Source organism: Cucurbita pepo, chromosome LG02 (genome assembly GCF_002806865.2).
Source record: "Cucurbita pepo subsp. pepo cultivar mu-cu-16 chromosome LG02, ASM280686v2, whole genome shotgun sequence".
Taxonomy (NCBI): domain Eukaryota; kingdom Viridiplantae; phylum Streptophyta; class Magnoliopsida; order Cucurbitales; family Cucurbitaceae; genus Cucurbita; species Cucurbita pepo.
Window position 1 is genome coordinate 4,398,904 of NC_036639.1, and position 136,683 is coordinate 4,535,586.

Sequence of the window (136,683 nt, forward strand, 5' to 3'; positions counted from 1 at the left end):
GCGGAAACAGAAGATTTCGGAGATTTCTTCTGATGCGAAGAGAATCTGGAGGATCTGTCGACATTATTACTTTCGCTCGAACTCGTCCTCGCGCTAGTACTGCTACCGCAACTGCTACTGCTCCTACTATTAGTGCTATTACTCCGCGACGACATGATCGAGTCCTTACTCCCGACGCTACTCGTCCGATCGACAGCGTAAACACCAATCGGTTGCGGCGGAAAAGAGTGAGGCAAAAGACGACCGTTCACGAACAGATGATCCGCCGGCGAGTTGTTGAAAGTGGAAGGAGAATCTGGAGTAATGGATCCGAATTCGAAATCGGAATCCTGATCCTGATCCTGAACCGGAGTGCTCGGGAACGAGAAGATCTCGCCGGAGGAGCTCTGTTCCCTGCGAGACTCCATCGGTAAGGGTAAAATTGTGAATTAATTTTGATTTTTCCTTTCTATGAGTTCATTTCGTTTGCATGAAATTGGTTTGCACACAACATTTGTGTGATATATATATATATATTGGGAAGGGTAGAGATCCGATGCGGTGAGGAGGATGGAGAGGGTACACGTGGAAGGATCTAGAGCGTTGAATGAGAAGATAGTGATGTGAATGATGGAGATGTGGTGGCCAAAGTGAGCGTTTAAAGAGGAAGCAATGAGGATGAGTGGTGGGGAAGGGGAGACAAGAAGTCTAATATATGTCTATAAGAAGTTTTGATGATGAGTCATCACTAGGTCAAACTCTTCCCAATCAATCATCTTTCTCCCATCTTTGACGACGGTTTACAACATCGAGTTTATCGAGCATTAAGAAAATAGATTTTGAGAGGTAAGTTCAGGACAATCGTGTGACAGACTTGAATACTCGAGTTTCTATTTCAGGGTTTAGGGTTGGCCTGTTACGTATCGTCATTAGCCTCATAGTTTCAAGGAGTAGTTTTCACACCCTTATAAAAAATGCTTCTGTCATGTCCCACATTGGTTGGGAGGAGAAAAAAAACACTCTTTATAAGGGTGTGGAAACCTTCCCCTAGCAAACGCGTTTTAAAGCCCGAAAGGGAAAGCCTAAAGAGGATAATATTTGCTAGTGGTGGATCTGGGTCGTTACAGCTTCAACCCCATTTCCAATCAATGTGAGATCGTCGTTACAGCCCAAACCCACGAACAATATATGTTTGCAATGGACCTAAACGGTTACGAGTAGAGTGTACCAAAAAGAAGAGGAGGAATAGGTAGTGGAGAATTAGATTAGATATGATGTTATGAATGAAAGCATATTAGAAAAAGAATCCAATATAGCTTTAATGTTTGACCCACATGTTTGTTTCACTAAGTACACAACTCCCAATAAAATTCCCTGTTTTAATAAACACCAAAGTAAAGCAAGCTTAAAGGGCGAGAGGGCTTTAGTTTAAGGGGTTAGAGGAGAGGAGAAGTGGACCAAGGGCACTCAAGTAATGGCATATTGGAGTGTTGGGTCTTTTACAAACCCAATGAATGAGGCTTGGAAACCCTCACTTCAAAGACTTCATACAATAATTGGGTTCAATTTCATTACTTGCATAAACAATGGGACAAAGCAAGAGTTTCAAATATAAGTTTGTCTCCCATATGCCTTCCCCAAGCTTCAACCCTAATCAATATCATCACCACACCCTATGCCTTAGGGACCATTCATTTCTTTTTCCCCAAAAAGGATCTAAAACGTTCCACCCTCCATATGCACACTTCCAATAATTTACACGAGATAATCACACTTCCTAACATTTTTTAGACTCCGAGATGTTCATTTAACCCATGGAAACCTATCTCATCCTGCAACGACCCAGATTCACCGTTAGCAGATATTGTCCTTTTTAAGCTTTTCCTTTCGGACTTCACTTCAAGGGTTTAAAATGCGTCCTCTCTTAAAAATTATGTTCATAAAACATTATGTTATATTTTTGTTTATGAAATATTATTCTTTACACTTTTTAGTAGAAATTCGATCCTCACAAATTTTTCGCAAATTCATGAAAATAAATAGAAAATTTCACAAGAATGTAGATTGAAATAGGAGATTAGAACCTTGCCCTATGAACATGTGGACATCTCTAGTAACATCAGGATCCTATTAAATCCGAGTTTCAATTTCATAGGATTTTTTTACCGAGGATTAAATTTGTAATTTACCCATTATAATTCACACACACAGTAGTTTAATTGATTTGGCTTGGTTAATACTCTTTATTTAAAATCAAGTGGTTAGGGGTGAATAAATACTCATTTTAATTTAGTATAAAGTTTTATGAAAGTACCTCTAGTGTTTTATTCATCATAACATTATTCTTGCTTATGTGGTTGGCAGAGAAAAAGGCAGCACTCAATTTAGTAATTATAAAACTTGAGTGCATTAAATGCAATTTTTTTTTCTTTACAAAATTGCTAATTGGTCCTTTTTGGGGGCTCAAAATGTCAATGTGGNAAAAAAAAAAAAAAAAAAAAAAAAAAAGTGTAGTTAGAGTGATCATAAAGCCTGTCCCAAGATGATTTTTTTACAAGCAAATGCTTTATTTTTTTTTAACTTTTTCGTAGGAATCGACTCTTATCTTAGATTATCCGCTTCATCTCTAGAGCTGCTCGTTGGAACGAGGATAGTAGATCTAGGCAACGACCAAGAACTCGAAGTAAGATCGTAGGTATTTAGACTTGGATTATCTTCAAGATCCTAGAATGATATTAAGTTCTAATATTTGAAAATGATAATCTACAAGAATGAAACTCGACTGAGAATTCAGAAGTTTCAATGCGTTTATTACCGGCTACCTTGGGTATGAGGTCTATCACTCCAATGAAGAAAGTAATTTCATTTGTTTATGAGTTAAGAATGGTAAAAATGATACGAAACAATAGAGTGGTGTGATTACACTTTGAACAGAATTACACAAATAGACATTTACGTTGTTCAAAGAGAGGAAGTTCCCCTAAATCCACGGGTAGCAACTAATCACTAATAATCAGAGTGTTACAAGTGAATACCTCACTATTAATACGTCACGACACACAAAACTCTCTCAAATTTTGATATCAAATTCCGCCTAGACAAGACAATTGTTTGAATCATCAAATTCTTTGATGAGAGCTCAAAATATAATAGGTATACTAAACCAAGCTCCTTGTGAGCTTTTCTTTCATGCATGGGGGGAACCCAAATAGATTCAGCTATGAATTTCACTCCCTTTCTGGGTTTTGAAATCCTTCAAAAACAAAGCTATGCATGCTAAATTTGATAACCAAAGGATTCAATATTTAAGTACAAACACCAATCTACATTCAAACACATAACAAGAAATCTAAGAACATAATGAACATGAAGAATCAAAACGAGCATGTTTTGAGACTCCCCATTTCCTCCATGCTTCTATACTCACTAGTGTCCATCACATTCTCATTTGCCTCTGCAATCACCGTCTCCTTCACCTTCTCCGCCTTCCCTGTCGCCGCATCATACGCCCTCTCTTCTCTACTTTCTGCCCCTCCTCCCGTCGTCTCCCTCGCTTTCGCCGCCGATTCTACATTACTACCCACCCTTCTCATGTGGGAAAGGTAAGATGTGGCGGCGGCGGAGGAAGAAGGAAGGCGGCGTTGAAACAGAGGGTTTGAGATGGACAAAGCAATGGACCTGATGAAGGACCCCATTTTTGGACCCATGTAGGATTGGTATGAATCGGTGGGCTTTTCTTCGCTTTAGGGATTGGGCTTTTATGAACACAATTTTTAACCAACGTGGACGTTTTATTCTGCCACACGTTCGGCCTCACCAAAATGTACACTCATTTCACCTACACGTGTGTCTAATACGTGGCTTTTACTTTCTTAAATTAAATTAAATATCCAAAATTCAAAATTATCCATCCAAAAATACTTTCACATTAATTTAATCTAAAAAATATATATATAAAAAAGGGAAAGTACAAAAAAGCCAATATCTGTTAGCGGTGACTTGGGTGGTTACAAATATTATCAGAGTCAGACATCGAGTTGTGTGCCGACTAGGATGCTGTACCTCAAAAAGGTGGATTGTGAAATCCAATATTACTTATTGTTGGATGATAGAAGTCTCACATCTGTTAATTTAGGGAATGATCATGGTTTTATAAACAAAGAATACTCTTTCCATTCGTATGAGGCATTTTGGGGAAGCCCAAAGTAAAGCTATGAGAGCTTATGCTCAAAGTGGACAATATCATACCATTATGGAGAGTTGTGTTCGTCTAATATGGTATTAGAGTCATGCCCTAAACGTAGTCGTGCCAATAGATTGGTAAATCCTCAAATGTCGAACAAAGGACTCCAAAAGAAAAGACTCCTCGAATGTAGTAAAAAATGACTAAGCCTCCAAAAGAGTCTAATCTCGATTAAAGGGAAGCGTACTTTGTTCGAGAAGATAAAAACTCTTGTTTAATAGACGTGTCGTTTTATAGAGAAAAAAAGTAAGGTAATGGGAAATGGGGACAAGAAATCACATGGGCAGCTTTAAGTTTGTCAAAAAAGTGGTACAAATAAAGATGCCAATTTGTCAAACAATATTATAAATGCCAACATTGTGTTTGATTGGACAATTAGGGTTCCTTCATTTGGTTTTTTTTTTTTTTTTCTTTTATTTTCCCAAAATTTTAAACATTCATTTTTCTATCTATTTTGGAATTTACTCATCTCTCGTCTTTTTAAATGATTCTTTGAATCAATTCATGACAACGTCTCATAGCACTTATGTTCGATTGTGAAATTGCTAGTTGAACGTTCGTTGGCGCATTATTCCCTTAAACTTTGTTTGAAAACTGATTACTCCACTTGTTCCAAGAGTCTCAACTAGTTAAACTGTAACAATCTGAGGCAACGATTAATAGATATTGTCTACTTTAGCTTATTACATATCACTGTTAGCCTCACGGTTTTAAAACGCGTCTCCAACCAATTGTGAGACCCCATATCGGTTAGAGAGGAAACAAAGCATTCCTTATCAAGGTATGAAAACCTCTCCCTAATAAACACGTATTAAAATTATGAGGCTAACGACGATACGTAACGGACTAAAGCGAACAATATTTGGTAGTATTGGTCTCGAGCTTAAACCGTTAGTAACAAAACAAAGAAACCCATCAAGAATTGACGTATACTATTGACCAAAAGGTTAGAAGTTCGAATCTTTCATTCCGTTAACGATAATATCGCACAACGCTATGATGCTAAACCCTAACTTTGTATCCCATTACTCCATTTTTGGCCCACACTCTCATGTCTCACTTGTCCCACACCTTGGTTGCCATTATCTCAAATCCTCCATTGAAAAGGATTGAATTGGAATCCAATAATGCCTATGTATATTTGCATTCTAGTGTCTATACTTTCAATTATTTTAGTTTTCACCCCCAACTTGAAACTAGAGTTATAATCCAACCAACCCTACTTTTAAGATTAATATAAAGATTAAGAATATTTGACATTTGTGACGGATGTTAACGATGTATTGTGACTTGTGAATGTTTGATATTTGAGGTTTATAAGATTTTAGTTATTTTCGACAAGTCAATTCAACCTAACCCGAAAATAGAAGGTTGGGTTGTGAATTGTATTCGAGTTTCTCAAATGAATTTTGTTAGACGAACACGACTCGTCACAATGGTATGATATTGTCTACTTTGAGCATAAGCTCTCGTGGGTTTGCTTTGGGTTTCTCGAAAAGGCCTCATCGATGAGTGGAGGGTAAAGTGAAATAAAAGATGGTAGATGAGGGCGAAAACGTAAATAAAAAGAAAGGGAAAAGAAAAGAAGAGAGAGAAAAGGATAGGAGTCTGTCTCATCTTTTAGTTGACATAAGAGAGGTTGAAGGGAGTGAAGTGGTTGAATAGAGAAGAAGAGAAGAAGAGAGAATTGATCAGATCTAGGAATGAAGTTCTTGTTCCAGTGCCCATGCTGCTCTTGCTTCTGCTTCATGAAGCCCAAGCCAGGCAAGCCAAAGCCTCAAGAACAACCCAACAAGGAACAACCCAACAAGGAACAACCCAACAAGGAACAACCCAACAAGGAACCACCCAAGGAAGACAAGAAGAAAGAGTAAACTCTCCATTCATTTTCTTCTTCTGCAACTTTCCATTTCACTTTCCCGAGAAACAAACACTATCTACCAACTTTATTCATGCACATCTCTCTAGATCATATGCTCGTTCTTATTTTTCTGTTACAACAATTGTAATAAATTATGTGCCTATTTTTAATCTCAATGTAATACTTTTCATTTTCGAATAAGTTTTTAAAATTTTAATTTAGTATTCAATGACTCTTTTTTTTTTTTTTTTAATTAGTTTTAAAACTTCTAGGTTTATAATTTAATTTTTCCACTTATTTTTTTTTTAAATTAAATGGTAAATTTCGTCATATAATTTATTCGTTAAAGTTTTAAATGTTAGAATTTCATCTAAATTATAAATTTTTTACAATTTAATCTTTATTTATTTAAAAATATATTTTTTTAATTTGACGCATCGAATAGTCCAAAAATGGGGCATCCTTTTTTCATGGTTCCAATTTTTCTAAGTATTAATTGATTTTTATTGGTTAGATTTTGGATTATTTTTTATTCCAATTCAATTAAACTTTAAATTAAATATTAATTAAAGGACCAAAAAGTAACTTTGCTCATTTCTATATAAATAAAGGTAAATTAATGAATATTGTATAGTAATACCAAACTTTTTTATGGAACTATTTGGGGTGTGGATTGGGCTTAAGGTGGGCTCTCTAAGCCCAAATCATATTTGGGCCTGGGTTACAAAAGCTGGGTTTGGGCTTTAGGGTTTTAAAAGGAGGCAACAACATAAATGTTTATTTTTTAATATAATCTATTTTATTATTTTATTATTAATATTATATTTGAATAAAAACTACCTCATTATGAAACATGTTAGTGTCATTAAAAAAATATATATTAATAACACGTTAGAAAATATCGTTGAACTGTTGAAATTTTTCAGTGTAAAGGATACAATGTAAGAGTGTACATGGTTTGGGTTCGGTTGAGTTGGATTGGGTTGAAAGATTTTTTTAGACCAACCCAACTCTTTATTTTCGGCTTGGGTTCGGATTGTAAAATAACGGAGTTCCGAGCAAAGAAGTCCGACTAGAAATACAGAGCGGAAAAATCTGACGGAAGTGGAAATGAGTGCTGAGTAGAGAAACAGTTAGTGACGACGTCCAACGAGAAACATAGAAACAAGGTTGTGCGGAGAAATAGGAATTGAGAAGAGAGTCCAATGGAGAAATAAAAAAGTGAACGACCCCAACGTCCGACGACACACAAAGACGAGACGAGAGTGAGATGAGAATTGAGAACTCGAATGATGACACATACAGAGAGTTGAACAACGAATGACGAAGAATAAGCTGTAATGTGAGTGTGAGAGATGAGATTTCATTTCACTTGCCCAGTTACCCTCGAGGTCGAAGATGAAAGTTGCGTGAGACTGCGAGACAAAGTCTCGGACTCACGATTAAAGAGCAGAGAGAGATAGTCTACAAAGTGCAGACGCTCCTAGGGCAAGGGTAGATGCAAACGATGACTCATGGATTTTTTTAAGGTTCTTCGGTTGACCCAATAATTTAAATTTCAAACCCAAATCGAACCTGAATCGAATCAGGTTCCGAAAAACAAACCTAACCCAAACTCGAAATCCTTTTAAACCCAACCAAACCTAATCCTTATAATAATAATGAAAGAAGAAATTGGTTTGTTTCATCAAGAGCTGCTTAAGCTCATTGCAAAGTTTAGGGCCTAGTTATTGCTCCGATCTTTGTAAAGTTGAGTTCCCTCCACCACGACACCAACACCAACATCAACACCGACACCGACACCGACGAAGTCAGCCTCATTTCGATGTTGCATGTTGATGTTGGTGCTATTATATCAAACTAGATTGGTATCTTTTTCATTCCCATTATGATTGGCTTTGATGTTCTAGCCATTATGTAACCTATTTAAAAAGCCTAGACTAATATCACAATCACGCTCTTTCGAAACTCACAATGTTATTGTGTGATACTTATTTTTATCATTCCGAATAAGTCAGCCAACTAAAACTTACGTCTTGATTGACACAAACGACGTAGCTCAAGTATCCAGCATCAGTTTTGAAAAGCAGTTTAAAAAACGGAGGAAAAAAAAATTCAGAAAGAAATTTTGAGAAAGTAGAGTTATACGCTATAATAAACAACTAGCTAATGTGAAAACAAGGGTAAAATGACTATAGTTAATTAATATCTAAGTTAATATTTGAGGTACGTTAATCAATAACGACATCACAAAAAATAAGTTATCATATACTTAATGAGATTTAAGTTCGAGTAGGAGTTAGTATTGAGAATGCTTGTAGATAGAGATCGAGTGGTTGGTCTGAGGTGTAGGTTTTGAGTTTTCTCGAAATTTTGAGAGCCGATAACTTTCTCGATTCTTTACGATCGCACGACTCTTATCTCATCATGCTCGTATAAAGAGATCTACAAGTTTGTAGAATAGTGTAGGAGCTATCGAGACTTGTAGTTGTAAGAACCGAATTGAATAAAGGCAACACATGTGGAATCATATGTCGCAAGGTTGATGACAATCGTTCCAACTCGGTTTTGAACCAAAATGTCCAATTCAACCTAACATTTTCCAATTCTCGTGTGGTTTGACTATTTTAACGTCCCAAATTTCACAAATATTAAACTTACTAAAGATACAAAGTATAATGGACTGAAATCAAATGATAGTCGGTTTTCCATTCTTGGGTATGGATGAGGACAATCCCCAATCTCGTTTTCTATTTAAACGGAGATATCTACCCTTAAAACATTTTTGATAGGTACGAATTTCAAAATTTTAAATTTCCCATTTGTACTTGCAAAAGAAAAGGATGGCTTTGAAGTTTAAATAGAGAGTACTGAAGTTTTCTGGATATTTGGGAATGGATTGACTGATGAGGAGAAATGAAAAAAGTTGAGAGCATAAATTCTATGATTCGATTGAAAAATCCGACCCAGTTAACTTTTTCGGACTATTGAGCCATCCAAACAACAACTTTTCGAACCCACGGACCTGATTTCAATACACCAAGATAGCCAAATTCGAACAGATCACAACGAAATCGAGGAGGAAAGGAAGGTAATCCGAAACTTACCCGATATCGAATAAGCCCAATTCAAGAGTTTAGGTTTTAAAGACCATGGCTGCTTCAACTTCAAGCGCAGTGCTCTGATTGTCTTCTGATTCTCATATATAAGGGCCTCTTGGACCCTTTTTCCATTTCAGCCTGAATCACCCAATTCTTAGAGCTTCTCCGTTTTAACATACGAATAGCTGCCAATGGCGACGGCATCGGAAGTGGGTGTCAATGGAGAGAAGAGGGCTACGATATCGCCTGATTACTTGGAGAGCAAGGCGGTCCTTGAAACTAAGGCTCTACTTTCAGAGCTGTGCCGCCATTTTTATGGGCTTGGATGGGTCTCTGGGACTGGTGGCAGTATCACCATCAAGGTCCATGATGATGCTATTCCCAAGCAGAATCAGCTCGTTCTTATGTCTCCTTCTGGTTTGTTCTTCGTGCCCTCTCCCCTTTGTCTGATTTATAGTGTTCTTTGGTCTATGGAGAAGTTTTGTTTGCTTTTCTGGGTTGTATCCATATGGTTTTGCTTTCAATTTCAATCTTAAATGCTGCTTGTGTATTCATTTACTAGCTCTATTCCTTTCTGAAACATGATTTTTATTGCTATCTAGCATGGTTCTCATGCCAATTTATCATGCATTAACAGGCGTCCAGAAGGAAAGAATGGTACCAGAGGACATGTACGTGCTATCACCTGATGGTTCTATCTTATCTTCTCCTATTGCTAAGCCATTCCCACACAAGCCTCCAAAATGTTCGGACTGTGGTCCTCTTTTCATGAAGGTTTTGATTTCATATCCTTCTTCTACCATGCTCATGTGTGATTTCTTGTTCATTTCCTCCAAACACAAGAAAATGATATGATATGATTTGCCACGTTTTGATAAAAATCCTCTGTAAATTTGTGAATCATATGTTTTTAATGAAGATCTAAGGGACATAGGATTATAAATGCTGATATTTGATGTAGTAGATGTAGAATAGTAGTCGATCCTTCTGTTATTCGTTTCATCATCATATTATCCCAGTGAAGATCACTTCCTACTTTTGGATTTTGTTATTGTGGAGCGCTCGGAGTTGATATCTGACAATTTTTTGTTTATTTTGTTTCCGTTCCAGGCATATCAGATGCGAGATGCTGGAGCTGTTATTCACAGTCACGGGATAGAATCATGCCTTGCAACGATGATCAATCCATCAGCAAAGGAATTTAGAGTGAGTTTTCACTTCATGGCATTTATTCACAAGGGTGAATCCTGCTATTTTTAACGCTAATTTTTTGTATACAATCTACGTATGTATGAAATTATGTCGTGTAGGTTAATTATCGCGTTTCTTTTAAAGGCAACGCAGGAATATCTTTTTGATTATGAATCCTGTTCCCTGCTATGATTACTGCAGATTACTCATATGGAAATGATCAAAGGAATCAAAGGGCATGGTTATTACGATGAACTCGTGATCCCAATAATAGAAAATACTGCTTATGAATACGAGCTCACAGAATCACTAGCTAAAGCGGTAAGGAGCGATACTTGAATTTTATCTGCTGGTTTTTCTTGTTGATCTTCAGTACTTTCGAGACGAGTTACAAACAAGACCAAGGATATATGCAATTTCCACTTAACAAATGTTAGACTAAAATTCCTCTATGTATATGTTGGGTGATTTCACTGTATTGATTGTAACGGCCCAAGCCCACCACTAGGGAGAGAATGTTTCGTTCTCCTCTCTAACCGATGTGGGATCTCACAATCCACCCCCCCTTCGGGCCCCAGCTTCCTCGTTGGCACTCATTCCCTTCTCCAATCGATGTGAGACCTCCAATCCACCCCCTTTGGGGTCCAGTGTACTTGCTGGCACACCACCTCGTGTCCACCCCCTTCAGGGCTCGGCCTCTTCGCTGGCACATTGCCTGGAACCTGACTCCGATACCATTTGTAATAGCCAAAGCCCACCGCTAGCAGATATTGTCCTCTTTAGGCTTTCCCTTTCAGGCTTCCCTTTAAGGTTTTTGAAATTTGTTGGCTAGGAAGAGGTTTCCACACCCTTATAAAAAATGCTTCGTTCTCCTCCCCAACCGATGTGGGATCTCACACTGATCATCGTGCATTTCAAGTAATTATGAACACTATTTCCGTATGCTAATTACCGTACCATTCAATGAAAATGATGGAAACTCATTGTTACTGATTAATGGAACAACCTTTGATTGTTGATCAGTAAAAGACCATGCATACTCTGACAAGTGTTTATTCTGTTCTAAAATTTTCATTTCCTTCGCTTTCTACAGATCGAAGCCTACCCAAAAACAACTGCTGTACTTGTTCGAAACCATGGCATTTATGTATGGGGCGATTCATGGATCCATGCAAAAACTCAGGTTCGTTATACACAGTAATATAGGGCCGAATCAATGGATCGCTGTATCGTACAAGATTCACTTTTATCTATGGATATAATTTCTTGTAGAAGTAGTGTCTACTTATTTATTCTATTTTTTGGCTTGGTGTTGAGACACTTGTGTTTATATTGCTTTAGCTTTACTTTGAACAGTGATGGATAAAGTACGGCAGATGTTTTATTCAATATTCACACTGTTGAAATGCTCTTTCTGAATTGTCCACTCATTGTTTCAGGCTGAATGTTACCACTATCTCTTTGATGCGGCCATCAAGCTTTATCAATTGGGCCTAGACTGGTCTACTCCAGATCATGGTCCCATTCGGAACGTCAAGGAAGTCGTAGTAGCTGGTAGCAACAATGGAGCATCTTCAAAGGTTGAAGCTCTGATATAATTTATACACTTGGACAATTTGATTTTAGTACAATCTCTCTGTTTGTCTGTGTTAAATTAAATTGTTCTTTAATTACCTACATGTATGTACGTACCTCATTTTTCGATATATATTCTGCAGCGTTGCATTGTTCTTGACATAGAAGGAACTACTACTCCAATATCATTTGTGACCGATGTTCTCTTTCCATATGCTCGCAACAATGTCCGCAAGCATTTATCTCTAACATTCGACACTGCAGAGACTAAGGAAGATATTGCGTTGTTACGATCTCAGGTAAGATAGTTCTGTTCGGGAGTTCAAGTTGATCACAGAACATTTGTTGGTGCTAGTAACTTGAAAATACAATTGCAGGTGCAAGATGATCTGGAAAAAGGTGTTGCTGGTGCCGTGCCTATTCCACTCGATGATTCTGCAAAAGAGGACGTTATTGCAGCTCTAGTTGCAAACGTTGAAGCCATGATAAAAGCTGACAGGAAGATTCCTGCTCTAAAGCAGTTGCAAGTAAGTAGAAATGTTTAATGAAGAAAACAACTAACTGTTGTGTTACAAGAACTAACCCCCATTTTTGTCAGGGTCATATATGGTTAACTGGATTCGAGAACAATGAATTGAAAGGAGACATTTTTGACGATGTACCACGAGCTCTGGAAAGGTGGCACGCGTCGGGCATAAAGGTTGTATATAACATACTTTTCCCTCTTCCACATATAACCACTCTGGTCCATCATGTCTTCTTTTAATGGTTTTTTTCTGTCCAAATAGCTGCAGCAACGCGTTTTAAAAACACGTTAAAGTTCTTTGATTTTAGAACTTTTTGAAGTACTTTTTACACATGTGACCAAACACCATGATAAATTTTAAAAACCTTGAGGGGATACCCAAGGAGGAAAGTCCAAAGAGGACAATATCTGCTAGTGGTGGGCTTGGTCGTTACGAATGTTATCAGACCCAGACACCGGATGGTGTGCCAGCGAGGACGCTGGGCCCCTAAAGGGGGTGGATTGTGAGATCCCACATCGGTTAGAGAGGGGAACAAAACATTCTATAACGGTGTGGAAACCTCTCCCTAGCAAACGCGTTTTAAAAACCTTGAGAGGAAGCCGGAAGGGGAAAAGCCCAAAGAGGATAATATCTGCTAGCGGTGGGCTTGGGCCGTTACAAATGGTATCAGAGCCAGACACCAGGCAGTGTGTTAGTAAGGACGCTGGGCCCCGGAGGGGGGTGGATTGTGAGATCCCACGTCGGTTGGAGAGAGGAACAAAACATTCTTTATAAGGGTGTGGAAAGCTCTCCCTAGCAAACGCGTTTTAAAAACCTTGAGAGGAAGCTTGAAGGGGGAAGCCCAAAGAGGACAACATCTGCTAGCGGTGGGCTTGAGCCGTTGTATGAACATTTTGTAACATGCAGAAATAACAAAAGCAGCAAAAATGCATTCAAAGTTGTCTCTCTTAACTCGAGCGGTGTTTAGAGTTCAAGTTCCGCCGTTTGTTTCCGACATGATTGTTAACCAGGGACGATTCGTTTTCTAATAGTGAAGTAATGATTAATTTTTGTAGGTATACATATACTCGAGCGGCAGTAGATTGGCACAGAGGCTTCTATTTGGAAATACAAAATATGGGGATCTGAGAAAATATTTGTGTGGATATTTTGATACCGCAGTGGGGTAAGATCTAATTTACTTTTGATAATTTTCCTTCACTAGAATAGACACTATTTATACAAGCTACTCATTCTATACTCTCAGAAACAAAAGAGAAACGCGCAGTTATGTCGAGATCAGAGAGTCTGTTGGCGTCGATAAGCCATCAGAAATCTTGTTTGTCACTGATGTTTTTCAGGAAGCTGTAGCTGCAAAAGCAGCAGGTATTTTGCATCTTCTCGACCCTTTTTCATTTATGGTGTACTCTTAGGGGGGTGGATTGTGAGATCTCACATCGGTTGGAGAGAGAAACGAAACATTCCTTATAAGAGTGTGGAAACCTCTCCCTAGTTTTAAAAAACCATGAGGCTGACGACGATACGTAACGGGCTAAAGTGGACAATATCTGTTAACAGTGGACTTGGGCGGTTACAAATGGTATCAGAGCTAGGTTTCGAGCAGTGTGCTAGTGAGGGTGTTGGGCTCTCAAGAGGGTGGATTGTGAAATCTCACCTCGGTTGGAGAGGAGAACGAAACATTTCTTATAAAGATGTGGAAACCTCTCCTTAAAAAATGCGTTTTATAAAACCATGAGGCTGACGACGATACATAACGGGGCTAAAGTGGACAATATCTATTAGTGGTAGGCTTGGGCTGTTACAAATGGTATCAGAACTAGGTTTCGAGCGATGTGCCGACAAGGACATTGTGCCGACAAGGACATTGTGCCGACAAGGGGGTAGATTGTGAGATCCCACATCGGTTGGAGAGAGGGACAAAACATTCCTTACAAGGATGTGGAAACCTCTCCCTAAAAAACGCGTTTTAAAAACCAATGAGGTTGACGGCGATACGTATGGGCCAAACCGGACATGTGAACATGAAAGGGGCATCAGTGAGTGTGTTAATCCAATCTTAGTCAATCTAGTAGTAACGAAAGGAACCGAGCAAAGACGAAGAATCCCCACCTCAAGGCTTCATCCATGGAGATTATTCGTGTCTTTGTTGCCTACTAACTACATCAAAAATCAAATTAGGATTTGTTATATGATTGAAATCCCATTTTTCAGGAATTGATGTGAACATATCCATTCGACCTGGGAATGCTCCTCTTCCAGACCATCATGAGTTCAAGACCATTCAATCCTTTTCACAAATCTGAAGATGTTGGTATGTGTGTCCCTTTTTCCCTATTAGAATGTCCAATAATTGTTGAGAATAGAAGCTTATTATTCACATATTAATAAAACTCATCATCTTTGAGTATCAAATGCAAATTCCTATTGACTGCTATGATATCTGCCAACTGATGGCATTGATATAATCTTGGATGACTATGTATAGTGACATGCATCACCCTTGTGTTCGGTATTAGTTTCGATACCAAATCGATAGGAAAGTTGAGTTCTACCTTCTATTTTCTTCATTATGTCTCGTTCATACAAATGAAGGTTGAATTATGTTACACGAAATCGAAGAAAACAAGCTATATATGCAATGAAATCTCTAGTTTGGTATATGAATTGTACAATTACCTTAAAAGAAAACAAGTTCGAGCTTAGAAGTCATGCCTGATGTGTTGAACTCTATACTATAGTTTTCTCAAATGAAAGAGTTCTATAAAAGGAAGCTTAACCAACCAAGCTAATCCTAATTATTGATAATTGATTAGTTCATCATTACTCATCGACCTTGTTATTCTTGTATAATTGATATACAGATTACGACACAACAGTAAAAGAAAAAAAAAATGTTCATTTTTATGTTCGTTCGACTAGATCGACAACTCTTAAGCTTGAATTGAGCTTTCCTCATGAGAATTATAGATTTGGTTCTTATGTTTGGCAATTAGAAAGTTGTCTTTTCAAGTACTTCAATCATGAAATACCTTAATACTTTCTTTTTGTCGTAACGTTCTTTCTTGAGATAGATTTATCCAATTAGTTTGGAGTCAAGAAAAGTCTTCGATTCTTTAAAATTGGGTTGAAAAAATTTTAGGTTGTTCGGACTTTTGGACAAGTAATGTTAAATCATTGCCGTCGTCATTTTTTAATCAATTAAACTATATTTAAATTAATATATATATATATATATATATATATGAGATAGAAAATAAGTGAAGGGGAAAGGTAGATCATGAATTTTAGCGCCAATCACACTCCAAACTAATTTTTGAGGACCACTTTTGAAACAAAAAAAAATTCAATTTCTATTTAATTTTTAAAATTTTCTATCTTTATTTGAATTAGATTTCGTTCAAATAAAAAAAAAATTACGGGTTCAATTGCTCGTGAATTAACGAGATTGGATTAAATTGAATCGAACCAATCTGAATTTATTGTTAATTTAAAAAAATAATACACATTTCTTTTACTTATAGTACATTTATATAAGCATATAGTATTCTCATCCAAACTCTTTAATATTAAAATTGAGTTACAAATCTTAATTAAATGTTATAAACCATATAATNTAAAAAAAAAAAAAAAAAAAAAGACAACTTTTATGTTTGAAGACAGAAAAAGACAAAAGAGAGTAAGAAAGCAACGGTATTTACAGCCCCAATTGTATCCATCAATACACTTAGTGGAACTTCCAACCTTCTTCCTTGTGGATCTCCACCCTTTGTTTAATGCGAAGTCTTCACTTAAATTATTATTATTATATCTTTTGCTTTCTTTCTCAACCAATTCACAAAAAACTAACATTTTCTCACTAACTTTCCCGGAAAATGGAAAGGAAAATGAAAGAAAATGGTTCACAAGAAAGAACACCACAATTCAAACCAAACCCAAAATCGAAGTTCAGTTCAGTTCAGTTCAGTTCAGCTCAAAGAGTTCATAGAGGCCTTTTATCATTCATTACCAATGGATTTCTCTTAATCTCTGCGTTAATCTCAGAGAATCATTTCATCAAACCCCAAATCCCCACTCGATTGATCAATGATTCTCTTCTTCTTTTCTAAGAATCAATCAAAAGTTACGAATCTCTACAAACAAAACAGAGTAAAACAGAGCAAAACAGAGCAAAAACAGATCAAACCCTTGTTTTCGTCACGAAGAAGACGACGATTCCGACACTCTAGGCGACGTTTCGGGGAATAGAGACAGAAGTTGCGGCCGTTCCGCCACTCTCGGTGTGTTCATCGGCGACGGATGCAAGTAAAACCCCTTCTCGGCAATCGCCTTCTCTTCCTCCGACGAGCTTCCAAGCGAAGGTGACGACGACGACTTATCAAACAACGGGTCATCATTCAACGGCGTAACAGGACTGAGCGCCAGAGAAGGAAAATCGAGAATACTCGGAGAGAGAATCTCAGTATTACGAGGCGAAAACCCAGCAGCACCGGGGAAATTAGGGATTAGAGTATTGATCATCAAACTATTCTTGAGGTGATTCCGCCGCTCATACAGCTTGAAACTCTGCTGTTTCTTGGGCGCAGTTTTAATCGGAGGAATAGCGAAGTTCTTGGAAGATTGAAAGGGGTCTTGAGAAGGAATGGAAGAGGGCTGCTTGGAAGAGGGCGGTGGGTGCGGCGGCCTGGGAGATTCCGACGAGCCGGTGAGCATTTGAACGACGTGCTTGAAATTGGAGGTATCGGCTTGAACGAAAGTGGTGGGGTAAGGGGTGGAATCAGATCTGGGGAGGAGGTTAGGGGAAGTATTGGGAGAAGGGTTTTTGTCTGTTTCATGGGATGATCTAGTGGTGGAGGTTGAAGATGAAGTGATCTCCATTGAAGGGGTTTCTGAAGCTTCTTCCTCCTGTTCTTCGTCTGGTTGTAGAGAGAGAAAGAGGGGGAAGGGTTTTGATGGAGGAGAGGGAAGAAAATGGTTTGAGTATGAAATGTTTTTGTTGTCTTCTGCCACTTTCTTCCTTTTCTTTTCCCACTTTTATAATTTTCTTCTCTTTTTCTAAGTCTTCACTTAATTATTCTTTCAAGTTTTCTTCCTTTTTTTTTTTCATATTTAAATCCAATAATGTATTTAATGCCAAAATACTAATAACATTATCTACGGATAATTATATTATTTTCTTTTAGCCCCGATTAATACAAAACTACTCGTTGACTTCTCAGTACGAGTGTTAAAAAACACCCAATGACCTAAAAAATCTCATCAACGCAATCCAATTTGTACATTTTATATCGGGTATGAACTTATTTATCGAGTTGGGTTTAAACGAACCAAACTTTTATTAATTGAGTTGGTTCGTGTGTATTGAAATTGAGTGGTAAATTTTAATTAAATATTTGAAAAATAAATAAATAAATAGATAATTTACCATCTAAAATTTTACTTTTTATTAAAAAAAAAAAAAAAATTGGAACAACCCAAATCAACTAAATCCAGAAGATTTATGGTTGGGTTCAGTTTGGTCTAAAAAATGACACAGTCGTACCAACCCACAAACAATCCTTAAAAGGTAATTTCGTGGGTATTAATGTAATTCAAGTAATTTTTAGTACAATAACCGTGGGACGAAACCTGTAAATGATTTAATCGTTGAACTAAAGACAACTTACAGAAATATCTTTTTGCGGGACTATTTATTTAGAATAAAAAATATTAAAGAGAATATAATATTTAAAAAAAAAAAAAGTAATAAAAAGAAAAAGGGAGGGTTTGTGGTGTGATTGGCTGGTGAGAAAATGCCCAACAACTCAGGGTACTACAACAAGAGGATGCCATTGCTTTGGGGTTTTTTTATTTATTTTTATTTTTATTTTTTAATTTGGAAATAAATAAAATAAATAGAAAAAAAAGAAAAAGTAGGGTTTGACTTGAGAGCCCCTGACCTGACCTGACCGTAAGGACTTGGTTGTCTTAGTGTCTGCCCAATGGCGTTGGGGCGCTTCAAACATTTCAACGCCGTGTCTTTCACGCGTCAATTTAATATTGCCACAAAAATAAAATATATTCTTAAATTCCAAGTTTTCGTCTCTCCTAAAACAATAATAACCAATTTTCTAATTCATTTTCAAGGCTGCAAAAATAATAAATAATTTTATTTTTTAAAAAATATTTTAATTAAAAACCGTCAAACTTCGGAGATTTTGAGGGAAAAATTGAGGAAGTGAAAGAGAAGTGTCCTTAGAAGCAAAGCTAACACGTTTCACAACATTTTTAACCTAACACTCTGCGACTTTATATATAATTATAATTATAAGAATGGTATTGTATAACCTAAGTTATGAATTAATCATTAACTAAATGAAATTCATATTTATTTTCGATATTAAATGGTTAAAGTTATTATTTATTTATTTATTTTAAAAAAAAATTGTCTCCACTATGTATTGAATATGAATATGTTCTTATTCCAAAAATAAATGTTTGCATTAATAAGTTGAAATACCCATTAGATTCTCAAAAATTTAGTATTGTCAAATCATATTCCTCCCATCTGTATATCAAAATCATTCTCTTAACGACACGAACATAGTTCACAACTTAACTCAACTAAGTTTTGGTTGGGTTGGGTTGGATCGTTAGTGTGAAACCCGAGTAAATGAAGGGTACATTAATGAACCAAGACATCAAAATGAAAGCGATCGTGATGATAAGAGAATTAAGAAAGACTTCAAGGAAATGAAAGTTACTACCTATACTAATAAGATGCATCTTTTTTTTTCAGTGGGAAATCTACAGTAAAGCATGTTTTGCTTAGAGCAGTTCTATATTGGGCGATCTTCTGAAAATTTTGATAGGATGCATGTGAGTGAGAAAAAAGCATGCTGGAAAGACTCGGGTTGGTCTGTGGAGATAGATAGTCTTCACACTTAAAAGCGATGAGTAAGTAACGTAACTATGTCGCAAGAGAATATCAAACCCATCAGGTGACAAATCAAGATTCCATATCCTTTGCATGTTGGTCGGGATATGATAAAAAAAGTTCGAACATGGGAACCAAATTGAATTTTCAATTTTCTAAAAATTCAACAAAAGAAAAAAAAAATCGAACTCATACTTTATAGTCGTGATTAGATATTCTAGGTTATTTAGGTTATCACGTCATATAAACACCCATAATCATTAGCCTTACTATAAGATTATGCACACATCACGAAACAATATTTCTTGTCTCATAGCCTATGACATGGTAGAGAGGTCTTATCATATCAACTGATAGCAAATCCGTCTTTAAACTCCACTAATATAACTATACGAGATCATATCACTTTCAAATTATTTATTTGCTTTCCTCATGTGATATCTAATTTGATTGTCGAAATTGCTTTAGTTAGCACTATTATAGTTTTAGTTGAACCCTCAATTTTTTCCAACGTTAGTGGTAGATCGATATCTAAGATTTGATGATAGCTCGTGATGTTTGTCCTCAACAACAAGTTCGATTCAAAAATAGGATGATTATGAATGTGAAAAGGTAGAACGGACCCTAAAATAATAACACAATCTACCTCGTTAAATGATAGATTTGTTAACTTTAAATATCTATATGATTTGATTCACATAATCTAAAACCACCATCGAAGGTCCACATACACTTAAATTAAACCCTACAATATTTGACATGATATTTAATTACTCAAAATCACATAAATAAATACATAAAAAGTGACTCCAATAAAAGTAAGGTTTAGGTTCTTTCGGGCTCAAAAAAATATTATTTTTTTCATACGAATATTACATTTTTCGTTGTTCTTCTCCAATCCTTACTGTCCAATCAGATAGATTGAACAAGGTTCTATGGTCAGTCCACGACCCCTGGATACCGAAAGCGTCCTTGGGGTAATCTCGTAGTTCCTACGAGATGGAAACGGTGGGGTCGGTCCATAAATTTTCTTTCCTTTTGCTGCATTTCGCTCAAAGGGTTGAAAGGAGATAGTATTGTGGATGGAATATTACAACAAAAACAAAAATTGATTTAAAAAAAAAAAAAAACTTATTTAGTAATAAAGTAGTTTAAAACATTATTCTAAATTGATGGTTAATTTGAAAATTTTGAAAAATTCAAAAAATATTTTTTAAAATTATAATAAACATGATTTGAAAAAACTTAATAATTTAAGGCGCTCATTTTATTATTTTTAAAAGAATTAAACTTATCAATCTGAACATAATTATCGCTCGAGTTGAAAATTGATGAGTAAGGAGGCAAAAATGAAGTAATCGAGTGCGGTTTTAAATGGGTGATGGACGAGAAAATAAGCAACCTAAAAAAAAATAAAAAAAAATAAAAAAATCTTTTCAATGCCCTTTTTGTAGGGCACAACTCGTAATCATCTTGAATTTTCCTTCTATCCACTTCACATCAAATTTTTTCGGTGTACACGATTTAGGTTGGGAGAAATTTTTTCGTGTAGGTGTACATGAGTTGGGTTAGGTTGGTGACCCGAATAACCCGAAAATGTTTCACAACCCAGCCTAACCTTTATGATTCGAATTAGGTAGGTCGAGTTTTTTTATTTTTTAAGTTTAGTATACACCCTGCTAAAAAGTATCTAATAATTTTTCGAACAATCAATATTTTATTTAATAAATTTTTGATATATTTAACATTATTTTGTATTCATTAAATACCTATTATTATAATAAGTTTAAGAATCAGTAGACGCTATTTTTAATATTATTTTTGAAAGTAAGAAAAAATTAAAATTAGAATAGTGAATAAAAAATTGAATTATGAAAAACAAATTTAATAAAAGGTTGGCCGGCTTGACTTTTTTTTAATAAAAATAAAAAATATATTAAAAATATTGTGTCAGAAAATGTTAAGACTTAATTTAATGCAGAAATTAGAAAAGACAAATTACAAGGCAAAGTCTCACTTTTCATAATATTCTTAAAAAAAAAATTTGTGGGGTCCGCCGGCCCCACTTTTGTTTTTAAATATATATATATATATATATATATCTTAATTAGTAATAATATAATATGAACTTAATTATTATAAATTCATATATAACATCCAAATTCATCATTAATTAATTAATTGTTTATATTAGTGCTGGTCAATAATTATCGTAATATATATCAAAATTATTAAATAAAAATTTATAAATTAACATTATAGATGCATACGAAGATTGATTTATAATTTTAAATTATGTTTATTTATTATTATTAATTTGTTTGAATATTGATTTATTTCAATTAATAATATGAATTTTTACTTTTATAGCCTTTTAATTTATTCAAACTTTGAATGAGTTTGTTTAAGTAAAAATTTGGTGGAAGTGGCTACCACTTGGATATATTGGAGACCAATTTTTTTTTTTTTTTTTTCTTTTTTTTTTTTAGCTTCTAGAAATGTTATTCTTTTTTATTATCATATTTGTAGAGCATAGCATTGGACACGGTTAAAAATATGGAGGAAGGTACCACAAGTTTGATACGAGTCATTTCAGTATGTTTTGTCTTCACTTACATGCATCCTAAGAAAATTTTCAAACGATCACCTTTCAAACAAAACATGACATGTTTCACCATGAAATTCTTGTGATTGAGTCACCAAAAAAAGTAGGTGCACCTTGTTGGTATAGGGAGTATAGGGAGGCTTTCAATGTGTTGAAGTCTTTTTTAGTCATCTTATTCTTAAAATCACAATCATTCGAATGTGGTCTTAAATCATTCATGAGTAATTCGTTTACTCGAATGCCACAAAATTAACTTCTCATATGTCAAATAAAAACAGATGATGCAATTTAATGTATTTTCTTAAATATTTTGAAGTTTTCAAACCATCCTTTAATTTAAAACCAATCAACTCACTTTATATATATATATATATATATTTGACTTTTGTTAAATATTTAATGAAAGACTAGTCGCCTTGTAGTTATTCATTTATTCATTCCAAGACATACATATAACATGTGATTTTGAAAATTATTTTCATCACACCAGAAATTAAGAAAATAATATTCCAAATTTCTAATTTAGAATTTTAAAATGTTAAATTATATTTTATGTTATAAATTCAATTTATTTTTTACTTAAAATACCTATAATATAATGTAATATTTTAAAATTATACATATATAAGTGGGGAAAATATAAATGGTTAATAATATGAATTAATAAATAAATTTAATAGAGGAGGAAATTCAACCTTGATAATTGAGAGATCAAACTTGCAACTTGTAGCATCTGCATTTACAAAGGCAACCAAACAACTAGACCAGAGCCCTCCTCACCACAAGCTTTACTAAGAATTTAATGACCAAAATTTTTCCATGGCCTTCGATGTCTCCAATGCAACAATTAAAGAACTCCATCCTTCAACCTTCAACCTTCAACCTTCAACCTTCAACCTTCAACGTTAAACTTTAAGCAATCACATGTATGACCAAGGTTTCTGCCGTTTGATTCTCTGGGTAGTGCTTTAATCACTTCAACTATCAACCAGTTCTTGTTGGGATTAAGAATAATCACCATGACTAAACGGGCAAAAAATTCAAATCTCGATTCCTACGTGTTGAACTGAAAAAACAATCCTACTAGTGCGTTCCTATGTGGTGTTGCAATGAAGAAATACCATGGTCCTACAGTTAGTGTAACAGCCCAAACTCACTACTAGCAGATATTGTCCTCTCTGTGCTTTCCTTTTTGTACTTTCCTCGAGGTTTTTAAAACGTGTTTGCTAAAGAAAGGTTTCCACACTCTTATAAAGAATGTTACGTTCTCCTCTCCAACCAATGTAGGATCTTACAGTTAGAGAAATGTTAGAAAACCAAGATGAGAAAAACAGATGCTAAGTAACTCAACTTTATGTTTGTTTTTAATCATTGGTAGGAACATCTATCCTATTTGCACTCATAGACTCCTAGTACAATCAACAACTTGAGTAGTTGCAACCATTCAATGATCTCAATAAGAAAGTAGTAGCTTCTAATTTACACATCACGTAAATAAAGAATTACAGGAGCCTAATCAGGTAGAAAATACACTTGCATTACATGGAATTCAATGACCAGAAACCTTTGATGCTTTCATAAGTGAAATCAGGGAGTTCATACCTTGATGCAGGTTAGGTGAGCCAACAGAGTGATTGAGCTGCACTTTAAAATTCATTAAAAAAAATGCTTGTAATATTTGAAGCCTTCTGTAGAGAGTGTTTTTCTGAAGTACCTCGAGAAGAGAATACGCTTGGATTGTTTGATATTCCTCCAAGTTCATTGAAGTATCAACAAAGTGATTGAGCTACAGTTTTGAACTCATTCAAACATGTTTGTAGTATCTTTTGGCGCTTTTGGAGAGACTGTCTCTCATTCTGAAGTACCTCAATAGCACCTGGAGCTACGAACATGTCTGTGAACTTCTCGTCATTCACGGCAAATAATTCCAAACAAAGTGCCACTACAAGTTTTTCTCGACTGCACAAATAGCCACATATAAAGAACAACGATAATTAAACAATTTATCTTTAGCCCACCAACCATAAAATTTTTCTATTTGCTGCTGGAAACATATAAACATCTAACAACTCTAAATAAATTTGGGTAAAATAAGTCAACTTACCAAGGTGTTAAGAATCCAGAATTCAGTGTAGACATCACACTTCGCTCAATGAGAACTTCACGAATCCTAGCAAAATGTTGCGCTGCCGATGAGCAAATTTCTGTGTAAGCTGAGCTACATCTGGAACTGCCATCATCATTACCAAACAAAGTTCCGCCGCCATCTTGACCACCGATCCGACTAGAATTTCTGGTCACTCTTGAAACCCTTTTTCGAACTCCAATATCCATCCCATTCACAAATTCCTTCTTTACTGCGTACCCAACATCACTAGGTTGCTCTGGTGAAGGAGTTTCAGGAACAGTCATTTGGCATTCTCGAAGGGCTTCTCTAGATTCTTTACCTTTTCCTGGTGTTATCTGCTGTACGTTTTTTTCTGGAGGTCTGTTTTCCTGATCCTTTATTGTTTCGTCATGAGAATCTGTCCCACATTCAGATAATTCAAAGGAAAACAAACCAGCAGAAGCCCGATTAATTTTCTGAAAAGATGATGCATTTGAGAGAGAGCCTCCTTCAAAATCATTCTCGTAGCAAACAAGTGAATATGGGCTTGTAACAGAGTCGAGGTGGTGACGAAGCAGTTGCTTGCATTGTTTAGCAAGATCCTTCAGAAAACGATTGTAAGCATGCCTTAAAGCAGCGTGAAAACCAACATACCCGTCCATGCTACAGTGCTTCTTCCCATCTGAAAACAAAAAAAAAANAAAAAAAAAAAAAAAAAAAAAAAAAAAAAAAAAAAAAAGTTTCAGACGCCACTAAACATAAATGAATTAGAATGCAACCTTTTGTCACCTAACAATTAGAAAAGAAAGGTCAGGTCCCTGAATAACTACTGAGTTTTTCACTCATCCACAATATAGGTTAGTAAAAGATGAAGCTCAGTATAGTAGAAAACAAAGAGAACAAAACCCAAGAAAAGTATAAGAAAACAGGGGAAAGCTTATTTACTTTGTGATTCATAGGCACGATTTCTTTCCAGTGCAAGATCAAAAAGATTTTCCAGTACAAAAGCAAGACGATCACAAGCAGTATCTAGAAGAGGAGCAAGCCATGATCGTGCAGCAGCACGGGCAATCTCTGCAGCTGCTTCTGTTAATCCCCTGCCTCCACGTTTGCCAGTATGAGCGAGTAATATGTTTGCTACCTGTTTCCAAAAAGCAAAGGAGCTTCAGCAATAGTTAAAATTAAAAAATTAATCAGATTCGAGGAATGAATGATTCTTGCCTTCTCCCTTGAAACTGAAGGACACTCAATTGAATAAGCAGCACATCGAAACTCAAACATTACTCGTTCAAAAGCAGCCCCACCATACAACCGAAGGCTGGAGTTGGCAGGCTTGACCTCTGATGTAACACCAGGCCAACTTCCAATGCCACTTCCCGACTGTTCCTCCATAGTAGTTTTCCCCCATTGCTCTGGTGCAGGATCTGCCGCACCTTCAATCAATGCGCTCTGTACCATAGAGGAATAGAAGACATTGTTATATTAAATTAGAAGATGAAGTAAGTTAATCAGAGAAAGACATGAAAGAAAGGGGGGGAAATATTTGATATAGAAACTTCAAATAAAATGTAATAACTTGGGCAATCAAAATTGCAAAGAACTCCATGGCACCCTAAAAGATCTAAGCACTTAAAGATCAAATTAGAATGCATCGGCTCAGATGCATGATGAAATGGGGAAGCAGTTATATATTACTCACAAATTTGAAGCTTCAAAATGTTGTTGTTCCAGGTCCAAAATCAAGAGAAAAGATTTCAAAAATTAAATATTAACTAGATCCTACATTAAAAAATGTTGACGTAAAGGAACTACTCACCACATGATTGCTGATAGAAGCTGTATACAGCATAGCATATTTCCTAAGATGTGCAATATCTGAAGTAGCTTGTATTTTAGACTCCATTCTACATAGTTCAGATGCAACTTCACCACAACGTTGCTCTAGCAAAGCCAAAGTTGCTGGAGCAGCTTCCTTGTATCTCTTCTGAAGCTCGGATTCTAGATATTCCCTCAGGCAGCCAAAACCAATGTGAGATCTAAATTTCTCTTCATCGAACCCTCCCTTGACACCATCACGTAGATGACGAAGAACTTCAGAATCCACTTGAGATATTTGTCGCCGAAATTCATCATTAGAAACAGTATTTCTGTCCTTTGGCAGGGCCACAAAAAATGGATGAGTGTTATCTCCAAGGTAACCACTGGCACTCAAATACTTATCCACTTCCCATCGGTCACCGAATTCCTGAACATCAAAGAAAAGATCAAAACTTTGACCCATATATTTAAGTCAATGAGTCAGTTTCTAAATTTCATGGTCATAGCAATTTTGATGCAATCACATAAGTTGACATAGCTTTCTGATACAAATATTCATCTAATATTGCTTACAGATAATGGGTTTCACAAAGTTCAGTTAATTCATACCTTAAGACGATTATCAAATTTGGAGACAACAACAATAGTCCGTCTGAATGCGGGATCAATTTCACGAATTGAATCCAACCACAATGAAGAACACCACTCTACACTACTTTGTTGAAGGAACAAGAGGATACGATGGGGAGGACTTGCAAGTGACTTCACCATTGAAAGAATTTCTTGTGGTGTGTTCTCTGGCTCTCCCTTCCTTGCCTGCCAAAAGGAACAATAACTCATAACTCATTGGGAGTAACAAAAATAAGGATATAAAATTGAAGGAATCAAAGATGGCGTTCTTGATGATCTCTAGAGCAAACCTTAAGAACAAAGCCAGGGGTGTCAATAATGGTAAGGTTGGGGCAATGTGCATACTCTGCTCTCATCACAATAGGGATGGAAGAAACTGCAGTTTTGGTCTTCTTCAACAGCGCCTCAGTTCGAGACTTGATAATGTCTGCAATTGCAGATGCTAAAACAACAGGATTTCCATATTCTTCAGAATCTTCGTCCTATTTCCCATAACCAAACAAGTAGCATCATCAAAATCATAGAAATCCGCTAGAATTATTTGCTAGGACGTGAAAAATAAAACTAAGGCCCCGGTAATAGATTTGAACACCTCAAAGACACAAAAAAGCCCCAAATGTATAAAAAGGAGCTACTGAATACTAACTAAACATGAGGATAAGAGACCTGAAATCGGCAACGGGGCTCGAGAGCAGTCGGATCATGGACCATTTGGAGGATCAAAGGCCTGCGTGTCCCCATTTCGACTTCGCGGACATTGAAGCGGAATCCAAGTAGGGCTTCTAAGAGAGAGCTCTTGCCGTCGGATTGGCCACCCAAGGCAACGATCTCAGGAATCGGAAGCTTTTCGCCAAACGCCACAGCCGCCGCCTGAAGACGATTGTAGGCTTCAAATCGGGATCTGGACTCGGACGCGTCCATCCGGGTGGAGTTTTGAGTCTTTCTGGAGGACTTTTCTGAAGGGGTTTTGGTCGGCGTGGTGAAGAAGGAATTGGAGGAAGCCATTGGAGCGGTGGCGAAGAAGAAGAGGGAAATGGAATTTGAATTTGAACTTGGATGAAGGCTGAGCTTGGTTTTAGTGCCACTCTAATGGGCCCAAACAAAATTTCCCAAATATTTGGGCTAACATACCAAAACAACCCTTGAAAGCACATTAGGGGAAAACAAATGTCACTCGAGAGGTTGACGACGATACATAATGGGCCAAAGCGGTCTCGCACCACTCTACCCCACTGAAGAGGAGAACAAAACGTTTCTTATAAATGTATGGAAACCTCTCTCTAACAAACAAGTTTTAAAACCGTGAGGCTTATGTGATACGTCATAGACCAAAGTGAAAATATATGCTAGCGGTGAGTCTAGGTTGTTACAAATGACATTAGAGACAGACATCGGAGGAGTGTGCTAGTAAAGACTCTAGTCCCTAAGGGGGTGGATTGTGAGATCCCATATCGGTTAGAGAAAGGAACAAAACAACGTCTCCAAAACGGCGTTTTCATTGATTAGAGAGAGGAACAAAGCAACATCTCTCTAACAAACGTGTTTTCATGGGTTAAAGAGGCGAACAAAGCAACCTTCCGAAGTTTTGATACAATGTATTTATTTTGGAGAAACCGGGGGGGTGTAGCTCATATGGTAGAGCGCTCGCTTTGCATGCGAGAGGCACGGGGTTCGATTCCCCGCACCTCCATTTCCAATTTTTTAGATATGAAATTATTAGATACGAAATTATGTAACCCTAATTTTTTGTTAGTTTGAGAGGGGAACAATGCAACCTCGTATGTATTTATTTTGGAGAAACAGTGGGGGTGTAGCTCATATGGTAGAGCGCTCGCTTTGCATGCGAGAGGCACGGGGTTCGATTCCCCGCACCTCCATTTCCAATTTTTTAGATATGAAATTATTAGATACGAAATTATGTAACCCTAATTTTTTGTTAGTTTGAGAGGGGAACAATGCAACCTCGTATGTATTTATTTTGGAGAAACAGTGGGGGTGTAGCTCATATGGTAGAGCGCTCGCTTCGCATGCGAGAGGCACGGGGTTCGATTCCCCGCACCTCCATTCCTAGTTTTTTAGATATCAAATTATTCGATACAAAATTATATAACCCTAATTTTTCATCGATTTGAGAGTAGACAAAGCAGCCTCCCAAAGTTCTGATACAATGTATTTATTTTGGAGAACCAGTGGGAGTGTAGCTCACATGGTAGAGCGCTCGCTTCGCATGTGAGAGGCACGGAGTTCGATTCCCTGCACCTCCACTTTTAATTTTTTTTATATCAAATTATTAGATACGAAATTATATGACCCTAATTTTTCATCGGGGGGAACAAAGCAACCAAAAAGCAACCTTCCAAATTTTTCATCGGGGGGAACAAAGCAACCAAAAAGCAACCTTCCAAATAACAGAGTGTAGCACATATGGTAGAGTACTCGCTTCGCATGCAAGAGGCTCGAGATTCAATTCCCCGCACCTCCATCCTAATTTTTTAAATGCAAAATCATAAAGGACCAAAACGACCTCGCCCCACTCTTAAAACCGTGAAGCTAACACGATAAGTAATGAATTAAAGCAGCCAGTATCTAATATCTACTACTTACTACTAACAGCAGTGTTCATCTTCATTCATAAATTTGTAGCCATAAATGATTCACGATGAACAACAAGAAACACAAGAACAGGATATCAGTGAAGCTCTTCATTTGCTCTCCTTGCATCTACACATTGCTTGAAACAAAACACAGTCAAAATGGAAACAAGCCTCATTCATCTATCTATTACAAAACGAAAGCTCGAGGCCTCAAAGATTTTATATCAGTCAGCAATGGAGATTGATCGAACTCAAAATTTGGAAAATACATTGAAAGAAGAAGAACCAAACGCATGTTTCAACCTCAGTAAACACTGTGAACCTGACACTAAAATGCCGACCCTTATGAGCTGAGTTCATCCCCAGTAAGGATGAAATAAACAGAAGTAAACATAATAATTCAAAATACAACTGATCCTCTACTAACCCACTCATCAACAGGAAAATTTGTCTCATCCATAGCCTCTTCTAACTCCTAGTTTCATAGTTTTTTTAGATAAGGTAGTAGTAGTAGTACCCAAGCAAGAGAAGGATCACGAGTAGCGCGGCGGCAGCAGCAGGAGCAGCCCACACCCAGTAGTTGTTTGCCTTCTTGCGCTTTCGAATCACTTTCGGAATCGAATCCACCCCTCTTTGCTTGTTGCCACGGCTCCTAATACGGGTCTCCTTTTGGATGTTCGTCTTGGCTGGAACTGGAGCTTCGGCATTTTCATCCACCTTTTCCAGCTCTTTGGATTCCTTGGATTCCTCCTCAACTGCATCAGCTTGAGCAGATTCTTCGTCAGGAAGTGAAGCAAACCCAGATGCTGTCATCTTCTTCATCGCTTTCTTTTCGCGGTCCTGAGGTAAATATAGAACGTGTTAATATCACGACGCAAATTTTAGAAGAACGTAGTCAGAAATGAGGACTATATGTGTATGTATAGACAATTTCCTTCAGTTTCTTTTCTGCCTCCTTCTGAGCTCGTAGAGAGGCTTTTGCAGCAGCTTTCTCTTGCAATTTCTTCTTCCTTTCCATAGCTAGTTTAGCTTTTGCAATTTCTTCAACCCTCTTCATTTCCTTCAATTTCACGAGATCGACTTCGGGTTCTTTAGGGATGTCTTTCGATAATTTTTCTAAGCCAGGGATCTCCTCCTCTGCTTTATCCTCTTTTTCCAAGGGGCGTGAAGGCTTTCCAGCTTTGGGTTTAACTTCTTTATCAACTTTCTGTGCAGGAAGAGTATCAGATGGTACTGGTTTCGGTTCTTCCTTAGCTCGTTTAACGAAAGGTTTTGGTGCTGCCTCAGTTCGAGGAGGCGCAAGTTCTACAGGTGCGAGTATTGGCTTTTCATCTGGGTTCCTTATCCGACCATCCCTACTCATCTGCCGAACATCCAATGAAGCAAGAATTCTTTTCTCATAGTCATCCCTGAAAGCCTTATCACCATTCCAGAGGGACATAAACTTCTCGACCTGATCGACAGGAGTTTCGAAGTTACAAAGTGGGCATGAGAAATCGGAAGAACTACGGGTAACAAATAATGTTCTTATCAAAACAAAAATGATTCAACAGACCTCATCACAAGCGAGCTCCTCAAGGGCCTTGATGTCCTTCTTTGCAGCAAGGTCTTTAGCTTTGTTCATGATCGATCGGCTTTGATAAAAGTGGGCGTTCTGAAAACATAATAACATCAACCAAAAACGATAGCATTTCAAACCTCGTTATAACGAAATGGATATGAAAAGAAGGTAACATGAGAAACAAACACCAATCACGAATTATACTTGAAACAAGGCTTTTTTAAGTAAACTGAATTGATNAAAAAAAAAAAAAAAAAAAAAAAAAAAAAAAAAAAAAACAAACGCACCCCCTCGTCGCGGTTCTTCCTAAGTTGCTGCATGCTTTCATACGTTCTGCCTCTCTTCTCGGTAACAGAAGTTAATTCATCTTGCAAAGTTTTAATATCATCGTCTATTGTCTTCAAAGCCTCCTCGATTTGCTTTATCTTGGCTCTAACTGCTTGATGTTCCTTCCTCACGCCATTCAAATCACCACCCATAATCTACATTAGCACGATTCGTAAGACACGTGCATTTATTGCATTACAGAAGTCATTTAGCAACACAGGATTGAATTCAACTTCAAAGTTTCTAACCTTGACTTGATCTTGGATGGCTTCTTTATGAACCATTGAATCCTGGAGCTTGGCTCTCATAGCAGCATTAGCAATAACTTTCTCCCTTGTCCCTTCAAGCTGTTTAATTTCTCTTAAAATTTGCTTTTCCTCAGAAAGTGGGATGCTCTCATGTTGTATATGGTATTGTAAAGCTTGAATCTGCAGCCACCAACCCATGATGAACATATACCACCATTGATAATAAGAAATCGGTTCTGATATTTTCTAAGAACTCATATCGAAACTTACAGAAGCGTTGAGCTCTTCCTCAGATGAACATAAACCACCGTTACGACCAGGATTGTTTGCATTGCGGAACTTGCCAAGAGCTTGATTAAGAGGTTCGATTTCCTTAATTTTCTCCTCAACAATTGATTTAAATTGTCGGTTGTCATCTTTCAGAGCCCTCACTTGAGTAATCAGCTCTGCTCTTTCAGCCTGTGGATGCAGCAGAAGTATATTCAACACGAGAAAATAAGTATGGAACATCAAATATCTGACTAGTGATCGAAATTCTTAATCTCCCATAAAGATGAACACATGAATTTCGGAGCTTTCACACGAGTTACCTAAACTTACTGTAGTTAAAACCAAACATTCAACGCACACGAGTTCTATTAACTCCGTTTGCATCCATATAATCATCAGTATCACTTGTTCATGCATAACTACAGCAAGTTTAGGTAATCTTCATCCCATTATCATATATGTATAGATACATACATACATACATACATATATATACGGCACGTGATAGAAGAAAACATTCCAATTTTGAATCATACATTGAGCATAAGATCGAAACTTCAAAGCAGAAACCGTAGACAACAAGGAAATAAGAGACTAACTTTTTAATCAAATTATGCTTAAGAATATAAGAAAAGTACACTGCCATATCTATTTCAAGCTCCAATTTGTTGTAATATTGGATCATATTCCTTACCCTTTTCCCCTTGAGCGTTTCGGTGATTTGAAACCGAGCTTGACTCCTTTTCTGTATCTCTTTATCAGCCAAATCAATCTTAGCCTTGATATTCGGATCTTCATATGGTCGATACCTTATGAAGTAGAACGTATGGATTTGTTTAGGTGCAGGCCATTCATCAGCAGCATCTTTCGGAACGTTCGAGGCTGAAGAAACATCAGGTTGTTCTTTAACAGGTTCATCTTCATGAGAACCAAACTTTATGGGCGCATTCTCTTCAGGCAATTGATCTAAATCTCCATTTTCCTTGCTTTTCGAAACCGAATTATCTGCTAAAGATACCGAATCCACCGGTCCCTCGACCATCTCGAATCCAACAACCTCAACACCCATAGCTCCCAGCAGAGGGAACTAAAAGATCCTGGGGTGCAACAAGGAAAATACAAGATTAACCTACAATTCAGTTATCAAAACTCAAAACACACATTTGATTAAAAACAAAAATCATCAAGATTCATCGTCATAAGAACAGATCTCTCAAATAAGAATGCTATAAGCAATATCAAAACAACGACAATCTGGTGAAATGAAAGACCCCCATGGACAATTCTCCTCAGATTCACCAAGAAAAAAACAGGCGGTCCGAACAGAATAACCCAAAAAAGGGATTGAAATAACAGAAAACAAGAACCGGATGAAGAAAGATCGAACCTAATCACATGAACCCACATACAAAATGGATTGAAAAAAGCCATAAAAGAAAGAATGATTACCTGTTACGGAAGCGGGAAAGTAAGAAGAAGAAGAACAGGAAGAGAACCCTTTTTGAACGACGGAGGATTCTGGAATTCCGAAATTAGACAAAAACCCAGAAAGGAAAAAAGAAGAAATGGGTCACCCCCAGATCTCGCCCCTCTATTTTTAATCGCAAACCACTTCTCTCTCTTCAAAATAGAGCGATGGGTATTGAGGAAGATAGAGAGAGAGAGAAGAAAAAAAATGGAAGAAATTACTTATCCTTCTTAACGCGGGGGTTCGCTCTGAACCAAATCTATCGTCTTTTATGGAAAATTTTTCAATCATTTTTAGAACAAAAATAAGAAAAAGAAAACGATAATTCTGTTCTTGCTTCTTAAAATCCAAAATCAAACAAAATAAAAACCTAATTTGCCGTTAGCATTTTGAGAAGCTCATACAAATGTATGAACACTTATGCTCAAAGTAGACAATATTATATCATTATGAAAAATCGTGACACATCTAAAATATGAAAGATTTAAATAAATTACGGTAAAAAATGGGTTGATATATATAATTTAAAATAGAACATTTAGGATTTCCTTCCTTATGTTTTTTTTTTTCTATGAATAATCATGATAGACTAACTTTTTTTTTAAATATAAATTAAGAATTTTTTATGGGTAATTAATAAAAATTATGACTTTCAGGGATGGAATTTCAACTCAGTTACAAGAAAATATTAATTCTATATTAATATTGACTTTTTCTATGTTTTTTACTTTAAAATTAATGGTTAATGGTAAAAAAAATTTGGGTCGTGTTTAATTAGCTACCTTTTAAAGATATATCAGTAATTTCAAGCTAAATATTTACGTTATTATATATAAAATAAAATAAAATAAAATAAAAGTAGATAAATTATTATTGAAAAATAAATGAAGGTAAAAAATAGAGTTACAAATATCATTTTCTTTAACGAAAAAAGACAAACATTCAAATAAAGGAAATTTTTATTCCATGGTAAAAATTTGAAGTTTTTATTATATTTAAAAATAAAGGTTTATTTCTTACTATATTTATGTAATTACCTTCAAAATAAAATATACTGAACTTTTTTGAAATAAATATAACAAAATAAAAATAAATAAATAAGAGGGAGAGAGAGAATGGAGAAAAATAATCCAAAAGGAAAAAGCTGAAATATCGCCAAAATATCGCGAAATATTGTTAAAATGTTTTATTTTTATTTTCATTGCTATAAAGTATAAGAGATATTGACGAGATAATGCACGATATTATTTTGGTATATACCGTGATATTCTTTAAAAGGAAATGCAAAAGTGTTGACTCCTGAGATTCTTTTAAAATATCGTTGATATTATAATTTATATTTTTAAGCGACATTGACATATTAATGATTACCATATAATAATATAACAAAAAAATAAAATTATTTTGAGTAAACACTTTAATTTAATTTTAGATTTCTTGCTATTATCATTTATATATTATTTTTTTAATTTATAACGGAATTTTTTACTTTTACGAGCCAAAAAAATCGCGAGGGTGTAGATAAAATTCAAATGAAATTATTATTATTATTTTTTCTCAATATTATGAAAATTAAAATATTGAGTTTTAAGATGATATTTTAAATTACGGATAAATTAGATGATATTATTTTTTGTTTTTTAATATAAGAAAATTAAAAAAAAAAAAAAAAAAAGATTTATTTATAGGTGTGAATGCATGGAAGAAAAATAAAAATAAAAAGGTGTGGGAAACGGAGAAAAAAAGGGTGGGAAAGTGGCGCGTGGGGGTGGGGCAACGCTAAACCCTGCTCTGGTGCTTAGCCAAGAACCTCAACCGGCGCGTGGCTTGTACTGCCAAAACCTATCTGTCTAGTTTTGTCTTTTTAGATCCGAGCCACTGCAATTCTTAAATGACCTTAATGCCCTTCCGTTTTCTACTTCTCCTATAATTCTGTCTCCCTTGATGAATCCATTTTATTTTCCACCTGTTGACACGTGGATGCCGCGGTGGCAGGGCATATTCACAAATTACTATCCCACTCATTTAGAGATATTTATTTAATCCGTGGTTAATTTGGCGGGAATGAAAATAGAGAAATACATTTGGAATAAGAACACGGTTCAACTATCATACAACGTGTATATTAATCAAGAAGAACGAGTAGCCATGAAAAAGAACTAATGAGTGTGAGAGTAACAACGTACTCGAAAGGTTAACAATGAGGTATCACATCGTATTCGAGTCAACATCAACCAGATAATACCTACTTAGTTCATCAACAATCTAAATAGATAAAAGAAAAATACTCTTGGAATAAAGAATCTCAAATCAAGAACTATAATACGAAATTCTCTAAAAACGAATCAATATCTAAAAGTAAAAATTGTTGGAAGTCGAACAATGGAACTAACCATACGACATAAATCAACATATGAGAATTTAAAGCTCCTATCAACGAAGCAAAAATATTTCAAACCTGCATATAAAGCATTAGCAACCACGTTGAATAATTTTTCTCTCGGGAGCAAGGTAGGAAAAAAAGCGCCAATAGATCAGTGGATAGCTTAGTGGATAGGGCGTCTATTTCCTAAGCAGAAAATACGAAAACTCCGCTCGACTGAATTACTTTGTACGATTTTGCATTCAATTTATACACGAATCTCCCTATCTCTCTTACTCTCTTGAATTTCTATCTACAAACATGAACAATACCAATATCTTCCAAAACAAAAGCCCACAGCCATTATGATATTGTAATGCCAAATTATTAAGATCTAACCTGTGTACTTCTTGGGTATACAACATGTCTCTGCTTCAACCTTTCTGTATTTAAGACATGGCCCCTCCTCTCTAAACCATTTCCAGAATTTTGATATGCCCAGTTGAGTTTGCAGCAACTAATGAAGACGACTGGCCTCGCCAACAAACCGACGAGATGAATTGAGCGGCGGCGTCCATTTCATGACTGGAAAGAGGATCGATTTCGAACTTGTATGACAATGCTGGCATTGGAAAGGCTTTGTGGTAGATGAAGACCTAATCCAGAGAATAAAGAAACAAATTTCAAGAGCTAATGAATAATGATGGATAGAACATAGCAATTGAAGATGAAGATACAGTGATGATATACATTTTGTTGCTGTCTTATAATAGTTATCTTTGGTCTCACAGAAGGATGAAGAAACCGATGTAATGCAGATTGAATAATTGGTGACGATAAGGGATGTGATTAAAACGCGTCTGCTAGGGAGAGGTTTCCACACTCTTATAAAGAATGTTTCGTTCCCTTCTCCAACCAATGTGGGATCTCACAATTCACCCCCTTTGAGGCCCAACGTCCTCGCTGACACACGTTCCTCAGGGCTCAGCATCCTTGCTGGCACACCACCTGGTGTTTGACTCTGATACCATTTGCAATAGCCCAAACCCACCGCTAATAGATATTGTCTTCTTTCGGCTTTCTCTCAAGGTTTTTAAAACGCATCTACTAGGGAAACGTTTCCTTATAAAGAATGTTTTGTTCCCTCTCCAACCGATGTGGGATCTCACAATCCACCCCCCCCGGCACAGCGTCCTCGCTGATACCCCTTCCCTTCTCCAATCAATATGGGATATCACAGTCCACCCCCTTCGAGGCTCAGCGTCCTTGCTGGCACACCGTTCAGTGTTTGACTCTGATACCATTTGTAACAACCCAAGCTCACCGCTAGCAGATAGTGTCCTCTTTGGACTTTCCCTTTCGAGGTTTCCCTCAAGGTTTTTAAAACGCGTCTGCTAGGAAGAGGTTTCTACACCCTTATAAAGAATGCTTCATTCCCTATTCCCTTCTCGAACCGATGTAGAATCTCACAATAATAAACAAAAAAAAAAAAGAAGGATGCAAAAGCTAACCTCATTTGTCTCTGAACCTGTAGCAATGTAACCATCAGACACTGATAGTCCCACAAAGTTCTGCAAAAGAAGTTTAAACAAGATATCAGCTATTCATCAACTTCAGTACCTTTTTGCAGGGTAAGAGGCTCTTATATCAATCAAGGGAGTGGTCGATAAAAACGTACGATACATAACAGTCGTGATATATAGAAGCATCGTTCACAACACATATATATATATAAGTAACCCCTAAAATTCTTTGTATTTGGAACGGCTCGAGAGGAAACAATGAACATTCAACATTCATGGGGGAAAAACTTCCGCCTTGTTTTAGACGCTACTTCTTTTGCGACGTGACCCTCTCCAATTGGATGCCTTTCCTCCCTCTTTTTCCTAATTAACGAGATTCCCATTATCTCTATCTACTATCCGGTTTCCAGTGAAACCATGAAAGCTTATACCCAAAATGAACGATATCATACTATTGTAAGATCTCAGGAGGTCACCCAACATAAAAGTACTCCAAACTAAGTACACTTAATTCTGGAGTTCCTATGATTGAACTATCGAAAAGAAAAGTGCACCTTATTGGTACAAGTAGTAACTTCAATTCTTTTCAGTTTTTCTCAATCATCCTATCCTCAAATTCACTCTCATTCGAATGTAGTCTCGATCCATTCATGTCACATGCCCACAACTTCTGTCTTTGTTCGTCCTAAACCATATCCTACTAGGAGAGGTATTGTCTTGATACCATCTAAAAGGATCTATGGTCTGTGAGACTAGTTTTCATTCTTAGAGCAATTCAGAAAAAAAAAAGTAGACAACATGATCATGACACAATGGATACAAAGGAAAATCGCTTTAAAACTGTTAGATATGGTACCTTCACATTCATGTGGCCCGTGAAGGACTGAACTGGAGAATCAATAACCCGGGACGAGCACATGGACAAATCCCAGAGCTTCAAGGTGTTATCAGTGGATGCAGAAACAAGAGTGCTCGAATCTATATACTTGACGTAACTCACAGTTTTGCTGTGTCCAGTGAAGGTGCACAAAGGAACTCTAATATTCCGCATGTCGTAGTAATAAATTTTGTGATCGGCTGAACCGAACGCAAGGGACCGACCAGAATCCACAGGAAATTGTACGCAGCAGACATTGGCTTTTGTTCTGATCGTGCCGATACTCATACCCTGCAGTAGCAACCCAAGTAAGGAACAAATTATCAAACATTCCAGATAAATATCGTTAGCATGCAATTACATTTCTGTAGTGCGTTTAGTTTCAAAGCTGATATCCACCAAGTGCAAAAGTAGAATTGCCTGATTGATACTCCAGAGCTTAACTGAACCATCATCACTCCCGCTAGCCAAAATTGTTGGATCGGCCGATGAGAAGTCAATCGACCATACGCGCCTCTCGTGTTCTTCCATTTCAGTGACTACTTGACTTCTTGTGACATCCCATACCTAAACACATCGAGCAACAATATGACCACCAAATAATAGAATCGAAAAGGTGGATAAAAATCATGACATCGGTTACCTGCACTACACCCTCGAAATTACTAGAAGCAATTTGACTTTTGATGTAACGATTCCAACAAACACTGCTTAGTTTCGACTTGCTAGCCATTTCAACAACAGGGTAATGAATATCACGGTCTTCGTTCACGATTGATTCGTATCCAAACACTTTGATTTTCCTATTAACACCAGCCGTGGCAAAGAATTCTCCATCACGGTCAAAACCGAGAGAACATACTAGATTGGAGGAATTCAATAGATCTCCTTGTTTCAAGTCTGCCTTGACCTTTAACTTGCTAAAGGATAGATACTTGCACAAACCCTCCAGGAACGGACTTATCCATCCACCTTGTCTATTATCATTGCAACTCTCTTTTGAAGCCAAATTATTAACTGAACTTCTTTCATTCAAAACAATGGACCCTCTACCTTCGCTACTTATCGATGAGTGTTTAACGAACTGCCTCCTTGACGGCTTGTTTACTCTACCTCTCATCAAAAAATAAGCTAACTCCAATTTCTTGAAGTTCTTCATTAATCGAGAATACTTAAAAAGTACACCTTGTTCGTTTTGATCGTCATCAAGATTATCACCACATACTTCTAAATCGGGTATCAAAATTCCTGGCCTAAATCGTTTCCTTGATCCCAAGCCAGCAGAATCAGTATTTTCAACGCGAGTCGTTGAAGAGAGATTTAAAGGCAAATGATTGTCCTTTTCGAGATCTGGGCATGACCTACTTTTTCTTTTAAAATTAGTTTGGTGCATCATAACTTGTTCGATATCACTGCGAAGAAAAGAAATAGTATCTTGCAACTTATGAGAAGCTTCCTGCTTTCTTTGTTGCATAAGCAAAAGGAATTCTAGCAGTAACTCCTGCTCTTCAATTCTTTTCCTAAGCTCGATTGCTGCTTCACGTTCTTCAAGGTCATCTCTTGGCTCATTGAGAAATTCACTCTGCAATATATCACTGAAAAAGAAGAGAAGCATGATAAATGCATCCCCTAGATAGATAATAGATCCACTACGAAAAGTCTACATCTTTGCTCAAAGTAATTACATACTAAACAAGACGCAGTAAATAAGAATACACGGCAAGAGAGGACTGCAATCCGGGAATCATGAACGCGTAAGATGCATAAGCTTCACTTCAGTATGTCACTAGCTAAGCAAAGGAAATACGAAAAAGGAAGCATATTTATAAATTGTGATGAATAAAGAAGTCTTAGTACAGAAATATGGCGCACTAGATCGTTCTCTTGCTTATGAGTCTCCAAAAAATCTTAATTTGAAAATCTCTCACCCTCGCTTTCTTGCTCGAGTTAATTTTAGATTATTTTCTTTAATGAATAACTAAGTCTAAGTTGAGAAAAATGAAAGAACGCAAGGGCGTATAAAAAAGAAGCCCGCGAAACATGGAAGCAACCGAAAGGAATAGCCACATTCATATTCCTGACCCCCCGCATCTTCCAACGTTGCTAAAAGATTTTTATATGGATATAGGTTCATTTAACTGCACCGACATCATACCGGGAAAGAAAAAAGAACAAGCACAAACGTCGAAAATCATTGAACAAATTAAGCTTCAAAGTAGTTACACAATCATTCCTTCCAACTCAATGATTTCAGCCCATTTAATGCAAACTTAGCTTTTAAGAAAAGAATCACAAAAGGCACTAACAGCTTATGCAAAGATTTATAAACAAGGAAGTCCACAATGAAAGGAGGATTCACCTTAGCTTAGGTCGATTACTTGGCTCGGGATGCAGTAACCATAAGCAAAATGAAGCTTCTTTTGGCCACTTCAACAGCAATTGAGGAGGAAGCACTCGATGCCTCAAGCTCGACATAGTTCTACTCTTTTCTTCTCTCGAGCTGAAGGAGCAGAATAACTGAGTCACAAAGTGTCATTATCAGACAAGCTTATACGTTAAACTAAAAAAAAAGGAAGTGTTATTGGTCAATTATAGAACTTACACTACTGACCTCAAAAAGAAGAGCACCTAACCGGTAGATATCTGAAGCACTGGAACTTGGACCACCAGACGCCTCTTCCGGGCTAGAGTACCAAGTAGTCTCCATGGCTAATATCTGTTTCATTGGAAACGATTGCATCTTATCTTCAGCTTCTTCGACATGTCGTCCATCCATTTTTCTACATTCTCCAGACCCTTCATTCAATGATATTTGAGCTGCATACACTGAACTCGACTGCATACAACTAGTTTCCGACAAAGCATTTATCGGGGTCATAATAGATCGAAAACCCTCACTTCCAAGGCTGCTTGGAAAGGGAGAAGATGCTTTTATAACCTCTACAGTTTGACCATTGAGGCCATCCTCAAGAGAATCAGAGCCAGAATCTGAACACGATGCCGACTCAATAAAGGTTACATGGTTGAAAGAGGACATAACAAAGCATGAAGGACGCACATTGTGAACAACAATGCCTTGAGCATGAGCAATGTTAACAATCTCCACTATTTGGCTAAATATATGAAGGCACTCTAAAGCATCCACAGATCTTTCTGGCTTATCCAACCATTGCCTCAAGCTAATATCACTCCATTTAAGAGAAGGCACATAAGGGTCAGCTAGTATATCTTCCTCACAAACCCCAGATAAATCATCCTGGTTCTTAAGGTGATCAAATGATGCCTCCATTGTTATCCACTTAAAGCTCCATATAAACAAATACACACACATCCAAGCGCTTGAAACATTCCTCCACTACTATCACACACCCTGTCATCTACCATCATCACTCTTTATATCTACCCCTCACACACGAACGAGCTCAGAATTCAAAACCTTGTACACATACAACAACCCACAAAAGGCAAAACAAGCTGTAGAACCCCTCGTTCACCTAAGCAAACATGTCACAAACAGTGGTAACCAGCAAACTCAACCCAAAAACAAGCAACCCTTTTGAAAGAATCGAAAATTCCCAACAAAAGAGGGGAAATAAAAGGAAAAGGAATCAAACCCACCTTGAGAAAGAAGCTAAAACAACATGATGACCACAAAAATCACCATGAAAGAGTAGAATTCAACTCCTGCAAGGCCATTCCCGAGCCGCAAGAGCACTCATTCATTCCACCAAAGAAACCCGATGCTTTTAGTTTGCACCCCACACTCCAAATCACCACCACCTCACAAAATATCTGTATTTTTTTCACTAAAGAAAGAATAAAAGCACACACAATCTTCCCACAAAAAACACGGACCGTTAATAATGGAGACTACAAAATAATCAAAAACAAAATTCCCAGTTATTTTCCATCTCCCATTTCGCTCCCTCCGAAACTGAGAAGCGCTTTTTCTCAAATTTCCCACCAATTTTTTAGGGCTTTTTGCAGGCCGCTGATCTTCATTATCCGTTGCTTTATTCCATACTGTACGTGGCACAACCATGGCCTCAAGCTAGTTCAATCAAAAATATAATTAAATACAATTCGGTGGGCCATTTTGATTATTTAAAAAGGAATAAATTTTCAAACTTCCTAAATAATTATTATTTTAATGTGTAAAGATTATGGAAACCATGAATTAAATTTAATTAATTTTTTACTTTGGTCAATGATTTGTCACATGCCCCCATATCGGAGGTTCTCAATTGCCATTTGGTTTCTCAAATTTTATTTTTGTTGTATGGAAATAAGTATTTTATAGGAATCAAATTATAGCAAATATTTTAGACGTTTTGTGTCACAACCGCACTCTTGTGATAGTGGGACAGTGGTTGTGCTGCATTTGTTCTATTCTAGCGAACAAGTTAACCGTACGAAAGTCAGACTTTACAAACAAATTTGATATATCATCGAACCACCTCGGAATCACATTTGAAATAAATGTTTCAGAAAATGTGAGTAATAAAATGCGTTCAAAACACGAGCAAGGAACTCGCATGATTTAAGTTGGATTATATTTATTTTATTTTTATTTGACTTCCTAATATTTTTTATTCAATATTTATTCATCTTAAATCTGTCCTCTTCGGTTTTCTCTTTAGGCTTCTCCTTAAAGCTTTAAAATGAGTCACGGAAAGGTTTCACACGATTATAAAGGGTGTTTTGTTCTCCTTCCCAACCAGGGACGTCACAATGACACTCTTATACTCCCCCGTTATATAATTTTCTTTAAATTTTAATTTAACCAAAGGGTTTAAGCCTATTTTAATTATATATATATATATATATATATATATAGCTTTTAAGATTGTTAGCTTTTTAGCCACCATTAAATTTTTAATTGCAAAAGTTAGGCCATCAAACTTTTATCATGCTAGCCAATATAGGTTTACTTGATGATTAAGATATTATATTAAAGTTAAACATTCGAATTCGAATCCTAATTACATTGTTTAACTTAAAAACAGTTTAAATTATAAATTCAGTCTATAAACTTTAAAAAATGTTCGGGAAAATTTGAAAACATGTCATTCAGTTTATAAAATTTAATTGATATATTAAATTTTAAATTGAATTTTATGTGTAATAAGATCTTTAAATATTTAACTTTTTGTTTATCGAGTCCACTGTGCAAAATAAAAAGATTAAACTCACCTTAATATTAATTGATCTGTAATTTTTCTTTCGATTATAACTTGAGTGTAGCATAATAACTATTAACTAATCATCTCAATATTGGTAATATTTTTATATAGAAATATCTCGTAAATTAGAAAGGCTGATTTAATCGCCGTTAAAAAAAATAGAAATTGCGTCAGATTAAGTTAGGAAGCTCAAAAGGGAAAGTCCAAAGACGAGCAGTCGAAAATTAATTATTTATGGAAATTAATTCCGATCACACGTCAGTTTAAACTTAAACTTGTAATTAGTAATAAAGAACTTTCATTAATTAAAAGTTAATCAAATATTCTACGGTAATAATTATTCTATACATGTTATATAATTTGTTATTTTTTTATCTTACAAAAAATATATTATTTTTAAAACAATTTACTCAATTTTAGTTTTTGAAATATAACCTATATAATTAATTATTTAATTTAATAATTAAAAGTTGGCATAATTATATTATTTGAAAATAATTATTAAGAAAAATTAAATAATTAATTATTTAAAATTAAATAGTGTTAAAAAAAAAAGAAAAAAAAAAAGAGGGTGGGTCATGACTCATGCCATTGTTTCCACAATTAGCTTGATAAAGATTCTATTTTTCTTGCTCTGTGCGAGTCGCTTTGTGGCCATCCAGTCACAAATCGTCGTCGAAGGGGACAATCAAACTGTTAACCCATTTATCGAGGCAAGCCGCCATTTTCATCTCACTGCTCCAGGAGAGCCAAGCTTCTTCGTCTGCCTTTTTCTTCCCTTTTAGCCGAAGCCGATCATCAAAATGGAGCCGCCATTGTCCAGCAATTCGTTTCAGAATTCCAAGTCGCCCTTTGTTCTTTCTTGATTTTATAGGATTCTATTTATCGTCTCTTCCTATTCATCTCTAATTAATCCGATTGTTGTTGTTCGCGCTATTACATCAGGGAACAAGAGCTATCTGTTTCCAGTTCTGGGTTTATGAAACCCCAGGTTTTAGGGGCCTCGTCGATCATCAAACAGCCTCCCAAAATGCTCAAAGACAAAGGGGTAGATTCTTCGTCTCTCTATTGTTGTGATATTGTTTTTTTCTTCGTTGATTAGTTTGGTATCAATCGATATTCATGGTTTGATTGTTGACTGCGACTTTTTTCATGTGGGTATGATTTTTTTTGAGACTGACCCACTGCGGATGATTGAAATTTACGAATTGGGTATTGTTTTGTTTTTGTTTTTGTTTTTTGTTTATGAACTCTTTTTTTGGAATTATGAGAATTACGATCGTGTTCTGTGCCTGAAGGCTGTTGTTTTTAGCGAATGAATACTTTTAAAAGCCTTTTTCATTGTTGTTTTGGTGAAATGAAAGCTATCAATGGAGTTATCTTGTTGCTGTTCTTGTTTAACTCTATTATTTTCACCATATGATTCTTCTTTACTGAATGTTTATACCATGTCCTGTTTACTTGCTGGCACAGATAGGAACATTTTTAGTGTTGTATTATCATAGATGCATCTGAATTAGAACTTTTCATTAAGTGAAAGATTGGCCATATGATGATTGAGTGACAGTGAGTGAAGCCTAAAGTGAGTGTCAGTTCAGTGAGTAGCGCTAAAATCAATATCTTCATGTGATTGAGCAATGGTATCGTCTTTCATCTGTAAGCGGTCTTTGTAACATCTCAAACCAATTGCTAGCAGATATTGCCCTCTTTAGGTTTTTCCTTTCGAGTTTTCCCTCAAGGTTTTTAAAACGGGAGAGGTTTCCACACCCTTATAAGGAATCTTTCGTTCCCCTCTCTAATCGACGTGGGATCTCACGTGTTCTTACAAACTAAGCTTTAGGTTTTTATGGTTCCATCCCACAGCGTTGGGATTCTTATCTATAATTAAGTATAACTTGTGTGTTCTTCTGATGCTTCCGACCCCTTTTGTTGTTTGTACGTTTATTGGTGCAGCTATGCTGGAAGAAGGCATGTCCTGCAATGGATTAAACATCTATAATCAAGTATAACTTATGTATTCTTACGATGCTTACGATGTCTTTCTTTTCCTGCCACCCCGTCCCACTCCAGATTATTTCACTTAACGTTGAGGTGATTGATCTTGACGACGATGAAGCTTCTGATGCTGATATGGCCATGTTTCTTCAGGACAATTTTGACGCAAATAACAAAGGAAAGGGTTTATATCACCATAGTGATCATCAATTGAAGGTTTGTTATCAAAGTATTTGTTCATTGCTTGATTGGTGTCTTCTTTCACATAGATCTTTTTCCTTTTGGAAACATAGGAAATATGATTTCCTTTGAGATGATTACAAAGAAATGATAGAATAAGGCATCCTTGCATACTATAGGATTAACTAGCAAAGGAGCCAATATCTAAACTATGAGATCCCACATCGGTTGGAGAGGGGAACGAAGCATTCCTTATTAGGGTGTGGAAACCTTTCCCTAGCAGACGCTTTTAAAACCGTGAGGCTGATGGTGAAACGTAACGGGCCAAAGCTGACATAAACATTCATTAAAGAGTTCATTGTTGTAAGTAAAGCAATCTTAGTATACTTTCCTATTCTCTTTCAATGATTCATAATTATAGCTAAAGCTCTTCTGTTCAGAAAACATCGTCTAGCCGTTCATTTATTCCAGATGTGGAAGTCATAGAGAGTACAAACAAAGATGAATCTAACTTACCCTCAGCATCACATAACTTCATTGATCTAGACAATTATTGCTCCGAGTCATCGGCTGAAGACGACGAGTGGATTCCTTTTGATGAGGTTATGGATGTGGATGCATATTCAGCTCTACAAGCTCATTTTGATCATATGGATATTCCTTCTGATATTGAAGTTCCCATACCTTGGCTTCCTCATGGTCAAAAGGGAAACCAGACAAACATTGAAACTAGTTCATTATTAGCAGAACCCCAAATCAAACCAGACGCTGTTAATCAGCTAGGAAGAGCATCTGCTCTGTTGAAGTTGAAGGCAGCTTTAGCAAATAGCCTAAGCTTGCCGGCTGATATTGATGTTCTGAGTCATCTTCATGAAAGTTTTGAGCCTTTTCCTTCATTTTCTTCACAAGATACTCAACCAAATAAGAAAACGACTGCATCCCAATACAGGGACAAATCAGTTTCACCTTATGAGGTCGGTCACGTAAATTCTTTACTCGGTACTCACGTAGCAAAAGCGTGGTGGTCAGATCATTTAAAGTGTAAAAAGAAGCAATATGGTTCAAATAATAGTTCTTTTAACCAACCGGATGCAATGAAGCTCCATAATGGAGGTGAGACATCTGCTACACCTGACAGTGTAAAGAAGCAAGCTGGTATACATAAGATGCCCCATCATTCAAATTTCCCTGGCCATATGGACATCTTTAAGAACATGCAACCAGGACAATTCATACCATATGGGCCAGAATATACCAAAATGAAAGCCAAGGACCCATTTTTTGCCACTCATACGGCTTCAGGTCTTCCATTTTATCCTCTTGGCGCTCCTCCTACACTTGGAGAAGCTGTAGATATGCCATGGACTCAGGGCTCCACCCAACATTATACAAACATTGCTCCAGACAACTCGACAAGTGTATCGATCTCACCCGAAAACTTGGATGCTATCTTGGCGAACTTCGAGAGCTTTAAACAATTTGATACTGTTGATGATCATTCTGACCATTACTATTCAAGCAATGGTTTTAGCATGAAACAGGTATAAATCTTGAAGAATCAATCTTTTGTGTATCATTACTTTTATTTAATTTAGAAGCTCTTACCTTCTCCTTTTGCCAGGAACCCAAGAAATGGACAAAGAAAGTTCAGGAGGAATGGAAGATCCTGGAGAAGGATTTACCTGGTAGATTTCCCTTCTTTGCCTCTCTTTTGAACATATTCTACATTCATGTTAGACATTATATAGCAATAAACTGAAGAAACAGCACTTTGTTCTGTCTGAATTTGTTCAACAGAAACTATATTTGTTAGGGTCTATGAGTCAAGAATGGATCTTATGAGGGCTGTCATTATTGGAGCACAGGGTACACCATACCATGATGGCTTGTTTTTCTTTGATATATTTTTCCCGACCAACTATCCGGATGCACCACCAGTATGTTTCTTTATTCTTTTGTAGTCATTAGTACACTGTGGTTATGTTTCTGATAGACATAATGGTCTCTTAAACACAGAAAGTACATTACCATTCTGGAGGTCTTCGACTTAACCCGAACTTGTATAACTGTGGGAAAGTATGTCTTAGTCTGCTTAACACCTGGGATGGCAGAGGAAATGAGAAGTGGCTTCCGGGTATGTCGACGATGCTTCAGGTTCTTGTGTCTATCCAAGGCTTGATCTTGAATACCAAGCCATACTTTAATGAGCCTGGATATGAGTATCAAAATGGATCCGCTATGGGTGAGGATAAGTCTCAACGGTATAACGAGGACACGTTCCTTCTGTCGATTAAAACCATGGTGTATAACATCAGGAGGCCACCAAAGGTATGGTTCTAGACTTCTTTTCATGTAGATAGAGAGCATCAAAATTTGGTGCTTATTGCTTAGTTCAATATGTTTATGTATATTGTGTTGTAGCATTTTGAGGACTTTGTTAGGGGACATTTCTTCAAAAGGGGTCATGATATCCTGGTGGCATGTAAGGCATATACAGATGGTGCTGAGGTGGGATCTCTAGTTAAAGGAGGGGTTCAAGATCTGGACGTGGGCGACAAGAGCTGCTCGAGCCATTTTCGACATTCCCTGAGCAAACTTTTGAGTATGCTTGTTGTTGAACTTAAAAAAATTGGGGTCAGTGACTGCGAGAAGTTCATGCCACGGCAAACGCCATCGACTTGGTAGGCATGGTAAAGCTCAATTAGAAAGTTTAGAAGGTGATGGTGCCAAAGAGTTGGTTTTGGGATCGATTTAGGACACGTAAACGTCTAACCAAAACGAACTTGACTGGATTCATAATTGTCTAGAATAGTTCATAGTTTAGATATCAATCGTAATAGAGCATGCATGCTGCCATGTCTATAGTTCCTTCATAATGAACACATATGAGCTCTTGTACATAGCTCCTACATGCACCGGAGGATAATATATTTCCCTTTCAATAGGTTATGATAATGGTATCACGTCTTTGATTTCCACAAACCCGATCATTTTCTTTTTAGCTTTTAGAGATATGAATTCATGATCGAATTATATTTAAATTGGCTCATTCATACCATTTAGTCGAGATTGAGGATGAACTAGCTCCTATATGCACTTGGGGATATTGTCTTTTCCCGATCATTTTCTTTTCAGTTCTGGAGATTTCAATTCTTGATCTGTACGGTTGTGTAATGCTTTAATCAGTTGAATTATACTTAAACTGGCTCGTTTGGACTATCTAGTCGAGATTGAGGATAAACTAGCTCTTATATGCACAGGAGAATGTTGTCTTTTCACGATCATTTTCTTTTTAGTTTCTGGAGATTTCAGCTCTTGATCTAACTCGTTTGGACTATTTAGTCGAGATTGAGGATAAATTAGCTCCTACGTGCATAGGAGGATGTTCTTTCCTAACATAAATAATAAAAAACAAAAATCAAATAATTGAACATATTACTAAATATTTTATAAATACGAAAAAATATTACTGGGCCTACACCAAGCCCAAATAATTTTATTTCAAAAAAGCCCACGGTATTTTCTTGTTGGGCTGAGCTCAGCCCACTTGAAGCCCAAGTCTAAGTCAAGNTAGTATGTCATCAATCATAATAACTAAAAAAATAAAAAAAAAAATAAAAAAAGGGGTCAAAGACAAAGAATTAGCGTAGGCCTATCCCCTTCTCCATCTAATCTCTTCGTCGGCCAAAATCCAGAGAACTGAAGGTGGTGCAAAAATGTCGAGCACAAATCTCCTCCAATTCCCTCTCCTTCAATTCCAATGCCGGCCACCGTCTACTTTCCTTTTTCCGGCCATCAAATCGCATGTCTCGGTCGTCTCAATCCCGTTTCCGAGTTCTCAATTCCTCCACAACCCTTCCCATGGTCCGGTGAGCTTCGTTCCAATGGCGAAATCTCCAAAAAGCGAGAGTTCAGAGCAGAAATTCAGTCATGAAGGCTCGGTTATCGAATCTCTTCCCAACGGAATGTTCAGAGTTCAATTGGACAATGAAGACCTAATTCTTGGCTACATCTCGGGTAAGATTCGGAAGAATTTCGTGCGTATTTTGCCTGGTGATAGGGTTAGGGTTGAAGTTAGCCGTTATGATTCTACTAAAGGCCGTATTGTCTATAGACATCGAAGTACTAAGGATCCATCTTCATGAATTCTAGTTTTGGATAGTTTTTTCCTTTTCTTTTCTGGAATGTGCTGATTTCGTGAAATAGTGTAAATTTATCCCTCTTTTTGATCTTCTTTAGAATGTAAAATGACAAACATGTATTTAATTTTGCCCTTTGAATCTCTATGATTTATGTCTTGTCTTGTGATTGTTTTGAACTGAAGAAACAGGAGAATTTGGAGATTCTTTTGTGCTAGGGAATGTGAAAAAACTTGCATAGTTTCAGAAATCAATATCACTTGTGTTTCTAAGATGAAATCAAAGTACTCTTAGTGTAGTTCTTTGGAGATGATAACTGATAATTGAGAAGAAAAGCCCATATTCTTTTCATTTTGCTTCAAATCGTCTGCAGCTCTGAACTAAGCAATACTCAGATTTCTTGTTTTGCTGTTGCCCCCCTCTTCGAAGGTTCTTAATTTCCTTTGATGAACGTGTTATCATCTTCAAAGGTTTCTTAAATACCTTCGATAAAAGGATAGCTTTTAGATGTCCTTTGATAAATGTTTATCCTTTTCAAGGCAACCACAGAGAAGCTGTTGTTTTCTTGTACATTCATTCTCCACAACCCAAAGCTCATAGTTTTGTATTAGCAATCCCTTGGCTACATCATCTGTTTAAACCCTTTTGCCTTATGTATGATTTGTAGCTAATCTCTCTGAACTCATATTTCACTTTTGAGGGTGTAAAACCATCCAGAACTAGGGTCATATTGTTCTCTTTGGGTTTTCTTTTTCGGGTTTTCGCTCAAGGTTTTTAAAACGCGTCTACTAGAGAGAGGTTTCCACATTTTTATAAGGAATGCTTCGTTCCCCTCTTTAACCGAGGTGGGATGTGATGTCCCACATTGGTTGGGAGAACAAACCACCATTTATAAGGGTGTGGAAACCTTCCCTCAGCAGAAGCGTTTTAAAACCTTGAGGGGAAGCCCGAAAGGAAAAGCCCAAAGAGGACAATATCTGCATGGATCTGGGCCGTTACATGAGATCTCAAAATCCACCCCCCATATTGGAGAGGGGAACGAATGCCAAATAGGACAATATCTACTAGCGGTAGGTTTGTGTTGTTACAATTTTGGTAACATAGTTAGGAATCTAGTTAGGGGGAAAGTCTTTTCTTCCAAAATACAAGTCACGAGCTTTGATAATATTGATTGAGGTTAATGAATGTATTGCTACATTGTATCAACTATAATATTTTTAGGGTGAGAGTCAATCTAAACACGCCTCAACTTGATTAAAATATCATATATTTAAACCTCTTTAGTACTGCATATTTTCATAAACTCTAGCGTCATGCTTATGTAGTTCTCTCGACTCGATGCACCTCTTTCTCTCTAGGATAGTAGGTTGAACACCTCGATTCGCTTTATTTCACTCCAACTTCTTTACAAATTATACTTGTTTTAACAATAACTTAAATTTTTATTTAAAAATTATATATACCCATCGAATTTAAATGATGACGTGTCATCTTATCCACACAGCAAAAGCTACCGTCACCCCTGAGTCCACCAACTTTCTGTGGGCTGAAAAACGATTTTTCTTTTTTAATTTATATATATTTTTAAGTTGGGATTCTATTTGAAGAATCCCAGTTTTAGAAGTTTCCAGAAAAATGAAATTTATTTACGTTAATTTCTCGATAATGGGAATTTTATATTTTAGTCTATCATTTAAAAAAAAAATCTAACAAATATTTAAATTAATGAACTAATTGATATAATTATTAATTTAAATTTAAAATTATACACTACAATTATTTCTTGAACACTTTAATTGATACAATCTAAGTCTATATATATATATATATTTTACTTTTTTTAATTATAACTAGTTCACTACAAAATCAATTAAAAAAAATTTCCATTTTAGTTTTAATACAATATTAATTATAATATTTATTCATGTAATTTAAAGTTTAAAATTAAAATTGATTTAGCAGGTATTTGATTTATTTCCAAAAATATATTTTTGTAAGTTTTATAGTATTTGACAGCCAATATTAACAATTTTGAAATTTAGACTCATTTTTGTTTGTTTCTACGCCAAAACCAGTGACAGTCAATTATTCCAGGGGCTATTTTATCACTATTAATATTTTTTGTTTACATAAATAAATGAATATATAGATGTATTATTCTATCTTTATTGAGATATAAAAAAATTATTGAATATTTAATTTAAAAAGTAGGATTATCAAATTCCAAATAAAATAAATAAATAAATAAAACAAAATCGCAATGGATTTCTCCTCCGCACATTCTCCAACCAATCAGCAACCTCCAGCGAGGCTATTTCCCAATTGAAGGGAGGGTTTTTATGGTAATTGCGCAAGTTCCAATTGAAGGAAGGGTTTTATGGTAATTGCGCATGTAAACTTGTATATTTGTTTGGGCTTCGCACGTGCCACCAAAGCCGCCTTATTCGCGCAGTTAGTTTTTTCCACCATGGACCGCCTGGAGTCTTTTAAAAATTAAATTTAATAGGCTGAATCAGGTTAAAACCAGACGCGCCGACATGGTCGTAAAACCACCGATTGACAACGCGCTTCTACCCTTCGTGAAGTACACGCGCAATTAATATCTTTCTATATAACTCCTTTCGTTTTCCCTTCCTATGTCTCTATCGCGCTAGAATTGTGAATTGTTGTTCTTGAATTCTCTGTGTCGACATCTTTTTTTTTTATTCCCGTTGGTGGTTGTTGATTGAAACCTTTCGGATTTTTATTGAACGGTGAGTGTTTTTAATGTTTGGATGTTTCTAATTTCTTAATCTTGCTTTCGCCTTCGTTCTTCGTTTGAATTGTGTTAAGGTTTTGTTTCAATGTATGGATTTTTGTTCCTATTTTGAGGAATCGAATGTTTAATCTTAATCTGTGCGTTGTTTGGCGTTTGGTGAATTCGTTTGGCTTCAGTTTCAACTGCCCTTTTATTCTTTCGATGTGATTCGACCTCGGGCGGTGGTGGATTTTTTTACAGTTTTGATCGGAAAATGGTCTTCTACGGGCCGCCTTTTGGTCTGAACTGCATGATTTTGTGGAGAATTTGTATGTTTGTGGCGTTTGGTTTTTTAGCCTAATTTTCCCCAGAGATTTTCAACTTCGAGGTTTCCATATGATTTGGGGTTTTGAGATGATTTCTAAAGGACTTGGTTCCCTATTAGCATCCACGTTTTTCTCCGTTCTTCAATATTTTGAGACATTAATTCGACGATTGATTGTTATTTGTTTGGAATTTTTTATTTTTTCCTCTGCAATTGGTTTGCTAGCTTATGTGGTTCTTATCTGTCGCCTAAAAGAATGTATCATTTTTGTCTCTTTCCTTAAATAGAGGGCGTTCTGATCCACGATTCTGTTTTGTGGGAGCCCATTTTTGGATGTTTTCTATCCACATTTATTGGTTGAGCTTTTCTATGACAACTTTCCAAATGTATCTACAAGTTAATGGTATCTTCCGTTCAACATTATACATTGATTCCAGTCATTGTGTCTATTGATCGGCCCCTGTACTTTTGATATCAATTTCCATCTTTTGTTGTTAACAATCCGTTGGTTGAACTTGGCTCGTGTTGGTTGCGGACAGTCTTGGAACTTGAATTTTGTATCCAATATGTTGTTGCTTAGTTATATCTTAAATATCCCATGGTTTAGTAATTGTTTCACATCGATTACCTTTTGTTGATTGTTGAATATTTGATTTCTTTTGGACTTTGGCTAATTCATCTCCTGATTAAATTACCTGTTGGGAATCTTGGCCTGTGTGTGCAGCTGATTTTACTCTCTAGTTTACTCATTTTTCTAGGATCTCATCGTCCCAATTTATCTTTTTATAAACAGAACTTTTGCTATTTCCATGGATCAAACCTATTCTTCACCTGAGGCATACTTAGAGTCTGAACAAGATGTCTCTCTTAAGCAAAACTGGAAATCTATGTCAGCCCAGTCAACTGTATCCGAAGATGCAAATGGTTGCTTCGATTGCAACATTTGCTTGGACTCTGCAGCTGACCCTGTTGTCACCCTCTGTGGTCACCTCTTCTGCTGGCCCTGCATTTACAAATGGTTTCATGTACAAATCTCCAGCAACGAAACCGAAAACACACACAACTGCCCTGTTTGTAAGGCTAGCATCACTCCCTCCTCTTTGGTTCCCCTCTATGGCCGTGGCAAGTCATATTCAGATTCTGAATCCAAGAAGTCTCATTTGGGTATAACCGTACCTCGAAGGCCACCACCGTCCATGAACACCCCGCCCCATTCTAATGCTGCCTCTGCATTGCATCCTAGTGAGGAACTTCATCCAAATTATATCCGCTCGCCATTGCACCGGATCTATCACCAACAATATTTCCCTCAGGCATATGGTAACTTTGCCCCATACGCACCATCTTATCTCGGCAATGCCATGGTAACAAGTCTGCTAAACCCGACGATTGGGTTGATAGGAGAAACGGTTTACACAAGAATTTTTGGTAGTGCAGATGGGAACTTGTTGCCTTACCCGCCTTACAACCACTCGGTCGCAGGGAATGTTGGCACCAGAATGAGAAGACAGGAAATGCAGCTTGATAAGTCTCTGAATAGAGTTTCCATCTTTCTATTTTGCTGCTTTATCATCTGTCTTCTGTTGTTTTGAACTGAGCAGTAGATATTTCGTATGGAGAAGCATCATATGATATAAAGATAAGCACAGCTAGAATTTTGCTAGATGATTTTTACGGTGAGAAATCATCGATATGTACAGAAGGCTCAGCTAATATCACATTATTTAGTAGTTTCTTTTGGTGCTTGTGTGGATTGCTTGTTTATAACACTAACCCTGTTTTTCTCACCCCAGAAGTCTAGTAATTTATATGATTCAGTTTTCATTCTTAATTTTGCTCTTCTTCTTGATATTGGTTGATCTGGGTATATAAGTCATGATATTATGCCGGTGCGATTTCATGGAAGATATAACTTTGTCATATGCCTTACTCATATCGAGTTTTATGGTAATGACTCTTCCTTACCCCTCTCGTCTTACTTTTTATGGCGAATATGGCGAGTGATAAGTCACAAAAGCAGATTGAGTTGGTGAATCATCTTATAAGGCACCATTTTTAGCCTATGGGCTATATGCCATTGATAGCCTCTACTTTGTCCTAGCTTGGTCGGAGCTAAATTGCTTCAGAGCTAAATTTGCCTAAATTTAGCTTCTCTATTTTAAGAGATTGATTAGCTTCTCTATTTTAAAAGATTGCTAAGCTTCTTGTGGATTAGTCACTAGATTGCCTATTCTAGAAATTCATTTTGGACAATTGAATCTTCTCAAACTATTCTTTCTAAAAACAAAAGATTTGTGCCAAAATAATATATACAAAAAAGAACAAAAGCCCTTAGACACGAGATGGATCTTGAAGGACTATTTCTCTCTTGCCAAATCCTTTCACATTAGGATCACTTGTTAATGGTTGATCTAGTTTGATAGATTGGCCCTATGAAACAAGAAGTTCTGGTCTTGGAGGGAATCCAAAATACCTATATCGACCAAGATTGACTGACAAAATATTTCTATAGAGTTATAGATAGAAGTGGGAGCTCAATTACATAGTTAAAATTTTCACTTTCTCCGAGAAGTCTTTAAGTTTCAAATTCTTGGGTTAACTGCCCATGCAATTAACATCTGTTAAAAATTAACATTGAACCCCACAAAAAGTTTCCACTGACACACCACAGTAAAAAATTTAAAGCGAAACTTCCAATTCTCTTTAACAGTAATCCATAAGGTACACAGCTTATTATCCACCGTTGGATGAACTCAATCAGTGTAGTCAACAAAATTTCCACAACATCGACGGTCACAACAATATCAACAGTGTAAAACCGACAAAGTCCGTAGGTCGGTGGAATAATCAGAGACTTAAACCTTAAACCCTAATTATATGTATGCAATTTAATATCAGATACTCCCATGCTGGCTGGCTCGCCTTTTACTAGTTCAACGGCTCGTTTCTCCACTCACTGCTTGTTTGAAAGGGTAAAAAAAATGAGTTCTTTATCCAAATTTAATGTTGCCCATCACTAATTAAACGTCTTTATCCCAAATTATTCCACGAATGTCTTCGATTCATTAAAAACTTAAAAGGTTTCTTTAATTGTTCTTTAGCTGAGCCCCCCGAGACACTACAGTATCAATGTCCAGAAGCCCAAAGGAAAAATTAGCGGAAAGATTCCAAATCTGAAACCTTTTCTTTGTTGCTTTTTTCTTTCACACTGTGACCCCATTGCCCTCCTTTCAACCCTTACTTTACTACTCCCATTGCTCTCATTATACTTTTCACTTGATTCTCTCTGTGTTTCTGCTTGGAAGGGGAAACCAGGGTGTGGGAAGATGAGGGGTCCTTTAGGGGCAGTGATTGGGAGGTACCCCTCAAGTGATGGGAGTGCCCAAATGGGTGGGATCATTAGCCACAATAGAAAATGCAGGGATCTTGTGTTTCTTCTCATCTTTATAGCTTTCTGGGTTGGAATGATTGTTAACTCCAGCTTTGGATTCAACCAAGGAAACCCATTAAGGTAAGAAATCTAATGCTATCCTCTTCTTTTAGTGAGCTACTTCAATGGTTTCTGTTGTTCTTGCCTGTTTTCTCTTTCATTCATGGAGGTCCCAGAAATCTCTAAAGGGTTTTACCATTTATGGGGGTATGGGGTAAGAAACTAAGCATAAAAATCTCTCATAGGTTCACTAATTACCTAACTGTTGGTGGGTCTCTTCGTGTCGTTCGGAAAGAGGAGGACTCAATGATTATTTGTTTGCATTAACCAGAAGTCAAAATTTTGGTAGATAGGGATATCGTAAAAACTTCTAGAGGAATGGGCCCAACCGGGTTATTTCTCGAGAACAATAGCTAAGGGTCCTGATCCTACCACTTGGATTTGGAACTTGGAGCTGGAACCCTGCTGATGCTCACCTTCCCACATGAATTCTGCTATATCATCATTTCCCACCTGATATTTTGCTGTGTAGTACAACCTAACACTCAAATGTTTGGCCAGATAGCTGCTGGTAGTTTCATTGGGCCTTCTTTGTTTGTTCCCTCTTGCATTTTGAAGGAAATTTTGCATATGGGTAGGCCATTTTCATTCTTTAGTTTTGCCGGGTGATATTCCACATTGGTTGGAGAGGAGCACGAAACACCCTTTATAAGAGTGTGGAAACCTTTCCCTAGTAGATGCGTTTTAAAGCCTTAAGGGGAAGTCCAAAGAGGACAATATTTGGCTAACAGTGGGCCTGGGCCGTTATAGCCTTGTTCTTCCTTCGTTTCAAGTTTATGTGTAAACTGGCATTATGTCCTTGATGAACTATAAATCCTGTAAGATTCATATAAAACCCTTTGGAACTGGAGAACCAAATGCTCCCTCGCCCTCGTATCGCTTCATCGCTATAACTTTTAATGGTCATGGTTTTCCCATACTGTGATTTGGTTTAGTAATTTTCTTGTAACAGTACCTTTATCCTACTGTTTATCAGGCTTACATATGGACTAGACTACAAAGGAAATGTGTGTGGTGACAAGCATGCTAATCCCGGCCTCCGTGAACTGGAGCTTAAATATTGGTTGAATCCTAATCAAGTTTATCAAAGTCATCTGAAGGACAGTCAATTTAAGCTGGCTGATGCACGGAGTATATGCTTGTTGGACTGCCCGACTCCTTCGGAAGACTCTTTAAACTGGGTTTGTGACTATCCAGAAGGTGAAATCCGCCTCTCAATGGATGATTGGATAGACAGGAACTATGATTATTTTGAGTTCCTTACGCCTGAGATGAGAAACAGCTCTGTTAACCTTCAGGGTCCTTGTTACCCTGTCATTTTTCCTAGCATAAATGGTAAGTGAGATAGATCTTTCTTGATACTATATCTGTTTATACCGTTAAAACTTCACGTCTAGAATCTTTTGGATGCAGCTAATCTTTCAATCCTTTCTCCTTCGTTTACGACATCCGTTCTCTGCAATGTCTACATGTTCGTAATGTTCTTTAATTTTTAACCTCTCTTAGAATGGTGCTTTTCTCAGTTTATTGGAGCTGCCAGTTCCTTGCTCGCCCCTCGAACGTATCATTAACACATTGGAAGCAGATGGGTGGAATGAACATAGATGCAGATTTGCTCATAGATAAATCTATTCATAAGTCGACCAACTCTCGGTCATCTGTCTTAAAGGTATACATGAAAAAAAGAAAAAAAAAAAACTCTATAAATTGTACTCTCGAGTTGCTAGGCTGTTTAGAATAATGTCTGTAGCACCCTGTCTGAAGCTTCTCTATCATGTCTTAACTTTGTTTGTTGTGTCATACTGTTTCTGAAGTTTAAACTTGTTCTGTTGTACTACTCGTAGCGATACGTGTCGGATATTGGGAAGTCATGGCCAGTATTGATTGTTTGTGGAGGAATCTTGCCTCTATTTTTGGCTGTGATTTGGTTGTTAATGGTTCGACATTTCGTTGCTGCAATGCCGTGGGTAACAGTAGTCCTATTCAACGTTCTTATCGTGGCGGTCACAATGTTTTATTACCTCAAAGGTGAGGAACATGTTTACTCCACCTTTCTACTTAATGTTCAATGATTTCATGTTTCACTTCAGCCGAACCTGAAAAATATTTGAAGATCATAGAATTATTGTGCAATTTGTTTATACAAAATCTGAAGTTTATATCAGACTTATGAAGTGGACTGCCATCTTTATTCACTTCTTTGACCTCCTTAGGAGATTATTTAGTTGGAATCTGTGAGATCTCACATCGGTTGGAGAAGGGAACGAAACATTTCTTATAAGGGTGTGGAAACCTCTCCTTAGTAGACGCGTTTTAAAAACCTCGAGGGGAAGCCCGAAAGGAAAGGCCCAAAGAGGACAATATCTGCTAGTGGTGGGCTTGAGATGTTACAAATGGTATTAGAGCTAGACACCAGGGAAAGCCCAACGGGGTGGATTGTAAGATCTCACATCGGTTGGAGAGGGGAATGAAACATTCTTTATAAGGGTGTGGAAATATCTCCCGAGTAGATACGTTTTAAAAACTTTGAGGGGAAGCCCGAAAGGGAAAGCCCAAAGAGGACAATATCTGCTAGCAGTGGGTTTGGGATGTTACAAATGTTAGGAATCACGACTCTCCACAATGGTATGATATTGTCCACTTTGAGCATAAGCTCTCATGGCTTTGCTTTGAGATTCCCCAAAAGGCCTCATACAAATGGAGATAGTATTCCTTATTTATAAACCCATGATCTTTCCCTAAATTAGCCAATGTGGGACTCCATCCCAACAATCCTCCTCTCGAACAAAGTACTCTATAGAGCCTCCCCTGAGGCCTAGGAGTCCTCGAACAACCTCCCCTTAATCAAGGCTCGACTCCTTTTTTGGAATCTTCGAACAAAGTACACCCTTTGTTCAACACTTTAGTCATTTTTTACTATACCTTCGAGGCTCACAATACTTTGTTCGACATTTGAGGATTCTATTGACATGACTAAGTTTAGGGCATGACTCTGATACCATGTTAGGAATCACGACTCTCCACAATGGTATTGATATTTTCCACTTTGAGCATAAGCTCTCATGACTTCGCTTTGGGCTTCCCCAAAAGGCCTCATACCAATAGAGATAGTATTCCTTACTTATAAACCCATGATCATTCCCTAAATTAGCCAATGTGGGACTTCATCCCAACAAGAAATGGTATCAAAGCCAGACACTGGGCAGTGTGCCAGCGAAGATGCTGGCCTCCAAGGGGGGTGGATTGTGAGATCCCACATCGGTTGGAGAGGGGAACGAAACATTCCTTATAAGGGTGTGGAAACTCTCCTTAGTAAACGCATTTTAAAAACCTTGTGGGGAAGCTTGAATGAGAAAACCCAAAGAGGACAATATATGTTAGCGGTGGGCTTAGGCTGTTATAGAATCCAAATATCCTGTTACACGTATCTTACATCCAAGTTCTAATATTCGATTGAATTCCCAAAACTCAAATATTGTGAAGTTGTACCGTTTATGTTAAAGTTCTTATTTCATCCTCTTGTAACACAATATTACTGATAGTTCATCTTCTAATTATAATCATCAACATTACTAATTATAATCATCTTCATCGCCATAGCTGGATGGATAGGAAATGATGCTATAACTCCCATCATTGGTGAACATGATCCCTACGTCCACATATTTGGAAGGGTAAGTAACTTAACCTCGTGCGCCTTTTGGATAAAAATCTCGTCTGATTCGATCACCCAATAGGATTTATTGTTCAGGAGCTCAATCATATGCGCGCTGCTGCTGTTCTAATGACCTTCGTTATGGTAGTTTCTGTTCTTACATCGATCGCCATCATCCGCCGAATCATAATGGCAACGTCTGTCCTAAAGGCAAGTACTATACTGGTTGTAAGTTTTTGACGTTTGATTTCTTCGTCTATATGTCACTTATTTCCGCGCATTTCATCGAGGCACGCTTAGTTTATTTCATTTTGGTTTATATTACTCTGTATGCAGGTAGCTGCAAAGGTGATAGGAGAAGTTCAAGCACTCATAATCTTTCCAATCATACCTTATGCTATCCTTGCAATTTTTTACATGTTATGGTTGTCAGCTGCTCTTCATCTCTTTAGCTCCGGTCGGGTTGTCCAGAATAATTGCAACTCGAACTGCTGTGCTTATGATCTTGCTTCGAAACGAGTGAACTGTGACCGTTGCTGTGGTTATAGCCTCCGTTATACTCCTCATATCGACATTGCCATCTTTTTTCACCTGTTTGGTTGCTATTGGGCTACTCAATTTTTTGTAGCATGCTCTTCAACAGTCATTGCAGGTTCAGTGGCCTCTTATTATTGGGCTCGTAGCGAAACTTCTGTAAGTTACTAACGGTGTGGCAACATATCCGACGATACAAGGTTGCTATTGTTTCCTTCTCAAAGACTCATTGTTTCTGGTTTAATGCAGCCTGAAATACCATTTCTTCCGGTTTTCGCCTCAATGAAACGGCTAGCAAGATATAACCTTGGGTCCATGGCTGTCGGTTCCTTGACCGTGTCCTTTATGGAATCTATTCGTTTCTTACTCGAGTCTATTCGTCGCAAATTGAAGGTTGCAAGTATCGCGCCAAATAGCTGGATTGGCAGAGCAGCACATAATACGTCTCGGTTTTGCCTGAGATGTATAGAGTGGATTATCAAATCCGTTAACCGAAACGCGTATATCATGGTAAGTTTATTTTCATTTACTTGGTCTCTTTACCTGTTCATCACTGATTGCAATATGGTAGCTATTCTGATTCGTGCAGATCGCGATAACGGGCAAGAGCTTCTGCAAGGCGTCTGCTATCGCAACCGAGTTGATTATTAACAACATCCTTCGGATCGGCAAAGTGAATGTGATTGGAGATGTCATTCTGTTTCTTGGAAAACTATGTGTGAGCCTCGCAAGTGCTCTTTTTGCTTTCCTCATGTTGGATACTCACAAATACAGATCTGCTCATAACAAGATTTCTTCCCCATTGTTTCCAGTCCTGGTAAGTTCTTGTTCTTGATTCACTTGATTCATATTCTTAGTGGATAAAGAGGCTTTTTGAAACGCTTATGACAGGTCAGGTTGGGTTGTAACAGTCCAAACCCATCACTAGTAGATATTGTCCTCTTTGAGCTTTCCCTTTTAAGTTTCTCCTCAAGGTTTTTAAAACATGTCTGTTTGGGAGAGGTTTCCAAACCCTTATAAGGAATGTTTCGTTCCCCTCTCCAACTGACGTGGGATCTCAAAATCCACCCCTTTGGGGGCTTACTGTCCTCGTTGGCACACCACCTGTGTCTGGCTCTGATACCATTAGTAGATATTGTTCTCTTTGAACTTTCCCTTTTAAACTTTCCTTCAAGGTTTTTAAAACGCATCTGCTAGGGAGAGGTTTCCGCACCTTTATAAAGAATGATTCGTTCTATTTTTCAACCGATGTGAGACCCTCACAATCCACTCCCCTTCGGGGCCCAACATCCTTGCTGGCACATTGCCTTGCGTCCACCCCCCTTTGGGGTTCAACCTCCTCACTAGCACATCACCCATTGTCTAAGTCTACGCCCAAGCCCACTACTAGTAGATATTGTCCTATTTGGACTTTTCCGTCCTTTCGGGTTTTCCCTCAAGGTTTTTGAAACGCGTCTACTAGGGAGAAGTTTTCACACTCTTGTAAACAATGTTTTGTTCTCCTCTCCAACCAATGTGGGATCTCACACGGGTAATATTGCAACTTTTAAGAGAACAGAGATGTTTTTGAAACCAACAGACAAACATCATGTCTTTTTTTTCTAGCCTTGTTTTTTTTTATAGAAAACCATTAACCGTGCTAGAATGCAAATAGCTCGACCCTTTATTTTGAAAATTTCAGTCATTTCTTTAACATATCAAACAATGTATAATTTGAAAACTTCGATAAACAAAAGATTCAAGTTCATACATATGATCCCATGGCTAAACCGTAACAACTCCTCATTCGATCCGTTACTCGTTTCGAAATGACAGGTTTGCTGGGGACTAGGCTATGTAGTAGCCACACTTTTCTTTGGAGTGGTGGAGATGTCCATTGACACAATAATCCTTTCATACTGTCAAGATTCAGAAGAACATCAAGGCACAGCTCAGTATGCCCCTCCTCTCCTCATGGAGACACTAAATGATCAAAATGAGATGCAGAGACTTACACAAGGACCTCCAAGCTCATGAACTCTCACCTTTACCATTTCTTGGTCTTAGTTCTTTAGCTGTAAATAATATAATCATAGGCAGGGAATACGTTTAGGCCGGGGTCAAAAATGATGAGCTGGAATTCCTCCCTAGAACTCGATCTCGGAACTTTCGACATTATATTGTCTCATGTTTTTTTTTTGCATGAAGTTGATTTTTTTTTTTCCTTTTCCCTTTGGAGTAGTTGGAAGGATTTTTTTTCCTCTACACCATTTGTTAGGTTTAACATTCACAAGTTTTAGATTCTAAATCTGTGCAGCTTCAAGGTCAGCCAGTAGCCATTGTCAGATGTCTTGGCCATATACTTGTCTAGGGCGTGTTATTCATGGTCGTATGCCTGTTTCAACCTCTTTTACTAGCATTCATGTGTAGTTAGGTCTTTACTATTCATGTCATGTTAATATGAAAGTGTATGATCGTTCACTAAAATCACGTCTACACCTGTTAAGGCTAAAATGCCCAAAAATGTACTATAGGGGATGTGATTAGTTGTCAATTCTTCCTATCCAGGCTATATGCTATCCAAGGATATGATTGTTGTTTATTCGCTTTTTAGCCTATAACATTGCTTTCTTTCAAACTATGTTTAACGCATTTCCTCGTTCAAGTTTCATAAAATATTTTCGGCTAAACATGACTCAAGACTTGATTGTACATGTGACGACTGACTTGTTCGCCGGTTAGAACAAGTGTTGCACAATCACTTACCCACAGCCGTAACAGTGTGATTGTGATGAAGAACAAATGACCCTTTAATGTTCGAGATGGGTTTTTGTTTTTTGGTTGGATGGTTTTCAAACTAAAATCTTTTGTAATAATTGACATCATGTTGATCTAAGTTACATTGAGTAATCCTTGCACTTTGGGAAGGATCTTGCCTGATATTTCATGCAACAGTCTCAGGAACTAAGGCAATAACCTCACACAATGTTGGCCTCCGGACTCTTAGGCCGAACCAATGTCAATGCTTTTGTTGCTTTAGCATTCTCTCCTCCAAACTCAGCAAACTCCCTACCCTATAAAATGCAAAAGAACTCACTCTGAGAAGCACAGGAAAGTACTTGATTTCTTCCTGAAATGGTAGATTTCAAGAAAATGGCTGTCACAAAAGATAGTATCTTGGTTAGTCTCTTGATGTTGCTCTGCTTAAGCCACAGCTCCGCCAACCGAGTTCTCAAAGACAACGATTCTGAAAACGAATCAATAAATAACAGTGTATCTTTTGGACAAGAGTATGAACTTCACAATTTCATCCATGCTGAGCTAAATAATATAGTACCAGAAGGTAGCATACCGAAATTTAGATCGTACCGCGACTGCTGCAACCATGGCAACCATGGTGGAGGATATGTGTGTCCTCCAAACCACGCCTGTGGCAGAAACTCTGGTTGTCGACCCTATTACAGTTGTTCGCCGTGTCAATGGTGGAGATACCCGGTATTACCTCCGCCCTGTGGCTGCGCAGTCGGCAAGAGTTACTCTATGGTCCAAGAATCTATTCAAACGTCTGAAGCCGATCTAGATGGAAACGTTCCAGCAGTAGAGCCAGCAAATCATAACATAAAATTCAGTGGGGGAGCAAATCAGAACATGAAATCCAATGGTGGTCTGGTTTAGAGTTTGTACCTCAAAGAAATGTCTTCTTGCAGCTTTCAATAAAAGCTTCCTAATAAACATATGAAATATGGAATATCTGGGAACTCTCTTCTATTATTGTAGTCTATAACTTTCCTACATTGTCGGGAGAATATATTACAATACAAGCAGCTTCATGTCCTGTTTTCTACGAATACAAGCTCAGTATCCTATAAACAAATCTCTAGGCTCACATTTTGAACACTTTAATCTTGTCAATTATGTTTGTACTAACTTCTTTACTCAAGTTTATGCTAATTTATATGATATTTCTATAGCTCTGTTTACTAGCTACGTGCTATCTTCGTACCGGCATAGATGAGCTTCTTAAAGAGTTTTCGATATCGAAGTTTTGAGCGACAGGTGAAGAAAGGGACCGAGAGGGTTGAAGGCCGGTTTTTACCCCACGTGATGTATCATTAGCAACAGAGAGGGATGCATTCACTGGAGTAGGTGGCTGCAACTCGATTTCGGCATAGCCATTGACAACTTTGGGTGTATCAGGATTGTCGTCGTCCTCCAGTGACATCACGGTGCTTGTTTCTGTGTTGAATGTGGCATCATCAGTAAATATCCGGAGCCTTCTCTTCCTTCTAGCTGACTTACCCCACCCATGGATTGTTTCTCTTATCCTTTGTGGAATTAAGGCAGCCTTGTAGTTTGTTCCCATCTGCAAAAGAAACATAAAGGAAAGAGACAGCAAGTTAGAAACATAAAGCAAAAAAGGAATGAATATGTGAGATTCAACGTCGGTTGGGGAGGAGAATGAAACATTCTTTATAAGGATATGCCCGAGTGATGTGTCAGCAAGGAGGCTGAGCCCCGAAGGGGATGGACACGAGACTGTGTGCCAGCAAGGACGCTGGGCTCTGAAGGGAGGTGGATTGGAGGGTCCCACATCGATTGGAGAAGGGAATGAGTGCCAGCGAGGACGCAGAGTCCTGAAGAGGAGTGGATTGTGAGATCCCACATCGATTGGGGAGGAGAAAAAGGAAGAATTCTTTATAAGGACGTGGAAACCTCTCCCTAGCAGATGCATTTTAAAAACCTTGAGGGAAAGTCCAAAGAAGACAGTATTTGCTAGCGATAGGCTTGGACCGTTACAGAATCACAATCAAGGGAAAACCACAAATGGAAAACAATGGCCATTAGATAGTGTCACTAACGTTAATCCTCCAACGGACTACTAATAAGATAAAGTTCCACTAGAACTACTCTTGCCATTGCTTCTACACCCATTTTCCCTTACAAGAGCGGACTCGACTCAAATAGCAGCATCCCGTTTCTTTTCTACTACCTGAAGCTTCGATACATTTCAAGTTTTCGTGTATGCATATATGTTCATGATTCAGAAGATCTATCCAGGAAGAAACTCAAAGAACGACAGGAGCCCACCCGAAAAGAACTGATATTATGCCTTACAATACCTGAGTAACCAGTGCATACAAGGGCAAGGTACTATAACTGCAAAGAAACTGTCCAGCAAACCTACGAAAAAGATAAAGCAAAGCAAGTATTTTCAGGATACTTATCACACAACAGGCGACTAACATAGCTATGTATATAAGGTTATGACAGTCCCAATTAAAGATTCATACCCCAAGATCAGCCTTACATAGACAAGCAGATGATTACTAATGAAGCAAGAACTGTATCCAAATTGCCACTGTAGTCAAATTAAACAAGCTAATAATTATGAGAAGGAAAAAAGAATGCCTGGATTACCAAGAAAGGGAGAGAAAAATTCAATAAGTTTTTAAGGAAACTATATAATGTGAGCTCTTGTTCTGTCATTTTGTTGATGAACATCAGAATGTGTTGCTAATGCCACATTCTTCCTATTTCACTAGAATAAATCGGTGAAATACGAAAATTTCAAAGTGGCTTGGTTTCGATTTCCATGGAGATTAAAGAAGCCAGGACTCGTACCCAGAACCAGAAGAACGAAGCCAATTCAAAAGCATTCTGCAAGAAAATTAAGAGAAAAAGGGAAAAAAACTATGAATATAACAGATACATCTTGTTTATTCCGATGCAGAAGTAGATATCAACTTGAATTTGTAGGCAACATTGTTAATCAAGACATGCCTGGAAAAGAACAAAATGGATCAAGGACAACAGGAGTTCAGGCTTCTTAAACCAGAAAAGATCGTCACGAGGCCTCAGCTTTGCTCCAGAAACGAAGCCGGTTATACCAGCATTCTCCAATGTCAAAGTTGCAATAATATGCTGTAACTTTGTGCCTACTAAAAGAACAAGCTGTATATAAAATGAAAAGTAGCCAAAAGATCAGCTGACCATCAACTAGATACATGCTGCAGCTCTTGAGACAGAGAGACAGAGGACTCACAGTAACAGGAATAGTTGCTATCCAAAAGTATAGATTAGACCCTGAAAGATGGGAAAAGATATCAAAGCTTATAAGAACAAGCTAGTTGCAGTTTGAAAATTATGATTAAGGGACACGGTGAAGGACGACTGTCGTTCTCGGTAAATAAATAAATTGTTTAAACGAGAGCAAGAAATGCAGTGACGCAAACAGATGTTACCTTTCACGTTAAACAGGAGAAACGCAACAACAAATCCCCATAGTGGACCGCTGCAATAAAGTGAAAACAGGATTGGCTTCCTTAATTCCCACGAAGTAAGAAATTTAGCTACACTTGGGGATGAAACTTTAGAAATATTATCGCAGAAAACACATTTCTTTCAGTGGATTCTAAAAGTTAATTTCCTAAAAAAACATAGAAAAGCAAAAAAGAAGAGCATATCGGAACGACATTCTGGGCGGCTTCAAATTTGTCTTCAAAAGATTTTCTATTCCACTCAAAGGACAAAACCATTGAAATTAGCACAGAAAAATTGTAACAGCAAAAACCTTGTCCACTTTGGCCCGTTACGTATCGCTGTCAGTCTCATGGTTTTTAAAACGCGTCTACTAGGGAGAGGTTTCCACACCCTTATAAGAAATGTTCCGTTCCTTCTCCAACCAATGTGGGATCTCACAATCCACCCCCCTTGGGAGCCCAACGTCCTTGCTGGCACACCGCCGGTATCTGGCTTTGCTACCATTTATACCAGCCCAAACCCACCGCTAGCAAATATTATCCACTTTGGCTCGTTACGTATCGCCGTCAGCCTCACGATTTTTAAAACGCGTTTACTAGAGAGAGGTTTCCACACCCTTATAAGGAATGTTTCATTCCTCTCTCCAACCGAAGGGGGCCCTACAAAACGCAAATCCCAACAAAGAACGGAAGAGAGCTTCCTTCTTCTGACAATATATTACAAAGAGTAATAGCTGAGCCTAAACTCCTTTATTTTGATAGCAATGAATAGAAAAATAGAATTACGACATGCAACATAGATTCTAGACTTGAAGATGACAACACTTCAACTACCTCACACCAACTATCCTCTGGAATTCTTCTTCCATCGAACGAACCATGTAGCTATGGAAATCATATTTTGATGAGAGATTGTGATTCTGCAATGAATAAGATGCAGGAAAATCGTAAATACTGATAACTAAAAGATTATATTTTTTTATTGGTGAAGAAGCAGAGGGAGATTTGAAAATGCTACAGCTCTAAAATGTGCGCAAATGGTAAAGACATGAAAGAAAGTTAGCAATCCACACAAATAAGAACTGGCAACAGAGAGGAGATGAAAGAAGAAAGAAAGAAAATTATAACTGGATGGCAACAAATATAAGCCTAAAGAATTATAGAGCACTTAAACATATAAATGTACCATGATGAATCCTTTGCGAAGTGCAAGGTAGTCAGAACGAACAACAGAACGCCCAAATTGCCGAAAGAAACATGTCTACAGTTACCAATTAATCATTTCAAAGAAGGGTTAATGTCCATATGTATGTCAATAGAAGTATAATTTTAATAGAACACCACTAGTTTCAGTATAGTAGCCCTTTGCAGACAATACACTGTTGAAGTAAGTATCCAAAATGGTGGTGGGTGTATGAATATAGCAGTCATACGGCATTGTCTTAAAGAAAAGAAGTTAAATGCTTACCATCCAAATAAGAACACTCTTCCTGGTTAAAGGATTGGAGGTGTGATATTGTACAAAGGTAGATTGTCTCTGCATTATCTTTTTTCTCGTAGTATCTATAGCAGAGAAATAATCGTCATTTCACCAAAAGTAAAAATCCGAACCATCAAGAGAATACAAAAGGTGGTCATGCTAAATACCGTAGTATCAATTACAAAGTAACTAAAACACAAAAATGAACCCTTAGAACAGATAGGTGCTGTTCATGAACGTTCGTTGAGAACTCTCTGGTGTTGTTGATACTTTGCTACGAATATGAGGAAATAAGGACCAATAATTACTAAAATAATATAAGGACATTTATGCTGAAGGACAATAAAAATTAGATCCAAGCATACATTATCACTTAGAACTACAAGCTAGCTTATTAATAGATGCTCCTTTTTGCATGTTTTTGTCTCTGAACAATCTGAAACTTATGTGGCTGAGCAAGATGGTTTAGGGGAGCACAAATTGAAGTCCCTCAGAATAGATATGAATAAGGGATCCTTCAGAAGTTCAGATGTAATATATCATACACGTTTAAAATGATTCAGTTGGAGAGAAGAACGAAACATTCCTTATAAGGGTGTGAAAACCTCTCTCTAGTAGACGCGTTTTAAAAATCTACAAGGAAAGCCCAAAGAGGACAATATCTGCTAGCGGTGAGCTTTGGCTATTACAAAAAAGGACATGGTAGTGTTGTGGCCGTTGGATAAAAAGGTTTTTCGAGTGTATTTGAACTGAAATCTGATATGGTGGCTGGTGGTAGGGGCTAGGCAGGGTTGGAGATACCCTCCAAAGTTCTGGGTTTGAACTCCCAGATAGCTTGTGAACCCGTTTAGTGGCTAAGATAAGATAACATAAACTAGAGTTAAATGCTAAGAAGCACACGTAACATAATCATAGAGCTCACCACTGAATGAATCATGGTGGTCCATGTGAGCTTCATTTTCCCATACTCTCCAACTGTGGATCTGGTCAAATTATCAAATGTCAACCATCAGAATAAATATATCTTCTATAAACTTTTAAAGAATGCAGACATTTTATTTCATAATAGAGGAATAGTCAATGCCTCTAATTAAAAAACTAAATCTCACATTCAACACTGGCACAAATAGATATTGGATTGAATATCAGATAAATCGATTTCACTTTCATTTAATAAGAAGTAAAGTTAGGAATGTTCGATGCACGGCAAGCAAACTGTATCATGATGCAATTCACTTTACAAAGATAGTGTAACAGCCCAAGCCCACCACTAGCAAATATTGTCCTCTTTGGGCTTTTCCTTCCGGCCTTCCCCTCAAAGTATCCACTAGGGAGAGGTTTCCATACTCTTATAAGAAATGTTTCGTTCCCTTCTCCAACCGATGTGGAATCTCACAATCCACCCCCTGGGGGGCCCAACATCCTTGCTGGCACACCGCCCGGTGTCTGACTCTGATACCATTTGTAACAGCCCAATCCCACCGCTAGCAGATGTTATCCTCTTTGGGTTTTCCCTTCCGAACTTCCCCTCAAGGTTTTAAAATGCGTCAACTAGGGAGAGGTTTTCACACCCTTATAAGGAATGTTTCGTTCCCCTCTCCAACCAATGTGAGATCTCACAGATAGAAGTCAGAATGATCCATATTACGCTTAACCATCAAAAGAACAGCATTTCTATTGTTCTTCTCCCAAATCAACCCCAAATAAAAGATTCCGAAAGTAAAAAAAAAAAAAAAAAAAAACGGTTTAATCTCTATGATTTTAGAGAATGCAGCAAACTGCTTGAGGAAAAAAATCTATGATTGAAAGAAAGTAAATCAAACTATCCATAAAATCTGTTTGCAAAATTTTTTGTAAACTGATTAAGTTTTCATCAAGGTTTAATACAAAATGAGTATGAAAGAACATCTAACCTTCACAATTGCCAGCAACATTGTCAAGCAACTATAAAATATATGAGTTACTGCCATTATAAAGATAAAGCGATGCAATTGTTCGAGACCTTCATAAGATACAAATGGCTCATGACCCTGCAAAATGAGGAGATTTCAAAATTCAATGGACTATTGGGTGGAAGAAGAAACGGTTCGAGATTAAAAAAACACCATAACGTGCCTCTTTGCAAGTATTTTTGTTCACACTTAGCATCCTCCTATACAAATGTGGGAAAACAGACACCATATATAGCTTTCGCTTCTCAGATGAACTATTATCCTCATTTTGTTCATCAATCTCTGACTGGGTGCATGGAGTGAAAGAGGTATCATAAAACTTGGATGGAACGCAGATATTCGATATCACGCTAGACGTTGCTGTCAGAAGCAAAGAAATGAATCCAAGCAGCATTAACTCTGCAAAGCCAAAGAATTGCATTTATATGAGAAAAATGGAGATCTATTACTGAATTCAAATGAGAACCAGGCATCATCTGAAGCTATTCTTATTCCAAGTGATCGAGCAAATAAATAGGCCGGTTACCTTCTTTCATTTTCTCCACTGCCTCAAATAAAGGCTTTCTATGAGTTTTTCCCAGCCACTGAAAAAGTGAAAGTAACAAGCTCGTATCAAGATTAGGATAAAATCTGTAACAGTTCAAGCTTACCACTAGCAGATATTGCCCTCTTTTGGGCTTTCCCTTTCGGGCTCCCCTCAAGGTTTTTAAGACGCGTCTGCTAAGAAAATGTTTTCACACATTTGTAAGAAATACTTCGTTACAGTGGTATCAAAGCCACACACCACGGTGTGCCAATGAAGACGCTGGTTATCCCCATAAGAGTGTGGAAACCTCTCCTTAATATACGTGTTTTAAAACCTTGAGGGGAAGCCCGGAAGGGAAAGCTCAAAGTGGACAATATCTGCTAGCGGTGCGCTTGAGTTGTTACAAAAGAATCACGGAGAAAATGTCTGGAGTCTCTGAAATACTTCTTAGCCAGATTATGTATCTTCTCTAGAGTAGAATCACACATGTAAGCACAAAAGCATGCAGAAATTTCTTGAGTAGTACAAACCTTAACATCTTCAATATCCAAGAACAATGTAAAGATAAGCTGGCAAACACTCAGAGTCTAAAACATTTTCACAACAAAATCCAAGTTCCAGACATATTTCATATAGTACATGAATTTGCATAAACTAAAATAAGAACTCCAACCAAGTTAATCATGCTATTTTTGTCTAGTGAACAGGCCAGATTCTTTGTTTAAAGCATAACAATCAGGGTCCAGAAATATACTTACAGAGCTTAGCCTATGGATGGACCGCTCAACAAGCAATGAAACAGCCACAAAAATTGTCAATACAGAAGCAACAGACCATGTGGGCGTCAAAGCAAGAGATCGCCCCTCTGGGTCAGCATTTTCAGCCATTTCCAACAAATCTCAAACACTATCAGTATCAGCAGACTTCGCCAGTATCTTCCTGGCACTCCAGTTCGACAAACAAAACAGCTTATTTGATCCTGAAATCGATCCAACTGAAGAAAACTCCTGAAAGAACAAACTATCATGTTTTGAGAGCACAAGAAGAACCCATCGGTAAATGCTTTTAACTCGATCCGATGTACTCAACTTTGCCTGAGATCCCCTTCAAATCCCCTTCAAATCCCACTGACATTCCTAAAAAATATCAAGAAATCGCCTCTCAAAAGTCCCACTCAGCTGCTTTTTACTATACCTCTGGCAGAACAGATGCGAAAGATACAAATCCAAATCAAAGTGGCAGCTGATTCCAAAAATAAACAATATATAAATGTACAGCCATGGGGTTAGGAGGTTTATTAATAGACAAATGGCAACCCCATGTGCACAAACTTCTTGGGGTTGACAAAGCCGCAGCTTCCTAGTAGTGTTAACTCCCCATCAGAAAATGAAGCATCATCCTAAGAACAAAGCCAGTGAAATTTATGAAGAAAAGGAACCAAATAAGAAAGACCCAAATGACATAAATGCAAGAAAACTCACACACATGCCAGGAGAAATCTCATCAATGTGATTATGATTGTTTCTTTGGTTTCTTTTGCTTTTCACTTCCCATAACTCCGCGAATCGAGGAAGCAGTAAAATGTTGAAGAAATCCCTTGTTTCTTACAAAGTTCAAATGGGAACTTTTGTGAATTGGACGTGTTGAAAAGAACAGAGAAAAGGGAATACTGTAGAACACTATTGAAGTCCAATAATTAAGGAGGGGATTGAATGCGATGTGGATGTGATGGGGTTTGAGGGCCAACAGCTCTTTGCTTCCCCGTTTCTGCAACCATAAATTTGATGTTGCCATCGCCATGGCCGACTCCGCGTTTTGCCTTGGAAGCATCATGAATGAATTTGGGGTATCTTGTGCTTTGCTTACTTTGAAGACCATCGTCCACGTTTAATGGACCCCTTGCAGCTGCTTCATTCCTCACACTTTCGTTTGGAAGCATATTTTTCATTCAAGAACTGGATAGAATTTAAATCCACCCAATGAAAAATATATGAACAAAAATAATTTAATATCGATGTTATGGGTAGGATTCAACAAGGTTGCATGTGCAATCCTTTGAAATTAAGCTACCAATTGTGATTGTGATTATGAGAGTGATATAAGAAGCCATTAAGCTTGGCTAAGGTGGTTCATACATTCCATCAAAAAGTTATCATATTAGACGTCATTCAGCATTGTCGAGGCTGCAATGAATGCAAGAAAATGTCTAGGAGCGTCGATACGATACAATGAATCTAGATTTTGAATATTAGTGCAAATCGTATGAAAGTTTTGTTGGAAGACTCGTATCTTAGATTTGCTTCGTATCAAATATGTTTAATCTTAAGATTCTCGGTGAATAAGACGTTTAAGAAAGAGCACCTTGTTGGTTCAATCATATAAGTGGTAATCATTGAATCTAGGTAGGATCTTTGAAGTCTAAGCTCATCCACGCCCCATCTCACTCATGTTGCGTCTCTCATCTCTAGATCACTTAACTCTTTTTTCGCGTAAAATGTTCTTAAAGTGACTTTTTCTTCCCAATTTTTTCCAATTACACAAGAAGTTCGTCACACATCTGCATGTGTTCACCACACGCCTTCCTCCTTCCGCCGCATGCACATGAACCCCACGCGCAGGTCAACTCCTTCTTCGTGTACTTCCTGCGTTTTCCAGATTTTTTCATTAATACCCGACATGTCCCTCGTATAGAAATTCAAGGTATAGTTGTTATTTTCACGCGATTTCTTCTTTAATATTGTAGATCTCACTTCCACAAACCTAACAAACTAAATTTCAACTACATTCGTACGAGACTAAAGCATAAAGTCAAGATTCTCATGGGTTTGTTATCTTCCAAGCTCAAGCTCCTTCCCAAATCAACACCTCATCCTCATCATTTGGTTCTTATGAACATAAATCGTGCATCCATCATCTATGCCCACGCTCGAATCCTTTTGTATTTTAACTCGAGCTCGAGCTCAAGCATACAAAATACAAAATACAAAATATATNTATATATATATATATATTACCAAAAAAAAAAAAATTATCTTTGACTTTTATACTGGGTCAACATCTCAATTTCTTTCAAAAACGAATTAATTATATATATTTTTTTTTACTATACACATCCATTACTAATAAACAAAATAAAATGATTAATATTATAATATATAGTTAGGTAACATATAGTCCCTTAAAAACTAAGATCTAAACAGACATTTTATTCTTAAAAAAATTAAACAAACAAACAACCAACCAACAACCAACTTTATGTTTTTCCCTTGGATTGTTGGCAATTTTATGTCCACAATCACAATCATTAAACTTCCATGTACACAACCACAGCCTCGAGATTAGTTAATAAAATTCAACCCAAATTCCTAAATTCTTACGTACCACGTAAATAATATCTTTAGATTTTAAAAATATACGATTGAGCTTTCTAATGTTTTGTTAATATCCTTCGACTTTTAAAAAAGTTTTTAAAAAAATACGTTCATCGTTGTCGTGTTTAAAAAATATTTAAAAAATATTCATGAACCTAACCCTAAGAGAAAAAGAAGCAATTTTGTCCGCATATTAATAATAAATTAAAAGAAAAAATTAAAAAGATTGGGGTATTTTTTAAATTAAATTTTAGTAAAAGTATTTTTTTTAATTTAAGAACATTTTTAGATTTTAGCAAGTTAAAAATTATTGCTGTAAAAGTACTTATTATACAAATTTTAATGATATATATATATATATATATATTTATTGATTTAGCTTATATTTAATGAATAAAAATGATTCAAAAGTCTCAAAGCATTAAATATATTAGTGATTTTATTCCATTTGAATAATAATAATAATAATAAATACCTTATTCATTATCAAACTCATAGTCTAGTTTATTAAATAAGATATCAATTATTATTGTAACAGTCGATTATTAAATTCTTCATTTCATACTCTCATATAAATCAAATGTATATGAATAATAAAGGGATAATAAATTTGAAAGGAAAATGGTTTATTTAGGGCTCGAGAGATGGAATAGATAGGGCCCCACAAATTTTGAATCCACGGTTGAAAAATTTGCAGGAAAGGGAACAATGAACGATAAAAAAAAAAAAAAAAGTATCATGTAAACCGAACATAGAAAAATAGTGTACTCTCGACCATTCTACACGCTACCTAACAAAAGCGTTGCTTTCTAATCTAGTGGACGTTGAATCTGCTACCTTATTAACTAAGGAAGTAAATGCAACTATTACATAAAACTCTGTCTACTGCACAACTATTTTACATAATAAATAATAAAAAAAATAAATGTTTTATTCACTAAATATGTAATTATCTTCTTTAATTATTTATTCGAAATAAAATTAAAAAAGAATTGTGTAGTCCGCTAAAGAGAAAAATTATGAAAATTTTAATTTTTTTTAGAAAAAAAATTACAAATATTTTTATTAATTTAATGAAATTGATAGCAAAAGGGGGAAAAAAAATATTATTGAGAGAGAGAAAAGAGAGTCGGAAGCATATTCTCTCTCAAAATTGAACTTTCGGCGTATTGAAGCCAAACTTCCTACTCTCTCCAGAAATCGAGGAGGATTTTGCAGTTTCTTCTAAAAGTCAGAGCTCAAGGATCTCAATCCGCGGTTTTTTTTTTTTTTTTTTTTACCTATTCTCATTTTGTTTTGTCCAACTGATTCATATATACTCTGTCAGCGTAGTGTTTTTCGTTCTGATTGTTCTTAGTGTGCGTCTACTTTCTGAGGTTGGCGTAGAACAAGATCTGAGTTGTCATGAAATCGATTATAATGCGTAATGTCTGACGAAAAACCGGAGGATCTTGTTTGGTATGTTGTATAATTTTCACCGAAATTATACTAGTTTATTTGTTGCTGAAGGCCCAAATTCCCTCTATAATCTTCGATTCTGTGGTCGAGGAATTTACTTTTGTTCAAATGTGTGAATGGAAGTACGAAATTTGAGGTTCTTTTTGGGAATCATTATTCGGATTTTCAATTTGGACTTGTTGGTGAGCTGATAGCGGAATTTGACTCTTTCTTATCAATTTCTGAAAGTGCGAGCTTCTTTTAGGGAACGAAGGACTTTCATATGGTGTTTCGGGTGAAAGTTGTTCCTTAGTTTTGAGATGAGATTAACAAAGACACGGATGTTAGGTCCAACTCCAAAATTATGATTAATAGTTGTGGATTTTGCATAGGCGTCCTCGTGGGATAATGGTTTTTTGCGGATTATTCTTTATTTTTTCAGACATGTCTAAATCCTTTCATCTTTGTTGTGAAATTCCCTTACTTGAAATGAAAAATCAGAATATGTTATTCGAGAGAGTTCTTGAAGTCCAATTTCTTATTCTTTCTACTTCGCTTGCTGTTAATTCATCTCTCTCTCTAACGCGAGACTCCAATTTCGTTTCCAATACACTTCTCTCTCTCATTGCCGTTCCATTTGTCATGGAAGTAATTTATTCTTAACTTTTTCTGCAGAAAAACTAGTGACCGGCACTTAAAAGCTTCGTAATCATCACTCTTGCCTCCTCTCTCTCTCTTTCTGGCGGCTAACTAACATTTCCTCTCACCCCTCTCATTTTTCATTGAAGTTATTTAATTGTAAGTTTTCTGCAGAAAAGTAAGTGACCGGCACTGANCCCCCCCCCCCCCCCCTTGATTCCTGTGTAATCCTCAATCTCTTGCATGCTTGGTCGCCTTCCAGACATTGCAATCATGAAGCCTCATTTCTCATCTTTATCAACACCATCGTTCGTTTTCAAATTCATCCCTGTTATTTTTGTTAGTAACATTGGTTGTCTGAATCAATTAATCATACTCGTCTCATCTGATTTTAAGCACGAACCAACTTTGACCTTTGCGTCTACTTGAAACCTTTTTAGTGCTCTTGAGATGATATTTTGTCATTATCTTTGAGGTAATTTACTGCATTCTAATTGTTTCTACTGTTTTTATTGATTTTTGCAGGAAAAAAAAATTGCATTTCTTCCAATTTTGAATAACTTGTGCGGGTGTCATTTGTCCCATCTGATGATTTGTTTCCAATCCTTGTACCCATTAAGGCTGAAATTCTTTTCAGGAACACTCTTTTTGTACTGTATTTCCCATATTTTCCTCCCTTCTGATGTGTTCTTTATTTGTTGCTTTAATTGCTTGAGATTTCGCCTAAAAATTTGACAACGCTTACGTGTTGGCTATAATTGGTTACATCTATCAGCGCCTCTGTTTTCAGCTGGGAGTCAGTTTTAACTGTATTTCAGTGGGATTCTTATTTGAAATTTCATTCAAGCTTGGAAAGTCAGAAATTTGACTGAAAGTATGGCTAAATGGCTTCATTCAACCTCATTTGCGGACTTGCCTTCACATTTAATTTTCGAAGTTCTAACCTCTGGCCGGCTTAGTGCTCGTGATCTTGTTTGCTTGGAATTGACTTGCAAGATGTTTGGAGGAAGCCATGAGTTGTACCCCCTCAAGTTTCGATCATTAGTTGATTTTGCAGCATTTCAATTATGTATATCACACAGCATTTATTCCAGAATGGGAGGGGATTCCCAGAAACAACTCTTTGATCGCTGTCAAGGGAAGTGGAAACGGGTTTTTAGGTTCTTGCAATTGGTGGAAAAATCTTCCAACATTGTTGAGACCTCAGAAGGCAATGTATTATTTCTTCTAGAACTATTGCTTTTCTTTTTAGTTAAATTACTGTACTTGTGAATGTGCCTGGATTTTGCATACTTAAAATATCTAGCTATTTATTGGGCTTTGAAATTTCGTTGGATGGAAATTGGATTTTAAAATTGAATTTGTACATATCTGAGAAATATAGTTGATGTTAGGTTTTGCACTTTACAAGAAAGTAACGTGATTCATAGTTTATAGTTTGCCTCTCAAGGTTGGCCTTCTTGGTTATTCTTTCGTCATCAATATTTTTTAATTTGCTGGTTTTCCATGTGGCTACATTTGATGCCTTTTGATCAAGATCGCAAAACATAAAGTAATATAGAGGTTTGGCCCCTGATTTAGTTAAAATGTTAATAGTTGTGAATATTTCTTCTTGTTTTTTTTTTTTTTTTTTAAATAGAGTGCATAACTTGTTGATGAGACAATAAATGGGTTTTACCTAGATATGACCATACTTGTTACTAAGTATTACATGTAGAGTTTGCATTGTTCTATTGAACGAGCATAGTAGCTAACAGTGTCTTTTACAGTCATAGGTAATGCTCCTCTACTCAACCTGTAAGATGTAAAAAAAAAAAAATTAAAATTAAAAAAATTAAAAAAATTAAAAAATCTCGTGTCGAAGATATGATTTTGATTGTTTGCTGTCGATTATACTTTTTATTTGTGGTAGAGAATTTGAAGTTATTTCCTATTTATTTTATAGCAGATGCAGATTGCAACTGGAAGATATCATACATTACTGATTAGCAAAGCATCAGTATACTCATGTGGTTCCAGCTTATGTGGTGTTCTTGGCCATGGCGCTGAGACCACACAATGTGTATCATTTACTCGAATTAACTTTCCACCTTCTGTATATGTTGAACAAGTTTCTGCTTCTCACAATCATGCTGCTTTTGTCACACAGTCAGGACAGGTAAACAATTGAATCTTATGTTGGATTTGATCTATATTATAATACGTACTATGTTTGAACTGTTATGTACTGTTATTGGTTCTCCTTGATACAGATTTTGTACCTCACAACGGGTTCCCTCTCTCTCTCTCTCTGCTTTTTATATACGGATATATTTTTAATATCTTTTGATCTCAAATAGACCACGCACTTAGCTGTCTAAATTTCTCTACAGATTTGGTCAGTGAATTAGATGGTTGATGTTTATGATTTCCTGTATCATAGAATTTTTTAGTCTTATTGCTATCTTGATCCTAATTGAGCTCTTAGTTGGAATTATTAGAAGTACCATGTTGGAAATTGCAGCTGATTTTGAAGACTCTTTGTCTTCCAAAATTCTAAATCGTAATAAACCTTAAAATTCTGTGTCAATCTTCATGATTTGCTCGGATTTGTGGACTTAGTTTTAATGATTCTAATTATACTCCATGTTACATACCTACATGCCTAGTGTATGAAAGCAACCGGTACTAGCAGATCACTGTTACTAGATTTTTTTGCAATAGTTATTTGTCACTCATTGGCACTGTAGTACATGGTTTCATGGATGTCACTCTCAATTACGGTCTTTGATAATCCTATGGCTTGTCTTCATCAATAGGTTTTCACGTGTGGAGATAATTCATCATTTTGTTGTGGACACAGAGATACAAGCTTTCAAATCTTTAGACCTAGACTTGTTGAAGGATTAAGTGGAATTCCATGCAAGCAGGTAAAATGCTTAAAATCTCTGTTTTAGTCCCATATGTATCTTCCATGATTTGTTTGAATTTCACATTTAATTGCAACGTCATAATACAGATTGACATGGCTAGCAAGAAATGTTTTTTCCTTGGAATAAACCTTTCCTTGTGGTTTATTTTTATTAATATCCATGTACTAGAGTATTTTTATTTATGTGTGTTATAATTGATGTGATTGCACGTATGTATATGATAAATGCAAGTGACAGTCATTTTTTGGGGGTTGAGATCCCAAAAATTTCAAACAAAAAACTAGCCTGACTTTTCATCAACCAAATTATCCCACCAGCCCTCTGATGTTTGAAGAAATCTGGGATATTAGAGTTGTATGTTTTCAAATCCCAGTGGGATTAGGTCTTAAAGAGAATTCACTTCAAGACGAATGGCAGAATAATCAGAGGGGTTCTAGGATCTCTGATGGCTCTAGATTTTTTTTTTTTTTTTTTAATAAGAAACAATTTCATTGATGGATGAAATTATGAAAGGAAAAAATTTCCTTTGATGGCTCTGAAAGTGAAAGCAGGAAAGAAGATGAGAGAATGACAGCAAAAGATGAACATTCTAAGAGAATTACGGGCTGAAGTTAGAATTGGATTGTAGTTAACAAGTGGACAATTGCGTGCCTTCATATACCTGTATTTTTTTTTTAATGGAAACACATTTCATTCATGGAATAAAATATTACAGAAGAGGGGGATTTCAACCCCCTAGAATCCTCCATAAGCATGTATTCATGCTGGTTATTGTTCTTAAAACTGATAGACTACTTGTTGATTATGGCATGTAAATTTTCTTCAGGTCTCTGTGGGACATAACTTTTCAGTCTTTTTAACAAGACAAGGCCATGTCTATACGTGCGGAACAAACACATATGGTCAGCTTGGCCATGGTGATACATTAGAGAAATCTACTCCAAAGGTTGTCGAACGGCTTGTGGAAATTGGATCTGTAATTCAGATCTCCGCTGGTCCAAGCTACGTATTGGCCGTAGTTAATGATGGGAGATTATACTCTTTTGGGTCAGGGTCAAATTTCTGCCTTGGCCATGGGGAGCAGCACAACGAGTTCCAGCCTCGAGTTCTCCAGACATTTAGATTAAAGGATATTCATATTGTTTCGGTCTCTGCTGGGGACGAGCATGCAGTGGCATTAGATTCTAATGGATTTGTTAGTTCCCAAACTCAAGATCAGCATAGTAACCTGATTAACATCCTAGGATATAGTTTATGACATCTATTTTGTTGATTTCTCATTGCAGGTATATACTTGGGGAAAAGGCTACTGTGGTGCACTGGGCCATGGAGATGAGATTGACAAGACTATTCCTCAACCCTTGAACAGCCTTAAGAACCACCTTGCCGTACAGGTATCGACGATGTTCACCGAACTAAATCTGGATAGCTTTCTTGTGTGATTCTTAATTGCATTTTTAGTCTCTGATGCTGAAGTAAGCTCATAGCACAGGCTCGAAACATTTGATGTCACATATCTTGCATCATCTAGATAAGATCGTGTTATTTACGATTTGTTTGATAACGCTTTTGTTTCGTTCCAGGTATGTGCAAGAAAGAGGAAAACTTTTGTGTTGGTTGACACTGGTATTGTTTATGGCTTTGGATGGATGGGATTTGGCAGCCTTGGATTTCCAGACAGAGGAGTATCTGACAAAGTCTTGAGCCCTCGAAGCCTCGACTGCTTACGAGCTCACTGCGTGTCTCGAATCAGCACCGGCCTGTATCACACCGTCGTAGTAACTGACAAAGGAAGACTCTTCGGATTCGGAGATAACGAACGAGCACAATTGGGACTTGAATCTCTGAGAGGCTGCCTTGAACCCACTGAAATCTTTGTCCAAGATTTGGATGATGAGAGTGCTGCTTCAGAATCTGGGTAATTAACCTACTTGTTATCATCCACTTTATAAACTTATAACTTTATGTTTGATATTAACATTTCACAATCTCCATTGTCAATTCATTCATCATTGTAACGGTTTTGCATTACTCTGTGAAACATTCTATTTTCGTTCAGCTTTTTACTGCTTTTCTTACTAAAGTATCTTAGTCTGATTAATCCAATTAAAAATAATAAGCAAAATTATATTGTTCAACCAACTTAATATTTTCAAATTTAAATTTCATTATTATAACATTGTTTTCATTACTATAATATAATTATAAATAAATAATTAAGATGGCGACGACTCGAGTTGGAGATGGAGTCGAAGAATATAATCTTGGTCCCTGACTCTTTTCATTTTTAGTCTTCTAAACAAAGATTATCCACCTCATTTGCGACCCCACGAAATTAAATGAAGACGACAGTCGAGTAATATTCAAATGACTGGTGAGGTGTAAACCCATATGTGGAAAAGGGCTACTTTTTGTTTTCTTTTATTCAGTTTTGCAATACTCAAGGTTTGCTTGAATTAATTAATCATGGTAGCTCATCATTCTTAAAGGCATAAAGTATGGTCAAAAGTGATCGCATAGAAATCTCCATTTCTGCACTCTCTGTTGCAAAGCTTCTTTAACACAAGATGCCTGAAACATGAAGATCCCAAAAGTTTATAGACAAACAAAACAACACAAATAACACAAACCCAATTGTCTCAACTTGGCCACACAGCTTTGGACTTTTCAGTTTTTATTCTAGACAATGTAGGAGAAGGAGAAGGGGAAGGGGATACAAAAATTCTAAGCCAAATGGCTTGAAACTCTGTCTGTCTACTCACTTGTCTCTAAATGTTCTCTGAAAACTTTTAACATATCAAGGAATGTGACGATTCCGATCAAACTGCAGTCGTCTTCGATAACCCAGACGTAGTTCACACGGTGCGCGATTGCCTGGATGATAACAGCTATCAGGGAGCTCCTTGGATGACAAACAATGGCCTCGGAACGACGAGTGATTCGTGCCGAGTAGCTTGATGATCTTCTGTACTTTCTTGAGCTCGGAGATGGGGAGAACTCCTCATCAGAAGATGAAGAAGTGAAAGATGGAGATCCAATTGAGGATGGTGAATTAGTGAATTCTTGCAGCATTCCTTCCAAGTTGTTCTCTTTCAGCCTAGCCTTCACTACCTTAACAAGATCCTCTGGAGGCCCTCCACAGTCAATGTAGGCCATCAGATCTCCAGAAGACAATGTCATAATCGCAGCTGCAACAGCCTTGTCACACCTGGCAAGGGTAAAGGGTGAGATCTCACCAATCAGAATTCCATCGGCGTCGACGACTGCTACCGAGGTTTGATTGGCAATGCAGCGGGATATGGCTCCAATGGCAGAGGAGGCAGGGGAGTGGTAGTTTACTGATAAGGGATTGGTGCAGATGATGCCAAGGTTGTCAAGGGAGAGGGCAGCAATGGGGGAAAAATGGCCAATTGAGCTGAGGAGATATCTGATTATATCTTCCTGAGTCAGCCAGCAGAATTCACGGCCGCCATAGATGGCATTTGTGGGGGTTTTAAGCTGCTTTCTTCTTGAATTGCTTCCTAGCTTTGCCTTGATTGGGACTACAAGATTTTGAGCACCTTGGAGAACCAGATCAATGGCATCTAACAAGCTGGAATATCAACACAGAGACTTCAGTTATCTTCATCTAACAAGCTGGAATATTCTCTTTGCAAGTTCAGAATCATATAAAGTCTGAGAGTAAAAGTAGAAGAGCTAAGGAAAGAAACAAACATTTCAAAGCTGAGTTTGAAAAAAAAGTTCTGTAACGCTCATTTCAGATCAGTAACTGACAAAACTTCAGAAACCTAATTGAAGAATATCAATATCAAACTCAAACTGAAACATCAATAAAACGCAGCCATTAACAATCATTCAGAAACGAACTAATTAAAGAATAAATTGAAACAATCCTAAGAAAGGAAAAATATAGATCCAAATTTCATCAGATTCATTTCTATACCTAGCAGACGGCTCCAAATGCATCACGATTCCAGGAATTTGTGGCAAAATCTCAGAGATAGGAGCACACAATGCAGCCGAAGGCGACAACAAATTCTCGTCCCTACAAAGATAGCAAATCACATCCACCATACACAGCTTCCCCACGCATCGGCAGCACTCAAACTCACCACCGTCAGCACTACCATCAACATCACCGCCACCGCAACCGTTCTTCGTCAAACGGCAGTCCCAAACGCTGACGAAGTAACCGTCGGAGAATTTGAGAGCAGTCAAGGCGTCGGCGACAGTTGCGGACAAAGACAACAGCCTCAGCGCTGGCTTGCCGAGACAGAGATCAGAAACGTCATGCGAAAACAAGCTCACTGCCATACAAAAGCTAAAAGGGAGGAGGAACGGTTATCGGAGAGGAAAGGAGGTCGTCAGAATCCGGCAACGGCGGAAGATCGGAGAAATGGGAGAAGATGGAGAAGATGAAGAATAAAAGAAAGCGATGAATTCAATATTTATAATGAGAGAGCTTCAATGGAAACTGAAAAAGGTGTAATGAGATGTACGGTACTCAAAAGGGTACCCAAAAAAAACAACATAAACTGGGGCCCACTGCTACCTTTTTCCATTTCTTTAATGAATATTATAATTTGGGTTCAAGGGTATAAATGGAAGAGGTCTTTTTTTTTTAATATAATAATTTAAACTTTCAAAAAATATTCTTTATACTTTAATTAAATTATTAAAACATGTTATAAAATCGAAAATAAAAAATAAAAAATGACACTTAGACCTACATTTTAATGATTATTCGAACCAACGCCTATTTCTCGTTCTCGCTGGGGAGCTAAAACGAACTGCTTACTATCTACTGGACTGAATCTTCAACCAGCTGACTTATTCGAACCAAAAGATAGCAGCTTCAAACTTAGTTTATCACGAGTAACTTCGCTGCTTGATCGATAGGGAGGAGCATCTAAAAATTTATAGTAAAAATGACAACGTACTTTAACGGGTAACTATCGATTTTAAGTTTTCTAATTTTTACACTGAGCTTTGTAACCCTTTTGTAAGAAATGTTATTTTATAATATAATCATGATTAAAAAAAGATATGTCTCCTCTTCTAAGTTATAATAATAATAATAAATTATTAATTTTTTTTTTTTAAAAAAGCTGAATTAACAAAATATATATATATATATATATATATATATATATATATATAATAAATAAATCATAAATTTTGCATTTAATCTAAAAAATATTAATTTATACGTTTTAAAAAAATACTCAAAAATATTAATTTATAGGTTTAAAAAAAATAATTAAGTTTTAAAAATTACATTAAAATGTTTTATCTTAATTTATAAGATGGACGATTTTCGTTTATAGATTAAGGTTAAAAATATATTAATATTATTAAAACATTTAAAATTTTAAAGTATTTTTTTTAAATATTATTAAAGATTCAATGATTTTTGAAATAAAATATTAATGTTTTTTTTTTTTTTTTTTTTTTTTTTGCAACTAAATATTTTTAAAAAAATTGAAAATATTTTTTTAGACTAAATACGTGATAATTTTATAATTTAATTGTTTTTGATGCATCAGAAAATAATTAAAAAATATATTAGTTAGAAAGATCGGATAGTGTGGGTTCCACCACGTGGGATTCGGAAAGTGACCGACACAGGTCTATCAAATTTGAAAGTTTCCGCAGCTGTACGTACCAATGTAATAACGACGTCGTACTATCCTATATTAATCTATGTATAATTAATCTTTTTTAGAAAAAAAAAAAAAAAATACATTTATATAATTTTTAAAAACTAGGTTAGGTTGATAATAATTTATTTTTGTTTTAAAAATTTAAATCCATTTTTAGTTTTTAAGTTTTTTTTATTCCGTTATCTATTTTAAAAATCTAAATAAAAAAATTTAAAACTAGAAAAATATTTAAAACGTATTTTTATTTTTGAAATTTATTATGAATTCAGTTTTTTATTTTAAGATATTTATAAAAATCATAATAAATAATTAAAAAAATGATGAGAAAATAAACACAAAATTTTAAATAAAAATAAAAATAAAAATAAATTTGGATTAGGATTCAAAATCTATATTCCACATTCGATAACAAAGTTCGTTTAACTTAAGAGTTCTTATAATTGAACCACCAAAAAGGAAGGTACACCGGGTTCACATAAGTAGTGATTTTCAATTTTTTAAAGTTTTTTTAGTCACTATTTATTTTCAAAATCGTTATCATTCAGATATAATCCCAGATCATTTATATACTCCTCCGTCCTCATTTACTCAATTATTTAACAAATTTTGGAATAGAAATCAATCGTGGGTCTCGTTCTATTCTCGAATTAGTAATCCTTAAAAAGGCACTCAATTCCATTCTATTGATTATTAAGTGGGTTGGTAGTCAATCTCGTTCTCAATCATTATTAATCGAGACCCACACAATTTGTTTTTGTTTGATTAACTTAATAAAAATGTCATTAATTTTTTTTTTATGAATTTTCAAAAGTATTAATAATATCTTTGAACTTTTAAAAAAAATTAAAATATATCATTAAGCACGACAAAAAAAAAAACGCGAAAGAACGAGAAATTGTTGAGTTTTACATGTTTTGAAAACAATTTTTATGTTTTTAAATTATAAAAATCTTGTTGTTAAGTAATTACTCTAGTCTGTATGTTTGCTCAAAGTCAGGTATGTAATATTCGACGTTAGTTAGGGAGGAGAACAAAACACCATTCATAAGGGTGTGGAAACCTTTTCTTAGGAGACATGTTTTAAAGCCTTGAGAGGAAGCCTAAAAGAGAAAACCGAAAGAGAACAATATCGACTAGTGGTGAATCTAGGCCGTTACAAATAGTATAAGAGCCAGACATCGGACGATGTGCCAACCTTCTCATTGTTCCTCGAAGGGGGTAGACACAAGGCGGTGGGCTAGTAAGGACACTGGGTCTCGAAGGGGGGTAGATTTGATGGCGGTACCACATCGATTGGAGGAAGGAAAGAGTGCCAACGAGAACGCTGGGTCCCGAAGGAGGGTGAATTGTAATGTTCCACGTTGGTTGGGTTGGGGAGAAGAACAAAACATCATTTATAAGGGTGTGAAAACCTTCCCATAGGAGACGTGTTTTAAAGCCTTGAAAGAAAACCCGAAGAGAACAATATCATCTGTGAAACTCTACTAAAAATGCATGCGAGTTAAGTTTAGGTTATATTAGTTTCATCGTAAATACAACAATATAATATAATTATTGAAATAAAAAATCCTAATATTTATACAAATGGAAAATAATTATAATAAAATGATTACGGGAAACAAAATCTAAAAATTAGCCAAAAATCAAATTTAAAAAATAAAATAAATAAATAATAAAATAATAACTACCGAACATGGATCTATAATACTCTTTGAAAAAACGCAACTTATCTTGAATCACTTTGACTTCAAGTTCGAGGTTCACAATTTTTTTTATTCGACACTTAATAATTTTATCAATATGACTAAGTTGAAGACATGATTTTGATACCATGTTAAAAATCACGAGCGTCTAAAACTCTCATGGATTTACTTTTAGCTTATTCAAAATGTCTTATACCAATAGAGACTGTATTTATTACTAATAATGTAACGGCCCAGATCCACCACTAGCAGATATTGTTCTCGCTTCCCCTCATGACTTTAAAACGCGTCTACTAAGGAAGGTTTCCACACCCTTATAAACGATGGTTTGTTATCCTCCTCAACTAATATGAGATATTACAAATAAACTTACACAGATACGAGAAGATTTGTAAATATATAAATATATATATATTTTGTAGGGTAGGTAAATTGGAAGGGTTGTTTATGTTTAAATAAATTTATGTAACGGCCTGAAAGTTGGGGACCATTTTTTATAACAAATTATTATTATTATTATTATTTATTTATTTTTTTGTCGGTTTTAGTCCTTTGATTTGATAATAGCACTCGATCTGTCCTCTTGTCGTGTTTACGCAACCAAAAGTGGGAGAGAGTTTGAAGATTTATTATTATTATTATTTTGCATTTTTGGTTTTAAAATTTTTTATTTATAAAAATTAATTTTGTTGTTTAAAAAATGAATTTTATATGTTTTATGTAATATGAATTTATATTAGTTTTGAGATTGGTTCGGTTGCTTAATTCTTGATTGTACGAGTCTAACTCGTGAACCGAACGTCTTGAGATAAGTGTAGGGACCTTTGATCCTCTTGGCAGGATCGAAAAAGAGGTAGATTTAATCATATGGAAACCTACATCTGAAGATAAATCCTACAATATCTCGTAGGCGTCAAGGAATTTGAATTTTGATCCCAAAACATGATTATATTTGAAATTAGTGCTTAGTACGCCCGTGATTAAGACAGCTAGAATTACGAGCCATATGTAAACAAGAAATAAAGCTAATCAACCTATTTTGTTCCTTTCTTTTGTTTTTCTCATATTTAAATGAGAACGATTATGAGGATATGATAGTTAAGAAAGGGTTAAAAGAATTGAAAGTTGCTACCTATACAAACAAGGTGCACATTTGTGATACCTGAGTAAGAGAGGAGTACATGAACTGTAACGGCCCAAATCCACCGCTAGTAGATATTGTCCTCTTTGGACTTTCCCTTTCGGGCTTTAAAACGCATCTGCTAGTGGAAGGTTTCCACACCCTTGTAAATGGTGGTTTGTTCTCCTCCCCAACCAATGTGGAACATCACATGAACTAACAGAGACCACATTCGAATGAGAGCTATCTTTGATGATAGAATGACAAAGAAAATACTTAAAGGAAATGAAAGTTACTACCTTTACCGACAAAATGTACTTTCATTTTCGATGGCTAAATCATGGAATCATAGGAACTTCATGATTAAACGTGTTTTGCATGGAGCAATTCTTTTTTAGGGTGACCTCCTAGGATACAATATCCTCGGATTCGTGTTGGTCGGTAGGGACAATTTTCATTCTTAAAAGCAAAGAGTAAGTAAAGTGACGATGTCACAAGGGAATGTTGGTCAGTGCCAAATCCTGGGCATAGGTTATTACAACCTTCCTTTTTCGGTAGCTCAATCATAAGAACTCCAAAAGTAAACGTGCTTTGCTTAAAGTAATTTAATGTTAGATGACCTCTTGAGAGTTTTCCTAAGAATCAAACATAGATAATGTGACCATGTTGCACAAGATGCAGAGAAACACTAAGACCATCAAATGCTGAATTTGAATTCTAAATCTCGATCTAAATCCTAGATAAATTTTGTGACCATGTCCCACAAGATGCAAAGAAACACTGAAACACTAAAACCATCAAGCGTTGAATCTGAATTCTAAATCTCGATCCAAATCCTAGATAAATTTTGTGACCATGTCCCACAAGATGCAAAGAAACACTGAAACACTAAAACCATCAAGCGTTGAATCTGAATTCTAAATCTCGATCCAAATCCTAGATAAATTTTGTGACCATGTCCCACAAGATGCAAAGAAACACTGAAACACTAAAACCATCAAGCGTTGAATCTGAATTCTAAATCTCGATCCAAATCCTAGATAAATTTTGTGACCATGTCCCACAAGATGCAAAGAAACACTGAAACACTAAAACCATCAAGCGTTGAATCTGAATTCTAAATCTCGATCCAAATCCTAGATAAATTTTGTGACCATATCCCACAAGATGCAAAGAAACACTGAAACACTAAGACCATCAAGTGTTGAATCTGAATTTTAAATCTCGATCCAAATCCTAGATAAATTTTGTGACCATATCCCACAAGATGCAAAGAAATACTGAAAGACTAAGACCATCAAGTGTTGAATCTGAATTCTAAATCTTGATCCAAATCCTAGATAAATTTTGAACAAGAACAAACACGAGTAGCTCCCATAACTCCATAGCTAAACGCTCGTAAAAGTAAAGGAATTGAGGTGCATATTACTTATCAAATTGGTGCTTATAATAAGAAGTGTTATGAATGCTAAAAGAAGAGGCATATAGTGTATAGCAAGTATCACAAAAATTAGTGGCAGAGATTGTGGTGTGCTTAAAAGGAAGGGAATATTCCCACATGCCCTATGACTTAAGAGGCTTTGTCTTTTTAACAAAGACAAGATGAGGCCAACACAATACCAAACTCACTGCAATTTCTTTATTTGGTTGTCCATTTCTACATACTAAAAAAAGCTTTAATCCTGTTTTCATCTCAATTATTCATGCATGCATGTGCTTTGTGTGACAGAGAATCAAATTCACTAATTCTCGTGTTTGCTGTAAAAAGGTTTCAACCCTAACCTTATTACATACTCGAACAAAATGTTGTCAATATGACATGTTTAATAGACTATTAAACTTTACTATCCGATAATAGTAACGGATATGATAATTCATGACATCCAAATTTTATGAATTTTATAAGGTTTTTTGTTTTTTTTTTTAAATTAAACTTATAAACACTGAGTTTGTTTGTTTTATTCCCTAACTTTTATGAATTTTACAAAATCCAAGGGAAATTTTAAAAATTAGATTTTTTTTTTCTTCTAAAACTTAGTTTTTGGATTTTGGATAAGAATTCGAATGTTTTTCTTAAAAAAAAATGAAAACTATTATAAAGAAATTGAAATAAAATAAAATAAAATAAAATAAAAAACAAGGTCCACTCATGGGTGTTCATGTAACTCTATTGACTTGAACAATGAGAATTACTAAACCAAAACTATAAGGAATGGGTTGAGTTAGATTTTTTTTTTTCAATTTTATTTAGGTTGAGTTGAATTTTTAAGAAATTGAAAATTGAATTTCAACCTTACCAATCCGAAAATGGATTTTATAATCTTACCCTACTTGTAAGATTATTTGACATTTGTAACAAATGTTAGGAACCCGTTGTCATGAAGTGTGAATGTTTGATATTTTAATTTTATAAGAATTTAGTTATTAAAATTAGATGGGATTAGTAGTATTTTTTAAAAAAATAATTAAAAAATTATAACAATCTGACACGCCAACTCAACTTAACCCCAATTAAACTAAATTAAAACCTTGTCCGTTCATTATAAATTTCTTTTTTTAAGCATTATTTCTACCCATAAATTTCTTTATTCAATAACCTATTACTTTTTTATAAATATTTTCAAAATCCAAATCAAAGTTTGAAAATGCCAAATAATAATAATAATAATATTTTCTTAAGAAATATTAAAACATTAAGTGATAAAACAAATTAAACACAATTTTTTAAAAAGCTAAAACAAAAGCTAACCATATATATATATATATATATATATTCTTTTCATTGGACTTATTTTTGCATCCTTTTGTAGTCATTTGTTGAACTTCAAAACATTTACATTTTTAATCAAATTCTAAAAATAAAAAATACGAACAAAATAAGACAATTCAGAAAATAATATTTACAGATTTAATTTCTAAAAATAAAAAATATACTATGAAAGGCTGGGAGAAGAGAAAAAGGAAGACAGACACGTGGTTGGACACAGAAAATAATAATAATAAATAATCATAAACAAAGAACTGTGAGACGTGGTCCGTACCTCTCACATCTTGACGGACAAGTACTCACAAGACTCTTCCATCTTATTACAAATTCAATAAAAAAAAACATATTATATATATATATATATATATATCTCCAATTTAGAATTTTAATTTAAAATATATTTTCAAACCATAAAATATTAAATTAAATTTCAATTATACTTAATTAAATTATGACCATAACAATAACATATAGTTGAATTTTAAAAAATGAAATATAGTTTTGTATTTTAAAAGTTTAAATTAAAAATTAAGATAAAATTATGATTATGAGAATTTACACGATTTTAAAGATAATCACGTAATTAAAAAAGAATTTAAAAAAATAAATGATTATAAATCCTAAATCTAAAGTATTTGAGCGTTTAATTGTTATTGGTTAGAAATAAATAAATAAATAAATAATACATACTACAAATATAAACACAATAATTTCACATCAATTAATCATAAACAGACCATAATTAACACAAATAAAAAAAGGAATGAATTAAAATTATGGAAGGAAAGGCGTCTTTTACTTTGCTCCCTTAATCAACACACAACAAAACAAAATGTAAAAAAAGTCGCAAACAAAAAGCTTGCTGTCTTTCTTTTAGTACAGTCATTTTAACACTTATTGTGGTAAGAGTTTCTCTGAAAAGGTAGGAGATTTATTGACATTTTTTTTCCAATTTTATAATTTCACATTACTTTATTATTTTTTAAAAAACAGAATATTACTACAATCACTTTTATATAAACTATAGAGTAAATGTAATATTTAGGGAGTTTCAATAATTTCATTTTTTTTTTATTTATTTAAAGAACCAACCCACTTAGAAGGTCCTGGGCCTGTAAGAATGATCCATGATACCAACATATTTTTAGATTTTTTTTTTCATTGACTAGGATTCCAACCTCTTATCTCATCGCCAAGAACATATTCTTCAACATTTGAGTTATACTTTAAGTTGGTGATGGAATCAACCTGTGGCATGGTGGTTTAGGTTGCATTGTTTCAAAGTCTTGGAATATAATATGTAAGACCCGAACAAAGGAGTACACTTTCCTTTTTGTTAGCTCAATCCTAAAAACTCCACGTTTAAACGTGCTTTACTTGAAGCAATTTTATATTGGGTGTTCTTGTAGAAGTTTTTCTAGGATGAATGTGATTAAAAATAAAACATACTGGAATTACTTGTGTTAGTCTATGAGGATAATTTATACTCTTAAGAAGTGAGAAGTAGATGGCGTGATCATGTCGCAAGAGATGTAGGATGCAAAGGAATGTAAAAGCCATCAAATTTCGAATTTGAATTCTAAATTCTTGACATAGGACGTTATATACTATTAACGTAAAAATATTCTTAATTATTGCCCTTTATTGGATAAAGACTAGCCATAACTCTAAGCAACTATGCCTTTCGACAGGTACCGAAAAGTCAATAGCGACAGAGGGACTCTAATGGAAGGGATTGATTTCCATATAAGGGATAAATGTGGATATAATGCAAGAAAACTATAGGAGAGGTTGAGGATATAATGCAAGAAGCTTGGAATGTTAGCTATGGGTTCGTGTGTATACAGATTTTCACTTGGTTCCATTTAAAATCACCTCAAATCATCCTGATAAAATTATTATTATCTCAATATTTATCGAGAAGAAGATGTGAGGATAAAAATCCTCATTTTTTAATCTATGAGTGTGTAGGCTAGGTTGTACATATCATAACTACTCTCACATATTAATAAATTAATCCTACTCCATTTGATTGTCTATCTAATTCATAGGATGTAGGTGACAACCATAGCTTGAACTCCTCGCTCATCTCTTAATTATTTATGATAGAGAAGTATATTTTTCTTCGGGAGGAGGCAGATGGTGTGATAGGTGATTGTGGTCATTACAGAATATCCCACAATGTAATTTGTACTCATGTACCATGTACATTAATGGATGGATCAAATTGGTAAAGAAGACTTAAGTGGTACTTTGTACACGGAGATGATTATTATGAAAGCACATAAAGTTCTACATTTGCTAGGAAAAAAAAAAGTGAGCGTGGATATTCAAGTAAGAACAATTATCTCCACTCCAACGAGACTTTTAAAGAACCAGAATCAAAGATACGAGGTTTTATACCTAAAGTTGACAATATTATATCATTGTGGGGATATGACTCTCGAATAAAAAAGTTAAGGCTATATATAACGCATAGATTCAAACGTCTATCACAATCTATAAATATGTCTATAATATCAAGTCTATATTACCAAGTCATATAAACTAAAAAAATTCGTATAACCTATACATTGGCACAATCAAAATATAAATCACATAAGAATGAAGTTAGGGTATCCAAGTCCAAGGTTAGGGAATAGTGAGTCCAAATGTCAAAGAATGTCTATAATAATTGGATAAGACACGGTGCTATATCTGGGTGCTGGATTTAACTGGTCTTTGAGAACAGACCCACAGAATTGGAAAGAATGGGAGACAGTGGCAGTAGCGGTAGCAGGCAGCTGATGTGGTTGTGACTTTCTGGATAACTTTTAACTTCTTTCATACCAAACCATATCCTAATCCCACGTTGCCTTATTATTCTTCTTATTCTCCCACCCAATTCTCACACTATTCCTGGGGCAACCTTTTCTTAATTTTCCTTTTCATTTTTTGCAATGAGGCTAAGCTTGAAATCTTAGTTAATAATTAGTAGGTGAAACTATATTTTCATAGTTCTGGATTTGAATTTTGTTTTCTTAAGAAAACAAGACAAAACAAAAGGTGAATTAAAGCTAACTAAACTATCTATTTTAGTTCGAAAATTATCATGTTTTTAATTTCACAGCTTAATAATTTTTTTTATATATATATATATATAAAAACTGCATAGCATGAAACTGTGAATTTATGATCCAAGTTATATATTGAACATGATAAAAAAATTAAGAATTTCTCTATTAAATATAATATAAAAATACTATTATCAAATGAGTGTTAAATATAGTTTATTAAAGTTCAACACAAAATTTAATTTATGTCAATACTGAATCTTATCATTGCCCTCACACCTAACCTAATAATTTTTAGTCCTTTTGCGATTACCACCGCCTGGGCAGACAGATTTGCATTTCTGAATTTGAAAGCTTAGCTAAACTTAATGCCAACGGCCCCACATGAAGAATAAATAAGATAAAAAGGAAAAAAGAAACCAAAATTTATCTTTACTTAAAACGTTCGATGTTATAAAACTTTTACAAAAAAAATTAATATAATTTTGCAACAATCAATTGCATCTAGAATTCAATCGGATAAAATAAAAAGAGCAAGTAAAAATGGAAATCTGAATTCCCCTAAATCTCAAACCAAATACTAAAAGAAAAAAAGATATTATCTATTTGCGAGCGAGCGATAGAGAGAGGTGAGAGAGAGATAAGCCTCATTGAAAAACGAGAACCTTATCCCCATCCCTCACACTAGAATCCACGCCCACAATAATTGTAAAACATTTTGCCATACCGTCTTGGATTTTAGAAAACTTTATATAAGGCAGACCTTCGATTAGCTTCTCTCTCCCTCTATCATTTTTTGAGGAAACCATTCGAATTTCCGAAAATGTTAGCCATTTTTCACAAAACTTTCGCACACCCACCTGAGGAACTTAACAGCCCTGCATCTTTCAGTGGCTCTAAGACGCCTAAACTTCCTAAAGAAACAGTCAAAGAATTTATTTCTCGAAACCCTCACAATACTTTCTCTGTTAACTTCGGTGAGGCGGCTGTTCTTGCTTATGTTCCTCCTGATCGTCCTTCCTCTCTCAGCCAAAGGTAATTCCCGCTCTAGATTTTAATTCCCAGCTGAGCAGCTTGAGTTGTTTTGTTTTTTGGTGAATTACAGGCTGTTCTGTGGATTTGATGACATATACTGTCTGTTCTTGGGAAGTTTGAACAATCTATGTGCACTCAACAAGCAATATGGTCTATCAAAAAGCTCAAATGAGGCCATGTTTTTAATTGAGGCCTATAGAACACTTAGGGACAGAGGTCCTTACCCAGCTGATCAGGTCCTTAAGGAGCTAGATGGCAGCTTTGCCTTTGTTGTTTATGACAGAAGGGCTGGAGCTGTTTTTGCTGCCTTGGTACACTCTCTCTCTCTCTCTCTCTCTCTCTCTCTCTCTGAGCAATTAATTTGGTATTAAAAAGAAGTATGGTATCATGGGTCATAAACAGGGGGCAGATGGAGAAGTGAAGCTCTATTGGGGAATTGCAGCAGATGGGTCAGTGGTGATTTCAGATGATATGGATGTCATAAAAGAAGGATGTGCAAAATCATATGCACCCTTCCCACCTGGTAATGCTCTCTTTAACAGTAATGTTTTTTGATTGATTAGGGGAGTGGGAATTTGTTCTAATTGAGAAAGAAATTTACATGAACAGGATGTATGTTCCATAGTGAAGGAGGTCTAATGAGCTTTGAGCATCCATTGCACAAGATGAAGCCAATGCCTAGAATTGATAGTGAAGGAGTCATGTGTGGAGCTAACTTCAAGGTTGATGTGTATACAAGAGTCAACAGCATTCCAAGAAGAGGCAGTGAAGCTAATTGGGCCGAATGGGATACAAACTAGATAGATCTCTCTCTGTGTGCTCATGCTGTTTTCACAATCTCTTTTTCTCTCCCCTGTTCTAACATCTCTCTCTTTCCAGTGGTTGTAATTTAGAGAATAAAGTTTGTGAGTGCCTTCTTACTTCTTTTTTAAATGTTAATAAACAAGTAAATTGATGAATTCTTGAGGTATTTTCAGTAAATTAGTGAAGAAAATCATTCCTAGATGAAGCATAACTCTAAGAAGAATTATATCAAACACTTGGCGGGCACATTGGCATTTCTGTTTTCTTTATGTAATTCCTTGTAGAACTCAAAACTTAAGAAACTTAGTACGCGAAACGCCGACTATATTAAGTTTTCTCTTCCGAAAATCAACGCAAACATGCTATAATCTCAAAACTTACTCAACCAAAAGTCTCAAAAGATTCAAATCATTCATACTAACCAGACGGATAAAGTGCGTAAGTTTCTAACCTCAGATAATAGGCAGAAAGAGCTCGATTCCTCCTTGTTGTTCTTCTTCTTCTTACAAATTACAACTGTGTGGCAAAAGTGATTGCACGATGATCCCCAATCACATGCCGATACCTAATCAAACGCATAAATTATCATCAATCAAATCACATATAAACTTCCAAACATAGAGATTAAACCGCTTAAATCGCGGCAGAAAAAACGCCAAAAAATTTACCGAAGTATCGATCAAAGCAGAGGGCAGAGCCCTGGTAGAGCCATGTTCGCATTTGAGGTTTCACGAACTCGTTCACAAAATCATATGATTCATATTAGATTATATATATACAGATTCGATTTTCGCTCCTATTTTTGGCGGGAACTTAAATAAACAGTATATTAATATGTTCCCATTAATTACAATTATAACAAATTTATCTTAAATAGAAGAAAAACAATATCTTAAATTATAAATTTATTTTTAAAATATATTTAATAAGTTTCTTGAATTTTAAAAATGTTTATGAGATATTTAAATTTTTTTAAAAATTAATTTAATTTTGTGTTTAATTAATTTATAAATTAAAAAAAAAAAAAAAAATTTCTATTTATTATTATTTTTAAAAATTACTAAATGGATCGGCACAATAAAGTTGCACTAAACTTTCGTTTCGCGCGGCTACGGCAGCAGGGTCGGCGACAACAACCGCCAGAGAGAACATAGACACCGAAGAAATGGCCGATCGTTTCTTTCCGATCCAAATGCCACACTTCGTGGCCGAAGCACCGGCGGACGAACTCGCACCGTCGGATTCCGATATCGACGAAGACCCACTTACTCCCTCTAAGCTTCTTTCACTGCCTCACGCTGCGCGTTCTGCTCGCTTTATACAAACCGCTCTCGACCTCAAAGAAACGGTTCCTTCAGCTTCTCAGTTTGTTTGGGAAAGTTTATTGAAATTTTGGTTTTGTGGTTTTCTAGGGTTTTTCGATTTTTGTTTTGGTCTGAGATTCGTGGTTTTAGGTCGTGAGGGAGACGTGGACGTTGAGTGAGAGGTATCCGCAGGATTATACATTGTATACTGGGGCATTAGGGACGGCTTTCCTGGCTTTGAAATCATACGTTGTTTCTAACAATGAGAATGATCTCAAATTGTGCTCTGAGATTGTGAGAGCTTGTGAGACTATTTCTAGAGATTCGAGGTAATCTTTCGGTTTAATTGTGTGATTTTCTGTACAAGTTTCATTTTATTCTTTGCATTTTTGTTGAAGCTTATGGATAGCCTCTGTAACTAGTGATGAAATCTATTTCAATGGAGAATTTAACGTAGAATGTAATAAGTTTGTGTTAATTTGAAGAAAGGTGAGATAGTAGAGTCAACGATGGAGACTATTCGTAAGACTTAATCAAATTACAGGACTAAAATGGAACTTAGCTACAGATCAAAATAACACTAGTGTCAAAATAGCAGATGAATAATAGTTCATTTTTATTGTTTGAAAGTGGAGATATGTGGATTGATTCTATGTTCTGGTGAGATATTGTGGGTCCTGTATGGGTTAGAGGGGGAACTAAGTGTGGAAACTTTTCCAACTCATTTTAAAATATCTTAAGGGGAAACCCGAAAGGGAAAGTTCAAAGATGACAATATCTGCTAGTGGTGGGCTTGGGCTGTTACAAATGGTATCAAAGCCAGACACTTGACGATGTGTCAGCTAGGACGTTGAGCCCTGAAAGGGGGTGGACATCAGGCGGTGTGCCAGCGAGGATGCTTGGCTCCGAAGGGGGGTGGATTGTGAGATCCCACATCAGTTGGGGAGAAGAACGAAACAAGGGTGTGGAAGTCTCTCTAGCAGACGCATTTTAAAAACCTTGAGCGAAAGCCTGAAAGGAAAATCCCAAAGTGGACACCTTTGGACTTGTCCGCTAGTGGTGGGCTTGCGCTGCTATAAAATTGGTCGTTTGGATTTGATTTCAGATCATTCAAATTTAGATTCCTTTTGCAGGAAGTGGTTTTGTTTGTAGGGAAATTCTCAATTTCTGTTCAATTGTATTGCAGGCGTGTGTCATTTCTCTGTGGGCGAGCGGGCGTTTGCGCTCTTGGTGCCGTTGCAGCAAAGCTTGCTAACGACGGAAGGCTAGTGGACCATTACTTGGAAAAGTTCAAACATGTAATGCTTTTTCGCCATTGATTTTATGTTGGCTTCCTTCCATTTACTTATGAATTTTATGCTGTGAGAGCAGATCAAACTACCCAGCGATTTACCAAATGAACTGCTATACGGGAGAGCAGGGTTCTTATGGGCCTGTTTGTTTCTAAACAAGCACATTTGTCAGCACACGATATCAAAAACTATTATGGTATGTCATTTTGATAAAACACTCTCATTTTATCTTCTTAACACAACTAAAAGTTGTAATATTTACCGTCTAATGGATTAAAATTTGGGCAGAGATCGGTTGTCGATGAGGTTATAAAGGTTGGTAGACAATTGGGTAAGAACAGGAAATCTCCTTTGATGTATGAATGGCATGGGAAGAAATACTGGGGTGCTGCACATGGACTAGCTGGAATTATGCATGTCTTGATGAACATGGAACTAAAACCTGATGAGGTTGAGGATGTCAAGAATACACTACGTTACATGATTAAAAATCGGTTTCCAAGTGGAAATTTTCGTTCGAGCGAAGAAAATGATTCTGATAAGCTGGTGCACTGGTGCCATGGGGCTCCTGGGGTTGCACTTACCCTCATTAAAGCAGCTGAGGTATTCATTGTCATTCTTGTCGTTAGGCCTGTATTACTAAGGATCCAAGTAACAGTAGCTTCTTTTATACTGATAAGATGGTGGGCTGGCTCATTTAGGAGTATACTATACGCTTGCATCGGTTTAGCTAGATTCAATAATTATACGAAACTATCAGCGCTCTGAAACCATATCTTTTGAGGCCTTAATTACAGTATTCATCTCTATGTACACACATACACCAGGTTTTTGGAGACAGTGAGTTGCTGCAAGCAGCATTAGATGCTGGGGAAGTCGTCTGGAACCGTGGTTTGCTCAAACGGGTTGGCATCTGCCACGGAATCAGCGGTAACACGTACGTGTTTCTTTCACTCTACCGGTTGACTGGTGATCCCGTATACTTATACAGAGCCAAAGCATTTGCATGCTTTCTGCATCAGAATGCTCAAAAGTTAATTTCTGAAGGAAAGATGCAGTCTGGTGATCGCCCTTTTTCCATGTTTGAAGGAATTGGAGGAATGGCATATCTGTTTTTTGACATGAAAGAACCATCTGCTGCTAGGTTCCCAGCTTATGAACTGTGAAGGTTTTTTTGACACTTACCTGAAATGTACAAAGCAGTTCAGCTGAACCTTGCAACGTTTTAGATATTGTAAAGTTTGTAAAAGTTGTACCTTTCTGCAGTTTGTAATACAGGTCGATACGTGATTCACTATCGTTGTGAGAGATAGGACCCGAACAGGTCATTACGAGCCCTCTTATCTCGTAATGTATCTAACCTGTTAGTGTGGTTTGCCCGTTTGACCAAGCATGTAATGTTTAAAACACAAGGGCGGAAATAGAGAGTAAAATGTACCAAGATAGCCAGAATGTGGAACTTTGCAAGAACTGAGGCCTTTTATTAACGACTAAACTCAAGTTTTACAGCAGAAAATTTGTTTACACAAAACAACATCACAGATTCCGTAGTAAACCAAAGACCATCACAGAAGAAACTTCGGACTTCAGATTTTAAGCCAGTCCAACAAGCTTCTCACTGAGCTCCCACACTCTGCGAGCCTTCTCTCCATCACTTGCTTCCTGAGACAACTGGTTCTCAAATGAAGCTGAGTTCTTGTTCCAGCTCCAATACACGCCCGACTTCGTCAAGCTTGGGTCGCTCACAACCTGCATTACAAGCAACCAATCAAATTCTTGAACCATATGATCAGATGTTACACATCGTTTTCTTTGTCTACGGTGAAGTGAAGTTACCTGAGCCAGTCTTTTTCCTGATTCTTCTTCTGAAACATAGCCCTTGGTGATGTACTTTTGGAATGGAGGGAAGAGCCATCTGAACAAGGGAATGTGCTCTCTGAACAAACCAGTTGTAGCAATGCATCCCGGGTAGAGGGAAGCAAATGTGATGCCAGTTTCTTCATGGTACCGCCTGTGGAACTCTTGCATAGTAAGCATGTTGCACACTTTGCTGTCCTTGTAAGCCTTGGCACCATCGAACTCACCACCATCGATCATGGCCGAGCTGTTTAGGCCGGTCAGTCCTCCAGAAAGTCCCCTAAGGTCTCCAAGGTTGGCCTTAGGAGGTACATTTCCAGCCAAGGTATTAGTGTTCCCTGATCCAAAAGGAAAGGTTCAGCACCCCAATTACAAGATAGAAAACAACACGAAATAACAGGACGTACCGGTTATCGATCCAACGATGATGAGCCGCTTTGAGGGGTAATCAGATTTCTGCAAATCCTCTAACAACAAACGGGAGAGGAGGAAGTGACCAAGATGGTTAGTCCCAACACTAAGTTCAAAACCTTCAGCAGTGAAGGTAGGCTCTTTAGCAGTTGGGAGATAAACAGCAGCATTGCACACCAACACATCAAGTGGCCTGCCTGACTGCCTGAAGTTGTCAACAAACTGTCGAACGCTGTCGAGCGAAGCGAGGTCCAAATGCATAACGGTGTAGTTTTCCTTGGTAATGCCAGCAGATTTGGCAGCTCTTTCAGCCTTGAGAAAGTCTCTGCAAGCCATAATGACATGCCATTTTCCAGTTTCAGCCAGAGCCTTGGCTGTGGCCAGACCCAAACCAGAAGAAGCTCCAGTTATCACAACACTGCCCTTTCTAAGAGTTTTCTTCCCATCTGGAGCAGCTTTGTTAACTGCTGGAGTTGTGGTAGCAGTTGTCTGAGCCCTAATGGCACCAACATGGTGGTTGAATTCTCTCTGGCATTTTATCAAACACATAACATCCACCCCAATTCAGCTTGAATGCAAGTGAAACCAGACCAGACCAACCCAACCCAACCCAAAAATCCAAGACATATCAACAGAAACACACAGCATTTCTAAAGTAAACAGAGGCCAAATAACACAAATTTAGAAACACCCATTACCTTACACCTCAATGCAGATGAACTGAATTCAGATTTGAGATGGTCTGAGACTGAAATTCCAAAGAAACTAGAATCCTTCAAGCAAACAGTAGACTTCCCCTGCAAAAAAACCCACATGCATGTCAAGCAAAATCGAACCCAAGTCATTCAAGAAAACATCTTCAATGCTTGAAGAGACAGACCTCTTTGGGCAGAGAAAGAGCAGGGGAAACCAGAGAAGCAGGTTGAAGAGCCATCAGAGAAGAAAGAGCTCAAAATGGATGATTTGTAAGGTAAATGAGGTTGAGAATATCTAGAGAGAGTATATATAGGGAGAAAAAGATATAAAAATTGAGAGATGATAAGATAATTGGAGAAGTGTGGGCTTCTTCCATATCAATTTGTAGCGACCAATCAGAATTTGAGAACTGGATTTCCTTGGATTCTTTTATATTCATTTGTGTTTTGCTCTTCGAAAGGGGAAAATCAAATGGAATTATGGGATGATGGGTGAAAAATCGCCAAAAATTGAAAGGGATAGGGAGTGGGTTGGAGCGGAGGTGGGGAATGTTTTTTCCGATCATCACCCCTGCTAGTATTAACTTTTATACACTACTCCTAAATTTTATATTTTTGTCTAATATATATATATATATATTTTTTAAAAAATAATAAAAACTATTATTACTTTAAACTAAAAAAACATTCTTCCTACCCGTTCCAAAATAATTTTACCGTTAGCATTATGTTCCAAATATATTCATCGTCACCTTTAACCTTTATAAAAAGGTTGTCTATCTACACCTCATAGATTAACGCTTTATTCAATTTTAACCTTATAATGAAGTTCTAAGAAATTCTTACCATCAACTTGACGTAAAATTGTGTATCTAAATCCTATGATTGTCTCTCTTCAATTTTAAGAGTATTAATATTAAAAATATTTTTTTTTCTTCAAAAAGTTTAAGGATATTAATGTTAGTTTTTAAAGTTAGTAGGTATTTTTGACATAACGGTAGTAATAATTCCATTTATATTCTGGAATATTATTTTTACTTTTTTTAGTCGAATTTTATATTTTTACTTTTTTTAGTCGAATTTTAGAGTATTTTATACACTCGATCTAAATGAACACAAAGAACAAGATAGAGAAAAGAGAAAATGCATATTGATATATATAGTTTATGTCATTTACTAAATGTAATATATATTTACTAAATGTAGTATAAACATATGGATGGTATATAGCTTTTTACTATTTACGATTTACTTTAAATATCATTTGCAAGATATAGTTTTTTACTATTTACAGACAACATTCACAAAGTAAAAAAATTTCTTTTTTTTTTTTTTTTTTACCTCCTTTTCAATTCAATAAAGCTTTCGCAGTGCTCAAAACTCTACAATTCCCGATTACAGAAATTACATCATCTGTTGCTAAATTCTTGCTGTNTTTTTTTTTTTTTTTCCTTCACAAATCTATACTCTTTCCTGCCACTCGGTCACCGGACTGGCCTTTCGGTAAGGCCTTTCGGTAAGGCCCCGCCCGACCGACCCGACCGACGAGCACAAGCACTGGGTAACATCAACAAACTTATAATTCTGCTAACAACATTACAATTCTCACCCAACATTTGTCTCTGTACATATAAATTCCAATCACTGGTGAGCAAATGAATCTATGCCAATGCCAATGGTGCTGGTTTTAAGAGGCCTCCATATTTTCATGTCACGCCTCGTTAAATCTTAACTGGAAATCCGAAGTTCTGGAACGTTCGGATTTCGCCTCGAAGCCCAGCAGTCACAATCACCATACCCCATGCTGATGATCCTTGAAACATTTCACTGGAATGAGGACTACGGTTGTTGTGAGTATTCACAATCAGCTTTTCCGCCGGCCATGTTGCTGAGATTCTGTCAAAGAAGTAGCTATTGGTGGCACTCGAAAGTGTTCCGTGGAGAGGGCTGTTCGTGCAACCAGATGCCGAGAGTGAATCCTCGCTGCCGTTTGCTACTTCCACAGGTGTAGGAGGATGGTTAGCAGAGGAGATTTCGTCGAGATGGTTTTCGATTGTGTTGTCATCTCCATGATAATCGTCTTGAAGTTCCAATGTGTCGCCCAAACCAGGCCAAGGAATAGCAACGGAGACGTCTTGACAGTGGAAATGCTCGTATGATCGAACGACTGTCACTCCCTTGCTCCTACTGGGTCGAGAATCAGCTTCGTGCTTCCATATGTACACATGTGAATCCTCACTCGCTGATATCACATACCTGCCGTTCGATGAAAGACAGGCCGAGATTTGGCTGTTCGTATTTCGGAACCCTGTTACAAACTTAACACTCTTAAACCGTACACATAACAACAACAACTCACTGATATAGGAACGATCATTCTATAAGCAATGATATGAACCGAGACACAAATATTTGTTGGCAATGATCCTATCACTATAACTTGTGGAGCCATACGCCAATATTGAGCGTTCACAAGGCACCGAGTGTTTCAACTTCTCGAAGTGCTCGGACTCTAGGAGCTTACCGAACCATTCGTAACAGTTTTCTACTTTTCACACTTGCTAGAAGTTCTAAAAGGCAACCCTTAAAAAACTATACTTCAACCATACCTTTAAACCTATAGACGAGATCAACACCATCGACCACTCGAACGCGTGAATCTGCAGATGTAATCAGCACTTCTGACGAACTTCCTGGAGCAAACTGTTAATCGGAAATGATCAGCAACGGGCTTCGGTTGAGTCAGTCGGGGTAGTTAAACACGCATATAGGCAAAATATGAAAAGAGAAACACTGAAATAACCCATAAAATTACCTGGAATCCAGTAATTTTCTTGTGACTAGATTTCTTCTTCTTGTTCTGCAGATTTATCTCACTTTTTTGCTGCATCTTGTTCTCTGAAACAAAATCGTAAAAGTATATATATATCATTCGGTCGATGCCGAGATGAACGGAAGAATTCGGTTGGTCGATTACATCGTTAATCAGAAAATATAATATACCAGAAGTACTGTACAATCGGCAGCTTCCCTTGTAAGAACCAACCAAAGCACCCTTTAACAGTGGGAAACAAAACCATGTTGAGCAAGAAATAGGACTTAGGAGTTATATATAGAAACAAGGCAATGTTATGAACTATACAACCTTGCCATCAGGCGTATAGCAAGCAGCGGTCACCATCTCATGCAAGTCGCTCCAATCAACGACTTGACGATCTGGTATACTCCATATACGAACTTTAGCGTCTAATGATCCACTAATGAAGTATCTATCGTCGATAGGATTAAACTGGATGCACGTTACTGTGGCATGGTACACGTGAGAAACAAACTTGCTATTAGCTATGAGACAGTTGAAGCAACCGTAGAAGATACGGAAACTTGTGAATTTTAGATGATCAAATTACGCTCGGGTTTCGTTTCCGTTGTTATATAATCTTAGACTTACAAAGCAAGAGAAATAAAGGAAGTGAACTTACCATAATCACTGTGGGAAAAGATTTTCAAACAGGATTTGCTTGACAAGTGCCAGAGCCTCACGGTTTTGTCCATTGAAGATGAGAGCAAATGCTGGGAAAATGAAAGCAAAGATTCACAATACAATATCAACACCATATTCAGTTTAAAGTGAGCCAATTCAAACAATAAATGTAGTATCCAAAACAAAGCCAGAAAGTTCCTAATGTAGAGCTGTCACAGCCTACCACTGTTTAACGGGATGACGATACGTTAGTTGTTCGATTCTTGCATTCTTCGACGAAAATAGGAGTAAAGACCAAAGGTGACTACTACATAAGTCGATAAATTGCAAGAGAAAGGGAGTAATTAGGATTCTCTTTGACTTCTCTTCCTACCAGAGTAGTGGACTTTATGAATTGTAGTTTCGAGTGAACCATATAAGCTTAGCATTTATCAGTGGCCGAATTTTTTCTTTTAGTACATTTCATTGATATGATCCCCCCTTTTGTCGACCTTTTGTCGAGTGTGCTACCTAGTTCACTAGTAAGCACTTGATCTATCGATAATTAATAGTATATTCATGTCGACTTAGTAGCAGGTCTATCACATGAGTATTTGAAATAAGAATCTACCTACATTATGATACCATATTCATAATACCATTCTACCATTTCTAAGCCCTGCTTCTAAGTAAACGCCCCAGCCTAGGGGCTCCAGGTCAAATCAGTATCGAGTTTAAACATTCGATATAGTCGTAATATCCATAAGAACGAATGCGTCCACATAATATCTCTAAAATTAGCTCTAAACATTGGCAGTTACTTTCAGAAGTCTTAACCAGGTGGATCAAAAGATTACCAATTTGATGATGAGTACCAAAAACCAGCACACGTCACATCGAAAAGATTGATACCGTCGAAAACTAAACATAAACCAATAGATATTCAAATAGAAACTAACCTGCGATTTGGACCAAGAAAGGTCAAGCACGACATCGAGATGCCCCTCGAATGAACAGACGGGTTTTTCGGAAAGCCCAAATACAGTCTCAGGTACTATAACATTCTCCAAGCTCACTGATTTTCGGCTAATAGAAGATCTCCCTCTTCTCTTCTTCTCATGATGGCTATCCACATTTGGAGATAACGAAGTCGGCTCTGGTGATTCGTTAGCTGTAAGTAAGAAACTCAAATTCCCTTCTTCGGGTTTCTCCATCAGTAGCTCGCCCTTCTTCTCCGACTCGACGACCTGCCAAACATGAATGATACGGTCCTCTCCTGCACTTGCAAGGTACTTCCCATCCAAACTGAACTTAATGGTCCATATTGACCCACTGTGTGCTTGTATCTCTTGGCTCTTGTAGAGTGCAGACAATTCTTTACTTGACTTTCCATACTGCCGAACTCGTACTCTCTCCGGTCCATGAAACGAAACATCTTGGCTATCATCTGTTGCAGAGCTTGACCTCCTTCCACCTTTCTCAGATGAAGTATCCCTCTCGTCACTGCTACGTCTCTCCTTTTGACCTTTCACCGTGCTAGCAACATTCTTTATACTCTTCAACCAACCTCCTTTCTTTTTCAATTTCGAACCGCTACCGATATCCCCATTCACATTTAAATCAACGTTTTCGTTACAACCATTACAACCATCCTCCACGTTCTGTCGCCTCATGAGTTCTTGAACAATGGGTGAATGCCCAACACACATCTCAAACTCCTCCATGGTCAACTGTCTCCCAGTGCCCACTTCCTTGAGCTTGTTCCACATACCATTTTCACTAATCTCATTCACAACAAACTCTTTCCCATTGTCAAGATCCTTGATAGTGCAGACTTTCTCATCGACCATTCCACTCGTAGAACAACCCGAATCCTCACTAATCTCTCGTCTATTCTCGCCATTCTGAGACAATGCCGATCGATTAGGATCAGAATTGGTATTCAAAACCATTGAATCGCTTCGAATCTCATCTGCCCATCTACAATTTTTCCCAGAAGGTGGCTTATGCTGTGAAGCAATATAAGCAACCGATGAAGCTCCCTCGCTCTTGCAGCTTAGGGACTTAACAACTAAACGATTACGATTATTTGCAAATGAAGTGGTGGGGGTCTCATCAACCAAATGAAATGAAAGAATTGAAGGAGAAGTAATAGACGACGAATAATTACACTGATTATCAGCATCACTGCCGGAAGCTTGTGAAGAGCTCGTGTTCCTGTTGCAATCAGCCGAACCATCCGATTTCGAGCGAATGATGACAGGGGGAAGCTGTCGTTGACGACTCAAATACTCCGACGACGCCGATCGACCAAAATCGGCAGCACCCTTTTCTCTATGATCCAATTCCAAAGCCGTATTAGACCGAGAGAGAGAAGGGTCACCGCTAAGACCCATTTCTCGAAGAAGACGGCCACGGCGTTCCAACACAGAGGCCGGCTCGGAGATCCAAATATCGTAGTTCGAAACAGCCATTGGGAATTTGGGTATTGGAAAAGGATGCTCGGAATCATAATTGGGGGAGTTCGCGTTCGAATCTCTATCGTCATCGGAATTGGAAGTTGAACAAGAACATGAGGAGGCAATGCGATCAAGGGTCTCGTAGAAACACTCTTCTTCGTCGTCTTCGTTCACGGATTTGTTCATCATTCAAAGGGCATTGCCATCTCAATGGAAAATGCCCCAAAAACGATCGGATCAGAGATGGGGTTCGCTAAATCAATCAATCAGCCCTTGAAATGAAATGGGTATTCCCCAATAAGAATCAGAAACACAGAGAGGGACGAAAGGAAGAAAAAAGAAAAGGGGAAAAACAAGAAGAAAGAGGAATTTAAAGGGATCGGACAAGGAAGAACATGGAAGTATTATGTAAAAGATTTTAAGCTTCGTTAGTCGGATCCAACAAAAGAGGTCGAGAAAGGCGAAGGGGGAACGAAGCCCTATGCTGGGGTTGTGCGAAAGAGTTGGATTTAGCGCTGCCTGTGATTGGAGGTTTGAAGAACTATAAGAAACCCAGAAACCAACACACGCAGAGAGAAGACACTCAGAGAAATATTGGGATTTTGGCAATGGGAAATGCGGGATTGAGCAATAAAATTGGAGTATGAACAACTGGGTATGTAAAAGCAACCATAAACATAGAATTATGGAACAAGAACATGGAACCTCAATTAACAAATCCTTCCATTTCTTTTCAAAAACAGGCAATTAAATTTGTGCATTAAAAAAATTGAGAGCAAAAAGTGATTTGGAAATGAAGAACCCAACAGTTTTACTGTGTACTAAACCAACCAAAGCAGAGCTTCTCTTCTTCTCAATTCTCATACCCATTCTCTATATTTTTTAAGTTCATTTCCTAATGAACATTGCTTTTGTCTTTTTTTTGTAAACACTAAGGAAATATCTTCCCATTGATTCTTTTGAGGTTTTGTTATCAACTTTCTCCCTTTTACTCTCATCACTCTTGAGTATATTTCATACACTAAATTAAACAAAATGCCTTTCCAAGCATTTAGTTCACTTCCATTAAAGCAAAAAACCCATTTTTAATTACAAAAGATATTTTAATATCAACTCGAGTAAAGTTCAACTTGTCATCTCTAAAAGTTTTGTGTTTGTATGTGTGTAGTTTCTAAGCTCGACATTGATGGGCTTCAGTGGTCTCAACTTGTAACAACTCATGTCCATCGCGAGTAGATATTGTCCGCTTTGGCCCGTTACATATGATTATCAACCTCATGGTTTTAAAACGCGTATACTAGAGAGAGGATTCCACACTTTTATAAGAAATGTTTGGTTTCCCTCCCCAACCCATGTGGGATCTAACAATCCCACCCTCCTTGTGAGCCCAGCATCCTTGTTAGCACACAGTCCATTGTCTGGCTCTAATACCATTTGTAACAGCCCAAACCCACCACTAGTTTGTTCGCTTTAGCCCATTACGTATCCCAATCAGCCTCACGAATTTAAAACGCATCTATTAAGGGGAGGTTTTTACATCTTTATCAGAAATGCTTTGTTCTACTATGCAGCTGTAGTAGCTTTGTTATATATTTAATCTTGCACCGATATGTTTATAAGTGAGATAATTGTCTCTTCTTCAACATAAGAGCATCCTTTTTCAAAAGACAGTTGAGTCCTTCCATCTTTTGTTCCGTTCTCGAGTCTCTAAACCTAGAAGCGTTGACTTACATTGTGAGCATCTCGGGTATGAAGGTACGACGTCGGCGAGACCGAAAAAAACATAAAGAAATGGGCTCTTGGGAAGCCCAAGAAAAAGTAGAGGTGGAAAGAGCACAAATGTAGAAGCTATAATGGCGAACAAGTTAGTGTACTCCCAACCGTCCTGAAGCTGTCCAGCCCATTACTGGTAACCGAAGGTGACACCCCATGGCTATAACTCCTTTAGGGACCATCTTATCAATGCTTCCATGCAACATTTATCTCTCTCTCTCCCTCTATCAAACTACTCCTTAAAACAACCCCTCATTACTTTCCTCTGCCACGACCTTGAATCCACGACTCCCGGTTCGTATTTACCTCCTTCAGATCGTCAAATGATAATAGATCTCTCTCGAAATTTGCATCCTACACCATTTTCGATGCTCAACATAGGTTCGACCATAGAAAGCAAAGAAGCATTGAATTTGTAACCGAGCTACCGAGACGGGAAATGCTGATCTCGAGTTAAGGGTTATGTGAAATGAGTACAAAAAGAGGGGTTTGGAAGGGAATGGGTAGAGTGGGGATAGTATGAATGTTGTCCTTACATGAAAACAAAAGTCAATAGCATTCATTTTGATTGAGTGATCTTTTAATTCCATTAGATATTTGTTTGTACCGTTCATCCAAACAACATTTCGATATTCGGAAACTTTGATGGTGTAGCTTAGACTGGGTCGGGTTGAAATATTTTTACACTTAATCTAATTGTTTAGGTTATATATTTTCTTAATCTGAACAAATAATAAGTAAAAATAATCTAACTAAAATGAGTTTATAAGTCAACTTAAACGGTACATATTGAGTTGGATCAGTAGAGTCTTCGAGATATGAATTGTTTTAGCTCAAATCTAAAATAATAATAATAATAAAGAACGCTCAGATATTATCGTAAAAACTATTGTTAATCCATTGGTTGCTCTTTGGATTGTGAATATTAAAAAGTGAAACGGTAGAATTTAATCGCATATATCATCTCGAGATCAATCAAGTTAAAAAGTAAAAATGTGTTCGTTCAACGTATTTGTATAAGACCTTACTTTGAGATACCTCTTATAATGATCACGTTATCTTCTTGTCTTGACATTTTTTGTTGTTGGAGAATTTTTTTTAGAATTAATGAAGGAAATCAGAGTTAATTTGGATCATAAGATGACGTTTTTGTGGCCCTAAATTACGAGAAAAATATTTGTGTTGTATAGATGGATTATAAATCTACAACTTTGGTGAATAAATCAAATTGATTCGAGTATCGTAGGAAAAGTTATGGAAATCCAAAGAAATTAGAAATAAAGCGAAACAGACTGAAAATCAGACCAAATTTTGTAGAAAACGTGAGGAGGATTAATCACTAACGGACGCATGTTAGGCTAGGGGAAGGAGACGAGCGTCAACAACAAGAAGAGATACGCATCAGGCAATGAAGTAGACACATATCGTAAAAGGAGTAGAATTACACGTTAGACACTAGCAAGATACGTGTCAAGAAGATCCAACTCAATTACCCTCACGCGACCTGTGCCAAAGTGTTGCACTAATTTAAACTGACGCAAATGAACTTATCCGCGTGCACCACGTGTTGCATGAAAAACATGCGTACGTACTTCCCCGCTATGCGTATGACTATCTATTCATGGTTGCGTGGATAAGCATGCATGAGTTCTTTTTACCTATTCGACTTCCATTTGACCGTTTTTAAACTAACGTTTATAGTTAGAAGTTCGATTTATGAGTTATAATTTTTTTTTTTCTTTTTGTTAGTTTAACTCGAATTCGAAATAAATTTAGGTTATATATTTTTTCGATCTGTCTCTCATGCCCTCTCTCGACCATCTACGTCCCTCTCAAGCTTTACCTCTCTCGATTCTATCTCTAAAACTCTGTCTTTCATGCTCGCCTCTCTTGACCATTTTTGGGTCTTGTTTCGCTTGTCTCTCTCGACTCCTTACGTCTTTGATACACTCCCTCACTCGTCTCTTACACTCTCTCCATCTATAATCTCTCACGTTCTCATCCTCTCTCTCTACCTCTCGTTTCTCTAGACTCTTAAGTCTCATGGTCTCTCGAAGCTCCAAAATATTTCTATAATTTAATTTAAACTTAAGACAATAAATAATTAAAATAATTATGGAGTTGAAATTAGAAATGTGGCAATTAGTTGTAGCTTCTGGAAGAATCATACACNGCTTTTTTTTTTTTTTTTTTTTTGGTTGAATTAGAAATAAAATAATCCATTAATTATATGAATCCTCCTTCCCACTATCTATAGACATTGTCTTTGGATGCTTCTTAATTATCAATAATTAATTATTAAATTACGATTAATAATTCAAATATATATTTTATTATTTTGCAAGAAAAATACCATTTGATATCAATAAAATCCTCGTGCCTTGATTCCAAACAGCCTGTATTACCTTTAAAATATCACAATAAAAGAATTTACTTTTATATATATATTATATGATTTTCTGGTCAAGCTTTAATTCTATTTTCTTTTTTTATTTTAATTTTTGTTATTGTTATTTTGTGATTTTAAATATATATATTATGGTTAAAATGAGTATCGAACTAAGAAAAAATTAGGGGTGTTTATAGAGTAGGTTGAGGTCGAGGATGTCTTCCTTGTCCCTGTCTCCACCCACATTTAATTTTACAAAGATTGGAATATAGATTTCTCTCGAAGAATTCGTGGGGATCAAATGTTCAGTGAATTTTCGCAGGAGGATCGAGTTTCCATTGTATCGTCGCGGAGATTTATTCTCAATGGATTGTGAGATCCTACCTTGGTTGGAGACGGGAACAAAACATTCCTTTTAAAGGTGTGGAAATCTCTTCCTAGCATATACGTTTTAAAACCATGAGGCTGACGGTGATATGTAACGGGCCAAAGCAAACAATATCTAGCGGTGGGCTTAGGCGGTTACAAATGGTATCAGAGCTAGATACTGAGTGGTGTGCCAGCAAGAACGTGGCCCTTAAGAGGGGTGGATGGTGAAATCCCACATTAGTTCGAGAAAAAGGAATGAAACATTTTTATGAGGGTATAGAAACCTATCTGTAGGGTAGGCTTAGGCTTAGGCTTAGGTGGTTACCATTTATGTATTTTTTTTTTCTCTCTATGAATAAATTTTCACTAAAAATTTTCTATTCCTAAGCCAAGTTCTTGCCTCATTGTACCAAGACAATGCATCTTTTTGAGAACACCAGTTTGTTGTCCAAATTCAAAGAGCCAAGAATCTGTGACAGACCCTAAACCAATCATTTCCCAAAGCCCCATAACATTAGGGTCTCTTTATAGCTGCTACCAAATAGTCCCATTTCACAATCCCTAAACAAACAGTTGATTTGCAGAGCCACCCAAGCTGTAAAAGAAACAAAATTCAAATAAAATTTTGGTTCAGGCATTTCATCAAACATGTGGTGTTCACACCCGCCACGCCCACGAACGAGCGTGTGAAACAAATATGTTATTCAATTCAAAGCTGTCTAAATCTACCCCTGCATTGTTTTCTACACGTTTAAGCCAACCCCATTGAGCTGGTTCTCAAATTCAGACAATCCCGAAGAAGTTTCAGCAAAGAAATTTAAAAAAAAAACAAAGAAAGGGGCTTAAAGAAACATTACCCATGTCCATGAATGGCCAGAAGAATCGGCAATTATGTAAGTAGTTGTTGAGGGAATTGGAGAATATAGAAATGGAAGTGAAAGATATGTTCTTTGGAGATATAAAGATTAAAGAAAGTGAGGATTTGGATGAGACGGAGGGAAAGTTGAGCGCATGTGGGAGATGGCGATGTTGTGACGAGGGGCTGCGCCCATGTGCGGTTTGTGGTTCTCTGTTTTGGGCATTAAATTAGAAGATTGCAATTTACAAACAAACCATTTGCAGCCCAATCTCTATTCATATTAGCCTCACGATTTTAACACACGTATGTTAGGGAGAGATTTCCACCGTTTCCCTTCCAACCAACGTGTGATCTCACAATTCACCCCTCTTAGGAACCTAGTCATCGCTAGCACACCATCAGGTGTCTGGCTGATACCATTTATAACAGCTCAAGTCCACCGATAGTAGATATTGTCTGCTTTGACTCTTTCCCACCCTTATAAGGAATGTTTCATTCTCATCTCCAACGGATGTGGGATCTCACAATCCCTCTTGGAGCCTAATGTCATCGTTGGCACACTGCGCAGTGTCCGGCTCAAATACCATTTGTAACAACCCAAGTTCACCGCTAGCCGATATTGTCCGCTTTGACTCGTTACGTATTACTGTCAGCCTCACGATTTTAATACGTGTCTACTAGGGAAAGATTTTCACACCCTTATAATGAATGTTTCGTTCCCCTCTCCAACCGATGTGGGATTTCACAATCCCCCTTAGGACCTAGTGTCATCACTGACATATTGCTCAGTGTCTAGCTCTGATACTATTTGTAACAACTCAAGCTTACCGCTAGCCGATATCGTCCGCTTTGACTCTTTACGTATTACCGTCAGCCTCACAATTTTAATATGCGTCTACTAAGGAGAGAATCAAACATGTTCTAAAAGAAAAAACGAACGTGTTCTACAAAATATATATATATATATATNATATATATATATATATATATATATATATATATATATATATATATATATATATATATATATATATGTTATTAATAAGATTCAATAATGGATCAAGCTAATAGATGCTACATTTATATTATAATATATGTAACAATTATTTGGGTTGTTGCTAACCATAATCTAACATATGAAAAAAAAGTATCATTGTGATTGTGATTATAGTATTAATGTGTTCATGAGCTAATAATTTAGTTTATTTGGATAAATCTTATTAATAGCTTGTTTGACATGTGATTAACGTCTTTTTACGCGTTAACCTTTCCGAATCCTCTGAAGTGAATTGCTTATTATGGTTGTGACACCCGAGTAAATGGGTACATGAATGAACCAAAACTACATCTAAATGAGAACGACTATGATGATAGGATGACTAAGAAAAGCTTAAAAGAAAAATGGTGTTCGTTTTGGCCTGTTACGTATCGTCATCAGTCTCATGCCATTAACCTCACGGTTTTAAAACATATATATTAGGGACAAGTTTCCAGTCGATGTGGGATCTTATAATCCACCCTTCTCCACCCCTTTGGAGGCATAGCGTCCTCGTTGGCATCTCTAATTAGTGTCTGGCTCTGATACCATTTTTAATAGTTCAAGATCATCATTAGCAGATATTATCCGCTTTTGCCCATTATGTATCATCATCATCACCCTCACAATTTTTAAAATGTGTATATTAAAGAGAGGTTTCCACGCCAAACCCAAACCCATAGGCCAAATGCCCCCTTTGTAGAACCAACACGACCTTGTATTGGGCCATAAGAAGAGCACCAAAACAAGAATAATGGGAATCACAACGACCCTCGTCGTTCGTTGGTATGATATTGTCTACTTTGAGCATAAGCTCACATGACTTTGCTTTTTATTTCACAAAATGTCTCATGTCAATGGACATAGTATCTCTCACTTACATACCCATGATCTTCTCCTTAATTAGCCACAACTCCAACCATCCGCAACATACACTTGCACTGAAAACTCCCTTAAAGTTTTGCACGAGGAAGGTTCGTCGCCGAACATCTTGGTGTGGTAGGCATTCATTATCGACCCACGAACAAGCAAACCTCACCAATGATGTGTGTATTGGGTTGGGATCCTGATGGGGTGAAGATCAAATATGAACAATGAACAAGCTAATTTGAAGCTTGCCCTTCCCTCAAAGGGATGAACTATGAACGATGAACGATGAACGAGCTCATTCATCCATGGCCATAAATAAAAGTGATTATTTTGGGACTCTGTTTGAATTAAAAACATAACTATGAACATAAATAAAATTATACAAACAGAATAAACAAAAAAAAAAAATTAAGAAAACTTCACTTTTTACAAATCCAATAGCAGAAAAATGAAACAATATAAATTACAACACAAGATACAAACATGGCAGCATCATCCATGGCCTTATTAAGTATAAGAATCGTCCTATTTTCTTCGTCTCAGTCATCACTCACGTATTATCTGCAGAATAATCAAAAAAAATTATTCAACAACTCAATCTCAACAAAGAACTCGACACAATCGTCCCCTATAGCACAGAATCGACTTAACAAGAGAATAAACAGGTCGATGGATCAATCTCAGGCGGTGTTTCGGCTTTTATGTCCGAAAAAAAGTAGCTTTCTAAACCCATTAGGTGCTTTGGAAGAGTTTTCATCACTCATCCATTTCTTCCTCGAGTGTGTTGAATACTCCAAGACCATCTCGTTAGTTGAGGGAGGAGTCGAGATTTCGATCTCGGAAATTTCGGGTGTGGTTAAACCAGTATTCAAGACTACAGGACCTAAGGCTTTATCAGACAACACCGCAAAATCGACCATCTTTTCCAAAGCATGTTCGTTGTGACCGTTAGAAACGATTTTTTCTTCATTAAGAACTAAAGGTGCTTTAGATAAATCGATAACCTTGTCGTTTGAACTACCATTGCCTTGAGTAATAGAAGTTTCATCATTTTTCTCGACTGAATGGGTAGTATGTACCTCCTCGATATCTTCGATATCATCGATGACGTTCTCGATTGGTTGAGTTGCGTTCGGTACTGCCGACTCAGCTGGCAATGCTACTACGTCTTCCTTGCCATCCATTGTTGTCTGGCCATAAGAATCAGAAGAAAGTGCCTTAATTTTTTGTGCCCGTGTTTTAAATCGGAAGGTTTTACTTTGTTCGAGATAAGTTTCTTACTATCAGATTTAGGGAACTTTTCTGATGAGGTAATGCCATTCGCTCTCGAGATCGGCTTTTTTGGTTGACTCGATGGTGATTGAGTTGCAGATACCTTCTGAGGTGTACGAGCCGTTGCAAGTCGATCTATCGTTGAACTCCTAAGTACAGGCTTAGGTGACTTCTTGGCTTCTTGGACCAGGGATTGGCTTTTTTGCTTCTCAATCTTGGTTACACCAGGCTTAGAACTCCTTTCAGCAATTCGTTTCTGTCGTTGAATCGCCAACTCTTCCATTCTCTTTCTCGTCTCTTCTTCCTGAAATATTACGACAAACACGAAAACGAAAACAAAATTAGTTAGAAGACCTGCCCGGAGAATTTCAACCGAATGCAGGTGCGAAAAGGCAAGAAAACCGAATACCTTCTCGAATTTGCTCTTCGGGACGGTAGTTCTGCTTCCAGAAAGCGGTTTTCGTGTTCGTGATTGAACGTCATATTTTCCCTTAGCTAGAGGTCCTCCCAAGGATTTGGATCTGGCTTCTTTACTTGGAACTTTGCCCCCAGATTCTTTATTTTTATTACTCTTATCCCCACCGTCATCGGCTTCGATATCACTGTGCTTACTCTTCGCTATGGTTGAAAAATTATTTTCGTAGTCCATTTCTGGGCTCCAAGATGCTACCGTGTGCTCTGTAGCTATATCACGATCAAGCATCATGTAAAGGTCATCCGGTTCACTGACACCGAGAGTTGCAGGCTTTTCGTCTCTTGAGGTTTCTTGTTTGACATACTCATTTTCGGCATCCCCAACAATGTCCGACACCATGCTTATGTCTCGTCTAGATTGAAAGTCGGATTGGTCATCTACTAATGGTCGAGGCTGAATCATGAAAGAGTCATCAGCCAACACATCCTTCTTGTTTTTCTCTGAATAGAAATGGTCTTGAGCCGATGAAGAGAACTCGGTGTCGCAAACTCTGGGACCGACGTTTTGACACTGATTTTCTGATTTATTAGTCGGATTGCTGACGAACCAATCGCCTTCTGTTTGCGTTTTCATTCTGGACGACACATTGGTGAAATCGGACGCAGTGGAATGCACATAGCTCCCTGATTCTCCATCTCTTTGTGAATACAATAACTCTTCATATGTACTTTCTCTCCTATTAATGGGGTTGGCAACATCACCAGCTTCAAAATTTTCGATATATGTTCTCCCTTCATTACCCGAACTCCTGTCTGTCACGACGAAAGAATCGCTCGAAACTTCACGTTGTCTCGGTGCTCTCTCTGATTCCAAGTTTAGCATAGGTGACCTCCCTTCATGACCGTCTTGATCCTGAACTGAGGGCAATTCACGAGACTTTTCCGGCTCCCTTTCGCTCATAAGAAGATTCTGGAAAGCATCCCATGGGCTACTGATCTTTTCTCCCTCTGAATTGTTCGATATCCCGTTCGGTTCCCGTTCTGCAGAATCATTTAAGCCATCTGCATTGTCATAGCCATTTTGTTTCTTTTGGTGTCGACCGGTTGACTTATGTCTTCTCTCCAACGTCCCAACAGCTTCCTCTACCTGCTGTTTGATCGAATCGCCATCAATAAACTCACCCTCGTTGGATGAATCATCCTCTGAGTGGCTACCCTTTTCGCCATTCCTCTTTGACGTTATGTAGTTAATATTACGTATAACGACCGTTCTTGAAGATTTCTTGCCATGCTTTTTCTTACGTATCTTTTCCGTTGAGTATTGCTCTTTATCATCTGAAGATTGTTCGTCCGATTCACTGTCGACACTGGATTCACCAGACTCTGTAGTTGCTTCTTGTTCTGAAGTTCTCTCCTTATGTGAATGTTTCTTCTTGCTCCTACGAGATTTAGAACTCCTATGACCGCCAGGCTCTCGGTCGGAAGCAAGACTCAAGTCCTCGGCATTTGATGGCCACTGCATATTCCCTGGGTAATACGGTGGCGGCATCTGCATTCCGGGGAAAAGGTATCCTTGATATGGCGGATATAAAGGACCTTGAAAGTTGTGCATATATTGAGGATGATTAGGCCACGTCGTTGGCACTTGAGCTTTCCCATTCATCGACATTTGTGTTGATTTCGGAAGGCTACCATCTGCGTATTTTTCACCATATGAAACGAAATCGATAAGCCATCCCTCTACACAAGCTCGTCTTTCTTTCTCATCACAAGAGAACACTCCAAAACCAAGAACCAGTTTTTAGAAAAATAGACACACAAGCCCACCACTAGCAGATATTGTCAGCTTTTATCCGTTACGTAGCACTGTCAGCCTCACGGTTTTAAAATGCGTCTTCTAGGGAGAGGTTTCCACAACCTTATAAGGAATGCTTCGTTCCCTTCTCCAACTGATGTGAGATCTCATACATACTGAATATATAGAATCAATGTACTAGGTGGAACAGATATCGAGTTTCAGACAATGTACTAGAGTATAGTTTATACGTGAATATAGGCAGCAAAAACCGCACATATGTAGTAGATTCATAGTATATCATACCTTGATTGTTCTCTGAACTTCCTTGACTTGCTGACGAATCAGATTTTGATACATGAGCATTGACGTTCGATTCGTTATCTTCACCAGCTAGTACGATACCAGAAGTTTCTGAGTACGAAAATGCTGGCTGAGAGAACGCCTGCATAGCTGCTATTTCGTCTATCCAGCGCTTGTCTTCGTTCTTTCGCTTGCATAAGTCCATAAAATTTATACATGCTTCCCTAAATCAGGCAAATTATAATACTTAGATTCTTTATCTAACTATTCCAAACAAACAATCCCTTGAAAAAGGAAAAGGGAAGCCAAACAGGTGAATGAAGAAGCAAACAGATAGTGGATCACTTGATGTTCTATTCATCATTCGTGTAACAGCCCAAGCTCAAGCCCACCGCTGACAGATATTGTCCGCTTTGGCTTGTTACGTATCGATGTTAGTCTCACGGCTTTAAAACGCGTCTGCTAGGGAGAGGTTTCCACACCCTTATAAGGAATGCTTCATTTCCCTCTCCAACCGACGTGGGATCTCACAATCCACCCCCCCCTAGGGGGCCAACGTCCTCGCTGACACACTACCCGGTGTCTGGCTCTGATACCATTTGTAAAAGCCAAAGGTCCACCGCTATCAGATATTGTCTGTTTTAGTTCGTTACGTATCACTATTGGCCTCACGGCTTTAATACGTGTCTGCTAGGGAGAGGTTTCCACACCCTTATAAGGAATGCTTCGTTTCCCTCTCCAACCAATGTGGGATCCCACAATTCAAATTTGAATTCTGTGTTCAAGATGACACTAACTTCCTTTGTCCAAAGATAAACATGGTTATTAAAGAAATATTGTCCAAAACCTATGTTCATCAACGTTAAGTAGTTCACTCATTCAACAATATACTTGTTTTATCCGGAGAAAAAGGCCTACGTTGTGTAATGTCGACATAGTGTGCCACACCCTGGTCGAGACTACCCTACCAACTCAGTACAAGTTGAGACTTGACAATAGATTCCATTGCCCACTCGGGGTCTACTGTCGTCACAAGCTCATCCTCGGTTGGTAGTGTAAGATCCAACATCAATTGAAGAGAGGAACGAGTGTCAGCGAGGACGATGGGCCTGGAAGGGGGGTGGATTGTGAGTTCCCACATCAATTGGAGAGGGGAACGAAGCATTCTTTATAAGGGTGTGAAAACCTCTCCCTAACAAACGCGTTTTAAAAACCTTGATGGGGAAGCCCGAAAGGAAAAGCCCAAAGAGGACAATATCTGCTAGCGGTGGGCTAGGATCGTTACAGGTAGGGTAGTCAGGAGAGGGGTGTGACGTTGTGTCCATCTCTTTCAATCAAAAAACAAATCATTTTGGTCAATCATAGCCCATGAATGCCAAATCCATACCTCAAACGTGAAGCTCCAAAAGCCTCAGCAAAAGCTATAAGATCCTCAATATAATCCATCTCATATCCCGCAGCCGAAGCACGAGCATAAGCCATAGCTTGATCTTTGTGTAGCACAGCCTTTCGAGTTTCTAAAACGCGTTGAAGACGGATCCTGTAGATTACCCATTACTGAAATTCAGTGCATTAGAGAAATGACATTATCAAATCTAAAACACATCCTAAATTAGCTACCAATAATACAAACACTAATATTACTTGGGATTGTCCTTCAATGTAGCATCGTCGTTAATATCATCCGAATCGCCCTTCACCTGTTCTCCCCTCATCACAATAAACGCTCCAACATTACTGCATGAACAACCATAAGACATAGCAGCTCCAGGGAATCACAAAACAAACAACTTACCCGCTGCGTTGGGCTCGATCGTTTCGAGTTCCAATCAGCAACCGTTGCGTTTTCTGAAAATTCGATTTCAAACACCATAAGATGCATTAAACATAGTTAAATCTAAATGAAAGCATTCTAAGAATCACAAAGAATCTAAATAGCTCCAGTTATCCAAGAACAAGCTCATTGCAGTATCAATAGGCCCTTAAGCAATACCTTCAGCATCTGTGGACATAGAATTCTCGATCTGCACAATCTCCTTTTCTATGGTAACAAATCTCTCAAGAACCTCTGGTGTGCTTACAAATCTCACAAATCTGTATCAACAAATCCACAAAAGAGTTCATGCTAAAGCTTGGATCAAACCCAAAACTCTGAATTCTAATTCTAATAATCTTCAAAACGAAGAGAAGAACAAATGACCTCTGAAGAGTGCCCTTAGTGAACCAAGAAGCGTTTGATCCTGCAATTGGGCGAAGAGTAATGGAGTAACCCCCTTTAGAAATCTGATCTCGAGCACATTTGAGGTGGGAGATAAATGGCTGAAGAAGCCCAGATGCCAGTTTCTCAGTAGCACCACCATTAGCTGAGATAACCAGTTCACATCTTGAAGAAACAAGCAAAAACACCACAGAAATCAAAATCAGAACAAAACCCAGATGACAAAAACAAAAATCCCCAAACCCCAGATGAATTAATTGCAAGTTAGATCGATAAGAACCTGGTTCTAGTGGGAGTGAGCTGAAACAGAGCATGATTCAAACGAGTGCGAGGATCCATGGAAAGCTAAAGAACAAAGAAAGAGAAAGATAATTTTACAAATGGGTCATAGATTCATAGCTTCAACAGTTCATTCATTGGATTGAAGCCTCCTCCAAACAGTAAATCGCTCGTTATGTGCTGCAATTTCCACATGGAGGGTTTGAAACAGAGAGAGAGAAGAAGAAAAAGATAACACGAATAGAATGAATGTGTGCCAGCAGATATCGACGGAGGTAGCACATGGGACAGTGAATGAAGCGTATAGAATGAAGAGAAGAGGATTTGTTTAGGGCATTATTGAATGTGGGTCCATGTGAAATTGCCGACAAGTTCGTATTTCATCACTAACCCACTAAAATCCCCCAATTTCAATGCCAGGGTGATTCCTTCTTTATCTGAAACAATGATTCCAAGAAGCTTTTACTTAGTCATTTTCACAGCAAGAATTGGAAAGAAAGAAGAGTGAAGAAGTGGGCAAGGAATAATGAGAGAGGCAAGCACCAACCGCAAAGATTAGCTTTAGAGGCGTTTTTTAAGGGTTTTCCAGTTTTTCTTCTACAACACTGCTACTTCCAGAGCTTTTGAGATGATGATGGGGGCGCTGTTCTTCGTGTTTTTATATGAATTTTGATTAGAAATATACACATAACCGCTCCCAATTTAATGTTTTTCCAATTTGTGTGCAACTTTTGATTTTGGTTTCTTTTAGTTCTGTTGATTGCTTGGACACGAAAGAGGTCATACAACGTAGCATTGTTTCATGATTGATCACCGAAAATGAAGGTGTAGCGTGTCACAGTGAGGGCGAGCTTACGTGTCTTAGACAACTTCCTTTGAAATTGATTTTTCAATGACAGTACCACGGTGGCACTATGTATTGTTATTGCGCCCTAGCTCAAGTGTCAGAAGTTGAATTATGCACCCATTATTTAGAACGTATGTCGTAAATGGTTTAGCATGGACACGAAAGAATCCGATGATCGACGTATAGGTCAGTTTCCAACCAATGTGTTTATCATAAATGATCGAGATCGAGATGAAATAATCAAAAGAAGAAAAAAAAAACGGGAGCAATAAGAAGAAAAAGTACATATTATTAATATAGAGTTTGGAGTGCAACAATGTACCTTATGTTAGTTGGATGTTGTGACAATTTGTTTGTTACATTATTATTCCCAAACCCATAAGCCCCATCAATATATTAAAAACTTTATGTTATTATAGATAATCACATTAAATTGTTGAAGGCAATTTGATCTCGAGTGATCTTTTGAAATGTTTTAGTTTGGAGCAAACGAGGTTTAGAATGTTGGTAAAGGCACCAAGCATTCCATAGAAATTGGACGTTTAAATGTGTGGTATGTAATGTTTATTTTCATGTGACACCCGAATAAAGGAGGGACACATGAATGAACCAAGACCACGTCCAAATGAGAGCGATCCTAAAGATAGGATGATGTATTAAAACGATACCCCTCCTAGTAAGATGTAATTCGGAGACGAACCAATGCGGAAGCTGATGGGCACGTGATACCCAAGTAAACATGAATGTACCAAGACCACATTCGAATGAGAGCAATCTTGAGTATAGGATAACTAATAAAGACTTAAACAAGATGCATTTTTTCTTTCGATGGTCCAATCATAAGAACTTTATGGATAAACGTGTTCTACTTAGTGTAATTTTATGTCGGGTCAATCCGAATCGCTACAATAGTTAACGTGGTTATGCCGGACAAAATGGATAAGTTTATCCAAATTTATTGGGACAACAAATATTTAAATAATTGAGAGAAGGTTGTGGGTCCCACTTGCATATAATTATTATACTTTTGTTTTCTTGTTATTTAATTAAGAAACTAATAGCTGCCTTTGATTTGAAGCATCAAAATATTCATTTAATTACACATTAGCTCTCCATTTTTGTCGTATTAAATATCTCCATTCATTAATTAATTTTCTTTTTAGTCATGAGCTACATAATTTCATCTTAAATTCACACTATTTTTCATTTTTATATAAAAGTTTTAATTTTTAATTTTTAATTTTTAATTTTTATATTTGATTAAAAAAAATATGTGGAGGAAAGGACGAGTGCATGAAGTTCATCTAAAAGCACTTGAAATTTAACCAATTTCATGTGAAAAAAGGTTTCAAATTTTTCCGACTGTGATTTACTTCAATATCCACCTCATTTTACCACCTTTTATTTCTCGAGGCACGAGTGGATTCCCCATTTGAACGGAAAATGGATGAAAGGTGGAGAACATTTTAACGGTTAGATAAATAGGACCGGGAACGAGATTATATTTACTGTCTCCATTCTGGATTGTTTATATAAATATATTTAAAAATATATATATAATTTAGTTAATTTTGAAATTTTAATATATTATGGGGTAGACTTTTGTAATTGGTACAATATATTATATACTTTAAAAGGACTGTATTTGAAAAAATTTGAAGGCTTATGAGGAAAGAAGCAAATCAGTGGGCCGAAATATTGGGCCGACGCTAGAGTGTCTCCCAGTCCACATACAAAAGCCCAAAACTCGTGCCGTACCCATCGGCCCATTTAAAATTGTAATTTTTCAAGCTAGATAATTAGTTATAAATTAATCTTACCTTCAAAAAAGTAATTATAAATTAATCAAAATATTTGTGTATTAAAGTATATATAAATTATTTATAATGTGAAACCACCGTTAATCACATACCTCACGTGTTAAAAATTAAGCAGCCAAGTCAAAGTCAGAAAATAAACAACAACAAAAAAAATCAACTCTTTGACTTGGAAATTATTCAACTCTTTGACTTTCTTATGTTTTGTTCAACAATATCATAAATTTATTTAAAAAAAGTCAATCAAAATTGAAATTTTCAACTATATTTAACAAACTTTAGGAATATTCCGAAGATGAATTGTGTGTAATTCAAATAATAATTTTTACTGAGAAATATTTCTTTACGTTAATTTTAGTGTTGTTTGTGTTGGATGATGGAAGTCCTACATCCGCAAATTTAGGGAATGATCATGAGTTTATAAGTGAGGAATACTAACTCCATTGGCAAGCAAAGCCATGAGAGCTTAGGCTCAAAGTGGACAATATCATACCATTGTGGAGAGTCGTGTTCCTGTAACAGTTTGAAAGTGAAGTATAATGTTTTCATGTCTTACATCAATTTCTATCTTGAGTTCGTTTAATAACGTAGCATTAAACTTAAAAATTTAAAACATGTTACAACTAGCAGAATTTCAGATGAACGATGCCAGCTACTTTAACTCTATAGCTCTTTCTAGATTGGTACAAGTCATAATATAATAATGTTAAATTTTGTCGAATACCTAGTTAAAAGTATTTTTAAGAACCCTACAAGACATATAGTCATTCGAAACACGTTTTTAGTATTTTAAAAATGTAAAAAGCGAATCATAAATAAAAGATTCGAAAGATGTTTTTATTACGTCCCAAAGTAAAAGTTAATCTTAAATACATTAAATCATTTCAAACATGTTTTTTTTACATACAAAAAAAAATACGAACATTAATTCATACACCTTTGTATTTTCAAATTTATATTTCTTTTTAATATTTTATTATTTTTATTTAAAGAAAAAATATGAAATATTATTTTAAAAAAAAAACATTACACATATATACTTAAATATTTAATTCCAATAATACAAGCCCTTACCCACTCAATATATATAATGAAAAAATAGATTTTTTTTTGTAAGAATTTTTGTTAGTTAGTCACAATCATCAAAGTATCAATATTTAATTAAAACCATATTCTAAAATTTTAATTAATTTAATTTATCACTTTAGTATCAAAATCAATATTCTATACTTCTAGCCGAGACTTTACTCTAAACAGAGTCTTCTTAGTTCGAGTGAGGTCTTAACTCAATCTTTAAATCGCATAAATTATCGTTAAATTACTTTTTAACCATAAAAAAATAGATTATTATTTTTTTACTCGATCCTAAATTAAAAACAGTCCGGTTAAAATATAAATAATTAATTTATAAAAAAAAACATATTTGACCCAACTATAAAAGACTATATAAACACCAAGCATTTAATTGATAATTAAAATTATTTTTTTTTACAAAAAAAAAAGAAAAAAAAGTAGGTGCCTAATTTCTTCCTCCTCGTCCTTGTTTGGTAAACAATTATAGCCGTCCAAAAATCCTATCCACTAAACTAAGCTTCCACGTGGCAAGACAAGCAACCAAAATTGAGCACATTGTATTTTCCACTTAAAAAAAAATCTTATCCATTTTGAATTTTGAAATTTGATAAAATCATAAAATTCTAAGAAAATGCCACGTGGCTTTAATGGTTCTCTATTCCATCCCCAACACTAAATTGAGGAGTGAAAGCAAGTCCAAACTTCCATCCATATCTACCCAATAATCCAACACCTTTATTTTTATTTTATTTTTTTTTTAACTTTAAATTCTTTCAAATTACGTATAAAAAAAATATCTACAAGTGTCGCAACGTACCGAGAGTTTAAAATTTTATAAACTGGTCGCTCAAAAGAATCATTTCAAACACGAAAAAGCAAAAAATTAGAATATAAATCATTTTTTTTTATCGTTTATATAAAAAAATAAATTGTATAATTTAGAATGGAATATTAACATTCTTATTAATTTAACAATTATGGAAATATTCTAGTATAAATTTAATTGACCTCACTTTAGAATTTGATTATTATCTTAAAATAAATATCTTAGAATAAAAATTTTAAAAAAATCCTTTTTGACCTAATTTGACCCTTAGAAGCTAACATCCTTGTCAAAAATAAATAAATAAACATTCAACCGGGTTATATTCCTATATTAATGAAATAGTGTTGTGCGTCATTTATTCTAACCCACCGAATAAGTCAATTGTGAAAAATTCAGATTTCACAGACAACGTCGACGTATGGTTGAACCTCGAGTCGCGTTGAGAGAAATATTTTGGAAAACATGAGCGAAAAAATACATTGAAAGCAAGGTTATAAGCTAAAAGCGATTAAACAACAATAATAACTTTGATAGAATATAACCCGAGATAAAAAAAATTCTAAACTTATAACATTTTGGTCGATAACATATATCATATCAATTATTTTAAATTAATGATATAAATTTTTAAATGTTTTTTTTTATAAGAAAAAAGTAAAAAGAAAGAGAAATACGCGTCTTGATATAATTGCCACAGAAAAAAAAGGAAAAGGAAAAAAAAAATGCCTCCGCCTAACTTGTCCTAGTACTACGCCTCCCAGATGTTGACACGTGTCTCCATTCACATTGCCGACTCAATGGTTCGTATTTCATTTTAATTCCATTCCACGACTTTATCATTCTTTTTTCTTTTTTCTTTTCTTTTTTAATTTATTTTTCCATTTGGAATCTTTAAATGCTTAATATATCTATTGATTCCATATTCTTTCAACAATTTTATCTTTAATTTTCTAAAATTTTAACTCTTTTTATTATTAAATTCTTATTTTATTAAAAAAATTTATAAGCCAAATTAAAAATAAATATATATATATATTAAATTATATGTTAAATTATATGTTTGTGTTAAAAATTTATAAATTTTAATTTATATGAGATATAAAATTAAAAAATTTATATCTAATAATTTAGATACCTAAACTTTATTATTTGGGAAAGTTGACTTTCAAAGTTTTTTTATTTTTATTTTTATTTTTATTTTACCGAATAACTGATTTAAATTTTTAAAAAAAGATTATTGCTAATATTTTCAAATTTTGACGTCAAAAAACCAAAGAAATTTAGTGATTTTGTCGTTATCTTGACGGTGCATGCACCAGAATAAAGCTTAGCCGTACTCGAACCAGATAAGTTCAACTCGAAAACAATTTTAATTTCTTAAAATCCACGTGTAAAATTATGAATGGCCAGAATCTCAACTGGGTCCCACTCTCTTAACGGTGCCTCTCTCTATATAAATTCCACGTTCCACCATCATCGTAAGTTTCAATTCCTCTTCCGATTAAAAAATGGGATTGCATGAAAAAGACCCACTTTCAGAGCTCCGGCTGCCGCCGGGATTCCGATTTTACCCCACCGACGAAGAGCTACTGGTTCAATACCTCTGCCGGAAAGTCGCCGGCCACCACTTCTCCCTTCAAATCATCGGCGATGTTGATCTCTACAAATTCAACCCTTGGGATCTCCCTAGTAAGTCAAACAAATTNCGCGAGCTACATTTTATGAATATAAAAAAAAAAAAAAATCATTTCCTTTTTTTTTTTTTTTTTATAATTAAAATAAAAAACTTGATCTTTTTCGTAGGTATGGCTATGTTTGGAGAAAAGGAGTGGTATTTCTTCAGCCCAAGAGACCGAAAATACCCGAACGGCTCGAGACCGAACCGGGTCGCTGGCTCCGGGTATTGGAAGGCCACCGGAACCGATAAGGTTATCTCCACCGAAGGAAAAAGAGTTGGCATTAAAAAAGCTCTCGTATTCTATGTTGGGAAAGCTCCGAAAGGAACCAAAACCAATTGGATCATGCACGAGTATCGTTTAATCGATGCCTCCCGCAAAGTTGGAAGCATCAAGGTATGAACTAACCCGACATGTTTTTTTTTTTTTTTTTTAAAAATAATAATTTAGTGAAAGTTTTTGAATTTAGTAGTAATTTAATTTCAGTTGGACGATTGGGTTTTATGTCGTATCTACAAGAAGAATTCGAGCGCACAAAAGCCACCAACAACGATAGCTAGCATTCCGAGCATGGAATGTAGCAATGGCGGGTCATCGTCGACATGTTCTTCGCCACACATCGACGACGTTCTCGAGTCATTGCCGGAGATCGAAGACCGATTCTTCAACTTGCCTAGAATCAATTCTCTTCAAACTTTACAACACCATCAACATTTGAGCTCCGCCAATTTCGACTGGGCCACCGCCGCTGCAGCCTCGTTCGAAGCCATCGGTGAACTCGCTCCGATGACTCAGTCCCAATCTCCGGCTGGGTTTTTCAATTCCAATATGTATATTCCGGCCACCCAACCGCCGAGGATTACGGCGGAGCAAGAAGTGCAGAGTGGATTACAACGGTTTCAGAATTTCGGTTGGATGCCGCAAAATTTCCCCAACTCCGGCGACGGTTCTGGGTTCTGAAAATCTCCGTGGCCGGTTTGAACCGTGGTCGGTCTGGTTTACAAGAGTTTGTGTAGATAATTCTTTGGGCTAACATTTGGGGTTTGAGATACACGACAAAGGAAATATGGAAATGAAGTCCAAATTTTTATTACCAATTTATTTTATTTTATTTTCTAGTTTAGTTTAAAAAATAAAAATAATAGTTCTAAAATTATTTTCTTTTTACTTTTCTAATTTTAAAACTAAAATAAAAATAATTAACTTTCATAATAGAAAATTAAATTCTTTTATAATAATAATAATAATATTACTTCCCTTATTAATGACATAATAAAATTATAAAATTTATGGAAATTTAAATATTTTTTAATTACTACACAATTACCAAATATCAAATTGCCATTAAAAAAAATGAGAAAATGAGAAATTTTAAAGTTGAGGGCAAGCTTGTAATTTCAATAGTCTATGGTGTTTTTTTCATGTGAATTTTGAAATTTTTATTCACCATCACTTTTTGTTTATTGAAAAAAAAATTTATTATATTGATTTTTTTTTATTGATAAACTCCCGAGATATTTTTGTCCATTTTAAAAAAATAAAAGTTATTATCTATACGAATAAAGTGTATTTTTTTAGTAGTTCGGTCACTAGAAAAAAAAATAAAAATAATAAAAATAATTAGTGGGTTCATAAAGAAAAAAACGTTGAAAACGAAAATAATTATAAATATAATAATAATAAAATGGACAACTCGCTAATAGAGACAGTGGCAGAAAATTTGGGACCATTATAATGACGAGATGAGAAAAAAAAATGCACATCTTAAATATATTTTCCACACTTTCAAAATTTTAATAATATGTTTAAATTTTAAAAATAAATTTAAAAGAATAATTATATGGATAATTTTGTATGGAAACTGTCACTACAACTTGAACACAACTTTGATTCGACCCAAATTCTAAGAGTTAGGTTGGGTTGAAATTTTTTTAGAACCTGATCTAGTTTATTTGGGTACGGGTTTAGTGTGCAAAGGATCGAGTCAACTTGACCCAACCTAATAGTGATTGTTTTCTTTTCTCACTTGACATCTTCTCCTTCTTCCACTACTTTATCGCCTTCTTCAGTCTCGACTCTCGTCTCGGTCTTGGTACTTCAACACTTAGTAGCTTAGTTTCTTTGTTCTATTGGGTCTTTAGTTCTTCCTACATCAAACATCAATATTTCTTCGATTCTTTGGGCCAGCTTTTGAGTTCTTCGTCCTCCACACGACACATATTCTTAGATAGTTTTGAAGAGGTGAACAACTCGACAACTCAACTCGAAAATAGAGGATTGAGTTGGGTTACCTATTCAACGAATCCTAACTTTTGAGCTTGTCCGCTATGGAGGCTGATATTTATTTATAGCTTGGTCAACGGTTATATCCTATATAAGTTATATGGTAAAGCTATATATGGTAAATAACTATATATATATATATAGTAGATGACTAAATATGGTAAAGTTATATATATCTGGTACGGTAGAGCTTTGAAACGTACTTTTCTATTGTCTGTAGTATGTTGTTGTAGATAACTGAAGTCATCAATACAAAATCATTGTAGCCAGAGTTCTCCTTGCAACTTTTCTCTATCCCATTCTTTGTGTTCTTATAGATCGAGCGTGTGCGTTGTTGTGCGATCCTAACAACTGGTATCAGAGCTAACGACTGATATCGATCCTAACAGTCCAAACAAAAATTTCCCAACCTGGGTTCAACTTTCAAAAGTATTTAATAAAAATAGCTTTAATTAATTAATTAAACCTTTTTACTAATAAACACGTGTTTACAATCATTAAGTTATATAATATAGACTTAAACCATATCCAAATTTGAGTATTAAAAAATGGTTTAGAATTAAAATATTATAGTTGAGGATAAATAAACGTGAATTAAAATATTATAGTTTCTATGCATTTTATGTGGGGCCATGCGTGTCAGAGCCTCAATTTTGTCGTTTTTTTTTTTTTTTTTTCTTCCATGTTTTTATCATCTTATTTATATTATTTATTCAAATTTTCTCCAAAATTTTAAAAAAATATGGAAGAAAATTTTAAATTAACATTAAAAAAAATCTTACTATGGATGAAAACTATACATCTATATTTCTTAAATTATCTCTACTTTCTTGTAGTAATGTAAATAATATTTTTTAAAAGGTTCAGAATAAATTACATTTATTATCAAGATGCAAAATAATTGGTGGACAACATTCGTTATGAAATAGTATCTCTAAATTTTTTGTGCCTACTACCTACCAACTATATAAGACGATTATGGTTTTAGGGGTGTACTTCTCGGGATAGATTGTGGTTGGGCTTGCTCGACTCGGTTAGCTCAGGATGAATAATTTGATAAATATATTATTTTAAGTCATAAACTTAAAATTGCATAAAATTTATGACGTAAACACGTTGATAGATTAGTAGATAATGGTTGAGATATAACGTCATATTTAGTTGGTAAATTAAAAAAAAATACTTAGAACTTTCATCAACTTTTCAAAATCCGCTTTTAAAAATATAAATTTATTAGAAAATTTGTAAAATTAAATTAAAGATATTAGTATCGAGTCTAATTTATTTTTTTGAAAATAAATTAAAATTTAATTTTTAAATTTGCTACCAAACACATGAGTTTGGTTGGATAAGAAGAGAGAAAAAATGACATAAAAATGATAATAATAATAATAATAATAATAATAATAATAATAATTTTGGAGATGCCAAACACTGTTTCATTATAATCACAGAAATTTCTGCAATTAATTCAAAAAGTTTATTGTTTGATTTGGTTGGTCAACTTCTTTGGCTCTAAATGCTTTTGTTTCATCCTCTTTGTCGCCAAACACACTTTGTCTTGTCGACACGTATGTTGTTTTATCTTCACAAGTTATGTCAGAAAACTATTATGTAAGAGATGTTCAAATGACTCGAGAATTCGACTAATTTAAACTATTTAACCAAAATAATAAAAATTGAATTGTGTTAGATTTTATTGTTCTGGGTTGAACTATTAAAAATTCAAATCGGTTCGTTGGGTTGATATTTTTTTTCGTCGGGGTCAACTCAATCAACCCGAAAATAGGGTACAATACAATTCTACCATACTTTTAAAAGATTACCGCGGGTAATGATAGTGATGAGTTGTGACTTATAAATATTTAATATTAAAAAAAAAAGGTGTTCATTTTTTTTTTTTTCCTAAAGAGTTGAGTATAAAATTAAAATATTGCAAAAAAATTAATTATAAAAAATAAAATAGTGAAATTTTATGAGGTCTAAAATGTAATTATATGATTTTTGGAGGACGAAAAAGCAGAGGAAATGGGGTAGATGAGCAAAAAAGCATGCGGTGCACGTGGGGGTGAAGAAACCACATTACGCATGCCCTTGCGTCAGTTTTTTTTTTTTTACACCTACATACATACAAATATATATATACATTACAAAATATATATATATATATGTATATTTATATTAAACAGGATGGAGAAAGAGACGAGAAATATAATTCCGTCGTCGACCCCATTTATTTGGCATTGTAGTATACGCGCGCGCATATATATATGTGTGTGTGTGTGTATTTATATTAAACGGGGTGGAGAAGGAGACGAGGAATATAATTCCGTTGTCGATTACGATTATTTGGCATTGTAGTATAAGTTTTGTCTAATAATATATAACCACGACAATTAAATTGATTATTCACGAACAGTTCCTGATTACGATTAGGTCAAAAGTCCGTTTTATCCTCATTTTAAATAAATTTTGGGCCTTGAATTGTTGGCTTTTTTGCATTGTGGGCTGGGTGATTGATTTTTTTAAAATATATTTTTGATAAAAACTACTTTTTCTAATTAAATTTTTACAAAATAATTTTAGATTAAACAAAATAGCTTAAGAATTTAATCATATAAATTTGTAAACAAATACTTCATAATAAATTATATGTTGAATATCTAATACTTGGAATTATAATTATATATTTGATTTATTTTTTAGATAAATTAAATATCTAGCTTAAAATTATTTTAAAAAATTAAATTAAATTACAACTTAAATGAAAATAATATGAAGTAGCAATTAATTTAACTCTTGAGATTAAAAGGGAAATAATTAAATTAAATTTGCATTAAATATTTATTATTATTATTATTTTGAAATAAAATGAATGCATATTTAAAGTGGAGCGAATCTTGCCTTTTTGAAAGTAAAATTTATTATTTACGAAAATTTGACTTGTGCCTCCATTTTATTAGAAAATTAAGTTTAAGCCCCTTTTTTTTCTAATATTCCCTCAAGGGTTGGGTCATATTACCTACAAGAGGTTTAATATTGCGTTCGTATGACTCGACCTATCCAATTCAAATTATAAAAGTAAGATTGAGTTACATTTTTTTCGGTTTGGGTTGGATTGAAATTTTGGTTCGGTTTGTGAGTTGATATTTTTTTATCGGGTCAACCTAACCAAACCCAAAAATAGAGTTACGATCTAACTAAATTCTACCCTACTTTTAAAAATATTAAAAATAATTAACATTTGTAACTAATGTTAATGATAAATTGTGATTTGTAAATATTTGATATTTTAATTTTATGAAATTTTAATGTACGGTAAATAAGTATAATTTTTAAATAAATTTACCATCCAACCCAAGAATAGAGGGCTAGGTTGTAAACTCTATTTTCTAAGCTGGCTGAGTAGGGGTGCGATTGAGTTGTCACTGCCACCTTCCATTAATTGTAATCTCTTGCTCGATGGTTGCTCGTCGTCCCACAATGGTGATCGTAGCAGCATCCGTTTTGTTGGAAGAAACGAAGAAGCTAACTCTGGATACACACTAAAAATCGTCGTTACCGTCGTGGGCGGTGTTTGTTCAGCCACATAATTCGAACTATCTTCTTGCTCGTGATCCATTCCCAATTTATTGGAATTGGGTTTTTTATAAATCCGACATAAAATCCAATCATCGAGCTAAAAAAAATAAAAATAAATAAAAGCAACAAAATTTCATTTTGGGTAGAAAAAATTAAAAGAAAAGATTCAAACTTTGTGTAAAATTCATACCCTCAATGAGTTTTTTTTGCCGCGGTCGTGTTTGTAATCGACTAAGCGATACTCGTGCATGATCCAATTGGTTTTGATTCCTTTCGGTGACTTTCCATGGTAAAAAATCAAAGCCTTCTTAACACCAACTTTCGGGTTCCCTTCTAACGAAGCAATCACCGGCTTATTGGTTCCTGTCGCCTTCCAATACCCGGACGCGGTAGCTCGATTAGGCCGAGCTCCGTTCGGATACTTTCGATCTCGTGGACTGAAAAAATACCATTCTTGTTCTCCATAATTAGCCTTTGCTGAAATTTTCACCGCAAACAAAAAATCAAAACTTGACTAATTTTACTAAAAATCCCAGTTTTAGCCTCTGTCGACGGAACTCACTCCGGCGAAAAACACACCTGGAAGCTCCCAAGGATCGTACTTGTACAGGTCAACATCGGCGATGATGGCCGCCGGCAAGGGCTGTGAAGTGGCCTTCTTCTTTAGATAGTGAACCACCAGCTCCTCGTCGGTCGGGTGGAACCGGAACCCCGGTGGCAGGTTCGGCCGCTCTGAATCGGCCTCCGGCGCCGACTTTAATTTCTCCATATTCATTTTTTTTTTTACCAAATTTCTCAGGTTCTTCCGGTAATTATACCATAAATAAATAAATTTTAAAAAACACGAAAATATTAAAGTTCAATTAGCAGTTTTTTTTTTTTTTTTTTTTTTCGTTTAATTTTTTAATATTCACGAATCATTGGGCAATAATCGTCTACATGACAATCCAGGTAAACACTTCAACTCACCCAATAGGAACTCGCCGCACTGACAAAGCGAAAGTGAAATTACCGAAATAGCCCTATATATTGCGGTAATTAAGGGCTGAAGCGAACTAGTGGAATATGGGCCGTTAATCAGGCGGCACGTGTAATTCCACATCGAAAGACGACACGTGGGACAAGCTAGACGACAAAAGAAAGGCTAAGTGTGGGACCGACATGGGAGCTTTCGAAAAGCAGAGCCTTTTTTTCGGATGTCATGCTGTTGACGTGGAAAATAAATAAATTACCAAAATTCTCAAAAATATGCTGTTGACGTGGACAAGCTCTCGCCTTTTTTTTTCTTTTCTTTTTTTTAAATTTTAAATGCCCATTTCGTAATTATAAAATTCCAATTTTATTTTTCCCAAACTCTTTTATTACAAAAATGGGTTGCATGAATTAACACATTAATTATAAAAATAAAAAAAAAACAAATCAATATAATTTTTAACTTTCCACAAAATATATATATATATATATATATATATTTTAATGAAAGTACATTTTCTTTATTTTCTTTATTGGTGGGTAGATTCGATAAGCTTTAATTGATTCAATAATTCAAAAGGATTGGTATATCAATTTTAATCATCGTTATCTATATCTGACGGTTGATAAAAACAAAAAAATCTTACATATGAATTACCGCTTTTTTCTTGAATTAATGAGGTGATTGGACGCTAGTTTTTGTCAAATATCAAGTCGAATCCACTGACTTATCAAGATGAGATAAAGAAAGATCTGACCGAGAAAAAAATGAGAGAATAAAGTTTAAAAAGATATGTACTAGTTTGGTAGGGTGAATGATGGAGAGGAATATTAGCTATGGGTGTGTCCAAAATGAAATGTGAAATGATATCAAATACTATTTAATCTATAATGTGATTTGAATTTGAGTTTCATTTAATGAACGTGCATCGTGCTTGTAACAGCTCAAGCTCATCGCTAGCAGATATTGTTTGTTATGTATAACTGTCGGCCTCACGATTTTTAAAATGCTTATGCTAGGGGGAGATTTCTCCACCGTTATAAAAAAAATATTTCGTTTCTGGTTGAAAAAAAAAATTGACCTGATGAACGCATGACAGATATCAGTAGATGTATGATATACTTCTGACGAGGTTATCTAATATGTAATTGTTTCAAGTTAAATGGGCTTAATTATTTTATAGTTTTTATGATTAATAATAATGTAATTCTTAGTTCTTATGCGTTTGAACTAAAAAAAAAATCAATGAATTTATACGTAGTTTTGAGCGGAGAAGGAATGTGGTAGTAAATAGCGAATTTGTAGTCGTGGAGGATACTTCCATTCGCCATGAATTCGTCCATGTAAGTGATTTCTTATCTGTGTTATTTCAGACATGATGTTGAATTAGGTCGTTCTTGATTTCTTTATTGGGCATTTTGAACTACATTGTTGTTCAGTTGTTCAACAAATTAATCAATCGGAAACCTATTTACTGTTAGCTTCCGCTTTCGATTCTCGGTTGATCATAGTTTCCCTATCTCGCCTAATGAAAATCAGAGTTCATCGGGAAAGAGGAGGGAAATTCCACTGTTTCTTCTTCTTACAGACGACATTCTGTGTATTTTGCTCTGAATTTGTTTCCGTAGGATTTTGAATGACTTCAGATCCGAAAGGACTTCAAATGAATTTCTATATTTGTTATCTCTCGACATAGAATGGTTCGAAACCATCTTATTTAGAGCATTTCTTGCTCGAACTTTCTCAATTCGAAACGGATGATTAATCTTATAAATCCGAACTTAAACATACACATTCTTTCCAAAATATGCTCTGAGTGAATGATTGTGGCTCCACATTTCAGGAATTGCGAGGGGAAGTTTTAAGAGCAATTTGAAGGAGCATACAAAAGCTTTTGAAATGCTGCACGGGTAAGTAATTGACGAACTTCAGATTTCAGTGTCAATTTATGAGCGATCATTTTAGTTTGGAAACATTTTCTTGTCGATGCTGGTTTCTAAGAAAAAAAATTAAAGATCTATAGCTTATACATTGTACAATGTTGAAGAATATGTTATAATCAATCTATTTCACCCTAGAGCCATGTGAATTACTCTCATTCTTCAATGAGGCTGGATGATCTGACCACCCCTGTTGAATGGCATACTGATTTTGATTGTTTTCTTAACTACAATCTCACATTTGTAGAACAAGTTTCTCTAATTCATGGGTTTTCAACTATAGTTGTTACAATGGCATTAGTTCTTGGGTGGATCAATCAACATTAGTACTGATGTTTATAATTAATAGTTGTACACTTGAAACAAGTTCTTCTTAGTGCATTTAGGAAATGAGTGTTTATTCATTGTCCCATCTGATACTGAACGAAGTTAAGTTGAGCTTAATAGAGACATTAAGTCTATAATACATTTTGTTGCTTCTTTAGTAATTTTTTATAGATGATTTGGAGATGGGTTAGCCATCTAACTCTGTTAGAACATCCTCTCTGGTATTAGTAAAGGAAAATTAAAGCGTCATATGCAATTTGTCTCCACTTTTATGTAAAATTTGATGGTTTATGTGAGTTCTTACATCGGCCGGAGAGGAGAACGAAGCAATTCCTTACAAGGGTGTGGAAACCTCTCCTTGACAGACGCGTTTTAAAAATCGTGAGGCTAACAACGATACATAACGGGCTAAAGCAGACAATAACTGTTAGCGGTGGGCTTGGGCTGTTGCAAATGATATCATAGCCAAACACTGGGCGGTGTGCCAGCGAGGACATTGGACTCCCAAAGGGGGGTGGATGGAGAGATCTCACATCGGTTGTAGATGGGATCAAAGCATTCCTTATAAGAGTGTGGAAACCTCTCCATAACAGATGCTTTTTAAAAATCGTAAGGCTGATGGTGATACGTAACGGGACAAGAAGGACAATATTTGCTAGCAGTGGGCTTGGGCGGTTACAGTTTACCCTGTCCATAGTCAGATATTGTGAGACATGAATTATTTAGCTTGGAATAAATTTCTGTAAATCAGGAGTGAACTAACAAAAATGAACCTTCGTCTGCTTGAACTAAAGATAAGGGTGTATTAGTAAAGACTATGAGAGAACTTTCCTGGGTAGTTTATAAGTTTTTCCATTTTTTTTTATAGGAAACAGAGAACTTGTATTAACCAATAGTCTAAACTTTACGGGAAAAAAAGATGGGAAATGAGGTATCCTAATTGGTGTAAATAAAGAAAACTTATGTAAGGTGCTGCAAGTCGAGGAGAAGAGTCTCGTTCAAACCAGAAACTCTTCAAAGCTGGTTTCCCAAAATGGCTCATACCAAATAAATCAATGTGGAACTCCCTCCCAACAATCTTCCCCTCGAGCAAAGTACTCCATAGAGCCTTCCCTAAGGCCTATGGAGCCCTCAAACGACCTCTACTTAATAGAGGCTCGACTCCTTTCTATAGAGCCCTCGAACAAAGTACACCCTTTGTTCTACACTTGAGTCATCTTTTACTACACCTTCGAGGCTCACAACATTTTTGTTCGATACTTGAGGATTCTACTGACATGACCATGTTAGGAACCACGAACCTCCATAATGATATGATATTGTCCACTTTGAGCATAAGCTCTCACGGTTTTGCTTTTGGTTTCCCCAAAAAGGCCTCATACGAATGGAAATAGTATTCCTTACTTATAAACCCATGATCATCCCCTTAATTAGCCAATGCAGGACTTCCTCCCAACAATCCTCAACCATAGATGTTTACAGTCTAGTAATAGAAACAATCTAGCAGGGGACAAAACCTTCCACACTCTCAAAGATTCTATTGTTTCTCAGCAGCACATTAAAG

At 36.3% G+C, this 136,683-nt stretch overlaps 20 protein-coding genes, 2 long non-coding RNA genes and 3 other non-coding genes across 38 annotated transcripts in view; 13 read left to right on the forward strand and 12 right to left on the reverse strand.

Moving 5' to 3' along the window:
• Positions 1–480, reverse strand: part of LOC111788964 (pre-mRNA-splicing factor CWC22 homolog) — a 1,037-nt gene extending 557 nt beyond the window's left edge. The window contains exon 1 of the mRNA XM_023669568.1: positions 1–480. This exon is cut by the window's left edge and continues 557 nt beyond it. Within this exon, the coding sequence (XP_023525336.1) occupies positions 1–407 (407 nt within the window). The 5' untranslated portion in view covers positions 408–480.
• Positions 481–9,138: 8,658 nt separating this feature from the next.
• Positions 9,139–15,044, forward strand: LOC111789157 (probable bifunctional methylthioribulose-1-phosphate dehydratase/enolase-phosphatase E1 1). Its single transcript, XM_023669816.1, has 12 exons — positions 9,139–9,601; positions 9,822–9,958; positions 10,295–10,390; positions 10,577–10,696; positions 11,469–11,558; positions 11,815–11,955; positions 12,094–12,249; positions 12,328–12,477; positions 12,549–12,650; positions 13,533–13,642; positions 13,724–13,842; positions 14,689–15,044. The coding sequence occupies exons 1-12, from the start codon at positions 9,376–9,378 to the stop codon at positions 14,778–14,780; spliced, it is 1,539 nt and encodes a 512-aa protein (XP_023525584.1). The 5' UTR covers positions 9,139–9,375; the 3' UTR covers positions 14,781–15,044.
• Positions 15,045–16,441: 1,397 nt separating this feature from the next.
• On the reverse strand, positions 16,442–17,518 carry LOC111787498 (VQ motif-containing protein 4-like). Its single transcript, XM_023667481.1, has one exon. The coding sequence runs from the start codon at positions 17,350–17,352 to the stop codon at positions 16,672–16,674; it is 681 nt and encodes a 226-aa protein (XP_023523249.1). The 5' UTR covers positions 17,353–17,518; the 3' UTR covers positions 16,442–16,671.
• A 5,147-nt stretch (positions 17,519–22,665) lies between these two features.
• LOC111787667 (dynamin-related protein 5A) lies at positions 22,666–27,595 on the reverse strand. Of its 4 annotated transcripts, XR_002814024.1 has the most exons (10): positions 27,217–27,595; positions 26,841–27,032; positions 26,530–26,736; positions 25,919–26,347; positions 25,324–25,551; positions 25,048–25,243; positions 24,100–24,784; positions 23,710–23,954; positions 23,598–23,634; positions 22,721–22,892 (listed from the first exon to the last, which is right to left on the reverse strand). XR_002814024.1 is itself a non-coding variant. In XM_023667685.1 (8 exons), the coding sequence occupies exons 1-8, from the start codon at positions 27,553–27,555 to the stop codon at positions 23,765–23,767; spliced, it is 2,466 nt and encodes an 821-aa protein (XP_023523453.1). In that variant the 5' UTR covers positions 27,556–27,595; the 3' UTR covers positions 23,338–23,764. The 4 variants fall into 4 exon arrangements, 1 of the variants encoding a protein (XP_023523453.1); XR_002814022.1 differs by having other exon boundaries at positions 22,666–22,892; positions 23,598–23,954; XR_002814023.1 differs by lacking the exon at positions 22,721–22,892 and having other exon boundaries at positions 23,338–23,634.
• Positions 27,596–28,167: 572 nt separating this feature from the next.
• On the forward strand, positions 28,168–28,240 carry TRNAA-UGC. Its single transcript has one exon. It is a non-coding gene; the product is annotated as a tRNA-Ala (tRNA).
• Positions 28,241–28,354: 114 nt separating this feature from the next.
• On the forward strand, positions 28,355–28,427 carry TRNAA-UGC. The gene has a single exon. It is a non-coding gene; the product is annotated as a tRNA-Ala (tRNA).
• Positions 28,428–28,541: 114 nt separating this feature from the next.
• On the forward strand, positions 28,542–28,614 carry TRNAA-CGC. Its single transcript has one exon. It is a non-coding gene; the product is annotated as a tRNA-Ala (tRNA).
• Positions 28,615–29,331: 717 nt separating this feature from the next.
• Positions 29,332–33,254, reverse strand: LOC111788575 (proton pump-interactor 1-like). Of its 2 annotated transcripts, none has more exons than XM_023668951.1 (8): positions 33,000–33,254; positions 32,245–32,647; positions 31,551–31,739; positions 31,281–31,460; positions 30,993–31,187; positions 30,700–30,798; positions 30,079–30,597; positions 29,332–29,984 (listed from the first exon to the last, which is right to left on the reverse strand). In XM_023668951.1, exons 2-8 carry the CDS (start codon positions 32,617–32,619, stop codon positions 29,637–29,639), a joined length of 1,905 nt encoding a protein of 634 aa, XP_023524719.1. In that variant the 5' UTR covers positions 32,620–32,647; positions 33,000–33,254; the 3' UTR covers positions 29,332–29,636. The 2 variants fall into 2 exon arrangements, with proteins under 2 accessions (XP_023524719.1, XP_023524720.1); XM_023668952.1 differs by lacking the exon at positions 33,000–33,254 and adding an exon at positions 32,938–32,961.
• Positions 33,255–35,552: 2,298 nt separating this feature from the next.
• Positions 35,553–41,806, reverse strand: LOC111788065 (protein SPA1-RELATED 3-like). Of its 5 annotated transcripts, XM_023668214.1 has the most exons (8): positions 41,399–41,803; positions 40,392–41,274; positions 40,140–40,297; positions 38,424–39,375; positions 38,180–38,347; positions 37,760–38,071; positions 36,892–36,951; positions 35,553–36,036 (listed from the first exon to the last, which is right to left on the reverse strand). In XM_023668214.1, exons 2-8 carry the CDS (start codon positions 41,109–41,111, stop codon positions 35,851–35,853), a joined length of 2,556 nt encoding a protein of 851 aa, XP_023523982.1. In that variant the 5' UTR covers positions 41,112–41,274; positions 41,399–41,803; the 3' UTR covers positions 35,553–35,850. The 5 variants fall into 5 exon arrangements, with proteins under 5 accessions (XP_023523982.1, XP_023523981.1, XP_023523983.1 ...); XM_023668213.1 differs by having other exon boundaries at positions 40,392–41,803; XM_023668215.1 differs by having other exon boundaries at positions 38,201–38,347; positions 40,392–41,802.
• A 1,781-nt stretch (positions 41,807–43,587) lies between these two features.
• LOC111788588 lies at positions 43,588–48,120 on the forward strand. The gene is made up of 8 exons (XM_023668971.1): positions 43,588–43,807; positions 43,909–44,011; positions 45,034–45,174; positions 45,579–46,679; positions 46,760–46,823; positions 46,936–47,075; positions 47,155–47,466; positions 47,560–48,120. Exons 1-8 carry the CDS (start codon positions 43,767–43,769, stop codon positions 47,821–47,823), a joined length of 2,166 nt encoding a protein of 721 aa, XP_023524739.1. The 5' UTR covers positions 43,588–43,766; the 3' UTR covers positions 47,824–48,120.
• Positions 48,121–48,778: 658 nt separating this feature from the next.
• On the forward strand, positions 48,779–49,478 carry LOC111788831 (translation initiation factor IF-1, chloroplastic-like). Its single transcript, XM_023669364.1, has one exon. It carries the CDS (start codon positions 48,855–48,857, stop codon positions 49,281–49,283), a length of 429 nt encoding a protein of 142 aa, XP_023525132.1. The 5' UTR covers positions 48,779–48,854; the 3' UTR covers positions 49,284–49,478.
• A 2,447-nt stretch (positions 49,479–51,925) lies between these two features.
• On the forward strand, positions 51,926–54,078 carry LOC111785697 (E3 ubiquitin-protein ligase RMA3-like). Of its 2 annotated transcripts, none has more exons than XM_023666082.1 (2): positions 51,926–52,030; positions 53,133–54,078. In XM_023666082.1, exon 2 carries the CDS (start codon positions 53,149–53,151, stop codon positions 53,929–53,931), a length of 783 nt encoding a protein of 260 aa, XP_023521850.1. In that variant the 5' UTR covers positions 51,926–52,030; positions 53,133–53,148; the 3' UTR covers positions 53,932–54,078. The 2 variants fall into 2 exon arrangements, with proteins under 2 accessions (XP_023521850.1, XP_023521858.1); XM_023666090.1 differs by lacking the exon at positions 51,926–52,030 and adding an exon at positions 52,041–52,343.
• A 1,372-nt stretch (positions 54,079–55,450) lies between these two features.
• On the forward strand, positions 55,451–62,557 carry LOC111789121 (choline transporter protein 1-like). Its single transcript, XM_023669768.1, has 10 exons — positions 55,451–55,850; positions 56,806–57,164; positions 57,353–57,498; positions 57,674–57,857; positions 59,430–59,503; positions 59,581–59,694; positions 59,821–60,177; positions 60,268–60,528; positions 60,608–60,835; positions 61,834–62,557. Exons 1-10 carry the CDS (start codon positions 55,666–55,668, stop codon positions 62,032–62,034), a joined length of 2,109 nt encoding a protein of 702 aa, XP_023525536.1. The 5' UTR covers positions 55,451–55,665; the 3' UTR covers positions 62,035–62,557.
• Positions 62,558–62,846: 289 nt separating this feature from the next.
• On the reverse strand, positions 62,847–72,167 carry LOC111788848 (MLO-like protein 11). Its single transcript, XM_023669399.1, has 17 exons — positions 71,697–72,167; positions 70,974–71,614; positions 70,216–70,273; positions 69,853–70,088; positions 69,651–69,767; positions 68,660–68,720; positions 67,726–67,820; positions 67,444–67,518; positions 67,092–67,177; positions 66,240–66,289; positions 66,041–66,081; positions 65,779–65,949; positions 65,620–65,655; positions 65,289–65,356; positions 65,118–65,178; positions 63,350–64,360; positions 62,847–63,071 (listed from the first exon to the last, which is right to left on the reverse strand). The coding sequence occupies exons 2-16, from the start codon at positions 71,100–71,102 to the stop codon at positions 63,989–63,991; spliced, it is 1,656 nt and encodes a 551-aa protein (XP_023525167.1). The 5' UTR covers positions 71,103–71,614; positions 71,697–72,167; the 3' UTR covers positions 62,847–63,071; positions 63,350–63,988.
• A 2,860-nt stretch (positions 72,168–75,027) lies between these two features.
• On the forward strand, positions 75,028–80,632 carry LOC111788849 (ultraviolet-B receptor UVR8-like). Of its 4 annotated transcripts, none has more exons than XM_023669401.1 (7): positions 75,028–75,044; positions 76,188–76,877; positions 77,608–77,820; positions 78,461–78,571; positions 79,401–79,769; positions 79,861–79,968; positions 80,158–80,632. In XM_023669401.1, the coding sequence occupies exons 2-7, from the start codon at positions 76,539–76,541 to the stop codon at positions 80,494–80,496; spliced, it is 1,479 nt and encodes a 492-aa protein (XP_023525169.1). In that variant the 5' UTR covers positions 75,028–75,044; positions 76,188–76,538; the 3' UTR covers positions 80,497–80,632. The 4 variants fall into 4 exon arrangements, with proteins under 4 accessions (XP_023525169.1, XP_023525168.1, XP_023525172.1 ...); XM_023669400.1 differs by lacking the exon at positions 75,028–75,044 and adding an exon at positions 75,695–75,821; XM_023669404.1 differs by lacking the exon at positions 75,028–75,044 and adding an exon at positions 75,695–75,821 and having other exon boundaries at positions 77,611–77,820.
• A 441-nt stretch (positions 80,633–81,073) lies between these two features.
• On the reverse strand, positions 81,074–83,007 carry LOC111788757 (CBS domain-containing protein CBSX5-like). Its single transcript, XM_023669242.1, has 2 exons — positions 82,518–83,007; positions 81,074–82,166 (listed from the first exon to the last, which is right to left on the reverse strand). Exons 1-2 carry the CDS (start codon positions 82,886–82,888, stop codon positions 81,329–81,331), a joined length of 1,209 nt encoding a protein of 402 aa, XP_023525010.1. The 5' UTR covers positions 82,889–83,007; the 3' UTR covers positions 81,074–81,328.
• A 10,633-nt stretch (positions 83,008–93,640) lies between these two features.
• On the forward strand, positions 93,641–94,874 carry LOC111785950 (stem-specific protein TSJT1-like). Its single transcript, XM_023666323.1, has 4 exons — positions 93,641–93,915; positions 93,986–94,226; positions 94,318–94,438; positions 94,525–94,874. Exons 1-4 carry the CDS (start codon positions 93,704–93,706, stop codon positions 94,713–94,715), a joined length of 765 nt encoding a protein of 254 aa, XP_023522091.1. The 5' UTR covers positions 93,641–93,703; the 3' UTR covers positions 94,716–94,874.
• A 1,010-nt stretch (positions 94,875–95,884) lies between these two features.
• On the forward strand, positions 95,885–98,785 carry LOC111788708 (lanC-like protein GCR2). Its single transcript, XM_023669158.1, has 6 exons — positions 95,885–96,067; positions 96,174–96,352; positions 97,210–97,321; positions 97,395–97,511; positions 97,604–97,918; positions 98,143–98,785. The coding sequence occupies exons 1-6, from the start codon at positions 95,885–95,887 to the stop codon at positions 98,479–98,481; spliced, it is 1,245 nt and encodes a 414-aa protein (XP_023524926.1). The 3' UTR covers positions 98,482–98,785.
• Positions 98,779–100,621, reverse strand: LOC111788709 (protochlorophyllide reductase, chloroplastic-like). The gene is made up of 5 exons (XM_023669159.1): positions 100,464–100,621; positions 100,282–100,380; positions 99,580–100,111; positions 99,152–99,510; positions 98,779–99,064 (listed from the first exon to the last, which is right to left on the reverse strand). The coding sequence occupies exons 1-5, from the start codon at positions 100,515–100,517 to the stop codon at positions 98,909–98,911; spliced, it is 1,200 nt and encodes a 399-aa protein (XP_023524927.1). The 5' UTR covers positions 100,518–100,621; the 3' UTR covers positions 98,779–98,908.
• A 1,230-nt stretch (positions 100,622–101,851) lies between these two features.
• LOC111788736 (WD repeat-containing protein 44-like) lies at positions 101,852–107,086 on the reverse strand. The gene is made up of 7 exons (XM_023669201.1): positions 104,698–107,086; positions 103,758–103,848; positions 103,424–103,581; positions 103,282–103,333; positions 103,094–103,176; positions 102,888–102,981; positions 101,852–102,586 (listed from the first exon to the last, which is right to left on the reverse strand). Exons 1-7 carry the CDS (start codon positions 106,384–106,386, stop codon positions 102,000–102,002), a joined length of 2,754 nt encoding a protein of 917 aa, XP_023524969.1. The 5' UTR covers positions 106,387–107,086; the 3' UTR covers positions 101,852–101,999.
• A 3,994-nt stretch (positions 107,087–111,080) lies between these two features.
• Positions 111,081–111,764, reverse strand: LOC111789257. Its single transcript, XR_002814305.1, has 2 exons — positions 111,586–111,764; positions 111,081–111,323 (listed from the first exon to the last, which is right to left on the reverse strand). It is a non-coding gene; the product is annotated as an uncharacterized LOC111789257 (long non-coding RNA).
• A 2,010-nt stretch (positions 111,765–113,774) lies between these two features.
• On the reverse strand, positions 113,775–120,294 carry LOC111788011 (COP1-interacting protein 7-like). 2 transcript variants are annotated; one of them, XM_023668144.1, is made up of 11 exons: positions 119,776–120,294; positions 119,478–119,660; positions 119,271–119,371; positions 119,073–119,125; positions 118,922–118,977; positions 118,665–118,817; positions 117,281–117,501; positions 115,175–116,874; positions 114,775–115,069; positions 114,573–114,683; positions 113,775–114,054 (listed from the first exon to the last, which is right to left on the reverse strand). In XM_023668144.1, exons 1-10 carry the CDS (start codon positions 119,832–119,834, stop codon positions 114,640–114,642), a joined length of 2,865 nt encoding a protein of 954 aa, XP_023523912.1. In that variant the 5' UTR covers positions 119,835–120,294; the 3' UTR covers positions 113,775–114,054; positions 114,573–114,639. The 2 variants fall into 2 exon arrangements, with proteins under 2 accessions (XP_023523912.1, XP_023523913.1); XM_023668145.1 differs by lacking the exons at positions 119,073–119,125; positions 119,271–119,371; positions 119,478–119,660; positions 119,776–120,294 and having other exon boundaries at positions 113,786–114,054; positions 118,665–118,834; positions 118,922–118,969.
• A 5,543-nt stretch (positions 120,295–125,837) lies between these two features.
• On the forward strand, positions 125,838–127,111 carry LOC111787610 (NAC domain-containing protein 72-like). Its single transcript, XM_023667627.1, has 3 exons — positions 125,838–126,027; positions 126,142–126,410; positions 126,501–127,111. Exons 1-3 carry the CDS (start codon positions 125,847–125,849, stop codon positions 126,972–126,974), a joined length of 924 nt encoding a protein of 307 aa, XP_023523395.1. The 5' UTR covers positions 125,838–125,846; the 3' UTR covers positions 126,975–127,111.
• Positions 127,112–131,570: 4,459 nt separating this feature from the next.
• On the reverse strand, positions 131,571–132,670 carry LOC111787611 (NAC transcription factor 56-like). Its single transcript, XM_023667628.1, has 3 exons — positions 132,459–132,670; positions 132,070–132,356; positions 131,571–131,976 (listed from the first exon to the last, which is right to left on the reverse strand). The coding sequence occupies exons 1-3, from the start codon at positions 132,652–132,654 to the stop codon at positions 131,683–131,685; spliced, it is 777 nt and encodes a 258-aa protein (XP_023523396.1). The 5' UTR covers positions 132,655–132,670; the 3' UTR covers positions 131,571–131,682.
• A 1,420-nt stretch (positions 132,671–134,090) lies between these two features.
• On the forward strand, positions 134,091–134,935 carry LOC111788936. The gene is made up of 2 exons (XR_002814243.1): positions 134,091–134,195; positions 134,696–134,935. It is a non-coding gene; the product is annotated as an uncharacterized LOC111788936 (long non-coding RNA).
• The last annotated feature ends 1,748 nt before the right edge of the window (positions 134,936–136,683 follow it).

Excerpts from the sequence above, each read along its gene's own strand:
- LOC111788065 (XM_023668214.1), bottom strand. The coding sequence starts at position 41,111 with ATGTGTGTGTATTTGTTTATATGGAGCTTTAAGTGGATAACAATGGAG. Across the intron at positions 40,298-40,391 it reads TAGGTGCTCTTCTTTTTGAG|TTATTCTGCTCCTTCAGCTC; the intron begins GTCAGTAGTGTA and ends TTTGTGACTCAG. Across the intron at positions 38,072-38,179 it reads CAATTCTACTTTTGCACTTG|GGTATGAGTATCGGCACGAT; the intron begins GTGGATATCAGC and ends TTGCTACTGCAG.
- LOC111787667 (XM_023667685.1), bottom strand. The coding sequence starts at position 27,555 with ATGGCTTCCTCCAATTCCTTCTTCACCACGCCGACCAAAACCCCTTCA. Across the intron at positions 25,244-25,323 it reads CTTCAGTTTCAAGGGAGAAG|GTAGCAAACATATTACTCGC; the intron begins GCAAGAATCATT and ends TTTTGGAAACAG. Across the intron at positions 24,785-25,047 it reads TCGTGCCTATGAATCACAAA|ATGGGAAGAAGCACTGTAGC; the intron begins GTAAATAAGCTT and ends TTTTGTTTTCAG.
- LOC111788831 (XM_023669364.1), top strand. The coding sequence starts at position 48,855 with ATGTCGAGCACAAATCTCCTCCAATTCCCTCTCCTTCAATTCCAATGC.
- LOC111788849 (XM_023669401.1), top strand. The coding sequence starts at position 76,539 with ATGGCTAAATGGCTTCATTCAACCTCATTTGCGGACTTGCCTTCACAT. Across the intron at positions 77,821-78,460 it reads TTGTCACACAGTCAGGACAG|GTTTTCACGTGTGGAGATAA; the intron begins GTAAACAATTGA and ends CTTCATCAATAG. Across the intron at positions 79,969-80,157 it reads AGAACCACCTTGCCGTACAG|GTATGTGCAAGAAAGAGGAA; the intron begins GTATCGACGATG and ends GTTTCGTTCCAG.
- LOC111785950 (XM_023666323.1), top strand. The coding sequence starts at position 93,704 with ATGTTAGCCATTTTTCACAAAACTTTCGCACACCCACCTGAGGAACTT. Across the intron at positions 94,227-94,317 it reads GAGCTGTTTTTGCTGCCTTG|GGGGCAGATGGAGAAGTGAA; the intron begins GTACACTCTCTC and ends GGTCATAAACAG. Across the intron at positions 94,439-94,524 it reads ATATGCACCCTTCCCACCTG|GATGTATGTTCCATAGTGAA; the intron begins GTAATGCTCTCT and ends TTACATGAACAG.
- LOC111789121 (XM_023669768.1), top strand. The coding sequence starts at position 55,666 with ATGAGGGGTCCTTTAGGGGCAGTGATTGGGAGGTACCCCTCAAGTGAT. Across the intron at positions 59,695-59,820 it reads TGGCAACGTCTGTCCTAAAG|GTAGCTGCAAAGGTGATAGG; the intron begins GCAAGTACTATA and ends CTCTGTATGCAG. Across the intron at positions 60,836-61,833 it reads CCCCATTGTTTCCAGTCCTG|GTTTGCTGGGGACTAGGCTA; the intron begins GTAAGTTCTTGT and ends TCGAAATGACAG.
- LOC111788709 (XM_023669159.1), bottom strand. The coding sequence starts at position 100,517 with ATGGCTCTTCAACCTGCTTCTCTGGTTTCCCCTGCTCTTTCTCTGCCC. Across the intron at positions 100,381-100,463 it reads CTCTTTCTCTGCCCAAAGAG|GGGAAGTCTACTGTTTGCTT; the intron begins GTCTGTCTCTTC and ends GTTTTTTTGCAG. Across the intron at positions 100,112-100,281 it reads CATCTGCATTGAGGTGTAAG|AGAGAATTCAACCACCATGT; the intron begins GTAATGGGTGTT and ends ATAAAATGCCAG.
- LOC111789157 (XM_023669816.1), top strand. The coding sequence starts at position 9,376 with ATGGCGACGGCATCGGAAGTGGGTGTCAATGGAGAGAAGAGGGCTACG. Across the intron at positions 10,697-11,468 it reads CAGAATCACTAGCTAAAGCG|ATCGAAGCCTACCCAAAAAC; the intron begins GTAAGGAGCGAT and ends CGCTTTCTACAG. Across the intron at positions 12,651-13,532 it reads GGCACGCGTCGGGCATAAAG|GTATACATATACTCGAGCGG; the intron begins GTTGTATATAAC and ends TAATTTTTGTAG.
- LOC111788011 (XM_023668144.1), bottom strand. The coding sequence starts at position 119,834 with ATGGATCCTCGCACTCGTTTGAATCATGCTCTGTTTCAGCTCACTCCC. Across the intron at positions 118,978-119,072 it reads GATCGAGCCCAACGCAGCGG|GTGAAGGGCGATTCGGATGA; the intron begins GTAAGTTGTTTG and ends AGGGGAGAACAG. Across the intron at positions 116,875-117,280 it reads AAGTTCAGAGAACAATCAAG|ATGGTAGCCTTCCGAAATCA; the intron begins GTATGATATACT and ends AAAAATACGCAG.
- LOC111787610 (XM_023667627.1), top strand. The coding sequence starts at position 125,847 with ATGGGATTGCATGAAAAAGACCCACTTTCAGAGCTCCGGCTGCCGCCG. Across the intron at positions 126,028-126,141 it reads CAACCCTTGGGATCTCCCTA|GTATGGCTATGTTTGGAGAA; the intron begins GTAAGTCAAACA and ends TCTTTTTCGTAG. Across the intron at positions 126,411-126,500 it reads GCAAAGTTGGAAGCATCAAG|TTGGACGATTGGGTTTTATG; the intron begins GTATGAACTAAC and ends ATTTAATTTCAG.
- LOC111785697 (XM_023666082.1), top strand. The coding sequence starts at position 53,149 with ATGGATCAAACCTATTCTTCACCTGAGGCATACTTAGAGTCTGAACAA.
- LOC111788575 (XM_023668951.1), bottom strand. The coding sequence starts at position 32,619 with ATGGGTGTTGAGGTTGTTGGATTCGAGATGGTCGAGGGACCGGTGGAT. Across the intron at positions 31,461-31,550 it reads AGGAAGAGCTCAACGCTTCT|ATTCAAGCTTTACAATACCA; the intron begins GTAAGTTTCGAT and ends TGGTGGCTGCAG. Across the intron at positions 30,598-30,699 it reads AGGAGCTCGCTTGTGATGAG|GTCGAGAAGTTTATGTCCCT; the intron begins GTCTGTTGAATC and ends CCTGTCGATCAG.
- LOC111788588 (XM_023668971.1), top strand. The coding sequence starts at position 43,767 with ATGGAGCCGCCATTGTCCAGCAATTCGTTTCAGAATTCCAA. Across the intron at positions 43,808-43,908 it reads AATTCGTTTCAGAATTCCAA|GGAACAAGAGCTATCTGTTT; the intron begins GTCGCCCTTTGT and ends CTATTACATCAG. Across the intron at positions 46,824-46,935 it reads CCTGGAGAAGGATTTACCTG|AAACTATATTTGTTAGGGTC; the intron begins GTAGATTTCCCT and ends TTTGTTCAACAG.
- LOC111788757 (XM_023669242.1), bottom strand. The coding sequence starts at position 82,888 with ATGGCAGTGAGCTTGTTTTCGCATGACGTTTCTGATCTCTGTCTCGGC. Across the intron at positions 82,167-82,517 it reads CATTTGGAGCCGTCTGCTAG|CTTGTTAGATGCCATTGATC; the intron begins GTATAGAAATGA and ends TTGATATTCCAG.
- LOC111787611 (XM_023667628.1), bottom strand. The coding sequence starts at position 132,654 with ATGAATATGGAGAAATTAAAGTCGGCGCCGGAGGCCGATTCAGAGCGG. Across the intron at positions 132,357-132,458 it reads CGATCCTTGGGAGCTTCCAG|CAAAGGCTAATTATGGAGAA; the intron begins GTGTGTTTTTCG and ends TGAAAATTTCAG. Across the intron at positions 131,977-132,069 it reads GCAAAAAAAACTCATTGAGG|CTCGATGATTGGATTTTATG; the intron begins GTATGAATTTTA and ends TATTTTTTTTAG.
- LOC111788736 (XM_023669201.1), bottom strand. The coding sequence starts at position 106,386 with ATGATGAACAAATCCGTGAACGAAGACGACGAAGAAGAGTGTTTCTAC. Across the intron at positions 103,582-103,757 it reads CTTTTCCCACAGTGATTATG|TAACGTGCATCCAGTTTAAT; the intron begins GTAAGTTCACTT and ends ACCATGCCACAG. Across the intron at positions 102,982-103,093 it reads AGAAAATTACTGGATTCCAG|TTTGCTCCAGGAAGTTCGTC; the intron begins GTAATTTTATGG and ends TCCGATTAACAG.
- LOC111787498 (XM_023667481.1), bottom strand. The coding sequence starts at position 17,352 with ATGGAGATCACTTCATCTTCAACCTCCACCACTAGATCATCCCATGAA.
- LOC111788848 (XM_023669399.1), bottom strand. The coding sequence starts at position 71,102 with ATGGCTGAAAATGCTGACCCAGAGGGGCGATCTCTTGCTTTGACGCCC. Across the intron at positions 70,089-70,215 it reads AGTGGAGAAAATGAAAGAAG|AGTTAATGCTGCTTGGATTC; the intron begins GTAACCGGCCTA and ends TTGGCTTTGCAG. Across the intron at positions 65,656-65,778 it reads TCCATTTTGTTCTTTTCCAG|AATGCTTTTGAATTGGCTTC; the intron begins GCATGTCTTGAT and ends ATTTTCTTGCAG.
- LOC111788708 (XM_023669158.1), top strand. The coding sequence starts at position 95,885 with ATGGCCGATCGTTTCTTTCCGATCCAAATGCCACACTTCGTGGCCGAA. Across the intron at positions 96,353-97,209 it reads ACTATTTCTAGAGATTCGAG|GCGTGTGTCATTTCTCTGTG; the intron begins GTAATCTTTCGG and ends ATTGTATTGCAG. Across the intron at positions 97,322-97,394 it reads ACTTGGAAAAGTTCAAACAT|ATCAAACTACCCAGCGATTT; the intron begins GTAATGCTTTTT and ends CTGTGAGAGCAG.